General features: G+C 42.1%; 6 protein-coding genes across 6 annotated transcripts in view; 2 read left to right on the top strand and 4 right to left on the bottom strand.

Moving 5' to 3' along the window:
* Positions 1 to 25,020: 25,020 nt before the first annotated feature.
* On the bottom strand, positions 25,021 to 37,680 carry C2CD4C (C2 calcium dependent domain containing 4C). The gene is made up of 2 exons (XM_053465358.1): positions 37,193 to 37,680; positions 25,021 to 27,228 (listed from the first exon to the last, which is right to left on the bottom strand). Exon 2 carries the CDS (start codon positions 27,168 to 27,170, stop codon positions 25,854 to 25,856), a length of 1,317 nt encoding a protein of 438 aa, XP_053321333.1. The 5' UTR covers positions 27,171 to 27,228; positions 37,193 to 37,680; the 3' UTR covers positions 25,021 to 25,853.
* Positions 37,681 to 41,901: 4,221 nt separating this feature from the next.
* Positions 41,902 to 61,335, bottom strand: SHC2 (SHC adaptor protein 2). Its single transcript, XM_053465347.1, has 13 exons — positions 60,788 to 61,335; positions 54,189 to 54,259; positions 54,003 to 54,063; positions 51,596 to 51,715; positions 50,266 to 50,319; positions 50,138 to 50,189; positions 48,377 to 48,503; positions 47,553 to 47,739; positions 46,536 to 46,602; positions 46,289 to 46,453; positions 43,236 to 43,531; positions 42,647 to 42,783; positions 41,902 to 42,204 (listed from the first exon to the last, which is right to left on the bottom strand). The coding sequence occupies exons 1-12, from the start codon at positions 61,331 to 61,333 to the stop codon at positions 42,649 to 42,651; spliced, it is 1,881 nt and encodes a 626-aa protein (XP_053321322.1). The 5' UTR covers positions 61,334 to 61,335; the 3' UTR covers positions 41,902 to 42,204; positions 42,647 to 42,648.
* Positions 61,336 to 70,637: 9,302 nt separating this feature from the next.
* ODF3L2 (outer dense fiber of sperm tails 3 like 2) lies at positions 70,638 to 91,842 on the bottom strand. Its single transcript, XM_053456124.1, has 4 exons — positions 91,791 to 91,842; positions 90,973 to 91,083; positions 88,700 to 88,813; positions 70,638 to 71,251 (listed from the first exon to the last, which is right to left on the bottom strand). Exons 1-4 carry the CDS (start codon positions 91,840 to 91,842, stop codon positions 70,767 to 70,769), a joined length of 762 nt encoding a protein of 253 aa, XP_053312099.1. The 3' UTR covers positions 70,638 to 70,766.
* Positions 91,843 to 104,909: 13,067 nt separating this feature from the next.
* On the top strand, positions 104,910 to 120,530 carry LOC128492684 (hippocampus abundant transcript 1 protein-like). The gene is made up of 12 exons (XM_053465334.1): positions 104,910 to 105,162; positions 107,427 to 107,522; positions 107,603 to 107,665; positions 107,760 to 107,887; positions 108,081 to 108,195; positions 109,593 to 109,811; positions 115,604 to 115,717; positions 116,713 to 116,784; positions 116,915 to 117,027; positions 118,963 to 119,060; positions 119,366 to 119,532; positions 119,688 to 120,530. The coding sequence occupies exons 1-12, from the start codon at positions 105,079 to 105,081 to the stop codon at positions 119,898 to 119,900; spliced, it is 1,482 nt and encodes a 493-aa protein (XP_053321309.1). The 5' UTR covers positions 104,910 to 105,078; the 3' UTR covers positions 119,901 to 120,530.
* Positions 120,531 to 125,270: 4,740 nt separating this feature from the next.
* Positions 125,271 to 136,214, top strand: MADCAM1 (mucosal vascular addressin cell adhesion molecule 1). Its single transcript, XM_053468565.1, has 6 exons — positions 125,271 to 125,342; positions 126,161 to 126,427; positions 128,749 to 129,045; positions 130,329 to 130,574; positions 134,161 to 134,406; positions 135,470 to 136,214. The coding sequence occupies exons 1-6, from the start codon at positions 125,288 to 125,290 to the stop codon at positions 135,634 to 135,636; spliced, it is 1,278 nt and encodes a 425-aa protein (XP_053324540.1). The 5' UTR covers positions 125,271 to 125,287; the 3' UTR covers positions 135,637 to 136,214.
* Positions 136,215 to 138,365: 2,151 nt separating this feature from the next.
* The window catches only part of LOC128492677 (zinc finger protein 454-like), a 10,900-nt gene continuing 5,086 nt past the window's right edge, over positions 138,366 to 144,179 (bottom strand). Inside the window, exons 2-3 of the mRNA XM_053465323.1 lie at positions 143,425 to 144,090; positions 138,366 to 138,967 (exon numbers count right to left, since the gene is read on the bottom strand). Coding sequence (XP_053321298.1) covers positions 138,482 to 138,967; positions 143,425 to 144,072 — 1,134 coding nt within the window. The 5' untranslated portion in view covers positions 144,073 to 144,090 and the 3' untranslated portion in view covers positions 138,366 to 138,481. The remainder of the gene's footprint in view (positions 138,968 to 143,424; positions 144,091 to 144,179) is intronic.

Raw genomic sequence — 144,179 nt, 5'->3', positions numbered from 1 at the left:
AAGATTTTTTGCTAGTAGCAAAAATGTGCCACTGTCTTAAACCACCTTCAAAATAGCATTTCAAGAACTAAAAATACTAAAAAAAATTAATAATAAAATCTGGTTAAAAAAGGAAAAAAGCACTCCTTTTTTTTAAATCTAAAAAAGTTAATGAAAAATATTGCTAGGTAGATTCTACTATTTTTCCTTTAGTTTAGAAATACCCAATTGTTTTTTTTTCAATTGATAGGACAATAAGTACAAGTAGTGTATTGCTACTTCAAAACCATTTTTGTTTTCAAATTTGGTAATCCTTTTCCCTTGTGACATCTTTGAAGACGGCCAATTGAGTTTACCTCCATCAAACCGTATGTTTTTGAAAACTAGACACCCCAACTTATTTCAAGGGCTAGTATTTTAACTCTTTCCATGCACTAACTCTACTACCAGTCTTTATTCATCTTTGTAAAAATATGTCCAGAGTTGGGGCACAATGACATAAAGGGAAAGAAAAATCAAAATGTAAAAGGTGTAAGTACCACTCACTCAAGCCCATCTTGAGCCCATTCTTTAAAATTCTTATTTCTTTTCTTCATAAAATTCTAAAAATGGTAAAAACAGACCGCAATGGTGATAATACCGCTGGATTCGAAAGCACAGAAAAACGAATTGCACTAACAGCTTGGTCCGATGTAAAGGTAAATAACAAATAGTAAAAATAATTAAAAAATGATAAACGTTCTCTCGACACGTTTCACTCTTTGGCTTCCTCCTGAGGAACTTACACCTTTTACACTTGCAGTTGTATGATTTACTTTATTACACTATTTTTTCTTTCCCTTTATGTCACTGCGCCCCAACTCTGGACATATTTTTACTGTTGCACTCTGAGGAAGAGTGATATTTGGGCGGCTGCAGACTTTGGGAAGTATTACATATATATATTGCACTTCTCTACACGTGTTGGTGGGGATCAGACTTCTTCCTTTACTTTGTTCATCTTTGTGGTAGTGATTTATATGGGGGGGGTTCATATAAATTGTACTTCAGGCATAAATTTACAGCTCCTGGCATATGTCACTTCAAAACAACACAGCGATATATATTCAGCAACATCTCTCGAGTACAGTAATACCAGCCATCATGCATCAAATGATGGTACTTCCTGGTTCTTTGGGGGCTAAAAGACAACATTTTGAATTTTACCATCTGGTCATCCTGCCAATGCAATTTACCTCAACAAAGTATACCCCATATCTCATTCTATGCCAGGATTTTTGGGATGATACATTTTAGAAAAATAATCTTTTCCTAATCACATTGTAATTAGAAAGTTCTCAGGAAGATCTAGAGACCCTTTTGGAAACTGTTTAAATCTCTCGCAAAGGAGCTTGTGACAGCTCTCAGGAGTGGTCCCAGTGCATCCTGGGGTAGGTTTTTTGTGTCATTTTGAGTCATTTCAGCAAGTTAAGCTTAGGCTAAGCTCTTTCAAATCATGCTGCTGCCGGCATTTTCTATAAATGGTGGACATTGATGCCCTGGGGAGGGGTCACAAGGGGCCCCTGCTGCAGATTTCTATATATGTCCACATCTCCGCGGACAAAACCTGGTGGATGGTGAAGTCCTTTTCCCCAATCCTCCAATCAGGAGAATGGGACGTCACAAAAAGCACTGCAATTTTGGCACAAGTTCACCTCAGGGCACAATGACAGCGCTGTAGGTGACGTCCTCTCACTCAATTGGAGAATCAGACATAACTTGGCAAGAACTTCAGCCAAAATGGCGGGGTCCTAAAATGAACCAAAATCGTGGTGTATTTGTGACATCCTCCCCCTCAAATGGTGGATCAGGTGAGAGGACATCACTGAAAGCCCTGCCATTAGAATCCAAATGACAACTCTAATGTACAGTCACCTGCAGGAAAGACTCGGTCCTAAGATGTAATAGCTGTGGTATATGAGTATGGCATCTGGCTGTTCATATCGAGCAGGCGGCTGCAGGCATGTGATTTGTACTAGGTATTTACAAATCTTCCATAGTGTAAGAGGGAAAAGCTGGCAAAAGGGAGAATAGAATATCTGCCTCAAGTTTTGGGCCACTACCTGAAGTATGTTCATGTGTTATGAATTACAATTCCCTATATAGTCACCAGGGTGTCTAGAGTAACATGTATAATGTAAGATATGTCCTTTCTTTGCTCTTATTGTGGGCTTACTATGAAGTCTCTTTTTGTAAATGTATTTCAGACAGAACTGGATAGTGCACACAGAGTGTGCTGTCTGCTAAATTTGTTTTGGGCCAATTTATTACTTGGTCACTGGAAAGGATATGCCCCTCCTACTTTCTGCACATGTGCACAGCTGCACAAACTGGCTCACTGAGGTGAGTAGCAGCTCTTCGCCAAGAATGCTACAATGCATTGATTCCTATTTCCTGAAGAAAATGTACAACATTGAAATTGACCCTTTAATAATAATGTCAGACAAGGTACTTCTGAGCATATTTTATCTCTTTTTGTCTACTGTCTCTGTGACAGCACCCTTGATGGCGAAGCTTGATGCTACATAGGAACAGCTTGTTAAAATATACAGTAAACGTCATTAGATCTGTAAAGATCACACATATTTGTTCTGCTCCTCCGTTCTCTTGTTGGCTCATGGTTATTGCAATCTGTTTAACACAATAGGGGTAGAAATGCATTAAAGGTGCTCTTCCACCTACTCTGCTGAATTGAAACTTTTCTAACAAAATGCAGTGTTAAAAACATTGCTAGTACTGTATTTGCTGTATTATAAGACGTCTCTTTTTTTTTTTTTTTCAAAAAAATCATCTGAAAAAATTGAGGTCGTCTTTTATTCAGACCTAGCCTAGTGGCTAGTCATTTGCCCTCACTAACGTACTCTCTCACACTCTTGCTCACACTCTTTCTCTCACGCTGTTTGTCAATGTCTCCCTACCTTCTCCGCCCATTTCAATACAAATAGTACATTAATATAAAGGCAAATAGTTTATTGCAGATTTCTTTCCATTCCTAGCCACTGCACATGTGCAAACCATCTTTTACTGTAAAATAGGCTTTGTGCATCTACAGTGAAAGAAGTACCAATCAGTGACATTGGACACATCTGTTGCCAAGTGGTATATAAATTCCTGGTAAAGACTGTCACACGCATATCAGGAAAATGCATAAACAATATAATATTATATTTTACTATGGTTGTTAATCTGGCTATTGGTAGTAGAGCCCTGCGCAGGACGGCTTTTCTAATCCCGCTCCCGCTGATTTTTTGCTCGCTCCCGCCTGCTCCCGCAATGTGGGTGTTCCACTCCCGCCACATTTGTGGCCAATCACGTCCACCTCCTTACCTGAACTGCAGAGTTCCTGCTTAGTCCCTTAAGGCTGCCTTCTCGCTGCTCCCTCACAGTGTCTCTTCTCTTGCTCCACCCAGGAACAAGGCGGAGTCACGGGAAGTGACGTCACATCACGTGACTCTGTTTTGTCCCTGGGTGGAGCAAGAGAGGAGACACTGTAAGGGAACAGCGAGAAGGCAGCCTTGCGGGACTGTGCGGGATTACCGGGACCCCGCCGGTACAGTGCCTGACCGTCCGCTCCCTCCCACAGCACCAGCAAGACCGCCCACGCCCGCAAGTTTTTTGGTGGGTCCCGCGGGACCCAATGCAGTCCTCTAATTGGTAGGATGCACCAGCAGGTCAGAGGGGCCACTCTAGAAGGTAAGTGTCAGATTCCTGACAGTTATGCGCACAATTTTCACTGTGGAGATAAATATGGTAAATTGATATGGTAATTAATAGCAATATCCCTTTGCATTATATACACAAATTAAGTCCTTCTATAACATTCTAATAACTGACCCAAAGGCTATCTCAGAAGGTTTTCAGGAATAACCTACCACATTCTGTTCTCATGAAAGTGATAATGCAGATACTATGTTTTCCTTTTCCTGGGAAGCTTACATACCGAATTGTCCTGTGAAGACAGGCAGTTTCTAGGAAGACCAATCAGAGCCATAGAATAATAAATTGCTTCTTAGCAAACAGCAATTCAATCATTCCAGCCAGCCTTAGGGCTCTCTGTAATAATCTTGTGGCCTTTTTGATGGTAAATAACGTTGGCTCATAGATTTTTTACTTTATCCTCACTTTCTTTTATCATAGCTAACCTCACATCAGGGTTATTATCAAAAAACCCACATATACAGGGATTCAGGAAATAAAAAAACACTGCTTTGGAAGACAACCTTTATTTATAGCATATACAATCTTTCCCGGCCCTCCTTGACATTTTTGACAACTTTCACTGCTTTTCATGATTTAAAATCAACAATGAAAAACTGTGGGTTTCAGAGAGCTAAGCAAACATACCTTACTCTGTCTGCCAATCAATCTAAAATGCTTGGAGCTTAAGATTCCAGTACTGCTCATAAATATATACAAACTGAACACCCTCCCACTTATTCTGGTGGCACAGGTATGGTCTTGACAGGAAGAGGAGCAATCAAATCAAAGAGACTTCCCACTGACCTCAGTAGGCCCACCCACCCACATCATGAAGAGGGAGGGCTGGAGCCTGGATGTTCCCAAGTACATATTAGTATATGTTAGGCTCGAATCAAAGGCAGAGTAAAAAAAAAATCCAATCCCTACCTAAATGTAGGAATCTGTGCATGCGAAAGGTAGCCTAATATGACTGCTATCATGCCATCAAAGGTTTAGCCTTTAAGGACCTGGCTGTTTTTTTGTAACATTTTTGCAGTGCACATGTTTAGCTGTAATTTTCTTCTCTCTCATTTAGTGTACTCACACAGGTTATATATTGGGTTTTTTTTTCAAAACAAGAAGGGCTTTCTTCATCTAAGAAGAAAAAAAATCATAAAATCTTTTACTCATCTACAAAAGCTAATAAAAAACCTGCTAAATAGACTGTTCTGTGTTTTTATGCTATGTTCTTTTTTTTTGCAAGTTATAGGACAATAAGTACAAGCTATTTAAAAAAATGTTTTTCACATCTGGTAATCTTGTCTTCATGTCAAATTTTGGGACATCTTTGAAGCCGGCCAATTTAATTTACCCCATCAAACCATATATTTTTAAAACTAGGCACCACAGTGGATTACAAATGCTGGGGTGTAAAACATTACATTTCCGTGTAGCAAGACTTTCTACTACCAGCCTTTGTCAAACTTTGTGTTAGTAATTTTTTTTTGTGTTTTTCTTCACACAAATTGTACTTCATGCATACTTGTACAGCTACTAGTATATGTCACTTCAAAATAAAACTCCAATTGGTGTTAAGCAACATATCCTGAGTACAGTGATACCACCCATGCATGAGTTTGATATTATGTGGGGGCTCAAATGCCACATTTGGGACATGCACAATTCAGTTCTTCTACTTGGAATTTTGACATCTGGTCTTCTGCCCCCACGTCCCATTTTGGGACATCTTTGAAGCTGGCCAATTCGATCTACAACATCAAACATATGTGTTTGAAAACTACATACCCTAAGTTATGTCAAATGCTAGTATTTAAACACTATATATATTTATGCACAAATTCTACTACCAGCCTTTGCCAAAGTTTGTGGTAGTATTTTTTTCCACAATTGTACAGATATAAATTTAGAGCTCCTAGTATATGTCACAACACCCCAATTTGTGTTCAGCATCATCTGAGTACAGTGATACCACCCATGTGGTTTGGGTTGGTTGGGAGGTAAAACGCAACACTTGGAACTTTGACATCTGGTCCTTCTGCCCCCTGTCCTATTTGGAATATCTTTGTACCAGGCTAATTCAATTTACCCCAGTCATTTTTGTGTGGGTTTTATCATCCACATTGTACTTTAGGCATAAATTTACAGCCCTTGGTATATAGCACTGACAAACAATACCGCAATATGTTTTCAGAAACATCTCCTGAGTACAGTAATACCACCAATGCATTATTTTGACATCTGGTCAGTCTGTGTCCATGCCCATGTCCTATTTGGGACATGTTTGAACCCACCAGACCATTTTTATGAATTGATCCATCATATTAAGGAAGGTGATAGAAAAAGGGGCACATGCACAAATTTGGCAACATTTGTTAAAGTTTGAATGCATATATTATGTATTGTGCACTAATAGGTGTCCGATAACAAAAACACACGAACATTTAAAAAATGGCAGACAAGCTTGGCCAGAGTGTTGAGGATGATGGGGGTTGCAGTCCACAAAAGTAGGTGCATCAGAGTTGCAAAAAGGGTAGGATACTAGTGTAAATTTGTACTTTGCTATATTTATGGCATGTAACCCTATGTTATATGTACCTACCCTACCATATAGTGTGTTTTCTACATGTGCCATCTACATGTACTGTATGTACAACCACATACATATGATACATTCACTAAAGAGGGTTGGGGCTTTTCATGGAAAAATAAAGATTCTATTATTTTATTTAGTTTGACATAAATGGGGTGACATATGGTACATTAAACTATGCATATAAAAAGAAAGCTCTATCTGTAGTTTAAAAAAGACTTAGACAATATGCTAATGTTGGCGCTTATGCTCTTTAAGAGGTATGCCTATAACATAATTATTGTTGGAACACATCTTGACTTGTTCAATGAATGAAATACCATGTATTCCAAAACATAATGGGGCACACAGAACATACATAAAAGTGCACAATTGCAGAATGCTATGTGTACTAAACATAAGTGTTTCAAGTACAGTTTAAAACAATAATAAATTAAAGTATAGCATTTACCAGAAGGCTTGTCAGAGAATATCATCATTTACATTCCTCTGTACGCTTGTGTTGCTTGGTTATGCACTGTTGGACCAAGTGGCAGCACGTGAATCACATAGTGACGTGTACCACAGGAACAGGTGCCAGCACCTTTTTTGTGTGATGCATGTGAGTTTCACTCATCTGTAGCCTTTTTGATAGTCATACCTGCTACTTTCTGTCTCTCCATCTGCCTACTGTCACCATCCTCTCCCACTTTCCCCCTCTCTCCATCTGTCAGCATATTGTCTCTCTAATTTTATCTGCCCCTCAGCCCTGTTGTCCTTGTTTCTCATCTCTTTAGCTTTGTATTTTTACTGTTCACACATCCGCATTTTGTTTATATAACCGTAGCTGAATAAAATATCCAGAATGAATAGTGTGACTAAATGAACTGTTTAATGGGCAAGGCCACCTCAGGAAAAAGTGCACTGCCATAAATGGGTTTTGCTAGACTGAGAAATGGTATACATGTATGTTCCAGTCACTATTTATGCTTGAAATAATCCTGATCTCCATAAATATTATTTATTACTTTAATTTTTTAAATATAAACTTAAATCGTTAGTGTTCCTCAGCAGTCCAAAATCTGATTTACTGTCGCTGACCATAGAACAAATTAACTTTCATGTTTCACTCTTCAATTGGGGAAAAGAAAACTTTATGTAAAGCATTCAAAGTGCACAGGATGCTGTGGGGTGTTAATTGTTTTCTACCCCTAAATATATATATATACTCCTCCTCATTGTGAGGTTAGTGTATTTGATTTCACTAAACTAAGCCAGTAAAAATTGAACTTCAGGATATAAATGACCAAAGAAAATAAATCACTATTATAGGCCTTCATAATCATCCCAAAGGTGCATCTGTGAAATTCATACTATGGAAGTGTAATTCAAACATGGACCTGTGATGTGTATCTTTTGTGTCCTCTATTTAAGGGGCAATATTAAACGACTTACAGCTAGGGGGTATGAAAGATTATCCATATGGCCTGACCTGGGTAATCTTGAGTCACTGGTAAATTAAACTGTGAGTTAGTGGAGTTAAGGAAAAATCTGGCGCTGACAGGACTGTGGAGGTTTCCATGGTTACAAGAAATCGGTCTTTCTCCTTTCTCACAAATGTACCTCATTACAGCCAAGAAGAAGACTACAAGACCCCAAGAGCGATCTATCGCATTAACCCCCTCACTGCTGGAAATGCAGGACACAGCTCAATCTAATAAAGCAATAGCAACAATTCAGGAACTTTGCCCTTTTAATCTCAGGGTATGGACACAACTGATAATTTTCGAATAGCACTAACCCTGAGATACCAAAAATATCAAACCCTTAACAGTACATCTCAGATACACAGCTTAATGTTACTTTCTATAACGTATCATAATGGAAAGCACTATCTGGCAGGCTTTAGAATCACTCGATATGTAACGTAAAGGAGATGCTAAGATTTAAGCCTGAAAAAGAACAGACCCAGCCATCGGGGAGTGTCGGGCCATTCACTGGTTATTAGTGGGTTGAATCAAGGAAGTAGCGGAGTCTGGGTAAGGATGGCTTAGGGCATGCATTGCCCCTGTGGTACCAGACTTCCCCTTCTTTCTTCTCTGACAGCAAGCCTTGGGGATTGCTTCTAGTATAGGTGCTCATTGTCTTGAGGTAGCCAGCCCAGGTTGCACCAGTGAATGAGCTTGGTGGTGGGTTTGTGCCATGGGCTGTGCGCCTAGGGGTGCCTGGTTAACCACTGCTGTACAGAGGAACATCAGTATGTTTTATCAACGTGCAAGAGGACAAGTGAACCTAGGACCAACCCCAAAATGTTGGTCACAAAGTTATTCAATGCAGATTTTAGTTATGGTCAGTGCCAATGTTCCATCTAATTTTTCTTAGTTGGCGTGCGCAGAAAATTTATCTTGTGCAAAAAGCTTCACAGAGCAAAAATTTCGTGCGCACAATATCCACGCCGCATAAAGTTTCCAAAAAATTATTATTTTTTTCTTTTTTTGGGAAAAACTGTTGCGCGCACAATTTTTGGACATGTGCACTCTCTAAAAAAGCTATGTGCGCGCGCACAAGGGCACAGCTTAGAGGGAACACTGGTCAGTGCTAATGGTTACGTTTGTAAATTTGTGAATTGTAAGTTAAACATGTTGGTCTGTTTTAACCTCTTCATTCCCCTATGGATGTACATGTACATTGTAAAAAGCACCAATCGTTTGTGATAATACATATGTGTGTGTATCTGGAAACACCATACACATGTGTATTTAGTATAATGAACTGCAAAATGTAGGTTTTAGGAAAAGTGCGAGATTTGCTGTAAAATGCTCATATAATCCTTATAAAAGACCAGTGGGTAACAGAAAATCTAAATAAATCAGCTCATTGCAGTGGCATATGATCTTATTTTCACTGTTCAATATATATGTTAATTTTGTACCGTACTTAATGAGACTTGGGAGTACACATTTGCAAATACATACACATGTGTGTTTTCCTGAGAGGAAATGATCTGAGGTAATTAATGCAGTGGAAGATTGACTGAAAACACCTTATCACAGATCCTTCCCATCTGACCAAAGAAAGTAGATCCTCTTGAATGTTTCTTGATGGACTTATACATATAGAGTCTATGCTGTCATCTTGCATACAAAGTAGATAAGGTTTTCCTGCATATAGTGCCCAATGCTTCCTTATTTCATTTCACATATCATATGCATGGTATGATAAACGTTTAGAAATGTTAACCGTTTATAAGGACAATAATAGAGGTTTGTATGATGCTCTTTTACCTTGTAGCACTTCATTACCCTTACTAAGTATTTAAGGTAATAAAATATTCCTATATCTCATTTATTCCAGATTTGCTAGTGGAATACTTGTACAAAATATATATATACCTTTAGAACAGTGTCATTATTACTTGCTTTATGTTTGTGTATTATGCGTTTAAAGTTCAATACTCTCCATTTGAGATTTAGGCTTCTAAAGGGAGACTGAAAAATATACCCTCTTGTTTCCTTGCGGACATTCTCCTCCCATGTGCATTTCTTTGCAAGCCAAGTATAGGTAATGTGTGTAAATGCCAAAACTTGGGTTTGCCGAAAATTCTCAGAAATATTACTTCAGACTTAAGTGAAAGAGCAGATTCTCAGGGTCGCTTGTACAGGAGCATATCACATATTTTATAAGAGTCTGACAATTGTTGCTTTTCTTTATAGTCATAGTACAAAGTCCAGCATGGAATAATAGATCACAGCATTTAAGTTTACTTTAACATACTTTAATCTTTAAATTATGCTCTTACTGTGTAAACAAATGTGTACATGGAAATTTATGTTAGCTGAAAGATTTAGACTTTTTTCTTCACAAACCACATATTGAAAACACCTTGCTATCTGCCGGTTTTAGAGCAAATGACTCTGCCCCCCCCGCCACATTTTCTAAACGTTTAGATAGCAAGATGCTTCACTTAATCATCAATAAAATTTGGGGAAACTCAAATGGATCAGCCGTAACAACATGGATATATAACATAATGGTTATCAGACCCAATTTTAATCAGCATCATCATACCTGGCAACTTTCCAATACCCAGGGTAGGCTGTCCAGAGTTCTCTTTTTTGGGGAATGGGTTTGCTATCGGCCTTTGCACCACCAAGCCTATGTCCAACCCTAATACACTAAGACCCACACATGCACAAAAATGCTAACTCCAAACACTAACACATACACATATGCTAACACCATCCACTAACATACACGCTGTCACTAATCTGGCTTGTCCGACCGACTACCTCCGCTGACTTGTGCTCCATTAGCCTGGGACACACACTCTTTCCACGGTTTCCCAGTCACTAGCCGAGACTCAGTGTAGGATATAAACCAAAACGAGGACTGATTTATTTTTCACACACAGTGCTGGATATATCCAGCAAAAAATTCATTAACATAAAACAAGATATTGGGACACAAACCGCCCCCTTAATCTGCCTCCCAGAGACAACAGGGGCTGTAAAGGGATTAACAGTACAATAGGGTTCCAACCTCCACTATCTATTGCTGGCCCAATAGAAGGGGGGGGCAACATAATAATACACCATGGGGTGGAGGGGTCTGATATTAAACTAAAACAATGGCAGTCACTCCCTGCTTGCTGATCCTGGTTGTCTGCTGGAGATAATCCCTCAGCAAGTGATGGGATGATATACTGCTGGGGGTAGCCACATAAGTCTTTACAAAGTCAGGGCCCATAGTCAATAGGGAGGAGGCTGGCAGTCAGGCCTCTCCAGTAGCCCCAGTGATGGAGGGTTCCGTCACACACACAAACACACTCTAACACCATATGCTGAGACAATCACACCAAATAATAACACACACGTGGTAACACCTTACAGTAACATACAATTATGCTAACAGTATACACTCACACATGATAACACCATATGTTTACACATACATGTTATTACTATTTACTCACACACATGCTAAAACTATACACTAAGACACATGCACACTCTACACCATACAGTAACACACACACTATACTGCCATACCATAATGCACACTTACTCTAAGACTATACTCTCACACATTCATACAGCTTTCTCTCCCTGACCTTCACTTCAAGTTTTAAGTATAGAATATTAATAATATAGTGTTTCTAATAGAATACTATAATATAAAGGCTAAATGTTTTCCATACAGACCTCTATTCCAGCTCTGATTTTGCCTCCTCGTAACACTAGCATCACATGGTGTTTGGCCACACCTCCCACCACTCAAACTTCTGGTACTGGCTTTGTCCATTTTTGGACTGGCTCTGCCCCTTGCCACACCTCCACACCTTTCACTTATTGTCTTCTAAATTGAAGGTGGTTACGCCATCTAATTTAATCTGAGACGGGTTCAATGCTGAATTTTTGTCTTCTGCCAAGTATGGGAATATGGTTCTCTGAAAGGTGTATTTTGTATCTGTTTACCCAGGAATGGTGATCATCTTTGATAACACCATTCTATTATGGGTACATGCTGTACCTTCACCCTCCTTCCTTTTTCTCTGGTATGCATCCGACTGTTAAATACCATTATTCAATTGCTATTTCTCTGGTATGAATCTGACTGTAATATCCCGTTATTCAATTCCTATTTCTCTGGTATGAATCCGACTGCAATATCCTGTATACTGTTTATTTTTTATTGGCACCATGTGTAGGGTTATCTGTTTTCTGCTCTAGTCCCTCCTTTTTAGATACTATCTCCCCACCTCTTTTAGATCTAATTTGTAAGTGTTAAACTCCAGCTAATAGACTGCCTGTCTCCAGGTGCAGTACTACTTGATTACATTCAGTTCCATCTGGGCCACTCAGCTATAAACATCTACAGCCTGGCTCTCTGTGTCTTGGCTCTTGGGCCCTATTTTCCAGTGGCCCTGTTTCTAAGTGGCAAGCAGGAGTTAACACCTGGAGTTAGAAACTGGAGAGAGGAACTGCAACTACTAACAGGTAACCCACACTAACCACACTGATACAATATGCTCACACTGTCTATCTTGCTCCTTCTCATCACCCCTCTGCTAAAACTAATCACTATATCCTATTGCATCGAGCCCCATAATGATCCCCACACCATCCCTATCTCAGCCTGCCTCCTCCCATCACCTCTGCTCACTTTGCATGATCTCCTATGTTTCCTTAGAAACCTTTCCCGTTTTACTTCTACTGCTACCAAAACCACCTGCTCCTACTCCCAAATTCTCTCACTCCTACTACTGCTTGCTGCCAGCGACATCAATCCAAACCCCGGTCCCCTAACAACCCCCGCCCTTTCTTGCTCACCTTCCCACAGAAAACACCACAGGTCCCGCACTACCAAGTATCTCACTACCATTAAACCACAGCTCTCATCCCCATTCCTTTCCTGTGCCCTCTGGAATGCTCGCTCGGTCTGTAACAAACTCACAGCCGTGCATGACCTATTTGTCACAAACTCTTTCAACCTCCTAGCTATTACTGAAACATGGCTTTCCTCCTCTGACACTGCTTCCGTTGCTGCTCTCACATATGGTGGCCTCCACTTTAGCCACACTCCTAGGCCAGGCGAGATACATGGAGGTGGTGTTGGAATCCTGCTCTCCCCCTCCTGTTCCTATCAACACCTGCCTCCCCTCTCTGTCATTCGCCTCCTTTGAAGTTCACTCCATATGCCTGTTTTCCCCTCTCTCTCTCAGAGTGACAGTCATATATCGCCCTCCTGGACCTACCTCACAGTTCCTGGACAACTTTGCCGCCTGGCTGTCCCACTTTCTCTCTCCAAACATCCCAACCATAATCCTAGGTGATTTCAATATCCCCATCGATAACCCACCCTCCCCTGCTGCCACTAAACTCATTTGGTCTCCTACAATCTTCTCTAACCCCTACTCACCGCGATGGACACTGTATCGACCTGGTATTTTCTAATCTCTGCTCCATATCAGAGTTCACCCGTCACCCCTTCCCCATTTCCGATCACCACCTCCTCACATACAATCTCACATTAACACCCAAATCTACTTCCCCTCCTCCACGCCTCCGCACCTGTAGAAATCTGCGCGATGTTGACCCCCTCCAATTTTCTAGTCTAATTCACTGCTGAGCGTGTCTGGGGGAAATCTCGCTCCGAAGCTGACTACATCCACTACAAGTTCATCCTCCACACTTACATATCTGCCCTTCAGCTAGCTAACTCTGACTCCCTTGCTTTCCTGGAATGCACAAGTTGCCTTTATATCTGTTTAGCTTCCGTAGCTAGTGGCAAGTTCAAATTTAAACAACTTGCAGTGCCGCGCTGACTAGAACCTCTAACTGGCTGACTTTACCGATGGTGGTTTAACTTTCTTTTTTCACATGCCTGGAAATATAAACCTCTCCACCTGTTGACTTTTGTATATATATATATATATATATATATATATATTGTAGAAGACAGCTCACGCATGGGGTGGCAATGACAGTATTCACACAGGTTTCAAAAGTCAAGCGTGTTTATTTAGAAGATGTAGGCACATAGCACCTTGAAAATAAAACAAACTCTAAGCCTGCCCAGCTCTAACTAAACATTCGGATACCTCTCTACAAGCCTAAGGTCTGGCACAAAGCAAAGTAACAGGTTTTGCATGGGTAAAGCTTCATACCTGGTGGGCTGCAGCGCTGGCTGTAGCTGCTCCCTGCCTCATTCCCTCCTCCACCCTGCAAACCCAACAGCCCTCTCTTTTAAGGCTTCCTCCCCAGTAATGAGCATAGGAAGCCTCACCTGAGGGCTCCTGGGTGTGCTACCGAGCCTGGCTGAGGAAACCAGGTGTGATATATATCCCATCCACTTTACCACAATATATATATATATATATACAAGAGGGCTTGACGGGGCTTGATTGACATGTGTCTCCTAAAGCCATGCTAACTCAAGCCACACGAAGCTAAATCACAATTATAAAAAGGTCACCCTAACTCAATTTTCTGCATTGTGGCATCTTTTTTGCATTGATTTTGGTCAGATCAATAGTCATATGTAGCCTTTTGGCTAAGATCAATGGTCTCCCTTTGGGATCGCTTCTCTGCCTTTTGGCTAAGATCAAGTGAGTACCTGTGAGAGAGTGAAAGCTTGATCATCTGGCCTTAAGGCTGGGAATAGTGTCAGAGAGCCCAAGGCTGTTATAGTGCCCCCCAGCACGGACCGGCTGGGACACTCGGCACTGTGAGGGGTGGGGGAAATTCACAATTTTTTTGTCTTGCACTGGTTGATAAGCACACTGTAATTACCTTGGATTCCCTCTTGATGCGCTTTTTTTTATATACCCACCGTTAAATTGCCCTGGCCTATGTCTGGTGGTGCAGGGGGAATTTTTTTATCTTACCAGACATTGGCTGGGACCTGTGATACTCTCACTGCTACTTATTTGGCACAACACTTTTCAGTTTTTTTTTTATTTCAGCTTAAATATGATTTCAGGTTTCGGAGTGAGTTAAGCACCATTGGGTCGCCTGAAGCTACAGTGGAACTGAGCCCTCGAAGACTAAGTCCAGCATTGGCGGGGGGGAATGGTGTGTGCCTTCTGGCCCCAACTCCTCCATTGAATACTTTTTGTACGGGAGGACGTGAAGACTTCAGTGGATCTCCTCTCGGTTTCAGCGTGGCTGGGAAGGAACGAGCTGCATATCCTTCTGGGAAATGCAGCTCCAAAAGATGAAGATTGGAGACTCGGCTCCAGTTAAGGATGACCCCAAGGCATCAGGCCTGGTTAGTAGGAGAGATAGTCGTGTTGTTAGAAGTGATAGAGAATTCAGGAAGTGGAGTGGAGATGGAAGGAGGGAAGATAATGAAGAAAAAAGGCATTGTGGGTTGGAAGAAAGGGAGGATATGAGAGTAGAGACAGAGGGCAGAGTTATAGGTGAGAAGTCTTCACTGGATTTTGATTTTCTGAAATTGCATTCAGTCGTCCGGGAGCACTTTTGAAGAAAGCGTGTGGTTTTGTTATGCCATGGTTGGCGTTTCAATTGTCAGGGGTAACATATAGTAACATATAGTAACTGGAACTATGCTGTTGAGAGATGTTGAGGCAAGTGTATTGTGATAAAAAGTGGCTGCTGTGTCTGGACAGGAAAGGGTTAATATGAAAGGTAAGAGAGGTTCTAGTGAGGCTGACAGTTGGGTAAGGGTATTATTTGGTAATGGCCTACAAATATGAGGTGACTGTTGGAACTTTGTTTTGTTAGGTGTTAGCACTGGAGAAAAGGTTAGAAGGTGGTGGTCAGACAGAGGGAAAAGAGAGATGGAGAATTCTGAAAGGGAGCATGATCTGGAGAAAATCAGATCAAGTGAATGTTCCTCAATGTGTGTAAGAAAATTAGTCCATTGAGAGACCAGAAGAGGATATCAGGGAGAGGAGTTTGGAGCTAGCAGAGTTGTTAGATATGTCAAAAGGAAAGTTAAAATCTCTGATAATAAGACAGGGGATATTAGAAGAGAGGAAGAAGGGGAGCCAGGCAGAAAAGTGGTCAAAGAACTGTGATATAGGACCTGGAGGGCGATATATTAATGCAATTTGGATTGTGTGAACCTCAAATGAACAGAATGAGGAGGGAGGGCTTGGTGTATGCTGGAAGGTGCACTTTTTCTGCGATCAGGCCTAGGAGTGTGGCTGAAGTGTAATCCTCTGAAGAAGGCAGAGGCGGTAGTATCATGGGAGAGGATCCAGGTTTAAGTAGGTTTAAGTAAGTGCTAGGAGGTTAAAAGTATTGGGAGAGAAAAAGATCATGTATACAAGCAAGTTTGTTGCATTATGGTTGGAGGAATGAGATTGTTTAGGTTGTGCATGTTGGTTACGTTTTGTGGCTGACAGTGATAGGAATAGGGAAGAATATTGTTTAGTTTTATTGTTGATGCACTGGGGTAGCCGTGAAGGTGGAGAGATGGAGAGGGAAAAGATTTGGAATGGTTTAATGGAAAGTAATGGGCATACCTGGGAACTCTCCGGGTTTGACCCGGAGATTGCCAGGTGAGCACTGCTTCCCTGGTTCTCCGGGTCAAGGCCCGAATACTCGGGGGAACGGGGTCTTGACACACCTCGCTCCCTGCCCATTTTTTTTTTAAATTGGCGTGTTTCCCGCTGCCATCAGCAGGAACTCCCCCAACGTCAGCGGGAATTCCCCTGACGTCAGCGGGAACTCCCCTGACCTCAGTGGGAACGACCCCGATGTCAGCAGGACCACCCACTGACATCAGCAGGACCTACCACTGACATCATGGGACCGCCCGCTGATGTCAGTGTGCATTTCATGAGCAGGTAGACAGACAAGCCAGCTATGGTGCACAGATAGATCTGTAGCAGAATCACTAGGCAGGAAAGTAGTCAGGCAAGCCAAGGGTCAAAAACAGCATACACAAATCCAAAGCAGTAAACACTATGGCAGGACCACATAGCCTCATGCTGTGCTTCACAACCTCATCTACAGTGTTTCCCTGTTGGGGGAACGCATGGACGACCAGGATCACGAGCTTGGGATCTCTGTACCAGCTGGCAGCAACCTATCTGCCAGTAGCCGGTCCCTTGAGGATAGCCAAAATCAGAGCCGGGGGAATGCAGATCACTTGAAGGGGCCCATAACCTTTCTTCTGGACCATATCCCTTCCAGTGTGCCAGGTAGTCGATGGTATTTCAAAACTGTTTGCACCTCATATTTTAAATGAGAGCCCATTCTGACAGGTTCAGACTGTAGAGTTTTTTTGTGAATCTATTACAGTTGAGGTTTTTCAGAAAAGAAACATGAAACATACAAGGTATTTGGAGGAAGGGAGTAAGGAAGAAGCAGGTTTCGGTGTTGCTGATTGCCTCAGCATTGTGTTTGTTTAGTAAATGTTTTGAAATAGAAAACAGCATATTACATTCTGTTTATCTGATCTTCGTAATAACAATTTTGGTAAAAAATCCCTTTTAAACAAGAAGCTAAGGATAAGATATGGAAGGAGAATTATGTGGAAATATTTGCCACTGAGTGGCTTAATCTCGCCATGGTTGCTAAACTGGATACAGCTGAAAAACAGGAGGAAGAGGAGAAGCAATACAGGCTGCATATTTTCTAGCAGTCTGCAACTCTTTTACTTTGCATCTTTTCTAGCAGTCTGCAACTCTTCTCTGTGCTAGCTAGTAGACCTGTACATTCGCATTTGTACAAATTCCAAATTTACTGAAAACAAGGCCAGACTCCCACAAATTATTTTTTTTACGTTACATAGTTAAATAGTTCATAAGGTTCATAAGGTTGAAAAAAAGTCCATCAAGTTCAACCCTTCTACCTAACCTTCCTATTCTTGATCCAAAAGAAGGCAAAAAATCCCCTAATTAAGCTACTTCGAATTCTGCCAACAGGGGAAAAAAATTCCTTCTTGACTCCAAGAGGCAATCGAATTTGGATAACACCACCTCCCTTGGAAGTGAATTCCATACCTTTATTGTCCTCACTGTAAAGAATCCCTTCCTTTGTCGTCTATGAAACCTGCGCTCTTCCAGTCTCAGAGGGTGACCTCTTGTTGTTTGTATATTTCTGTTAATGAACAGGGCACTCAAGAGCTCTTTATATTGGCCCTGCATATATTTATATAATGTGATCATATCCCCTCTGAGATGCCGTTTTTCTAGCTTATATAATTTTAACTTTTTTAGTCTCTTCATAACTAGTATCTCCCAATCCCCTTATTAATTTCGTAGCCCTCCTTTGCACTTTTCCATAATGTTCTTTTTAAGGACCGGTGCCCAAAATTGTACCGCGTATTCAAGGTGAGGTCTTACCAATGACCTGTAAAGAGGCAAGATAATATCCTCCTCCCTTGAACCAATACTTTTTTTATGCATGCCAAAACCTTATTGGCCCTCGCAGCTGCTTGCTGGCATTGCGTACTGTTGCGCACTGTTGCACACTGTTGTCAAGTCCTTCTCAAGGATATTCCCCCAAGGATATTCCATTTAAAGAATAGGTTGCATTTTTATTATTTTTACCATAATGCATAACTTTGCATTTTTCTATATTGAACCTCTTCTGCCACTTGCACACCCAAATAATTTCCCCACTACAGATGTTAAGCTTACTGGCCTGTAATTGCCTGGTTGAGATTTTGATCCCTTAAAGCTTAACATCGGTAGTGGGGAAATTTTTTGACGTGAGTTAATGACAGAGCTTGTAGTAGCTTCCTCTCCTCCAATTGGTGGATCATGGAGATGACATCACTGCAAGCACCACCGTATTGCCCTCAATTCACTCGAGAGCAAAATGATGGTGCTTGCAGTGACGTCCTCTCCCTCGATTTAATAATTGGGAGAGGTCGTCACTGCAAGTGTCGTCATATTGCACTCAGTTGTCTCTTTCAGTGAAGTCCTCTTCCCGGATTGGTGGATCGGGACGAACGTCACCGCAGCACCGCCATTTTGGTGGAAGTTGCCCTGGCATGTCTGCGCAGATGCAGACAAAGAAAGATACCAGATTAAGGTATCCAGATTAAGGATTGAAGATAGATGAGAGAAGAAAAGGGAGACAAGAAGATACAGACGTGGTCGGCAGGGAATGTATGGAAACATTTAGAGAGTGTGAAAGAATGAGCGAGAATAAGAGAGTGAGTGACAGTGTGAGTGACAGTGAATGACAGTGAATGTTGGCACCAGACAAATTTAGTTCCCGAATAAAAAATGCCTCTGAATTTTTGGCCAAAAAAACCCAAACGCTGTTCATCTGAGTATAAATCCAGGGAGAAGGGCTAAGAAGGTCACATATAGAATTGGGGCAGGGGTATGCTTGTACAGGATGTGGAAGGGTCTTCAATACAAGTGTTCTTTTGGAACTGTTATTCCAGAATGGTCATTGTCCGGCTAAGGACTTACCTGCATTGAAATTTGGAACTCATTCATTCCGTGTTGACTGGACTATTGAGGCGGATTTTGAGGGTTGTGATAGAGGGTGATTTACCAGATAGCTCAGTGGGAATAGAACAATTTTAGATACGTGCAACCTCATCTCTAGCAATATACCGTTGCCTAAACTGCTTGCTCGGCTCTCAGGTTCCTACTTTTGTTTTAGTCTAGACCACAAAGATGTTTTAGAACTGGGATTACTTATATGTCCTCCAGTTTCCCTCACACCTTCCTTCTGGATTGTGAGGAGTGGGAATTAGTGATTGAAGTGATGAGATTTAAACATAATAGCTAGGTACCTGGCAAAAGCTCTGTGATGTGCATTGCCTGGAGACAGTTGTGGTTGATTCTGTACTTTTATTCATTTATTCTGTGTTTTTTTATTACTTGCCTGAATTTCCATGTCAATGTATTGGAGCTATGTTCCAAGATGTTCAAAGACCTTAATGTAAGGTTATGTATCTATTGAATTTTCTAAATATATTTCTGTCTGCTGGTATTATTTCTTCACTTCTGAGCCTACCGTTCCATCTGAAGATTAATAGAGAAGTTCTAAAGAACCCCAACTTTGAAGTGTTCTAAACGTTTCCTGTAACGTATCACATGTTAACGTGTAACATTTCTTGTAACTTATTAATGTGTGATGTTTCCTATAATGTATTAATAAATGCTGTGGCCATTTGTATCCAAAAAAATGGATGTATGTTTTTCTTTATGTACTGGAATGAGAAAAATCAACATATTCATTTCAGGATCTAAAACTATTTTTTTAATTCCATGGTAGTTTGTACTGTGTAGGATTTTGTATATAGCAGCTCATTGCTTAAGCTTTGTAACTATTGTCATATTGTTATGTAGAAGCAGGTAAGCAGAGTGTAAAGAACATTTAGTTATGCGACTAAAACATACTCTATCCTAGATCTTGACTGACACAAATACACACAAGATTCATGTTTTACAAACTTTATTGCACAAAAATGCAAGTTTTTTAATATAAACAAACAACACAATTATTGTTTCATAATCAGAATTTCCTCATTCAATATATATATATAACAAACTAGTAAAAGTTACAAAACATCAAAAATAAAACTGTATGGGGCCCAGAGGAGTTAGGGAAGAGAAGAAGTGACTTATACACCATATGTAATGCAAGGTTAATATAACTGAACCCAAGAGGTTTCAGTTACCCTCTACAACTGTTGTGGGCACTCATGTTTGAGCGGCACAAGGCGAGTCTGACCATGGTCAAGCAGAAAAGTATTATCTCAAACCCACATCAGCATGCCCAGTGATATACTTACATCAGGATATGGGTTATAGTTAAATGTCCACTCCAATGCAATTTTCATGTAAAATGCATACTGGAGTCCATTTTTGCATGTGCATCAAGTGCATTTTACTGTATTGCATTCTTTGGTTATAAGGGTTTAAAAATGAGTTTTCTCTCTAGTAACATAACTCCTCTCCCAGCAGCCTCAACTGAAATAATTTACATATACATGCTCAGTAGCACTAGCCAATGGGAATCGCGACAGCCAATCACATGTATCCTATCCGAATTCTGATGTTTTGCTTAAATAGAAGCATTACTGAGCACGTGCAGGAAGCAAGTAAATAATACATGCACAAATTCACATGCAGTAAAATTATTTGAAGTACCTGCAAAATGGACTCAAGCGTGTATTCAAAAATTACTACAATTTTGGCGACTAGACTGTTCCACTAGACTGTGGCACAGAGGGGCTGTAACATCACATGTTTGTGGTGATTATGTCATTGTAGGACGTGATCCAACCATTTCGTTGCTTGCTACGCTTTAAGTCTTGCTGGGTTTCTTCAATTTCTTAAAGTGTTTTCAGCAGATTTATAATTTACATCAAAAGCATAATATCATAAAGAAATAGAATTTTATAGAATATTGCCCTGTTGTGCTTCAATGTTTATTATTGTTGCAACCTGCTTTGCAGCAAACCCCCTCAATCAATACTGAGTCTCACATCCTGAGGACACCATTGACAGTAGGTCATGACCTGAATACTTTCACACATATCCTTTAGCTTGCTCTGCCCCACCTACAAAGCATTGTATTCATTGATGGATGGAGAACGAGTTCTAGAGCACCTGGAGTGTAAATTCAGCCCAATAGCATTTTTTGGGTGGTCTTACAAGTGGAAAATATTATCTTTCTGTTGGTGGCATCTCTGTATATATTAGATTTGGTTAGAGAGGGTTGAAAAGTACAAAAGATTTGTAGAAGAATCTCTGTCATGCTTAGGAACAGAATTTGACAGGTATAAGAGCCTTTTGGGTCCATCTAGTGATCACATTTCCTTTTCTGCTGTGAAAAACCTTAAACCTTGTTTAAGCCTTGGTCTTTTCTTCAGGATAAACTTAAGTCCCTCAAATACATCTTTAATACCAACTTCTACCCTTTTTGTTGGAAAGTTGTTTCATTTATCAACCACCCTTTCAATAACATAAAACTTCCTTACAACTAAGCCTCTGACCCTCTAGTTCTAGACTACAACCCCCTGTCCTGTAAATCCCACTGCGCAAACTAGCAAGAACAAATGTAAATATTATTTGTGTTATTGTTAAAATACTACCACATTTTATATAGGATTAAACCTACTTTTAACATTCAGTTGTCATAATTTCCTCTTTCAGAGACTACACTTGTGACAAAACATATAATATAGTATTGCATTTATTCCAGAATAAAGCTTTGTTATGCATATTCAGTGACATTTGTGAAAGGTAAGCGTATCCATCTCTTTTGCACTTAATAAGCATAATAATATTCCAGATGAAGGGTTTATTCTTGTGTAGAACTGCTTTCTATATAATATTGATTTATCACAATGACTAGACACTTCATCAGATGTCGAGGAAGGAACCATTAGGCTGAAAAGCAAAAACAATGCAAGCCAGTGTGCAATGTTAAAATGTGCAGTGTACTAAATTAGACTTGTATGTGACTTGTGGGAAAGAAGCAGAGCATTGATTGCATTTCCCTGTCTGCAACTGTCTGATAGGATGATTGCTCTTCTGGAAGACTTAATGCAAATGATCTGTGCTACAGCATTAACGCAGACACCTAATAAATACTTCTATACTGCCAATTTAAAACTGGTTCCCATAAACACTTGTTAGAAGTTTAGAGAGATATCAGTTGGCTCCTTTTTTTAATAGCTGGATCCTAAAATGGTAATTTCTACTGTATTCCAATAAATGTCCAATTAACAAAATATGTTGCCATTATTAGATGTCTCCACTGTTGCATCAACCAGCTTCCCATCACCAGGGCATTTTCTGGGGTGCTTGAAAGTACTCAGTCTTGTTAGCACCTTTTTTCATATATAGCACTGGAGCCTTTTTCCTCTTGTTTGAGAGAGTACCAGAACACTGTCTACATCCATGCTTGTTTCCTTTCTGCATACCTCCTAAATTACCAATTTAAGTGGGACAGTCACCATTTTCAGGCAGCTCTCCCACTTTATCTGCCTTGCTGGCCCACTGAGCTGTAGAATTGTTTGATACCTGAGCTTTTGCGGCACAGACCTCCATCAAAGCTTTCACTGTGTCAGCTTGTGACCTATTTAAGTGAAGTGCATCATATTTTGCCATTCTGCTTCAAGAGATTTTGAGGTACAGGTCATTTTTTTTGTTAAAGACCTGCCATACCTGCAGAACAACCTATAACCTTTAATTACCAAACTGCAGCATATGCATCATTACTGAGATTGTATAGACTAATCAATAAAAAGTGATTCTGGTGCAAAATTTAAAAATGTGGTCTTGTTGCCATAGCAACCAACAAGAACATTCCTGTGGACTGTAATGTTTTATTGGTTGCTATGGCAATAAAACAGTTTTTACACTTTTATAACACTTTTACACTTTTTCATACATAACACCCTATATTTCTTTTGGAGTTATGTCTATGAAAATCACTACCAGCCGAAGCGATCATGTGCTATTAAAACTCTTTTGTAAAAGGCATTTTGGTTCTTCCAATCATACTATGTAAAAGGCAGAAAAAAAACACTGTTACCACTACACACATGCAGTAATACGCGCTAAGAAGAACCTTCATACTAATGTAAATTAGTCTAAATTCAACTAAATTCTTATTCTACACATAAACCTTAGATAATGTAAAATCATTTTATATTGCTTGCCTACTGTGGTTTTAACTCAGCCCTACAACATAAGTTTAAACAGTCTCAACCTAAACATGCTCATGGGGTATTTCTAGCAACGGGCTGATGAAATTCAGCCCTAGGGCAAATCTAGGAAATTAGACTGTAATAAAGCAGCTCAAAACACTTGTGGCAGGCAGGAGACCTAATGTACACTATCCCTCTCTAAACAACACACATTTACAGAGCACCCCCCTTTAAAAGTAGCACAGAAAGGATCCAGCAGGGGCAATTGGGGCTCTGACTCCAGGCCCCAAATTACTGTTGTTTCTACACTTATGATCTTGTGAGGCAAAGAGAAGAGCTAAGATACATTGCTTCCCTCAATGGGTGTGAGGGAGACCAGGACCGCTTGCATTTTCCCAGGGACAAAGGGGCCCCACAAACCATGAGGACAGCCATGGGATCCAATAATCAAGTAAATGCTGCCTAAAAAAAATATTAAAAATAAGTTGCTCAGGGGGCAATTGCCCACCTTATTTACGCTGGAACATGTATTTCTAATGTAGAGGCACGTGGTGTCTTGGTTAGGTCATATTTTGAGAGAAGAGGATAAGAATCTGTTCAAGTTTTGCCATGCTTGTTAGCACAAGAGTCTATAATCTGTTGTCAATAAGGGACTAGCTAAGGATACTTAGAATAATAATAATGTACCAAAAACATGCAAACATGTAATTTTCATGTGTCCCCTAAAAGGAGTTTACTAGAGATGCTTATAAAGGATGCATAATAGACGTATGCATCCAACTCTGCCAACCTTTGGGAGGTACCCTGGAAGTGGTCCTCCACTCACAAGATTCCTAATCCGACTTTTGGATGGCTCTTCTGAAAGGGAATCTATGGTCTGTTTCAGAAATAACATATTCATCAGTCAAGTACATCTAATCTCCGTGCTTTGGGCCTCAACTTCTATCATTTAAGTCTGTATTGAGACTATCTGAGCATTGTGGGAGCTGTAGTCCACAGCAGCAGTGCTAATTGCACATTTTACTGCAGTGGTAAACTTGCATGTAAAATACTATAGCCTTTAATATCCTTTTTAAACAAAAAATGTCAAAGTACAACAAACAGAGGGAGGCAACGACTCAGAAACAACCGTGCAAATTGGTAAATATGTCATGCTTCAAATAATTTATATTTACAAATACATCATGTGCAAGTTTATGAGGGTATTGCTGGATTATAGACAGCTATATAAACATCTACTCCATGTCAAAGAAACTGACCTAACAGAGACGAGATAGTAAAAGGAGAGGGAGCAAAGAGGAGATATAGTGTGGAATGGAGGGTATTGCAGAAGGGGATGCCAGGAGTTAATGTGTGGTTAATGTGCAGTTCTTTTTATGTCAGAGCAAGTTTCTGCTGGGAGGCCATTCCACTTAGCTACCTCTCCCCCTCTCAGTGAATAAAAATGCCATGATTCTCAGCCATCATTTCTGCCAACCACTACTCAATACATTTTAATAATGGGGAAGAAAAAGAACAAAAATGTTTGTTGAAATTCACATGTCTTTTTTGAAAACAAGAGAAATGAATAAATCAATGTTTTCAACCAGTAAAAAAAAATGATTTGAGAACCCTTGTTGCTGCAAGGTGCAGAATGTTGATGGGTATGGTAGCAGGTATTGGTAGAATGCTACAAGAAAGGGACTTCTAACCTGTGCATGCAGACACTAACAACTCTATCTGCTTTTGACATCTATAGAATTAATGGAAGCATGTCACTTGTAGCTCAAGGTTACGGTCATACAAAACAGCGTCACTGCGCAGTTGCCAGATAGAGTGCATTAATTTCCAGGCTAATATGCCAGGGGAGGCGGTACCTAGTTGTTTAGGGCGGCAGGGCGATAGGGGCCGAAGAGAAGTAATCTAGCAGAGGTGTAGCTGCAGGCACTGGCTTTTTGTTTGATGGGTTCCTGGTATCTTATCAGCGTGTGAGTCAGACACTGAAAGTTATCTGCAGTAGAATTATATATACAATGCAAATCAAGGATTATCTTTTTCAGTACCACAATCGCTATGCTGTAAAACATATATTGTTCTGATTCTCGTAGAGCAATGTGGGGTTATTGTTTAAACACCTCTGCCTGTTGACATTGCATGGTTTGTAGTAATGGTCTCTAAAGATGCGGGTAACATGAATAACTACTTAAGTGCAATAGTCTGTTGCTTAAATGTGCATTACCATTCACACATTAAGATATTTTTTGATTTATCTGAAAGTGATGTCAACTGAAAATGCTATTAGCTGCATGTCTGTAACAACTTCCAAGGTGCAATAATCTGCGTGCCTGTAGTTTTAAGGGTTCAAAGCTCCGCAGGGTTTTACACCTCAGCATAGCGGCATAGCACCACTGGTGAAATGCAGCCCCTGATGCAGAGAAAAACTAACCTCCTCCCACCCCATGACATCACCTCATTTTGTCCATTCTCATAGGAATGGCAAGAGAGCAGTCAGTGGGATCTCCTTTTCACCCAGTAAAGTGTCTCTTTTCAGGCTGCTGCCTTTGTTCAACACCTTCAGTTTTAGTGACATCTTCTTGGCACTTCCAGCCACCAGACCATCAAAGAAAAAGTCCTCATTGAACACTGGGTTCCGACTGTTCTTGATGATGGTGCTTCTTTGACGGTGGACTTTGCCTGGGTTCAGATATAAGACAACACAGCAGTTCACCCCTTTGAGGTCACACAGTTTATCAAATAGGTGCTCTGCTGCAATCAACCGAACCCTAAGTCGAGCATTGGATGGATCATATTCCGCTACAAGCCTCATACTACCACCTTTGCTGAGTCCAACATTATGTTCTTTTTGCGGGAGATCTAATGGAGAAATGCCTTGTTGGCTTGCAACCACGCCAGCTCCCTTGGCACCACGTAGTCTCCTTCTGGGCATGCTGGGACTGGTGTCTGCTGAGCTACACTCATCTGTAGATAGTGAGCTGTTTCTGGCCACAGAGTGCTTGAGTTTTATAAGCTTAGATTGTGTGTCTGGTGTAAAGATCTTAAGCAGTGAGACTGAGCGAGAAAGCAGTGGAGAACTGAATGGTGAGGACTCAGCTGAGGAGCAGGTATCACTCTCACCACCACTAAAATAACGGTAGGGGTTCATCAATGACATGCCAAAGTCTGAGGGGTTCAGTTGGGAGCCTCCTCCTCCTTCTGTTGCGCTTCGTCTCTGAGAACTTGGAGAACTAGATTGAGATGGACAAGGGGAGAGGGAGCCTTGCTCACTGTGAAAAAGAGATTCCTTGCGCCGGGTGTGCGGGCTCTCCATCAGAGTAACAAACCCATACGATGTTTGAGCTTTAGGGACATATGGCAGAGACATTGCAGTCTGAGACTGAGGGTCTGCGTTTGTGCCCAAGTCTTCCTCTGATGCCCATTCATCAGCACTCTCAATCTGTATAATGTGACGATTGGCTGCTTTCAATAGGTTGCGACTTTCTGAGGCAGCTTTGGTTGGCAAACGTGGACTGCGCTGAGGGCGTCTACCTGACAAATTCTGCTCAGAGGCAGATGTACCAAGGTTGGGTTTAGATGGAGTCCCCTCTCCTGCAGATACTCCCTCAGCCCCTCCACCCTCAGCTGGCATGCTGGTCAGTTTTGGAGGTATAAAGAAATCTGGGATCTTGTCTGGTGTTAGCACATTGCTGTAGGGTCCACTCTTGGATTGTTTGTCACCAGTTTCTCCAGACTGACGCCCAGTGCTATGGTCTACGGTGCCACGGATCCTCTCTAAAAGCCACATTGTACACGTGTGTAGGGGTTATAGGAGCAGTAGAAATAAATGATGCAGATGAAAAGAGCTTCCTGGCTGGAAAAGAAATAACGTTCCTAGGTTAAAATACTAAAATAACATAAATATTGACACAAACACTAATGTTCTATCAGATACACACACATTGCTAAGCAAAAATACATGCAGAAAGGGAACAAGCATAAACGAACATATGTGTTCTGCAGCAAACTTGCATGCAATTCATCTTGAGATTAACTGGCACGAAAGAGGTTAATTAGTACCTGTAGCTTGCTGAGAAAAGTCAGTCTTAATTATTGCCTACTGTATCAGTGTCCTGCTTCCTGGATCCTCCAGCAATCCGAGTGCTACCACCCCTACCCAAACACCCCCTCCCTTTGTGTTTGATAACCTGGGTGCGCCGGATGTGGCCAGTAGTGCAAAACTAAGACAAGAGGGTATGTTACAATTAGGATGCCTTGCTTAATAGCACATAGCAGAGGTGTGGGATGTAGGAAAACTCACATGAAACCACTGATCCTGCAGCAAAATCACAAAACACAGAGATACGCAAATAGTGGAACAAACACTTTTAATACAGACATAAACAAACTATGCTGAAATGTTAATGTGCAGTTTGATTACCTATTGTTCTGCACACATGCTACTAGTCAGTGATCTGTATGCTAACCTGCATTAACCTGTATTAGTATCATCACACCATTGCAGGGCCTTACTCATTGTATGTGACACAGCATATGCAACTACTTTGTATGAAATGCCACATACAGGCCAGCTAAGAAACCAGCACTTCAAGGTATAGGGCGTGGTGACATTTTACAGAGTATAAGGTCCTCTCGGTAGTCCCGGGTTAAGGTGTCAGTGTTTGTTCACTGGCACTTAGGCCTCTCAGGCATGTACAGGGGATTTGTTTTTAATTAATATGAATTAATTCTGGTGCAAGGTTCCAATTATATTCTCTGTGGTCTTACTATAATACCAACCAACAATACGTCCAAGTTAAGAAGTTTGCCTCAAAATTGGTCTATTAAAATAGCTGCCAGTGCTGAGTGGGATATGAAGTCCATTCACCACGCCAAAAAATGTCAAAACAGTCTTATTGGCTCCATGGTCTCCTGTTCTTAGAACACATGAGCTCCTCATCATAAAGTATAATCTTCCACAGTACATTTTAGGTCAACATCAAGGAGTAGGAAATACCAATATTTCCTGCATGTACAGTACATGTACAGCAAATCTTGAGTGTAAGGGCCCTTGCTTGAGCATATGATGTTAGCATGGGTGCCTGTTATGTATGGTGTTATGTATGGTGTTGGATGTTATGTATGTTATGGTGTTTGCATAAGCCTGTGTGTTAGTATTTGGTGTTAGCATGCGTGTAGGTGTTATTGTTTGGTGTTAGAATTAGTGTGTGTCTCAGCAGATGGTGGTAGAGTATCAGGGAGTAAACCTAGGATTAGTGGGGTCTGGGACAGGGGGAGAGTAGAAGTGGGCAAAGGAGAGTATGTATAAGTGTTTGCTGTTATAGTGGGTGTGTTTGTGTTGTTAGGGTGAGTGAGTGTTGGTGTGAGTGTGCCTGTTAGTTTGTGTGTATTTGTTACAGGAGGTACATAGATATACTGTACCCAGGTACCACTTAGTCCTACAACAAGGGACTGGGTGTCCACTTTTTTGGACTGAGTTCCAAAAATGGGAGAGTTGTAAGGTATTGTAATGGATTCTTCATTAATTGATTCCTTTCACTGCAGGCCAGTGCTTTACATGTGCTGGACAATTATGTGAAATATATGGCTTTTGTTTTTGGCTGTTAAAGGAACACCACAATATTTCCTTCTTTTAATTTTAATGTTAATGTCTGTTACAAACAGACATAAAATCAGGTCTCCTTCAGGGCCGGATTAACGGTGAAGCGCATTCAGCATCATTCCAAGGTACTTTTCACTGACTGGTCCAGGAGAGAGTTACTGAAGTGGTGATACAGTCAGGTCACGTGTGTGTATGTATGTAGACGTATATATATATATATATATATATATATATATATATATATATATATATATATATATATATATATATATATATATATATATATATATATGTGTGTGTGTGTGTGTGTGTTTCTAATGTGTATATGTATGCGTGTGAGTGTGTGTGTCTAGGAGGTTAGGAGGATGAAGTTAGGAGGATGAAAAATGTAAAAGGTAGACAAGCAAGATAAAAGAATAAAGAGGAAAGATGATAGAAAAAGGTGAGAAAAGGATGAGGTACAAAAGATGGAGGGAAGAAAACAATAGAAGGAAAAATGATTGCACGAGGCAAAAAGCAGAGAAATGGGGGAAAGCGAGCTTGCTGAAGGTAGAAAACCCAGAGTGGGGGTCATTCTTGTATAATTGATCCAGGCCCCAAAGCTCATAAATCTAGCATTAACCTTCCATTGAACTAAAGTGATTGTCGCAAACCTTTAAAAACAGCCCCAGACCGTTATCCATTCTCCACCAAACTTTACAGCGTTCTCCTGGCATCTGCCAAACCTAGATTTATCCATCAGACTTCCAGATAGTGAAGCATGATTCATCAATCTAACGAAAACATTTCCACTTCTCCAGAGTCCAGTGGTGGTGTGCTTTACAACACCTAAGCTCATTCCTGGCATTGCCCACAGAGGCTCTCATGTTGTGTGCAGCTGCTTAGCCATAGAAGGGACCTAACAATTTGGTCTCGAAAGCTTGCAATTAAACTCTCAGTTAGCCAATAAATGGTATCATTTTAACTATACTTTTCTACAGAGTGTGGATCATAGGTCAGTTAGTGAAATCCTCTGATCTTCCCTTACCAGACCTGTGAGCTGTAAAATTGGTGAAGATCAGCACTGTTGCAACACAGACCGCCTTTTCAGATTCTATGTGTCCTCCCCACAATGCGCTGCCACAAGGTGACTTTTTGTATGAGATGAGTGGGTAGTGTGTTTGCCAGTGGTGATTAAAGGGAGTCTGTTGACATTCAGCACGCCATAAATACATATATGCCCTTAGCTATGTGGAAGAAAGATTAAACACATCTCTTGTGTAGTGAAATGGAGACTCCTATAGTTTATGGACAATACAGCCCTGGTATACCATTGTATGAAGAGAGATTTGAGTATTTAGAGATTTGATTAGACTGTAATTAGAACTGAATGTCCCCTAAACTTGTGTAGCTGTATGTGACATCAAAACATCACTGAGGTAATACAAAATGTAATGTCACAATAGCTGAAAGTTTACCAGCAACAGACAGGATCTTCAAGTGCTAACAAACTATGTGTTATATCACTGCATTGTGCGCCAGGCCCTGAACAAACAATGCTAACTTGACACCTGAGATGCCTCAGGGTAACTAGTGATCAGTTCCACATCATTAGCATTACAGAGTCACCAAGCATACGCAATCTGCTTAATGACCTTTCATTTATGAGCATGCCTGTCTTACATTTAGTGTCTTGGGGTTCATCCACTAAGGTGTAATACAGGGATGCATTTGCAGGAGAGTTGCAAATTCAACTCATTAACGTCACTCCAGAGCCCACCTTAGTGAATAAATCCTTACTTTATTCTCTAATGTACTAGTAAAGGCATAGTAACCTCCCAAAATCCGAGGTGCACATCACACAGTGCTGGGTCATGCTGTCAAAATCTGGTTTGCTGTCTGTAGGCATGGCATATGCACACAAATCTAATGAAAGGCAGTTGCACTAAAAAAATATGCATAACAAAATCGCTAAATAGTATTAAAAATATAATTTGTAATCCTAAACGTAAGTGAAAGCATATAATGCACTTACATGGATATATAGGCAAACAAGAGAGTGGCAGAAAAGCGTTTCGACCAAACAGGTCTTAATCAAGGGTGATAATTTTTTGTGTAATTCCCTTCCATTAGATTTGTCTGTAATTTAACCAGTTGGGCACAGGCGGGAGTTGATTGTACCTTGTTTGCTTTATTATTTGCACATATTAATTGCATTTTGGGGTGCCATTTGGTCTATATTATTTTGACATGAACACATCACCACACACTCTCATAGAATTACATTTTATTTACAGAGAGCCAGCAGATCCCATAGCATTATTACACTCACTGGCCACTTTATTAGGTACACCTTGCTAGTACCTCATTTTGCCTTCAGAACTGCCTTCATTCTTCGTGGCATAATTTCTACAAGGTGCTGGAAACATTCCTTAGAGATTTTGGTCCATATGGACATGAGGGCATCACGCAGTTGCTGCAGATTTGTCGGCTGCACATCCATGATGCGAATCTCCCGTTCCACCATATCCCAAAGGCGCTCTATTGGATTGAGATCTGGTGACTGTGGAAGCCATTGGAGTACAGTGAATTCATTGTCATGTTCAAGAAACCAGTTTGAGATGATGTGAGCTTTGTGACATGGTGCATTATCCTGCTGGAAGTAGCCATCAGAAAATGGGTACACTGTGGTCATAAAGGGATGGACATGGTCAGCAACAATACTCAGGTAGGCTGTCACGTTTAAACGACGCACAATTGGTACTAAGAGACCCAAAGTGTGCCAAGAAAATGTCCCCCACACCATTACACGACCACCACCAGCCTGAACCGTTGAGACAAGACAGGATGGATCCATGCTTTCATGTTATTTACGCCAAAGTCTGACCCTGCCATCTGAATGTCATAGCTGGAATTGAGACTCATCAAACCAGGCTATGTTCTTCCAGTCTTCTATTGTCCAATTGTGGTGCGAATTGTTTCCTTAGTTTCCTGTTCTTAGCTGACAAGAGCTGATGCCATGTGATTGGCTGTTTAGATATTTGTGTTAACGAGCAATTGATCAGGTGTACCTAATAAAGTGGCCAGTGAGTGTTTATATATGAGTATATGCTCAACATATAGGCTCTGCACTATTTATTTTCATACCTACAAAACACACACAGTCTCACTGGCACTTCTCTGTAACCCCAAAAAAGTATTGTATGGGAATGACGTACAGAAATATATATATATCAAATGCTGTAGGTTGAAAATATCTGCACTGTAAGCTTTACAGACGGTAGATGGCCTGCAAGACTCTACAGAGTTTATGTACAAAAATCCTGAGTTCTAAATGTACTGCAATCGCTATAGCAACCAATGAAATGTTTCTGCGATTGCACTACTTTTAGTACACTTCATATATAACACACTAAGTGTTATTCTTTAAGAAGCTACTCACCAGCATCCGTCGGTAGCCACTCTCCCCCTCAAAGAGGGAAGGCTCTGGGTAGCCTGAGCTGGGACGTTCCCAGACATGGGAAAATGTATTTAGCATGTATTGGTTTGCCATATGTTTTCTGTGACTTTATGACCCAGTGATTGTAATTTATTCAAGCGAGCCATGAATTTAGAAGAATAATAATTTATCGTTTACAATAATAAACCCATTTTCTGCATTAAAAGCAGTGTGTATAGAAACAACAGTAAGTATGTTTATTGATCGGTGTGTGTCAAAATACATACAACACATCATACCCAAATACCAAATAGTCATTGGGATACTTATTTTAGGGGTGCGATTAGAGGTATGCCCGGGGACAAAGTTTTACAAAGACTTATTTTGTGACTTTGTGATCTATTTATAGCAATTTACATACCCAGTTCCTTTGGAAAAGGAATATATAAAGGGTCCAATGTACACTTGGCAGGTATGCTCATAGTCTATATATATGGGTCCCTACAAAACAACATTACATTATATTTTGCATGCTAACAATTAATGACTAGTATACCCTAGGGAAAAAAATTAATATAATTTTGTAATATAGTAAAAGGCATGTTTGATGCCTTTCTCTGACAACAGATTGGAGAAGGGGCATCTTTGTTAGGTGGTTTAACATCTCACAAGTAAATCAGCTTATTTATAATACTGGATATATATATATATATATATATATATATATATATATATATATATATATATACACACACACACACTATTTATATTTATTTAATTTGTGTTTTTCAATAAATTAGTATTATTATATAAGCACCGCTTATGTTTTCTGACTCCTTTTGTTGGTGTGCTGTCTAGGCATAGTCTAGAGGGAAACTAAGTGTGTAATGTATTGTACAAAGCTCTGTATATGATCAGTGTAAGCATTTCTTTGGATAATATTGCGTGAACTGTTCTTTAGGTCTGTGTCTGCAAGAATTAGGCGTGACAGTCTCTGCTAACCGATGTGCAATAGAAAGAACAGTCCATGTTAGGGACCTCATTTCATCTTTCCATCTTTTCTCTCCGGGTGTCTCTTTGTTTTAAGAGCTCTGAATGTTTCCTGGGTATGAGAGTACGCCCAAAAACAAACACAATAACGTGCATTTAAACAGCACAAAAAAATATTTAAATTATTGTTTATTCTGGTTCTAGATAGCTATTAATAGGTTCCAAAGTCACGTACCATAAAAATGGCCATATTGCCCAGAAACTGAATTATAATGTTATATACATTTTTAGTGTATGATTTTCCAACAGTACACACTTGAAGTCAGAAAGTCCTGAGGATAACTCCATCAGACACCTACAATGCATGCTCTCTCAGAGAGACAGAGACGTGGGTCTACAAATCTGTGTTAACTGTGACATCTGCAACCAAATAGGAGCTATCTGCACAAACATAATAAACAGGTTTTTTTTTATTTCTGTTAAATGTGACACTTCAAATTTCTGTAGCCCTCCACCTATTAGTGTTTAGCGGCAACACTAGAGCAAACAGGAAAACCGTTGTACCAATATGATATACAATATGACATACATTCCTAAATTGTGCTTCAAACCTTCCAATGTGAATTTTGCTGTTTGTGGCTCCATGTTAGAGAAAACTGTACGCAGCTGGCCCTCTCATCTAACTAGATTAAACAGTTGCTTAGGGCTCCCAGTCATCTATGGGCCCCTCATCAGAGAACAGATCTGGGGTGTATTCAACATGCAACATTTGTTATACTGTTATATAGCAACAATGTATTCAAACAAAAAGGAAGATTACATATGCTTATACATTGCCTTCTCTATTTAGTATGATCAAATGCAGCAGAGACAACCCTCCTAAATTGTTTTGCTTTGAGCCTGTACACACCCAGAATAGCCCTTGAATCATGAAAGTACAATTATGTTGGAGAAGTTTGCATGTTTCATTTCAAATTCACTTTCGACTATTCATCATTTCCAGGGTTTTAACATTTCAGCAGGAAAACATGTTAAGCAAATTGGCCGTTTGAAGCTGCCATATAGAAATCTAATACTATGATTTTAACAGTTATCGCCAGACATGCACACTGTGTTATATCCATCCCTGGGAATCGCTGCTTCTCCAGGTCGACACCCAAATCCTCCGGGTCACGGGAGCGGGGTTCTGAAACGCCCCACTTCCCGCCATTTCCCCTCCTTAAATGGGGGTGTGTCTTGCAACATCAGCAGAAATGCCCACTGATGTCATTGGGCCCACCAACTGCTGTCGGTGATACCGCCTACGTTGGTCAGCGGGACCACCCACATATGTAAGTGGCTGCGTCAACCAAAAAGAAATATAGGTGTGATGGTCAGGTGTCCACATACATTTGCTTATATGGTATAAGTGAATGCCGACACAGTTTGTGCCCTTATACATTCACATAGGACCCATGAACGTACATTTCAAGGAGGCCCAATGCTTTGCACTCTGCCACTGGATTTACCCGCAAATCCTCTCATATAAAACATGATCCGTGTCTAATGATCTGGTAGTGATATAGGGACACACTGTTCTACAGCTCTCATAAAACAGCTTGGAGCGCTAACCATCAATCCACCAGCAATGTAATACACTTGACCCCTGGTTTGTGCAATACTCTACATCTGCTTAAATATCCATTTCTCTGTGTGCGCTGCTTATATATCTGTACATTGTATGCAATGATCTATAGTTATTTTTCTGTAAGACACAAGTGAGCAATGCACTATAAACCTCTAGATGAGTATGTAATGTTCTGTAGTTCTCTGTGCAATGTTTTTATTGTCTGGTATGAGAACAACACTTTGCAGTATTCTGTCTACAAGGGAAGTGTCCCTTTGTAGGCCTCCAATTGTGTTCAGGAGCCCAGATCCTGAAATATTTCTCATGCACAGAAAACTACAGGTGTATCTATCATTGTTTAAATATATCCCTAACTGTCCCAGTTTCTATCAGAGATGGTGATGGGGGGTGTACCGACATTGTTGTGAGAAGGTATAGTGAGATCTGTACCTCCACTGGCAGACTTCTCACATGGCTCTGCAGATAAAGTGACCACGAATGCTGGGAAATTATGCCATTTTCCTATATGCTCATGCAGTACAACCACGGATAAAAAGGGGAGCAGAGAGAGAGTGAGATGTGAGCAATCTCTGTGTTCACTTCCGTTAAACTAGCAGGGATCGGGTAACATGTTAGTAGGGATGTTGCATTCACTGCATGCATCTATTTGTTTACTATGTGCAGTGCTGTGCGATTGACTGAAAGAGATGGGTACAGAGCTCTACAATTGTGACAGTAGTGCATCATCAGGGAATGCAATAAATATACATTTTTATTCTTCTTGCTTCTGATTTGCAAAATGTACATGTACAGCACAAAGGTATAAACTTTGCGGTGGCTATTACCAAGTAGGAAATAACCCAAAAACATATTTTGATGAATATACATTTGTAGTGTAGTGAGACATTGTAGTGAGACATACACACTGCGTACACAGCGTTGTGGACTATCTATATAGAAAGTATATTGGGCGCTGAGCAATGCAGGAATGCTACTAATTATTGGGGAATAAAAGGGACCTAAATACATGAAGTAATGTGTTATAAAGGACTGTTTAGATTGTAGGCAGAAGCTGGATGAAATAAGTTGCAGATTTTGAGAGCCGTGTAATTGACTATTTTAGGAGAATGTAGCAGGAACTTGTTAATGATGCATGGCTTGGATAGTTTTTCAATATGGGCACATTGAACAAAGTGGTGGGGTGTGCATTATGTTGGAGGTGGAAGCATATTGACTTGGGTAGCCATAGTCTGAGAGTTTGCAAAATACCTTTTATAGTTAAACAATAGCCTGTCTCTTACCCTCACCTGCTTTCTAAGTGCATTTCTCACCTACCTTATCCATCTTTCTCATTTCCTTCTAGTTTCATTTTATTAGCTGTGGAGACATGAGCAGAGCCCTGCTTACCTGGCATTTTAATTACAGGTATGTTAGGGCCATGCCAAGCTGCCATCCCTGGCCATAATACAACAGGACATAAAACTTTAATGAAACAATTCCAGTCACTGACATTTCATCTGTTGCACCCTGAATTTAACTATTTGAAGAGTTTAAAGCAATACTGTGGCATTAAAAATAATGTTCCTGACCCCCCCCCCTCCACCTTATCTCTATCTCTCCAGCAGGGAAGTGGTTATAATGTGATCTAACAATAGGCAGATGGTTGAACATTGGAGGAGGTGACTGAAAGTCTGCTGCAATTACATTCGCTGCAGCAAATCTTTCTGCTTGGGTTATGTCACAGCAACCCAAATAGACAGTGGGATTTTGAAACAGAAAACAGTCACGAAAGGGTCAAATCTCAAAAGTAAGATGTCTTGGGGCTATAAAGTAACATTCTACATAAACACCACAGTTCCATCCATCCGCAGCCCCTGATATACGTTCACAGAGACCCCAAAGACAGACACCCCAAAGCTGAATGAATTAATACTATGCGATGCGGCACCCTTTTAACCCTCGGCCATCTGAACCTTTGTTTCAACAGGTAGTTTTTAGGGGGGTGAAAAGTATTCACCAAGCCTCTCTAATCAGTTTAACTGCAGAGCGGATGGGTGAAGCAATGGTGACAGGTCCCATGCCCTGATCTGCTTGCATTTAGGGCAGTAGGGCAACTGAGGGGTAGCGGGTGTTGCCCCCTGCACTGGAGATGACGCTGTCCTTGGTGCTGAGGGTACGGGGGGGGGCTCCTACCTGTAGCTGATGGTCCTTACTCAGGGTGTCGCTTCAACAGCAGCCTCGGTCTTAGACTGTGCGATCGTGCCGTGATGATTAGAGGGTCGTGGTGGCTCAGAGGGTCTCGCTTGAAGGAGAAGCAAGACCACCTTGGATATTCATTCAGGTGGTCCCGTGAGGAGATGCAGATCCCCCACTGTAGCTGCTTTTGGATAGAATGTGCTTTTGATAAAAGTGGTCCTGGTCGGCTTCCTCCTCGCGCTGCCTGTGAAGTGGCCCCGGACTCTCTCTGTACTGTATTATATACACACCGCTCAGAGCCTCCCCAGCCAACCACACGTATTTCTCCTAATACACACCTCCCAGCTCTGGGAGGCACTACATACAGGCTCACCTAGTTTATATTTATATCCTGGGGAGCAACAAAATGCCACCTGATGATCATGAAACCTGCCTAAAATCCGCCTACGTCGGCACACGGACATAGAAGGAGTCCGCCCATTGAACTTTACCGCTGGCTTGCTATTGTTAGTACCTACGTCTGTAAGCTAAACACCCCCACCCAACATTCCCCATCCATCGCCAAGGGGACCATTCCTTCCAGTGTACTTTTTTTTTTTTTGTAGTGCAAAATACCCTGAGAAGGGAGCAGAGGTGACAGGTGACGCTGCTAATCTGTGACAATTACGTTTTGTCACACTGCCAGTCACATTCATGCCCTGTGCTTCTGACCTGCGCTTGTACGTTGGGAAAGATCATGCAGCTGAAAAAAAAGTGTGAAAAATGCTTTTAGATTCATTACCCATCGGACACCTCTTGGATCTTTTTCACTTGTGAAAAGTTCACTATTGTTTCCCTCGCTGTTATACATATTAGATGTGTGTGTTTATGTGTATGGAGGGTTATATGTTTACGCATATTTGTAGATATAAATAGTTTGACAATGGTGTGCACGCTTGCTGCCTTTTACTGTGTTTACATATGTTCTTTTATATATAATAAACACATAATTAGTGGTAAAGTTATTTGGAATGTGGGCATGGTGAGCAAATGGAACAATGTGTTTGTGTAATAAAACATATGCCTACCTAGATATATACAGTATATGTCAAAACATAGGAATACTATTACCTGTATAGAATCTATAACCCCTATAGTTTCCTATGTTTCCAACATGGGGACTCTATTGTTTTTATAGTATCAGATTACAAGTAGAACGGTTCTGCTTTGTAGCCATTTGTATGTGGTCTTGCTCTGTTTTGTTAGCCCAGTATAAAACTCCTTTGGTTTAATATTAATCAACAAGTGGGGCACTGACTAATGAAAGCATATAGAGCAACTGACTTCATTACCATTACCATAAAGAGACACCTCAATGTGGTGTTTGAGCAGGAAGTCACCCAAATGTCAAGAGTGACAACGACTGCAGCCTCCTCCACCGCACATAAAGGAGGTGGGTTTTTTCAATACTAACCTACATTACTGTATATTTTGTGCAGGAAGGGAAATATTTGTTCCCCCACGGGACTTCCCCTTTAAAGATTTTCACCAATAATCTCATGTGAAACTACACGTGTTTAAATGCTATAAATCATTTAACATGTTGTGTTCATTTGTTCCACCGTGTTAGCATGGTAATGCAATGTGCTAGAATACCATGAGAATGTGCTATTGTGCTCTGCCTATTATGCCAGGAGCACTGTGATATTTCACACCATGCACTGTGTAAAATGTTCTGTGATCCTGTAACAGCGGACTGTAAGATCTAAAACTCTGAGACTGTATGGAATTGTGAATGTACATTATGACTGGAATGTATATCACTGTGACATGTTAACAGTGTGTGTTTTTTTGTGTAATACAGTCTGTCTGTGCCTTCTAAGGTTGTGTTGTGTCCTCTGGGAAGTCCTGGTGTTGTGGATAAGCTGTAATTGTAGTCATTGGATTAGAAGCCACCTCCTATCTCCTACACAATAATCATACCCAACTCAGCTTGATCTACAGCATTAAATGCAACCAGAATAAACACAGCTAGTGGCGGGGCAGTCTGGCAGACTAACAATGAACAATGTGAGAATAAATTATCTTTATATAACTTTTCATCATGACACAAGAAATGGCGTCAGTAACGTTAAACCCCTGTATCTATACTTCATGTTTTAAAAGTACAATACCTAATATAAAAATGTATGCTCTTAAAAGGAATTTTCATAATGCAGCAATAATATTTACCTATTACCTTTGGGTCTGCAATGAGCTAGAACTATCTCTTTTAATTTATCTGTGGCTTTTAATCTCTTAGCAATAAAATAAGTAGGGAATGGATCACGTGATCATCACTAACTAAACACACTTTCACTGTAGTGGAATTTAGAAAATGTTGCTTTATTTGCACAAAAAATGTTAGCTGTGTAAGCAGGGTATTCATCTAGAACATTCTTCTCACACCTGGGCCTTTACGGCAGTGTGTTATAGGACTGCATACATAAACACGGGGCTTACACATCTACCTATGCAAAAGAGACATCTCAGATCATGTAACAGGGCTGATGGACCACCAGGGATGATTCAAGGAGTTCCTTCTCCAGACAGTAACATTTCAACAATAACAATAAAAAATCCAACACAACCATTAACTGCTGCTCCGCAGGGTAAATATAATTTCATTCTGCGGATATATTTCACTTTTAAGGAGCAGACTTGTGCTAACACAGCTCTGCCTTGGGAGAATATATTAATATTTCACAAAGAGCCGTGGTTGCTGCATTATGCAGATTCCATCACAGTATCTGCTAATGATATTCATAAGGTATTTTTCACTGTGCCACAATGTAAAGTGTGAAAAAGCAGGATTCATTTTAAGTGATTATAATACCCAAAGCTTCTTAATCATCCCTTCTAATTCCTGTTACACTGAAAAACGCAATCATTCTTTCCTGTGTTCTCACACTACATGACATACAGGGAAGGGATGGCATGGTAATTTAAAACACTGTGACAAAGACCAAGAACCCACAGACAGACATCAGACACCTTAAAAACTGGGTCACTGTACTTTGGCGTGGATAGGTTTTACCTTTATAATTGGTCTGCATTATACCACAAAAATTGTGCAAATACAAATCATAAAGTGGTGTTAAGGCCCATCGGCCCTCTTTTCCTCCAATTGTACGCTTTATTGAGTTCCAACGTTGACCTGGTACCAAACGTAAAAATGGTCATATCACTATAGCAACCAATTTAATGGTTCAGTAGCCATGGCTTTTCAAATTCAGTTTCTATGCATAACCCCTATTATGGAGAATACATTAATATTTAGATAAGTACTGAAGGATACCCCAAGTGTTCACATACATGTAACATCTTCCAATGGCTAACCGGCCCTTTCAGCCGAGCGGGCATCGCATACCAGAGGGCAGGGTTACAGGAATATGCTGCAAATGGAAGCAAATGGAAACTAGCCAATAAAGCCAGGGGCTCCCAAACACTAACACAAACCATGTTAAAATGTATGCAATGCCAGGTGTATTCTTGTTTTGTAAAGTATTTCTTTCAAATAAATAATTTCTGTAGTGAAACGTATGTTGTAACACTCCATCGTTGTAAAGTCATTTATCTGCTGCTTAATCCTGGATGAATGAGCCCCAACTCCGAGTCCTCAGTTCATAATTTCAGTGTCTTCACATGTCAGCACAGACTATTCAGCCAGTCGCTCAGCCTTTCTGACAGATCAACCTGTACCAATTAAACAGCCATATGGGTACTTGTGAGGATATCCTCAAAGCGTGCAATGCTGGGGGCATTGAAGAACACACGGTCAATTAGATTAATTTGAAGCCTTCACTTTGTAAAACAGAGCTGGTACATTATGCAGCGACAGAGTTTATATTTGGACAATTCTTGCCTTTAGTCATAATTAAAGGGAACCTGTTACAGAAAATATTCTAATTTATCAGTAGAACATGAAATGGGTATTTCTAGGTGGTAATGCATTCAAAATGTTCAGTGACTATTAACAGGATGTTTGCACTTTACATTACCTGTGTTAGTATCCACCTGACCTTGTCTGCATGACCATCGGCTCATATAACAATCAATGTTTGTAACCTGTTACAAAAATTGGTGCAATGGGAACGGGATCAGATGTGTATATTTTCTGTAAATTTGAATACTGGATTCCATGGCAAGTCAGCTCAAATTTAACAAGGCAGAACCGATCCACCACAACATAGGCATTTACCCTAATTAGCCTATATGATAGGAGTGACCCTTTTAATAACATGAACATATGCCTCATTAAAAGTTTAGTCCATAGCGTAAAAAGAAACTACAGATTGGCCATTCAAGATTTGTGTCGTTAATACAAATAGTGAAAAAAGGTTCCAAGGTTATGTACAAAAAAAAAATTCTCCTTCCATATCGGACAGTGAATTCTCCTGGGAACATCACACAGTAACCACTAGATGGTGCAAACTGCCTACTAAGAGGCATTTAAATGTAATCACATTCTAATGCTTTGTTGTGTTCTTTGTTAGGTATCTAGCAAAGCATGAAGAGTTGTAAATAAATATAACCATGCTTGATAGATATAATGATTTATCCTGCATAAAAAGAAGGCCTAAGGTGAAAGGGAGCCCGAGGGTGTACAACAAGTAGGTTAAGGATAGACTCGATAGAACAATAGATCTTATTGTTACAAATATTTTACCGCAGCCATAAGGTTCACTGGTCTACTTGTCAGAGAAAGCTCTAATGGCTTTTAAGGAAGCAAGTGAAGGGTTAAGTCAGCATGGTAGTAGGTTGCTGTAATTTTGCAGGCCTCCTCAATGTGCTCTGCAGTACCCTCTGGTGGTGAACTAGTACAGGACTGAAAAAAGAGGGGCTGGATACAGTCTGAGACAAACATGGACAGTGGAAGAGAAGCCTTGAGCCAGGTTAGGGTGGAAATATCAGGTTCAGCTGGAATCTATTCTCTTCATCACAGCCCTTGTTAAGTGACCTCTCTAGGTATCGGTTTCCAATAAGTGACCCTGGAGATGGGAAGAAAGTAGGATACACAGATGCGTAAGTGTCAGAGTATGATTGCTACTATCTCAACCAGCTTTATGCCCTCAGCCCTCTGGTGCTTGTATTCTTGTAAGTGGAATTACATACCCTCTAAGCTATTTGTGGGACTCCACCCCATGGATGTATTAATAAGGTGAGGTGTTTCAAATTCCTTATTTTAAGATGAATGCTTGGTGAAAAGAGGAGTGCCATTCGGGTCACTCGGATGGTTTAGAATAAGATGCATCTTACTTTAAGACCTGTTTATTATTCATCTAACCCTTGTCTCAATTCCCTGATCTTCTGGATCCAAATCCATGTCTTCTGTCTGGTTGTTTCTTATGTATCCCTTGCATGTCAGTCTGCATTGATGATTGTCAATTTTCTCCATCCCACTAAACATCTTATTTCCACCTTTACACTCACCCCTAAGATGTAATTTTCCGTGCTACCGCCTGCTTCAGGTGTAGTTCACTTTCAGCAGCTACAATTGGCTGTTGGTTGTGTAAATGGTAGGAGATCAAGTGGCTGATACTTTCAAATAATACATCCTTTGTCCTCACCTGATAAAAAAAAGAGGTAGGGTATGCTCAAGATTAGCAAGTCTGTGTCATTTATTAATGAGGTCACAGTATATGTCTTATACAGCTTTTATCTGTGTCACTGGATTTCACTCAGGTGGAGGGGACAGGAAGAGGCCAATGCTTTACCTTGTATATTTCTTCAAATATTACAAATTATTATAACACCTTCAATGTTATGTCACTCATGTCATGTTATGTCACTCATCTTATGGTAGGAAAAGGCTCAGACTCCAATGGTCTTTTATTACACATCACCCTCATGAAACTTTTCTTGTAGAGTATATCTGTCTTTCTATTTTACTTTAGGCATTAAGTTGGTGGGTGGTTCAAATGTATGACACATAGGATGTTTGATTGATGTATTGTAGGTCTCAAAGTGTCTGTCTATTCTGCTATGTTGCAATGTCTGTGTCACAGTGAGAGGTCCTTACCACGCCCTCTGGGTCCACCAGCAACAGATGCTTGGGCTGCCCCTTATGCATGCCGGTCAGAACATACTGTCCAGGATTAGTGATGCTGTCCCTCACCAGGAAATCCCCATCCCTCTGCAGCAACCTTTCTGCCTCCCTTCTGCTCATCTTCCCCTGGTACCATGGCTCCCCCTTTAGTTGATCCTCTGTAGGAGCCACAGGAGCCTTCCTCGTTGGAGGACTGGGCCACTGATCTTCCATTCTTGGGGACCCAGAGATCCCAGACTCATGGAGCTTTAGGGCATCTTCAAATGGTCCTAGAGAAAGAAATATGATAAATTGGGAAATAGGTCGTTTTGAAAGGAAATGTGTTGCTGGTTATATATATTTTTTTTTCCCAATAATATAACCTCAAAATGCAAAGAAAATTAAAACACGTTAAAAAAAACACAACAAACATGTTTGGCAAATAATATTTGAAAGGTGAAGAGTATTTATTTCAGAGAAGCTAATGTGTAAATTTATGAGTAGGGTATAGGGAAGGGTATAATACTGTATATATTCAGAGAACACAAGGACAAAATATATCTTCCACACAGACTTTCTGTCCGCTGTCTCCTTCTCTCATCTGCATTTCACTCTGATTGAAATCTAATGCGTGAAGGAATGTCTGGTTTAGTTCTTCATTTCATATTAATGACGACACAAAAACAGGCCAGATAAAGCTATGCGTGGTTCGTCACATCAAGCTCAATGTCTCTCACTTAACCTCACTGGGCTTGCAAGAGAAAAGATAAAAGCTGTAGATTAAGATGCAGATTTGATTTTGGCTTTTATTAAATGGATTTCAAAAAATAAAGAAAATGGTATTGCTACAACTTAGCTACTTCTTCTTCTGAAATGTGTTGGTTTCCACAATACATATATTGTGTATGGCTATGCAATATTTATATAAATATGCATATTTTGTAATATAAAGTCAGGAGCATGACTTATTTAATTTCTTGTGCCTTGTCACAGCCTCAGAGCTAGTATCTATGTTATTCGTGTGAATGTTAGTGGCATCTGAATGGGAAATCATTAAATAGCTTTGGACAGGGAGGAGATTAATCCATGATATGAGTCTACACAAAGTAACAGGTCGGTTCTATGTAGGACAGTCATCCTATTATATAGGGATGCCGATGTGCTAACAGGTAATAGAATATGATGTGCTTTAAAGAGATGGAGGGGGTTTACTGCCATTTCAACATCATGATATACTTATCCTTTTTATAAGCATTCTGTTACGTTTCAGATTTCCTGGTAACAAATCAGCTTTACTGTTAAACAGCAGAAATATTAATTTATTTTTAGCTAGCTTAGCCTTATGCCTATCTCATGCTTGCTTAAACCCCTTTAATGTATTAATTTCTACCATTTCTGCTGCAAGGCTATTCCATGCATCCACTGTCCTTTCAGTAAAGTAATATTTCCTGATAAACTTAATACTATGCCCCCTTCCTGTGGTAGTATTTCTTCTTTTTTAAAAAAAACTCTTCCTTGATCTTGTTGATTCCCTTTAAGTATTTAAATGTTTCTATCATATCCCCCCATCTTTCTTCCAGGTTATACATGTTAAGACCCTTTAACCTTTCCTGGTAAGTTTTATCCTGTAATCCATGAACCAGTTTAGTAGCCCTTCTCTGAACCTTCTCCGGCATATCTATATCCTTCTGGAGATACGGTCTCCAGTACTGTACATGATACTCCAAATGAGGTCTCACCACTGGTCTGTACAACATCATAAGCACTTCACTCTTTCTGCTGCCAATACCTCTCCCTATACAACCAAGCATTTTAATAGCATCTCCTGCTGCTCTACTGCATTGTGTATCTACCTTTAAATCCTCGGAAATAATTACCCCTAAATCCCTTTCCTCACACGTTGCGGTTCAGACGGTTTAAAATATTCTATACTCTGCCCTTGGGTTTTTATGCCCCAAGTGCATTATTTTGCACTTAACCACATTAAATATTACTTGCCACAGCTCTGACCCTTTTTCCGGTTTACCTAAATCATTTGTCATTTAACGTATACTTCCAGGAACAACGTATCCCTCCAGGAACAATGTGAAGCTAGAGTTTGGGTGCATATTATACACAAAGTACTTCATTTTAACCACAAAATTGAGTTCAAGGTTATACCTGTCTTTTATACACAGAAGCATATTATACCCAATTTACAGTGTCTTCATATGCATTCATGATTAGTGAGGCTATTTGGGCTGGTATACTGTCCCTCTAAGGTACTTAAATGTGCTGGTCTGCATTTTAATTCAACCTCTGGGTGACTGCCGTGTTACCAACTTTGTATAAGGTAGCCCTAGCTCACCCAAATACAATTTATTTTCCGTAAAAGAGAGCCAGTCAAAGGATGTCTTTCATTACATTGCAGATTATGTAGCTACTCTGTTGTGAACGAAACCCTGACCCCAAAATCAAGCTTTCTGCAAATTACTTAACATCAAGTTGCCCATAAACGTGCAGTGGGCTCCAGACATATATTGTAAAATTGGGACTGGGCATTACAAAACTATTTTTCTCACTGTGATATAATGATAGCTGCTTGGATAAAACCCTGACACTTTTGGTAGACCCAGGCTGATGTCTACTGGTGTTGTAATCTGGCTGCCAATTCCCCTTAAGCAACAATTTCCACAACCTTTGTCCCAGACACTATTGTCTGTATGTGTACACCTTGCCTACCCCTGTTTTTAATATACAGCTTCACCCATAGTGAAAAAGGGGTTCATATTATAGACCGAAAATGCTAAAATAATGACACAGGGTGACTGCTGCCACTGACCTCTGTAAGCTGCCGGGGTCTACAACAAAAAGCAACACCATGTCGCTTTAAGTCAAGCTTCCGTTTAAAATACGTATTGCTACCCCTTGTTCGTATTACAGGGAACACAACAGACTTACTTGAAGAAAATGAAATCAACGTAACTCACTTAGCCTGCTTATAGTATACCTTATGCTGAACCACACTTGGTTTGCAAAGTGTAAAGACAACTGCCCTGTTCACCTACTCATGTCGAAGAGATCCTTCTTTGGACTGTCTTCTGGGATCATGTAAGGTTCCTTGTCTGAGCTCCAGCCATCCAAATTCTGTGTGTTCACGTACATGTGTTCCTCATAATCTCGTACCCCAAGTAGTCTGCCGTTGGTTAATGGGAATATTTCACCGGCCTGGCCTGAAAGAGGGTCATGCATATAATCAAACATATGCACACTATCAAAGATCACTAAGTTTTTGCTAAGATTTGCTGAACTTACCATGGTCCTCTAGCTCCCATTGTGAAGATGAATGTGACACTGGAGGTCTTCTAGCTGGAGAACCCACCTGGACATACAATGACAGAGCAGAGATTAAAATCAACTGACCTTAAAATAGGTTATAGTTCTAGGATGAACAGGACATTTATTTTGGTTCCTAGTAGTGGTGCAGAGTCAAACAGCATTTGTTATGGGGATAATTTGACCTGACACAATTAAGCCTTAGTTCAAACATCATTCTTTTGACTTCACTTTCCACATACTTAGACTTAAACTAAAATGTTAAAATACACTTCAATGGCTGATATAACAGAGAAAATATTCTGTTCTCTTAAAAGCTTTGATCAGAATCTACTGTTGTTTCTTCACTATTGTGCACATTAAAAAGTGTTTTAGTTCCAACCTCTGCTGATAGCACTCAAACCACAGCTGAGTTACTGTGCTCTGAGACCATGAGCCTCTGTGTTCCTTAGTTCCTGCATTGACTGACTCTCTAGATCCAGAACTTGACCAGGTTGACTAAATTTGTGCGCTACCTGCATGATTCCCAATATCTGGCAGATTGAGTATTGGTATGTTGACCCTGCCTTGTCTGAACATATGATGTCTCTGACCTGGGCATCAGTTTATTAGCACATTACGTACACCAACTATACTCATACACTTGGGTTCTGCCCTGCACGTGGGGGATCTCTTTTTTTTTCCGTGTTTTCCCCTCTTATTCACGAATGTACTGGCCAGCATATTGATCTGTGTTCATATGGGCTGTGATGTTTCCTTTCTGGTGAGACTTTTGGTCTTATTTTAACATTTCTCTCCCTGCTGTTGTACAGAAACTTACTCTTTTGGCAATGGTAAGACAAATGTTATTTGTGTCTTTCATGTGCAACTTATGTTTCAATGTAAAGCATGAAATTCAAAATAAAGACCTACAAAAAAGTACAAATACAATGATGTTTGCAAGTGATATTGTTGTTGAGCTGTATTATTATATAGACAGGAAATAAAACAACCTACCTGAGGCCACTGCCCATTGGCTATTATCTGTGTCTGAGGAAGGCTGGTGGCTCCTGCTTCCCTCATCCGGCAGTCTTGCAATCCACCCACTGGGGGTTCTTTCCCTGGGATGCTATTGTAATAGTTGTGTTCTGAACCCTGATCTTCCTCTACCCCCCACGCTAGTTCCTCTCCTCCGACAACCAACCTAATAAAGGGAAACAGGATGTGGGGTGTAATTCAAAGTGCTAGAACAAGAAGCCATGTTTATGAGAAATGCAAGCTGTTGGCTTCAGAGGATTGTGGGCCAGATGTTTCTGTTTTCAATGTTTCTCGGCTCCCCGATCCCTACACGTTAAATCTAAAACGTCTTTTAGTTTACTGTCTGGCTCCCATTTCTAAGATTCTTTAGAATGACCTTCTTAGTAGAGTTAATAATGTTTACCAATATAGAAAGTAATTAATAAGGGTTAAAAAGTTAAATGAGAGAATGTGTGGAGTAACTTGATTCTAACTATATATTTTTTTTCTTTAAAAATGTGCAAGTTTTATTTTAAGGAATGTAGAAACCTGGAAAGTATCACCCTTTACATGGTAGGTGAAAAATGCTGACGTAGTAGAAAAGGCTTGTGATAAACATAATGAATAGGCATATATATATATATATATATATATATATATATATATATATAACAGATGGTTCAAAAGGCTTACCTGCCATCACATCTGCATGTCCCTCAAGTCATTTACAAAACTATGCTGAAATTATTGGTGAGCGACTAGGGATAAGCGACTGGGTCTCCATGAAAAGTGAGGTCAGTAAGTAAATATGTTTCCCGCCGTACCTTTCTGGGGGTGCTGCCACTTTGGGGGGACTGTGCAGGAACTGTTTGAATCTCAACTCAAAGGCTTGTCCTACTGTGCTGATCACACTTTGGGCCAACCCATCACAGCACTCCAGAATATGACAGGCTGTGGATGATGGGAAGGGGAGGGTGAAATTTAGGGACATATGAGGACGGATGGGTAGGAGGGGATGGACCAGCAGAGGGGGAAAAGGTTGTGTGAGAGACAAGAACATACATTAAGACACAGATGACATTAACAGATGGTTTGGAGAGGGAACGGAAAGAGGAGTAGGCCACAATAATTAAGAGCCCACACACACCCAACAGGTTTAGTGTGTTGGGAGCTGTTGTATCTGGAACAATGCTGATGAAAACTGGTAAGTAGTGCAATCAATATAATGTTAGTTCTGACTGCCATACTTTTATCACTTTACACCAGAATTGCACTCTATACATAACACCCAGTGTAACGAGGGTATTTCAAAGGAAGGCCACTCATTAAAAAGATTGTTGCTTTTCATAAATCGAGTTGTTTGAGTCCTGCTTTAGCTCATGTTGCTTTGCTTGTCTACCAAATTATGAGAATGGGTGCACTAAACAAGCTTTGTGTATACATCTTTGTGTGCATTTCAGTTATTTATTCAATATGCAAATAAATCTTTAAATTTATAACCAGACACCAGTGCTCTGAATAATCAGTGTCAATATATTTTTGACCTTATATAGCCACAAATAAAAGCATTATACTGGAAAGGTTTGGGGAGGTTTCTGACACAGTAAGCAAGGGAGCAAACAGTGGCCTAATATTGACTGAAATCATAGGGCAATGAGGAGTAACTATTTACCCATGTGGTTACATAGATGTAGAACAGTAATTTAGTGCTCCACTAAGGCCAGGCCGTCCTGGTCCGTATTAATACTCCCTCATCGATGCACAGCATATCACACCACACATCTGTGTCTCTAGGGCAACAATAAACATTTTAAATGGGTCACCATCCCCATGGCAACCTGCACCAGACTTGTATATACTAAACTGGGAGTTTGCAGGGAAGGGTAGATTTTAACTCTCTGACTCTCACGTCTGTAAGTGCAAGCAGGAGGAAGGTGCCAGAGACATTGTTCTCCTAGAACACTAGAAGCCTTAAAATGCTGGCACTTAATTTAACTATGCATTACGCAGGGCTGGCTCAGCCATTCCTGGAGGAAAGTTACATTAAATTTAGCAGTATTACGGGAGCGGCTGAAGCAGGATTAATCTGAGGTGGTAATTCTTAGATAAATAGATCCTAAAATCACTCTACCTTGGTTTGTTGTAGAGCAGCCTCTTTTTAAAAAAATGTTTTAACATATAGTGGTAAATAAGCTAGGTACGTCTCAGACGCAATCAAGAAAGCATCTTCACATACGTAGTCCCTCTTTGAAGAGAAGCATGTGGATTATGTTAAGAAAGAATGATAGTCTAATTAATATGGGAGCTGCATATATAATAACGCTGTCCTGGAGCATAGTGCCAAATACGGAATTATCAACAGGAATAATCAACTGGTTGGCATGTGGTAACTATTCCATATTTAGAACTTTTATCCAAAATTGCTGCTTGTAAGTATACTAAATGTTTTGCTCATGGTCAAGCAGCATTATCCAACGGCTCATGGTTGCCATTACCTCAAGCACAATGTTTTACAACGTAGATGGGAACAGTGAGCACAACTGTTATATATGAAACTATAGACTTAGTGAGTTAAATGTGGTTACCTCTCTGATTTATTGGGTCCTTTGCCACATACGCCACATAATCTGTTGCATCCTATATAAAGGAAAGAGAGTTGTTATGTCTAGTATTTGGTCCCCCATTTTTCCATGTGGTTTTAAACAATCCTTACCGCATCACCCCCAGAGGCAAATGAGATAGCTTGCATGTGATGATTGGCGATAACCTGTAAAGAAAAATGCACACTGTATAGTAGTATTTTCAACTATATCTATAGTAAAAATGAACAGTATTTGTAGCTTTGTGTAAAAAAAAAGGTCAACTGAGAGCTGAGGTGCTGAGCTAACAACATCTATTACGATCAAATAAGCAAGGTTACTCTGTTAGTTAAGATAGTTAAATGGCAATGAAATGCTCAACAGCCTAAGATATACGTGTGCAATTAGTTCACTTAAGATCACAAATTTTAACCCCTTCAGGACGAAGGCATTTTTACACATGTGGACGACAGCATTTTCTGAAGGCATGACATTCTTTACATACTTAGTACATAAATTTTCCCACAAACCTCATAAAAATTATATACTTTTTCAAACAAACTCAGTAATGCCACTTTGGATTTCTTGCCAGGTTATATCCACATGCAGAAACAAACAATCATTTGTGTTCTGCAGTCTTCCCCAAGTATAGCTGTGTGCCATATGCATAGGTTTGGCATGTTTTGAGGATGCTATTGACCAATTTTAGAACATATGCTTTTTTTTGTTTAATTGTTGTGAGGGGCAGTATTTTTGTAATGCTTTACATTTTTTAGGGGAGGGGTACAGGGTGGCACAGGGGATTATTTTTGTGTTTTTATTTTTAAATATTTTTTTATTATTTTTGATAATAAACAGAGGATAATACACTTATTGCATTTATTTTGTAAAGGGAGAAACATCTCTTTCTCAGTCTTCTCATACTCCTGCAGCCTGTCATAGAGCCTGCAGTGACCGCTCTATCTCTGTGATTACACAGCGATCTGGAGCCAAAGCTGTGTAGCTCTAGCCTCCCGATCATATTAACAAGTGTGATCAGACGGGGATAACCTGGGTCTCCGTGATGGGATCCCCACGGGGCCGTCAGTGATTATGTCACTGGAAGGGGCATGCCCGAACAGAAGTTCCGACATTTAAATCCCCATAATGTGTAAGTGCTCATTTTGACCGCTCTGACATTAAATAGCTGATACATACATACAGTTTGACCTTATATAGATGAGGTGAGACCAGACTATCAATTAATATGCTGGAATTTAGCCTGGCTGATGCTTAAAGAAACAAGACGTAATAGTATGTCCTCTGGCACCAACTGCCAGGTTTTAAAGACATAATATTACAGTATGGCTTTCATTACAAATGAGTTAAAAGCTGGCAGGCCAGACTGGGTCCAAAGCAGTTGTATGAGCCAGCTCATTCCTGCACACGTTTGGATATACAGGTATGATTTTGTGATATCCTTACCTGCCGGGTGGTTGGTATGCTGAGGTTCAGGCCTTCAACAGATATATTCACAGCAATGCTTATTCCAGCAAATCGAAGATTACTTCTGCCTAAAACGGATGCCAGGGACTTATTGGGGGCCTGTAAGGGAACACAAACTGTTTGGTGGAAGTGACGGCAATCTCTTAAATTACTAAAATTGTGTTGGATGGCATTGCATTGACATGCATATGGTCAACATTATTTGCACCCTTGAATATTTTGTACATCATGTACAATATTCCCTGAAAAAAGTGTATAGTAAAAGATGTAGTATAGTTGGACTATATGCACTGATATGTTTTGATACAGAACAGTACAGGATAAAACAATAACAGTTAAAAAACAGTAAAGGACACATTTATTAGCACCCTAATTTGAAATGAAGAACTAGCATGTCATTGCTGTGAAATTAGACTCACCTGTGATAAATTGTCAGTGCTCACATACCTTAAATTAGCCAATCAATGGCAGCTTTAATGCAAGCAGGGCTCACTCCACCTAATGTATTGGTTTGTCTTAGTCTGTCAATGCTAGTCTTGTCATACCCCTTGAATTTATGTACTCTGGCACTCTGGTATATAGGGGTATAAGGCATATCATGGGGCAGAGGGGCATATAGGGGGTTAAAAGGCATATCATGGGGCAGAGGGGCATATAGGGGGTTTAAAGGCATAACATGGGGCACAGTGGCATATAGGAGGGTATAAGACATTTCTGGAGGCAGAGTGGCATATAGAGGGTTAAAAGGCACATCATGGGGTAGAGTGGCAAATAGGGGGGTATAAGGCATTTCTGGGGGCAGAGTGGCAAGCCTGGGGGCAGATGTGCATAACTGGGGGGGGCAGGTTGGCAAATAAAAGGAAATAAAAAATATATATTTTTCTCAAACATAGCTTTTATTAAATATGAAAATTAGTTTACATTAATTAATATTTACTAGTAAAACTTTTTTCCTATAGGGTAGTCTTATATTCAGGCTTTTTGTTTTTTTCCTAAATTAATATTTTGATTTTGGGGGGGGTCGTCTTATAATCGAGCAAATACGGTATATCTTATTTATCATTTATTTATGACATATCTTTGACTATTGCCTATACCAATTATTACATATGGTCCTTTTATATTACTGGGGTTAGAAGAGATGTTAAATGTGTTAGAATCTTTTACAGGAGGTCATCTCCATAGACCTTGGCATCCCTATTCTACAATAATGTCAGTAAGAAGCTTGTTGCTCATGGAGGTGTCAAGAACCTCCCGGAATGGGGTTACAAGAGGAAAATCGATCAGAGAAGTCTTTGAAGGTTGGTTCGAACTGTAGAAAAAACACTACGTAAGACATCCACACGGATTAAGGATGACCTGAAGCAATCTGGAGTGATGGTTTCAACCCATACAACATGCTGCACGCACAGGGACGTGACTATAAACTACCGGGCCCTGGTGCGAAAAATTGCCCCAGGCCCCCCAACTTCAACAGCTTGTCTGTTCCATCATTGCCCCCACACAACTGGTCTGTGCCTTCTTTGAAACCCCTTCCAACATATGTAAACACACTTACTCACGCTCACTAACACACACTTCATCTCACCCTACTTACACAATTACCCATGCATGCTCACACACAAGCAAGTACACATGCATGCTCACACACAAGTACACATGCATGCTCACACACACATGCATGCTCACACACACACAGAAGTACACATGCATGTTCACACACACACAGAAGTACACATGCATGCTCAAACACACACACAATACACATACGTATATATATATATATATATATATATATATATATATATATATATATATATATATATATATATATATACACTGTCAGAAAACTTTGTATGGGTCGAAGATCATGGGTTGTCCAGCACACTTCCAAAAGCGCAAAGAGAAGGCTAAAAGGACTGATTCAGACTGGCCATCAATGAGTTCTGATCTCAGTCGGATTGAAAATCTTTGGAGCTGAAATCTACCATCAAGAAAAGGAATTCTGCAAACATTCAAGAGCTTGAATAAATCGTAATTGAAGAGTGGGAGAAACTGGCAGCAGGTGGGTGCAAGAAGCTTATAGACAAAGGTTGTGCAACCAAACATTAGTGAAGAGTGCCTTTAATGTTGTCCAGGTCATATTTCATGTTTCTTCACATAGACACTACATGTCCGTTGACAAAGGCATATGTTTTTGTTGAATACCTTTGGCTGCCCTAATAAAATATTCTGATAATACAAATTAGGTACATTTCCAATTATTTCTGAAGACACTGTTCATGATGTAGAAAATAATGGGAGGAGTCAAGAATGTTGACCATAACTGTGTATCAAGAACAAAACTGTTGCTGTGGCAAAACCTGCAGCAATATTTCTTCCTCACCTTTTTTTTCCATGTTCCTCTTACTCCGGGGACAGCTTCATAGAGCCTGTTGATGGCCTCTCTGTGACATATAAAGTTAACATTCAGCAACTGAATAATGAATGTATGTTTTCAATATACAGCTGTCTGGGTGGATTTCTGTAGCTGTATGCCTGTGTCTAATTAGTACACTGAGATGTCACTCACCTTGTTACTTGTGTTCGTGTGTTGAAGTCCAGTGACCTCATGGAGCGTAGAACTTCAATACAGCCCATGTACTGGAAGGAGATAGCATTACAGAGACAGAGTATGATGGAATGTAAAGAAACAAACACATTAATAGGATATTATCTGCCTGATGAAAAGCAGGGAACACAGAATGCGAAAGACAGGAGCACATGGTATGGTAAAAGCTAGGTAAAGAAGAAGCTTTACAAGCCATGAGAAACCTTGTGTAATTCTACGGTGCATAGCTGTCAGACAGAGATTTGTTTAAATAAAAGGGCACTTAATGAAAATGTCTTTAGAATCCTATTATTCTCCTATAATACTGGTTTAGACCATGGTAAATGTAAACCATATTCATAGGAAAAAGATCATTTAAAATATTTGATATTGTTTTCTTTTTTTAAAGTAAACATAAGTGCCAGTTTTATCAGTTTGTTTTTTATGTATTAGGAATAGATCTGAGGCCTGACAAGCTATGCTCTACAATTTGGTGGAACAATTTTCATGCTATCCTTTCTGCTAAGTACAGGGCCTCTGTCTACTGAAAGTGTCTCTACATGCAAACTGGCTACTCTTACACAAATTAAGTCTAACTCTTCCCTGGCTCGCCTAGACCTAGTCAACATGGGCTCATAAATACTAAAGAGAAGCTCATAGCTGGTTGGATGACTATCTAGGACAATGTATAAATCTACTCTATAGTGAGAGTATTAGATAGCATGAATAAGTGAGAGAACTTGAGTGAGAGTGTAAGAGCGTGTAACAAAGCGTGGGTGAGAGACCATGAGAAAACATGAATAAAAGTGAGTGAGTGTATGAGAGAACGAGAAAGCAAGAGGGTGGGAAAGTATGTGAAAATGAGAGAGCCTGAAGGTGTGAGAGAGGATAAGTGTTAGAGAGCATGAAAGAGAGTGTTAGAGAGCATGAGATAGTATGAGTTTTAGAGTAAATTAATGAGTGAAGAGAAGTGAAGAGAGAATGTGAGAGCGTGAATAAGAGTGAGTGAGTATGTGAGTGTGAGAGCATGTTAGTGAGCGTGTGAGAGGCCATGAAAAATAATGAGATTGAGAGAGCATTAGAAAGAAAGAGAGCCTAAGAGTGTGGGACAGTGTGGGTAAGAATGTAAGTGAGAGAATGTAAATAAGAGTGAGAGTGTGAGTAAGAATGAAAAAGGAACAAAATGAAAATGATGATGGGAGATAGGAGCTATGATATATATATATATATATATATATATATATATATACGCTGTCTGGCTCAGTATATAGTTATGAGAGTTATGGTGTACCGCCATCTGTGTCTAGATATATGATGATATCATGCTGTACCACTGTGTCTCGCTCACAATATAATGATGGAAGTTTTGGTGTACCACTGTCAGGCTCAGTATATACTGATGGGAGTTATATTGTACCATGTTCAGGCTCAGTATAGAATGATGGGCGTTATGCTGTACCATCATCAGTGTCTGGCTTGCTATATAATGATGAGAGTTGTGCAGTACAACCATCAGCATCTAGATTACTATATAACACTAGGAGTCAAGCTGCACTTCTGTCTTTGCCTGGATCAGTATGTGATGATGGGAGTTGTGGTGTACCAGGCTCAGTTTATATTGATGGGAATCATACTATCCCACCTTCAGGCTCAGGATACAGTGATGGGAGTTATGCTGTACCACCCTCAGTCTCTTACTGTTTAATGATTAGAGTTGTGCTGTAACATGCCTGGCTAGCTGTATACTGATGAGAGCTATGTACATGTATAATGGGGATGGTAGTACACAACCTCTAGAGTGCCAAAGGTCACTTTACTGTCCCATTGTCCCTAATACATGCAAAACACTTGCTCAGGCCTGACCAACACCTAATGCGAGTACATCTCTGGGTTTGGGCAAATTTGTCTTACTATTATTTTTTTAATTCTCTGCAGCTCTAAAATCATATAATCATCTAATATCAATATGTATATTGATATTATCCAATCGTATGATCTCTCATATTCTCTTCCTGCATGGTGGGTCTGACTGATCCAGCGAGCAGGAAGTGACATCACATCCACCGCCTGCATACTGGATTAGTTTACACTTTGCACGGAAGAAGAGAGACACCCCACTCCTGCAGGTAAGAGTGGGTGGGGCCACTGCAGACTGTCTGGGGCAAAGATGGCACAGGCAGACTGTTTGGGGACACTGACAAGCTGGGGCAAATATGGCACATGCAGGCTATGGCACAAGCTGTTTATGGGCAAAAATGGCACAAGCAGGCTGTTTGGGGGCATTGACAAGCTGTTTGACACAGAGATGGCACAGACATTCTGTTTGGGGACATTGATTTCACAGACAAGCTGCTTGGGGGCACTGACAAACTGGTAGCAATGATGGCACAGGCAGGGAGAAAAGATGGCACAGTCAAGCTGCTTGGGGCAAAGGCAGTACTGTGCGATATGTTGCTTGGTGAAGTTGGGGACCTCTGGAAAATGTTTGCGCTGGGGCCCTGTGTTTTATAGTTGCGCCACTGCTAATTAAGATTTTTGTCTCCCTTCCTATGTAAGGACTCATTGGATAGGGACTCATTGGGCTGCACGAAGTTCTTAGCTAGAAGCTTCTGCAACACCAGTACCCTTTGTAACGAGTGCATCTCAAGCACAACCCTAAAGCCTTCTGAATGCAACCTATTATCTGCTAACATCTGTTTTAATCCCTTTCCTTCTACCCATCTTGCAGGGCTATTAGAAGGATGTTAACCTGACCATGCAGATTTGTTTTATATGCACCTTTAATGATTTTATATTGCAGCAAATGTTCAATGCATGTTTACAATTTACTGTTATACAGGGCATGGAGCAATTGGATGTTACATTTTGAGTGGTCTGTATGTACAGACACAGGCCTTTGTATGACTGAGTGTCATAGAAGTTGTAGTGGGTGTATTGACTGAGTTGGAGTTTGCAGGCTTGTTATGGTTTTTAATATCACTCCAAAGACTACACTTGGGCTTTCTGATGGAGGAAGGACTAGAAGAGCATTGTATAATGCAAGGCTAGATCATGCAGGGCCGGCCCGACAATGGAGCCGAGTGGGGCAACCGCTCCAGGCGGCACTTTGCCGCCCCAAACCAAAGCGAAAGAGAGAGAAAGGGGCGCCGAGTGGTCAGTGGTCGGCGCCCCTCTCTCCTCTGCTGCAAGTCTCCCTGTTCGGTCTCGGTGCCGGCTTGTAATGCTGAGTGCCGGAAGATTTCCGGCGCTCAGCATTACAAGCCAGCACCGAGACCGAACAGGGAGACTCGCCGCAGGACTGCTGAAAGGTAAGTACAAGGGGTAGATAATGGGGGGGGGCGGCAGGGACGGAGGGAGAGGAAGGGTAGATAAGGGGGGGTGGGGGGGGGCATTTTAAAATTCGCCCCAGGCGGCATTTTGCCTTGGGCCGGCCCTGAGCCCAGCCCTTCTTTCAGACACTTGCGAGAATTGACCGTTTATAATTCATAATAAACTTGGTGAGTTAAATATATATCTGCAGAAGCCCAGACAGATTTGTTGAGCTGTTCCAGGAAACAACTCATCACTTTATAATGTTCTTAGCAAAATGGTACAGTTAAGGTATGGTCCCATTTAAAGCTAAAAATATATCAATGCATCCAAATTTACACCTATATTTACCAATAAATGAACATCTGCTGTTTAAGGTTCTTTTTAACTAAACTAAACAGACACAATATGTATCTGCTTGACAAGCCTCCTGTTTTTATCTTATTATCTGTACTTGAGAGGTATGATACAGACAATGAGTCAATGCCACTTTTTTCCAAATATCACATCTATATCTATACACTAAATAAAACTGTGTAATGGTGTTTACAGATTAAAATAATGGAGATAACCTTTTACCATGGGAATTGTTGGTTAAACTGGGTGGTGCTGAAAGCCTAAAGTACTATGGATCTTCATTGTGCGTGACCAAGAAGTGTCCGACTAGGATGAAGGAGGGTAGTGCTTTTTGGGGAAGAGGAGCGGGGCTGTTGTATAGTGTTGTGTGAAAAGTGTGGGTGCTGAAGGCTACTGTAGCATGCAGAAGGGAGAATCTGCTGGATAGTCTTGTGGTTATGCGGCTGATGGATTGTGTTGTATGCGGGCTCTTGCCATTTATTCCATTGTTTAGGGTTTTGTTTAATGCTAATTTCAGCTCACAGACAAAACAATCAGCAGAAGTACAGATGTGAAAACAAGGTTTTTCTGCCGAGTTTTCTTTAGACGTGTTTTTTTTTTTACTGTAGTATTAGCCAATGGTGACTGTGCCCTAAATTCAGAAGCACTTTGCCACCTGCAAGCCTCGTTCCTTAGGGTAACCTAGTAAACCAAGAGTTTAATCCCACATTAGGAATGTCCTATTGAACTTGGTCAGCTTTCTACTTGTGTCATTGGACTGGTTACATATATATGGTACTTAATTTGACTGCTTGTTTTCATGGCCCAGTCTTCTGCATCTTTATCTTGACGTTTATTCTCCTCTCTCCTCCCACCGCTCGCTCTGTCTGCATCTTGCCTCTGGCTTCAGATGAAGTTAATTTAATCTAGAAGCGGGTTTGAGCAAGGCCAGAATGTATGACATAAGGAGCCCTCCCCCTCTGAATCAATCCTCCACCTCCTGGGAAAGATGAGAAGGAGAGCCTGAATCTTACACTCTATTTTTTTGGTTAGTGTACCCTGTCCAAATATAAATATTTAGCTTTTAGAGACTGTAGCCCCTCTTGGAATATTGTCTTTATTCATGAGTAGTGTTTAAAAAATAAATGATCTTTACGTAGCCTTTTGAGTAAATGTAATGTGCTCCTTCTGCCCACTGAGTGATGTCATAGCTATCAATTCATTTGGGACACATCTTAATTACCTCTGTTCCTCATCTGTAAGAGAAACCTCATCCCTCACCATCTTCTTATTTATTGAAATGCACTTAAGTGGATATGCTACAACCAAAGCATGAAGATCAGACAGTGGAGTCTGAAAATTCTTTCATACTTTGCTAACCATTGCATTTAATGCCTGGGGCCAAGGTAATATTTACAATCTCAAAACAAGCTTAGGCAATGTATAAGGGATTAAAAAAGTTAGTTTATAATAAAGGGGCAGTTAAGCCCAGGTTTAAGGCATCAAAGAAGCAACAGTCCTTTCTTCTATGGTCTCTGTTTTTAAGTCAAATGTACATGGTCACGATGCATGCGGCAGCAGCTTGGTCAGATATCGTTAATGTAGATCACACACTCCGAGTGCATTCTACCCTAGCAACCATCCATGACACTGCCATGCCAGCCTTCTAGAAAGACTAACAGGCCACATTATCAAAAGGGAGGGGATTTGTTGCCCTGAACAGTTTTGTACATAGAAACAATTTGCAGGGCACAGGACGGCCTTTGTCACTTCAATTTTTAGAACGTGAATCCTGTCTCTAGGGCAGAATGCATTGGAAATACACAAATGCAGGCCTGCATTTTTAAGAGCAACACTTTAGTGGAGGAAATGGATTTTACATCAATAACTACAAATTTGTCTTTTTTATTGTTTATATTAGAAATTAGCTCCAACTGTTTAAGTAAATTAAAACTGTGCTGAACTGTGATGGATCTTCACTTAGGTAGTGGAGATTTCTTATTTATTTTACTGAGTACAGCAGTATTCCTCTGAAAAACATCATCATTTGCAGACCTGTGATTAATATGAAATTGGAGATGTTGCTAAGATCTAGATGGTACAAGATGAGATGTTACTAAAATTACCTATTGTGTATCTTTAGTATTTTTTCATTTTTAAAGCAATGCAGAATATTTTTAGGTTGTCATCTGGGATCAAGTAGTGGGTACATTGTGTGACAACTCATTATGCGATACATCATTTTCTGTTGATGTATTTTAGGAGCTGCGCCTGGTTAATTTCAAACTTGTCTCAACGTGAAGACCCTTGTGGCATCATAAAACAAAAGTAGGTAAGTACACCAGTAAAACATATCACTAAGCAGGTTTATTAAATTAGTTTAGATTGCTTATGTTCTAGAACCTTAACAGTTGAACCACACCATGGCATTACCAGCTCCTTGTTCACCTTTCAAAACAAAGGAGCCAATGGCCAATCAATGCACAGCAAAACAAAGGGAACAAAAATAATGCATCAGCATTTCATCCAATCGCCATGAACAAAAGTGTGACCAATCACGCATCAGAACACTTCTCTGCACTACTGACTGCGCTTGGTCCATTCTTAAAGGGCCATGGGTACAAAAGTGTGTAATGTGGCTTAGGGCGTATCACTTAATGGGTCATTTAAGCCAAAGGTTAAATAACCATAGTTAAAATATCTTCCAATGAACAGCTATACCAACACTGTTTTGGTTTTTGCGGGCCTACAACTGACTCCCTAAATGCCTAATATCTGCTTAACTGCCACCACAAATTACACGCTCATGCATTCACTCTTCAAAGCATATCTGCACACGTTTCATTTACCAGTATTAAATCAGGCCTTGTACAGAAATACCCCACCCTACAATGCAATACAATTCAGGCTTCCCAATCCCCTGCCATAACACTTACCCTCACAATATACGAGACCCCAGGACCTTGCAATCGGTCATCAGGGTGCAGCCAGCCTTGAGCTGGTTTACTGATGAAAGTCCCTTTACGGTTCCATTCCTCCCCTGGAAGTTTGTATGTCTCTGTCCTTGACACCTTTCTCCCACCCCCTCTTGCTCCCCCTCGCAACCGGTTTATCACCTGCAGAGTACAAGGTGTGGAGCATACAGGATCACAGGCTCCAAACACTGACCCTAGTGCCCCACCATTCCCCGATTTGTCAAGTGTCAATTCCTTGCTGGCTCCGGAAGGGGAGCGACTCAAGAAAGCAGAGGGACTTGCAAATTTCCATTGCCCCATCTTTGGTATCATCATACAGAAAGTAGTAGCCACATCTTGCTCCTCCGGGCACTGTGGCTCAGAGAACGGCTGTCCTAGGGAAGTTGTTGCGGTGGGGGAAGCAGGGGCCATCTGTCCACTCATGTCTTCAGCGTCAGGCTGTTGCTGCCCCTCTGCTGAAGTTACAGAGTCGTTGCGAAAACGATCATACCTGGAGTCAGCTAGCATGCCGTTTGCTGGGATCCATCCAGAGCTTTCAAAGTGATTGCTCCTCTCTTTCCCTCCTCCTGCACTCCCCTTTTCCCTGGGGAGGATCCACTCTCTCGCACAATGATGTCATTCTCATATTACTCATGTGCCCCCACCACACACACACAGCATCCCAGCTCAGGTCAGCAGAACCTGCTGTTGTAGCGCATCCTTTCCTATAAGATATTCAGGGATATTTTATACAAAGGACTAGTTTATAAAGCACACATAAGTTTAATCGTCAGAATCCCTCTTTATTAAAACAAATGTACTGCTGAAATTCATAAAAAAAGATCCTTAACCACAAGCAGTACGCATTTTTCATCCAGCCTGTATTATATTGTAGGTCTGGCAATCTTATCCATAAAGCATTGATCCCGAAATATATTTAGCCTTGTGCAATGCAGTACATTCTAAATCTGCCTTGTGTCTAGCACATCTGCCTTCTGTAACGCTTCAAAGATACTAGAACCTACCATGAAGAAAAAAAAACAAGGGTTTGTTTTGTATCACAGTCTCCCAGCTATACGGATCTGTATATTAACTGGCGTGCAAGCTCATTATAGTATTAGAAGCAGACAAGAGACATTTGGGTTAGTCTCGAACAGGGCAAAGTGAGAAATATATTTAATATGTGGACAGTTTGGGGTTTAATTATTAAGAGCGATTCTGGTGCAAATTTTCAAAAGTCGTCATTACCATAGCAACCAATGGAATGTTCCTGCTGACTGGACCAGTCAATTGGTTGCTATGGTGTTAGGGCACTTGTAAAACTTTGCACTGCAATTGCTCTATAAATGGGACCCAATATAGATGGCTGCATAGATGGATGGATTTATGGATGGATGGATGGATGGATAGATAGATAGATAGATAGATAGATAGATAGATAGATAGATAGATAGATAGATAGATAGATAGATAGATAGATATAATGAGACCCCAAAAAACCTAGGCCCATCATGATGATGAATTGTTTGGTTACATGTAAATACATTTTTTCTTTAAACATAAAAAAGATTCACCTTCTCCATTGTCTACTGAATAATTAATTATAATGCCCTCCCCCTAATTAATAATTAACACTGATGGCCTCTAATTAACCCTCCAGCTACAGGTCCCCTGTTGTTTTCTCAGTTATCACAGTCTTTGCACAAAGAGACCATGATCAGGGTACCTTTGCCAATGGTTGATCTAGGTGACAGTGACTGAGCGTTAGGTGTCAACCAAAGCCAGCACATAAGCAAGAAGTGTAGCATGGAGGAAAGAGAAAAATCTCAAAATAAAACAATATGGTAAACTGTGATGTAGAGAAGCAGTGACGAAAAGTGGTGCAGTATTGAAATGGTGAAACAGACAGTAGTGCAGCTTTGCTGCCTGTCTGCACTCTTTGAAATATCAATAAGATAAAATGAATCTTGCTAAAAGTTGGTCGTGAGAACTGTAGCTACAGATAATAATCCCACATACTACAATGTTCCCTTCCTCGGATCTATCTGCTGTCTTTCTCCTTTGTCTTGCACTTCCAATTAGTTAACTATCCAAATCCCGTTACACCATTGTTGTGAAAAGGCAGCCCCTCCTTACTCCAAGCTCCTTGAAGTTCCTGGCTCCCATGAGACGCTTGTTGGCTATTTTTTACATAACTAGAGAAATGGCCTGGAAGATATCTCTGTCATAATGTTGGGGGTGGGATGGTTGGATTGGATTAGTGATAGCAGTGTGATGGTGTTGATGGAGTGAAATGTAGCAAGAGATGGCAGTATAAGGAGAAACAATAGTTATCAACAAATCAGGCTGCAAAAAAGAATAGCAGTCAAGGGAATGGTAATGAGATATCTGAGTTAGGGGCAACTAGAAAGCATACAACCATCTGATAAACTACTAGGTGGCAGATAAAGGTAGCTAAGACTTGTGGGAGTGGTGTCTAAGAAATAGCTGTAATTGGAGCAATGCAAGTGATCCACATTATATAAGGGCCGGCCCTACCATGGAGCAGAGTGGGGCGATTGCTCCAGGTGACACTTTTGAAGGGGCCCCAAGCCCTTTTTTAATTATTTAAAGCGGAAGAGAGGGGCGCTGAGTGGTTTTCGCTTACCAAGTTGACAGTACCTGCTCGCTGCCCCTCTCTCTCCTCTGCGAGCCCTCTAGCTCAGTCTCGGTGCCGGCTTGTAATGCTGAGCGCCAGAAGATGACGTCATTTCCGGCTCTCAGCATTACAAGCCGGCACCGAGACTGAGCTAGAGGGCTCGCAGAGGAGAGAGCAGGGAGACTCGCCACAGGACTGCTGAAAGGTAAGTACAAAGGGGGGGGGAATAATAGGGGGGGGATAATAGGGAGGGGGGGATAATAGGAAGGGAGGGGGGGATAATAGGAAGGGAGGGGGGGATAATAGGGAGGGGGGGATAATAGGGAGGGAGGGAGGGGGGGATAATAGGGAGGGAGGGAGGGGGGGGATAATAGGGAGGGAGGGAGGGGGGGATAATAGGGAGGGAGGGAGGGGGGGATAATAGGGAGGGAGGGAGGGGGGGGAATAATAGGGAGGGAGGGAAGGGATAATAGGGAGGGGGGGATAATAGGGAGGGGGGGGATAATAGGGAGGGAGGGGGGGGATAATAGGGAGGGAGGAAGAGTAAGGGTAGATAATAGGGAGAGAGAGGAAGGGTAGATAATGGGGGGGAGAGGAAGGGTAGATAATGGGGGGGGAGGAAGGGTAGATAATGGGGGGGGAGGAAGGGTAGATAATGGGGGGGGAGGAAGGGTAGATAATGAGGGGGCAGAGGAAGGGTAGATAATGGGGGGGGGGCATTTTAAACTTCGCCCTAGGCGGCATTATGCCTTGGGCCGGCCCTGTATTATATGAACAAAAGTATTGGGACACGCCTCTTAATTACTGAATTCAGGTTTTTAATCTGACCCATTGGCGGAGGTGTAGAAAATCAAACACATAGCCATGCGGTCTGCATTTACAAACATTTATGAAAAAATGGGTTGTTCTGAAACACACAAGATACCACAATCAAACTGGGGGGGCATTAATAAATTCCACCATTAAATCATACCACCGAAAAAACATATATATTGCCAAAAGTAATGTGCTATGGAATGATACTTGTTATTGGACTAACATAATACTTGATCATTCAACATGGGAAGCCTGAAGCCACAATTAAGTATGACTAATCCTTGAAATAAATATTATAGAGTAAAGAACACAATACCTTAACTTTTCCACTAAATGATTTCAGGGCCTTGAACGTTTTGTCCCTTGAAGTCACTACAACTTCAGGAGGACATTTTATCTCTGGATAAGTATAAATGAAATAATTCCTATTCTAAGTTAAGTGCCAGGAAACAGCTGACCAAACACACACACTAACACAGGCTCTGTCACACCGACACCCAGACACACACACCAGGTCAGGCTCTGCCACACCGACACCCAAACACACACACCAGGACAGGCTCACACCAGGACAGGCTCTGCCACACCAACACCCAAACACACACACTGTCACGGAACTGGGTCCATGCTGATGACTGAAAGGACCAAGCGCGCCCAAAGATTGTGTGCAGGAGTTACGGTGCAGTAGCGGAGTTGGACAGGGCCTGGTTGCAGGGCGACCACACTCACCCAGGTATTGAGCACCTAGGGTTGTGCAGCCACATACCAGCACCCTGACATAGCAGCAGATGTAGTCCAAAAGGAAACAAAGTGATATCCTGCAGGCACCCTGGAGCAGGCATGAAACATATCACTAGAATCGCGTGCAGGATGCTGCAGGCTGGGAGTATGGAAGCTAAGCAAAGGATACATATAGCAGAAACATAACAAGCAAGGGACAGGGATACCAGACAAGATATAAAGGTATGACAAACCTGACAAAGGTACGAAACGAACCAAACATGAAATCCAAACACATAGCACTGAGACATACCTTAGACTGCAGACTGAGACAAACAGAACACACAGGTGGGGCACAGTTTTTAAAGTAAACAGAGCTAAAGCAAAGAGCAGAACTAGAAGCCAGGAATGAAAGATCAGAACTGAGCATACGGAAATCCAGGAATGGATTAAAGCAAAACAGAAAAACTGAAGCAAGATAGATATGCAGCTCCGCAGCCTGGGTAGAACGTGACACACACCAGGACAGGCTCTGCCACACCGACACCCAAACACACACATAGGACAGGCTCTGCCACACCCACATCCAAACACACACACCAGGACAGGCTGTACCACACTGACACCCAAACACATACACCAGCACAGGCTCTGCCACACCAAAACCTATACATACACACACATACCCCAGGACAGGCTCTGCTACACTGATAACCAAAAACACACAAACAGCAGGACACAATCTACGTCACAGAGATGTAAATCAGGATTGATTTTTCACACTGCATTGTTGTTTATACCCCCTTAGTGTTTTTGCCCCTTGTGTATTGATGCCCCAGCCAGCACCCTTTTAGTATAGATTAATGTGGTGCCCCACAGCCTTGTATGATCACCTCCAGCCTCCCTTTATTATTGGGATGGCCCCATTGCATATACGCGTTAGGCATGCATTTTTAACTACATAATCAGTACTTATCTTTTTGAAGTAAAGACTATGGTTGAAACATGATTTCAAAATTACAGCTGAACTGGCAGTTTCATTAATATTAGACCCTGCTGCCGATATATATTAATATTAGCCCCAGTTGCCGATATATACCGTATTGGCTCGATTATAAGACAAGGTTTTTTTCAGAGCAAATGCTCTGAAAAATATCCCTCGTCTTATAATCGGGGTCGTCTTATAATCAGACCTAAAATAGGTCTGACTATGAGACGACTAAGATCCAGATCCCCCGCAGCTGCAGGGGACCTGGATCCTCCTGTCTCCCCCCAGCCCCACTTACTGGTGCTTCTGAGTCCCCGGTGTGTAGCCGGGGCAGCGTGTAGATGTCTACGCGATTCGCGTAGACAACTTACGCTGCAGTCAGAAGGAGGTGTGGCTAACAGCGGGGGTTGTCTGCGTCCATCGCGCAGACTTTCCCTGGCTGTCAGAGATCAGAGTTCCCGGCACCGGTGCAGCATCGGCACCGGTGCGGGGAATTCTCTCTGACAGTCAGGGAAGGTCTGCGCGATGGACGCAGACAACCCCCGCTGCTAGCCACACCTCCTTCCGGCTGCAGCGTAGCCCTGGCTACATGACAGGGGAGTCAGAAGCACCGGTAAGTTTGGGAGTGTAGAAAAGCCCCTTTGAATCCCGGGATATATAACCTTCACCCGTCTGGCTTTCCTTTAACTACTACCGATTCCTCGTCGTATGAAACTCCACTTACACCAGTGGCTTAAAACAATGGGTTTATTAACTTAACAAATACATATATATGAGTATATAGAGAAGCGTCTGAAATACAAGGCTCTATGACTCTAACTACACTATGCTAATGACTCTATGTGTGCATGTAAGGATGGGATGTCCCTGTCACCTTGATGTTATCCTTCCTTCTTTCTTTCTGGTTCTCTCTCCTTTTTCTTTCTGGTTCTCTCTCTTTTTCTTTGTTGCTCACACAACACCTTTATAGCCACCATGCCCAAACAGTCCCAGCCAATCATCTTCTTAGTTTGTGTCCACTCATCCTTAGGAAGGCACAATCTTGTACCTGCACCAGCTGCCTGTAGAGACAGCTCTAGTCCAGGAAGTTAGATTGCCCCCACAGTGAAGTTGATGGTCATCAGGGCAAATTCAGGGTGGGTCTCTGGAATGTTGATATTGTCTCCTGCAATCCTTTTGTTGTAGGAGAAACACATGCTTGTCTCCAGCCCAGGTACTATCTCCTGCAGTCCTTTTGTTGTAGGAGATTGTAGATTGTATCTCCTGTTTATTGTTCCCACCTGGTAGAGAGATAGCCCTTTGATGTATTGTGAGTTCCTGGACATTTGGGTTTTGCCACTAGTGTAATTCCTTGAAACTGGTTTACTCAAGAGGAATCCCATTGTGTTGGGAGCCAGCTGTTGTCCTTGGAGATTAATAGTTGACTTATATTTATTACAGGGAGGGGGGGCAGGGGAGTATTAAATGGGGGGCATAAGGCATTTCTGGAGGCAGAGTGCTCTGTGAAATGCCTTTTAACCCCCTTAATGCCACTTTGCCTCCAGAAATGCCTTAAACCTCCCTATATGCCACTCTACCCCATAATATGCCTTTTAATCCCCTTAATAACAGAGTGACATATAGGGGAATAAGGCATTTCTGGAGGAAGAGTGGCACATAGGGGGTCAAAAGGCATATCATGGGGCACAGTGGCATATAAGGTTAAAAGGCATATCATGGGGCACAGTGGCATTTAGAGGGTTAAAATGTATATCATGGGGCACAGTGGCATATAGGGGGTATAAGGCATTTCTGGGGCAGATGTGCATAACTGGAGGGCAGGTTGGAAAATAGAAGGAAATAAAACCAAAATATTTTTCTCAATCATAGCTTTTATTAAAAAATAGTTTACGTGAATTAACGTTTACTGGTAAAACTTTTTTCCTATAGGGTCATCTTATATTCAGGCTTTTTTTCCCCCCCTAAATTAATATTCAGATTTGGGGGGTCGTCTTATAATCACGGTCGTCTTATAATCGAGCAAATACGGTATATTAATATTGGTCCCTGCTGCCGATATATATATATATATAAATATATAAAACATTTTCAAAAGATGGTCAGCACTCCAGGTCTTTAAATTGACAATTTCATTTTATTCAAAGTCAAGTCGACGTTTCAGTCATTGCTGACTTTCATCAGGACATCAGGACAGGTCTTATAATCGAGCAAATACGGTATATTAATATTGGTCCCTGCTGCCGATATATATATATATAAATATATATATATAAATATTAGATCCTGCTGCCGATAGCAGGTATAGATCAACACATTAACACACAAACCCAGCTTTGCATGTATAGATCAATTGAAATTCACTTGTGATCTCAGCACTGAAGGTATATATCAAATAAACAGAATCAGACATACAAATCCAGTATTTGCAGGTATACAATAATAATATATGAAACGTAGCATTGCAGGTATAGATCAAATAAATACATGGAAACAGAATTGCAGGTATTAATCAACTGAATAAGACATACAAACATAGCATAGCAGATATGGATCTTCGGAATAACACAAAAACCCAGCTTTGCAGGAATAGATCAATTGGAATTCACATAAAAACACGGCATTAAAGGTTTATTTAAAACCCCCTAAATTACAGGCTTAGATCACAGGTTGCACACCCCAAAGCCAGCCCTGGCATCCACACTGCCCACATAGAACCTGACCAGCACCAAGATAACGCACATAAGATTTGCCATCTTTGTCCCCAAATAGCCCAGCACAAGTCAACTTTGTCCCCAACAGCCCGGCCTGTGCCATCTTTGTCTCATATACACCCTGCCTGTGCCATCTTGGTTCCCAAGACTCAAACATCCTGCTAGTGCTATCTTTGCTCCTCCGCAATTATACATCTATGATACACACAAACACTTTAACAGTCACTCACTAATTCACACTTTCATTCAGACAACTCATCCACATATTAACTCATGCTCTCCCTCATTCAGACAATTCATCCACATATTAACTCATGCTCTCCCTCATTCACAAAATGCATCCACAGATTTATTCACACTCTTTACTTATTTCAATATTCTTACTACCCTCTTCCTCACTATCTACCCCCTCTCCCTACTCACTATCTACCCTTTGTAGTTCTCTCACCGTTAGGTCCAGTGACAGGAACACAAGGCTTCTGTCTTCCTGCTCTGCTGCCCGCTGCTTCACTGCTGAGCGCCGGAATATGACGTCATGAAATGCCGGCACCGCAACAGAGGTAGAGGCCGCTAGGCGTCCCTCTCTCTCCTCCACATCAAGGAGAATGAGGGGCGTCCTCCTCCGCACAGGATTTAAAGTCACATTGCGACTTTATTCCAAATTCGGCGGGGGGGGCAAGGAATAACCCTGTAGCGACGCCACTGTTCTGAAGAGCTTAGTCCGTTCAACTGTGGTACTGTGATAAGATGCCACCTTTGCAATAAATCAGTTCGTGAAATTTCATCCCTGCTAGATATTGCACAGTCAATTGTAAGTGGTATTATTGGAAAGTGTATAGAACCATATATGTAAGAGCTACAGGTTCTTTTGGATGAAATAACTTATGTGGTACCTACAAGAAAAGCCTGTTAGTTTAAGATGGCGAAAAGTACACTATATGACCAAAAGCATACACTTGACCATCACACCTATTTGAGCTTGTTGGACATCCCATTCTAAAACCATTGAGATTAATATGGAGTTGCCCCTTCCCCCCTTTGCTGCTATAAAAGCCTCCGCTATTCTGGAAAGGCATTCCACAAGATTTTGGAGTGTGTGTGATATTGTTCCATTCAGCAAAAGATCATTTGTGAGGTCAGGTACTGATATTGGATGAGAAGGCCAAGCTCTCAATCAGCAATCCAATTAATTCCAAAGGTATTCAATGGGGTTAAGGTCAAGGGCCCTGTGTAGGCTACTCGTTCCTTCATACCAAACTCATTAAACCATGTCTTTATGGACCTTGTTTTGTGTACAGGGGAATATTCATGCTGGAACAGGAACTGGTACCCCAAACTGGTGCCAAAAAGTTAGAAGCATGCAATTGTCTAAAATGTCTTTGTATGCTGTAAGATCATCCTTCAGTCGAGCTAAGGGGCCTAGTCCAAACCCTGAAAAACAGCCCCAAACCATCATCCCTCCTCCACCAAACTTAAAAGTAGGCACCATGCATTTATGACACTCCAGCTGACATTAGGCATTGCACATATTAATCTTCGGCTTGTGTGCAGCAGCTCGGTCATGGAAACCCATTTCATTGAACCCCAGACGCACAGTGCTTGTGCTGGTGTTGCTTCCAGGGGCAGTTTGGAATTCTGTGTGATGATACAGAGGACAAGCAATCTTTACGCCCTACATGAATCAGCACTTGGTAACCCTGTTCTGTGCATGGTCTAACAATTCATGGCTCTGAGATGCTTCAACTTAACAACAATACCACTTGCAGTGGATCAGGGTAGATCTAGCAGAGCAGGAAGTTGCAAACTGACTTGTGGCAAAGGTGGCATCCAGTGCCACGTTATAAGTCATTCAGCACAACTCATTCTATGTCTATGGAGATGGCTCAACCACCTAAACTCAATAATTAGGAGTGGTGCCCACATACTTTCGGTCATGTAGTGCAGCTGTATGTGGAGAAGATGGACGAGAGAATTCATAAATCTAAACGTCTAATGTGAGAAAGAGAGCAATGTATGCTAGGAAACTTGGTGAGTAACACATTTGTTTAAGAGGAATAAGTTGCTGAGTGGAGTAGCTGTTCTGTTCTCTTAGTTAGACACATCTATGATGAGCGGAGTAGTGTATTCAGAGTGTCGGATTCCTAACGAGAATGCAGGTGCACGGCTCTTGTGGCTTTTTACCTTCTCAGGGCTATAAGCCGCAGGCCCTGGAGTGACGGGGACTGCTTTTGCTCCTGTTTGTCTAGCAAGCATGGAGTAAGCAGGCCCTTTCTTCATATAAGAGCTAAGATCTGTTTGGAGATAGTGGGCTGGGCCTGGTGTTTGAGCCAAATCTTCAGAATATCCGCCATGGCGGTACCTTCCAGACACACTGAACGCAGGAGCAGAAACTTTGTCTTTAACATGTGATCCAAGCACTGGAGGAAGAGAATACGTATTTGGTGCAGGAACCTGGTCAATCGAGCGATAACGAGTTCGAGAGCTAATGGAATAGGATGGTGGTCTGTGGTGGCTGGGGATCAGACTCTTCTCTGGACTATAACTTCCAGGACCAGGAGATGTTGTCTTCTTTTCTACAAGACACACAAACCAAAGACCTTAACACATAGGTGTCTAATACATTTCCTTATTATTATATGTTATAAGACCAAGAGATTATTATCATGACAAGTTTACCAAATTCAAGATCTAAAAAAATACCAGATTCCAGGAGGTATTTCTTTTCCACCATTAGAGATAAATTGTGTTTTAGTTTTGTTTTCCTATGGGATCCTGTTGATCCTTTTAGATTAGTTATTATTGTTTTATATAGCACCATCATATTCGGCAGTGTTGTACAATGGTTCTCCTTTAAACGTTAAATGCTGTTATCTCCAATGCTGTTATTTACTGTGAACTTTTGGATATTGAAGAAAAAAAAAGTAAAAAGGAAAAATAATTAAATATTTATTTTTCTCTATAGTTAGTACCCTGTTCTGTACTTTATCATGTTAACCCGAAAAATTGGATACTGCGGAATCTAAAACATTCTTTAACTTTATCCATGCCGTGTAACCCCCCTTCAACACATGGTGAGAGAAGTAGCAGTAGGCCCACAATGAATGAAGTAAAGGCCAAAGTTTATGTTTTTTGATGATAAAAAAAAAAATGGAAGAATGTATCCAATTGTAATGCCTACCTGTACCATCATGGTGTGAATTTTCACACACTCCCCTGCCTGATCCATTTCATATGTCTGACAAGCTTAATCATAGCATCAAATATATGTAATTATAGATCTATAGAAATTATTAGGGGAGGGGCTAAACAGCCTAATCAGATTGTATGGCAGCACCTCAGTTTGCTGCTGCATTACAAGGTCAATAGGTCAGCAATTTTAGCTAGGTCAGCAATAGACCTAACGCCGCCAACTCATAGCTCTAATAATGCCTTACATTATGTCATTGTTAACAAGTCTGTCATTACCAGTAGGATTACAAGGCAACAAAGACCTTCCTGAGACCTTAAAAAAGTGATAGAAAATGTAATTATGTAAAGAAATATATTACATTAAAATACATACAGCAGAAGACTGGTTAACAAGTCTGTCATTACCAGTAGGATTACAAGGCAACAAAGACCTTCCTGAGACCTTAAAAAAGTGATAGAAAATATAATTATCTAAAGAAATATATTACATTAAAATACATGCAGCAGAAGACTGGGAACCATGTAGGTGTTCCATGTATCGTTACTGACAAAATCATTGCTACAAGAGGGCTTATTGTCCCAAACTTAGTTTGCTTGGCAGCTGTCAGTGAGATATAAAATCATACAAATGCCTCCCAGGATGACATTCTTTCTTTTTTCAAAAAAAAATCAAGTTTATAGAATTAACTTATTGAGAAATCATTAGTTTTTGCCTATATTGGTAATTTTAACGTGACAAGAAATGATGCTAAATGCTATGTAGGTGACAGATTCACCTTAAGCCTTATTTTCTGGATATAATTTTCTCATCATAAGTGTGATTTAAATCCTGCTGTTCAGTAAAACCACTTAAAGTGTGGCTTTTATCACTACCGTGCTTTATAAATACTAAAATCAGCAGGTGAAAAAAATAATTGGAAAAAAAAATCTCAACAACTTGAATATATTATATTGAAGATATCTATTAAGTAAGCCCACAGTAGTCTAAATTGCAACCAGATTGTTCCAGGGTGTGTATTTTTGAGTTTGTGGAAGCCTTGCTTAGTGATTGCTAAGCACTACAGATAAGTACCACTCTTTTCTGAAAAATAGATGTTCCCGTAACTTTAACAGCAGGATCACACTTGTTGTACCCTCCTATCCAAGGCTTTTGACAAAAAGCCATTGCTAGGCAGTGGAAAATTATATAACCTCTCCTAGAGGTAAAATATGTATTTCAGAAGATGATATGAATTCATTGGGATATAAGAAAATCTGCTTTACAATAAATGTACCTCTGTTTGGTTTTCGGTTGGAAGTATTTGGTATTAGTCACATGTTTGTGCACACAATTGGGCTTATTCACTAAAAGGAGCGTTAACACGAAAATTTGTTTCAACTACATGACTTCATTATATATTATGAAGCGCCACCCCCGGTGTGCTTCTGCTGCAAGCTTGGCTGGACCTGTATAGTCATACCTGGGAACTCTCCGAGTTTTGGCTGGAAACTCTGGGTCGAGGGAGCACTGTTGCGGCATGCCCAACTTCCCCACCAATAATTGCATGTGCCCCACTGTCAATGTTATAGATTTTAAGTCCAAAATCGAACAGAAAAATTCAATAACAATATTAATAGATATATATATATATATATATATATATATATATATATACCGTATTTGCTCGATTATAAGACGACCCTGATTATAAGACGACCCCCCAAAATCTGAATATTAACTTAGGAAAAAAAGAAAAAGCCTGAATATAAGACGACCCCAAAGGAAAAAAGTTTTACCAGTAAATGTTAATTCATGTAAACTATTTTTTTTAATAAAAGCTATGATTGAGAAAAAGATTTTTTTTGTTTTTATTTCTTGTATTTTCCAACCTGTCCCCCAGTTACGCACATCTGCCCCCAGACTTGCCACTCCAATATGGCACTGTGGCCCATGATATGCCTTTTAACCCTCTATATGCCACTGTGCCCCATGGTATGCCTTTTGACCCCCTATGTGCCACTCTGCCTCCAGAAATGCCCTATACCCCTATATCCCATTCTGGCATTTAGGGGGTTAAATGCATATTATGGGGCAGAGTGGCATATAGGGAGGTATAAGGCATTTCAGGAGGCAGAGTGGCATTAAGGGAGTTAAAAGGCATTGTATAGAGCACTCTGCCTCCAGAAATGCCTTATACCCCTATATGCCACTCTGCCATTTAGGGGGTTAAAAGGCATATTATGGGGCAGAGTGGCATATAGGGAGGTATAAGGCATTTCAGGAGGCAGAGTGCTCTATTAAATGCCCCCTTAACGCCACTCCAGAAATGCCCTATGCCCCCATTTAACACACACACACCCTATACCCCCATTTAACTAACACACACACACACACACACTCACACACTCTCCCACTCTCTCTCTCTCTCTCCCCGCCTCTCTCACCCCCCTCTCTTACCCCCCTTCCCCCGCTCTCCCCCCTCTCTTACTGGTGCTTCCAGCCGGGGCAGCGGGTTGACGTCGCCTTCTGCTGCAGCCGGAAGGAGATGTGGCTAGCAGCGGGGGTTTGTATGCATCCGTCGCGTATACTTTCCCCGGCTGTCAGAGATCAGAGTTCCCCGCACCGGTGCGGGGAACTCTGATCTCTGACAGTCGGGGAAGGTCTATGCGACGGACGCAGACAACCCCCGCTGCTAGCCACACCTCCTTCCGGCTGCAACACAGCAGGAAGCACCGGTAAGTGTGTGTATGATGGGGGGGGGGGTCGGGTGAGACAGGAGGATCCAGGTCCCCTGCAGCGGTGCGGGGGATCTGGATCTTAGTCTCCTAATCAGACCTCTATTTGAGGTCTGATTAGAAGACGACCCCGATTAGAAGACGGTGGGGGGGTCATTTTCGGTTTCGGTGAATGCTGAATTTTCAGTTTCGGTCCAGAATTTTCATTTGGGTGCATCCCTAAGCCAGACACTGAAGTGGTAGGCCTACACCACATCAATGTTTGGCTTAGTATATAGTGATAGGGGCTATGCTGCATTATTGTCAATGTCTGGCTCAATGTATAATGATAGGTGTTATGCTGTACCACCGTCAATGTGTGCCTCAGTATATAGTGATAACAGTTATGCTGTACCACCGACAATGTCTGCCTCAGTATTTAATAACAGTTATGCTGTACCACCATCAATATCTGCCTCAGTATATAAGGATAACAGTTATGCTGTACCACCGTCAATGTCTGCGCCAGTATATTATGATAGAAACTATGCAGTTTTAAAGTGTGTGTGTGGGGGGGGGTGCCACATACAGTATCCGTCCCAGGTGCCGAATACTCTAGGTACGCCCCTGTTCCCACGTATGTGTATAATGTTTGGTTAAAACAGTGAGGTTTTGTCAGGGTGTCCTCACCCACTAAATTATACGTTACATAGAGACAACTCACTCCTTCTTGCTGGATAAACTTGTCTCTATTGGCCCTTCATAATGCATTGTAAAGTGAGAGAGCTGAAACTACAACTCTTCTTTTAATTTATAATCCCCTATTGACCTAAGCATAGAAGGCTTTACATATGAATCTGTTTGAAGAAAAAAAAAAACTAAGGTTAATATTAAACCACCCAAGTAATATTTAATTAATATTCAATTATTTTGTTAATTACAATATTAATAAATTATTAAATACAAGGAGACTGAGAATGTCAGAATTTCCAGAAGCACTGAGCTGAATATTTGCAAGATATATTATAGTCAAGGATTCAGCTGATTTCTTTGGGTGTAGTTTATTCCTGTCACTCATCACCTGGCAATTATATTGTTGAAAAGGAATATCACACTGAATGTTAATATTGATTTAATTCACTTTACATATATTTATGTGTCAGTCTAAATGACTGCAATTTATATGTGACTAATGGAATTGAGATTGAAATGTTGCGCCTGAATATAATAAAGGTTAATGTTTAATAAGCAGGCAATTAAGTTGTTTCAATTTATTTTTGGTGTCAAAGAGCCCATTCCCTTAGTTTCCAGTCACTTGCTGTTAACTCTCTGCAAAAGCAACCAGGGCTGCAATTTTCTGAAATCACAAAGCTTTAGCACCACCTTTAGGCAACATGGAAGGGGCTTAATGGTAGCCCATGCCTCCTAATTGTCCCGTATGAGTTTGTGTGGGACAGTCCTGATTTTGCCACTCTATCCTGCTGTCCTGCTGTCCTGACGAGTTCTAACTGTGTCCAGCTTTTCTTCTTCTAGGTCTGGGACACTGGAGAATGCATACTGTGCAGCATTGACAGTTTGATTGACACTCTACCTCCCAAGCTCTGTCCCCAGGCCTCCCAATTCAACGGGGGTAAAAGTTAGGAGCTAGAGTAGCCTCATCCAGTCTGTATACACTTTTCTGTTTCTGCTTGTGCCCCACCTACATAGCTTTTCCCATTATTAAACATGCAAAAGCACCAAAAGTCTTTGTCCCTAGGGAAACCTGACCTTATATTATCCTTGAAGGAACACTTTTAGGAGATGTTCACATCCTACAGAATGTTCCATTGGATTTGAAAGGTGGACACCACGTAAATTTAAAGGGCTTTCTCAACCATCAAATCCGTTACATCCAAGTACACATGATATCTGGATTGTCCCTTTAACATTTTGTTTTGTATTCTTTAGTTCCGGTGTTACAAAATAAGAATGCTGTCTCATTGTCTCCTCACCCTAGACCGTCTCTTCTGAAATCAGAAAATATACTTAAGCATCCTTCCTGCACATGTGCATTAGCGCACAATTTTAAAACGATAGCAATTGCTACATTGGCTACCACTACTCCCATTAAGAGAATTTGATGCTCTACAGCACATGTGCATGCTGGAGTATAGGCTGCCACAGTAATGAGGAAAATGAGACAGAAATCTCTCTAACACTGAAAAATGCATATGTTGATTTCCATGCAGTAACATGCATTGGAGTCTATGTAAATGGGCTCCAGTGTGTATTTTACATAAAAATTAAGGAAGGAAGTAATGGCATTTGGGTAGCTTGTCAAATGGAAACTACACTGTGTAAAAAAAATGTTAAAAAAGAACAGAGGCGAATGATTACTTCGGATAAACCGGGTTGCAATATTCTCATTGTGGTCCCCAGGACACTTCAGTATAATAGAATGAGTACAAAAGAAAGGATTTATGTCTTTAAAACTGTGTGTAAATGGATATAAATAGCTAGAAAGTGCAATAAGGAAGAAGCTGTTTTTATTTAAAAACTATTATTAAATCTATGCATTCTATTTTTTGATGATAGCAAATATCATGGTGTAGGGGGTGGTCCCTAAACAAAAAGCACAAAAAAACACAGAAAAGCATGACTTGAGAGTATACAATACAAAGTACAGACATGTTAGGATTAAAATGTGATAGACAGTAATCATAAGGAATGTATTTCAGCCAATACACCCGCCGATCTCCACTACATCATTGTACCATTCCAGAAATCTCCATGCCAGTCTGCAGTCACACCACAGGTGTTGGTCACCTGCAGGGCCGGCCTTATGGGTGTGCGAGCTGTGCGGCCGCACAGGGCGCCATGGCAGCAGGGGTGCCACGCGGCCGTCCCATCACCAAGGTCAGGGCCGCGCCGATGGCACAGGACGGGCTGTTTGGGGACAAATATGCCTTATGCTAGGCTGTATGGGGACAAAGATGGCTCACACTGGACTGTTTGGGGACAAAGATGGAGCAGAGCTGGCTTTAGGGTGTGCAACCTGTGATCTATGCCTGTAATTTAGTTTTTTTTAATCTATATCTTTAATGCTGAGTTTATATGTAATTTTTTTGGTGTCAGAGTGGGGGTGCGTGGAGGGGGTGCAAAGGAAATAATTGCATAGGGTCCATTTTTTTCAATATTTAAAGGAAAAATCTTTTTGTTACAAAGATTGCGCTGTTTTCCCCCCCTATATTTATAAGGTACATTATTGTTACCAGTGTTTCCAGTTATATATTATTGTACTTGTTTGCACTTGCACATAAATAATGTCTAATTAAAACTAATTAAAAACAAAGTTGTTTGTTACAAAAATGTTTCCCTTGTTTTTTGTCGAGGGGGGCCAGAGCAGTAGTCCTGAACACCTAAGGCCAGCCCTGGTCACCTGTGTTGTAGTTGAACTCAACTCCTGGAAATAATGAATTAAGATTATGATAACTCGACCTGAATTATTTTTCCCTGTGTGCATTCCTTTGTATTCTATTTCCTTTAAGGGTGTGTGGTAATCAGCTTTCTTTGTGACTGTTCTGAACAAGAGCACACTTGAGTGGATAGAATAGAATGGAATTACTTTCCTTGAGTGGCAAAGTATTGAGATGAATGGATTTGAAACTTGCTTGAAAAAACTGATGTCATTTCACAATCTTTGAAGTGTACCTGGTATCCATTAATGTGTGCATCAAGGATCAGGGTCAACTGCTGGTAAGTATGACACTTTAAATCAAAATGTGTACTTACCTGATCAATGCTGGCACCGGTTCCAGTTCCTGTCCAAGATGGCTGCCCAAATGTCCACTTACCCCACTGCCTTCAGTTCTATCAGTGAATGCAGTGCATACTGTTCTTTGCACAGCATTCTGTAAAATGTTCCAGATTATTTTGGGTACACACACATGCACTCAGGACGAGTATTTGCAGTTTTTACCTAACAGTACAGAGATAATTGGGGATGATTTTTTTTTTAATATATATACATTTGCTATCTTATTCGGTTTAAAGTGATACATTTTTATTTTTTATTGACAGGTACATTTTAAGAAATTTATTAAAACTGAAAAATATAGCACGGTAGTTGACTAACCTTTGAGGCTGTCCAATGGTAGCAATGAGCTCATAAAATTTTATTGGTAGGAACAACCATTTTGCTGTTCCAGCTAAATTAGCAGAAGGTGCATTCTAGATTTTGATCCTGAAACATTTTTAAGATTTCTCTAATTTGTATGTCAACATTGTGTCACTGAGATACATGCAACAAATTAAGCTTACTGCATGTACAGTACCAAAGGATGGTGTACAAGCAATGCTGGCTACTTTGAACAACTTCATAGCCTAAGTTATATCCAGGTGAGCTAGCATTGGCTTCAATCAATAAGGCCTATCATTAAGGAGTACAAACCAGCAAAAATGCATCCTCTTTGGTATTGTGGTTCTTGTGGTATACCACCTATCCCCCTGACATTGCCCCTCCAGGATCAGCTCAAACACCTCTGCTTAAATTGATAACTGGGCATCACTTCAGTAAAAGTTGTGTGTAAAGGCAGTGTCTTTGTATATGTGTGTGACATTGTATCTGTATATTTGTAGATAAGTACAGTGTGTATTGGCAGTGTATGTGTATATGTGTGTGTATATGGGCAGTGTGTGTATATGTAGGCAGAGCATATGTGTGTGTGTGTGTGTGAATGGGCAGGCATTTATAAGGACAGTGTATGTGTGTATGGGAAGGTGTTTGTAAGGGCAGTATATTTGGGTAGTGCATATATGTGTGAATGGCAGGTGTGGGTGCAGTATGTGTATATAGACAGAACATATGTGTGTATGGGCAGGCATTTGTATGGACTGTCTATGTGAGTGTATGGGCCAACGTTTGTAAGTATATTTGTATGTGTGGGTGTACGTGTACATGTGTGTGTATGGGCATCCACTGTGCATCAGTGTATATTTGCCCATCAAACTCAAAGCAGCTAGCCCTCCCCTCCCAATACTTTTGTTTATGTTGATTAATCTTCGCCTCACATTGTTTTTCGGAGGGGGGGTAAAAGCCCCAAGGCAATCGGCCTACAATGCTGTTAAGACAGCCCTGACCAGAAGCCTAAGAATTTGAGGGTTCCGTGCAGTATCTTAGCTGTTTCTAGCACTGCTCTCTGCTGGACAGAGTGTTCTGGTGTTGTTCCTGTGATCTGTTGGAGCCACTCTCCTAGTTTAGGAGTAACATGCTTCTATGACACTTTGGCCACATTCTCTCCAGTACCAGGCCCTGGTACTTCTCTAGTTTATCTTAACACTGTCTTCTGGTCCTTATCTACCACCACTATATCTCTCAGAGCCTGCACCCTGGGTCCTGCCTGGTGCCTTAGATACCTGCCTTTATGGATCTGGTGCTTAGTGCCTGCTATTGTGCTGCCATTATTAGTGCCTCAGTGTTGTTTTTGAGTCCAGCCCTGTGCAGCCACCGGTAGGATTTCCCAATGTCAGCCACCTCAGGTATTTGTTTTTTGTTTTTTTTTGCACTCTAATCACTCACTGATAAGCACAGTCATCAAAACAATAAAATAACTAACTTTCTTAAAATAAATACTTGTACCTATTTTTTTTAAAGAAAACAAAATATGAAAATGGCTAACTCTGTTAGGCTTCATTAACATGTGTGATTAAGCCTGGTGATATAGATCAGAATAAATAACAAAAGGTACCAATTTGATTTGTTGATAATATTCCATCTGAAAATGAGACATCTGAGGTTCAACTTCAACTAAAGATCCCCAAACATATGTATATTGTAGTGAGAATTTGGGACATTCTGGAATAAGCTCCCTATATTGAATGATTTAAGTTTTGTGGGGGGTTTATTTCATTTTTACCCATATAGGAGGACCTGTCATGTGTTTGTGAAACATTTTTAGTGCTACACAATGTATATACAGAACACTGACTATGGTGCATTGGAAACTATATGCCTGGATAATGCTGTATGGAGATACTTGTCAAGCTGCTATGAATTATACAATGCCTGTTTCCAGAAAAATGCATTAATGTGACATCTGTTTAAGGTGAACCTGTCACCTGTTGACATCCAATAGAATAACAGATGCTAGTTGATCACAGAATATTTGTGACAGGCTTTCAAGGGTCATTTAGAAAGTACACAGGTGCAACTGCTATGTGGTAATATTTTCTTGGATTTTGTATCACGTTAGAATATTTAATGTGGTTTATCTGTTCCCTGAGGCATCACTTCCCTTTCAGGGGGCACAGTGTTTCTAGCACAAATGACATGTATGTTTGTATGGAATACATTTTGGAATGTATATGTTGCATTTTTAGTTTAGTTTCCAATGCTCCATTACTTTTTTACATTACCCTTTTTTACGTATTTGATGGGAATCCACATAATACCCAGACCCTTTTGTAAAACCTTCTCACTAAAAATTTCAAACCACATCAGCCAATCACATGGCCTGTAGACGTGGTCAAGACAACATGTTGAAGTTCAAACCGAGCATCAGAATGGGGAAGAAAGAGGGTTTAAGCGACTTTGAACGTGGCGTGGTTGTTGGTGCCAGACGGGCTGGTCTGAGTATTTCAGAAACTGCTGATCTACTGGGATTTCCATGCACAACCATCTCTAGGGTTTACAGAGAATGGTCCGAAAAATATCCAGTGAGTGGCAGTTGCGTGGACGAAAATGCCTTGTTGATGTCAGAGGAGAATGGGCAGACTGGTTCAAGATGACAGAAAGGCAACAGTAACTCAAATAACCACTTGTTACAACCAAGGTATGCAGAATATCATCTGTGAACGCTCAACAGGTCAAACCTTGAAGCAGATGGGCTACAGCTGCAGAAAACCACCCCAGGTGCCACTCCTGTCAACTAAGAACAAGAAACTGAAGCTACAATTGCACAGCCTCACCAAAAGTGGACAATGGAACATTGCCTGGTCTGATGAGTCTCAATTCCAGCTGTGACATGATGGCAGGGTCAGACTTTGGTGTAAACAACATGAAAGCATGGATCCATCCTGCCTTGTATCAATGGTTGAGGGTGGTGGTGTAATGGTGTGGGGGACATTTTCTTTAGGGCTGCAACTAACCATTATTTTCATAATCGATTAGTTGGCCGATTATTTTTTCAATGAATCGGATAAAAAAATGTAAAATTTTCATTTACTTAAAATAATTTAATGAACAAACTGGATGTTAAAAACAAACAGCAGAATAAAAAAACTTTGAGAAAAATGCATTTCTTGTTTTTATTTCCCAACCTGCCCCCCCAGTTATGTACATCTGAGCCCAGGCTTGCCACTCTGCCTCCCAAATATGCCAATCTGCCCTCCCCAGATACGCCTTATGCCCCCTGATATATCACTGTGCCCTCTGATATGCCTTATACCCCCAGATATGCCACTCCCTCCCGATATGCCACTCTGCCCCCCAGATATGCTACTCTGCCCTCCTCAGAAATGCTTTTTACCCCCTAATATGCCACTGTGCCCTCTGATATGCCTTATACCCCCAGATATGCCACTCTGCCCCCAGATATGCCTTATACCCTCCTGATATGCCACTGTGCCTTCTGTTATGCCTTATACCCCAGATACTCCACTCCGCCCCAGATATGCCTAATAACCCGCTATATGCCACTGTACCTCTGATATCCCTTATACCCCCTGATATGCCACTCTGCCCACCTGATATGCCTAATATCCCCCTATATGTCACTGTGCCCCTGATATCCTTTATACTCCCTGATATGCCACTCTGCCCACCTGATATGCCTTATAACCCCCTATATGCCACTGTGCACGTGATATGCCTTATACCCCCAATACGCCACTCTGCCCCCCCCCAACTTACCCCCTGTGCTCCAGACTCTCTGGTGTCTAGCCGGTGAACGTCTGCATGATGCGCATAGACAAACCTTTGCTGCTGGCCGGCACTTTCGCTGGAGCTTCTATGACTGACCATCATAGAAGCCCCAGTGGAGGTGTTGGGTAGTAGTGGAGGTTGTCTGCGCGCATCGCCCAGACACCCACCGGCTACAAGAGAGGAGGATGCAGGTCCCCTGGAGCGCTGCGGTGGATCCTCTCTGGTAGTCAGCGAAAGTTGCACGATGCGCACAGACAACCTCCGCTGCTTCTGGCTGCTTCTGTGGTGGAGCACCAGAAGGTCATGTCATGCCAGTGCTCCATCATAGAAGCCTCAGAAGTGGAAGGCAATAGTGGAGGATGTCTGCGTGCATCGCACAGATGTTCACTGGCTGCCAAAGAGGAGGATCCCCAACACTGCTGGGGATCTGGATTTTAGTGTTATAGTGCGACCTCTATTTGAGGTTGGATTATAAAACAAGGGGTATTTTTCACAGCATCTGCTCTGAAAAAACCCTCCTCTTATATTCGATAAAATCGATTCAACTAATGGATAATGAAATTTGTTGGCAACAATTTTCATTATCGATTACTATTAATTTTACCAATTAGTTGTTGCAGCCCTAATTTTCTTGGCACACTTTGGTCCCCTTAGTACCAATTGAGCATCGTTTAAATGCCTACCTGAGTATTGTTGCTGACCATGTCTATCCCTTTTTCACCACAGTGTACCCCAATACGCCATGTCACAAGGCTCACAATTGGTTTCTTGAACATGCCAATGAGTTCACTGTACTCCAATGGCCTCCACAGTCACCAGATCTCAATCCAATACAGCACCTTTGGGATGTGGTGGAATGGGAGATTCGCATCATGGATGTGCAGCTGCATGATGCCATCATGTCTGTATGGACCAAAATCTCTGAGAAACGTTTCCAGCACCTTGTAGAAAGAATGCCATTTAGAATAGAGGCAGTTCTGAAGGCAAAAGGGGGTCCAATCCGGTACGAAACAGCTGTCCATGAGTGGTGATCTGGCTATTGACCTCTTCCCGAGTTTTGTCTAAAGGCTGTCTTGTACAGAAGGCAATTACTTTCAAGGGATCCATGTATAAAGTGGATATAGAGGCAAAGGTGATAATTGTTAACCTTATTTGCATGCGCCTACCCAGAATCCCTTGTGGTTGTGGAAGCACCATGAGATTTCTGAGGGAAAAACAAGCCTTCTGGCTTGTCTGGTGTCTGTAGATGAGTGTTTAATAATACTTCTACTACCCCTTAAATTTAAGTGGAAGGGTTTCCATCACCTTTTACCCACCATAACTTATGCAAATAGAGTAGGAGATAGAATGGATCCTTGTGGTACTCCAAACGTTAGTGGTGTGGGAGCTGAGGAACACCCTTAGTGACCTGTTTGTGAGGAAAGATTTAAACCATGTTAGAACTGTGCCTCCCAGCCCGCATAGGTCTTGCAGCCGCTCAATAAGAATTTTATGATCAATGGTGTCAAATGCTGCTGACAGATCTAGAAGAATTAGGATTGAATGATCACCCTTGTCTCTTGCCATCAAGAGGTCATTCAGAACTCGAACCAGGGCAGTCTCAGTGCTATGACTTTTTCTGAAGCCTGATTGGAAACAAAGATATTATTACTTGACATATGGGCCTCTAGTTGCATTAACACATTTTTCAATGATTTTTCCCAGAAAAGGGAGGTTGGAGACGGGCCTATAGTTCGTGAAGCTTTCTGGGTCTAAGGAAGGCTTTTTTAGAAGAGGTTTCACAATTGCTTCTTTCAGTAGGTCTGGAAAAACTCCGGAGTCCAGAGAACACTAGACTATTTTTGTAAAAACTGGGCCTACTGTTTCTGAGCATGCAGGGAGGAGATATGTAGGTATCTAAGTCACAGGTGGTTGCCCGCAGGTTTTGTGAGATTGAGATGATTTCTTCCTTGCCCAGAATGTTAAAACTTGTTCACAGGTTGGGGGAATTTAAACCCTGTTTTTGTACCTCTGCAATGCCTTTGGCTGTCCTTTTGCAATAGAGGTCCGGATGGAAGCTATCTTATCTGAAAAGTAGGCTGCAAAATCTTCACATTTGGACTGTGTGAGATTTGTGGAGGTATGCAGGCAAGATGGCTTGCAGAGCCTTTCTACGGTGCAAAAGAGCTGGGCCGGTCTGTTGTGTTACAGCACAAACGGGGGCGCATGTGCATATGGGAAGAAAAGAAAAAAATATATATAATAGTATAATAACGTCAAAAAAATTTGAAAATGAAATGTGAATGCACTCACAAACAGTGACGGTACAAGAGGTTCTTCAGAATAAAAGGATCTTTATTTCTTCATTAAAATCTATAGGTAGATAAAAAAAAAGACCAAATAGTGCAATATTATCTGTGGAAAGTATAGACAAACGAAATGCACTTACAGGATAGCAGATGTCAATACAGCATTCAGCTTTAAAAAAATCTGTAGACTAGAGGCAGAGAAAACACAGTCCTGATTAACTCCTGTCCAGCAAAATAATATTGTCTGCGTGTTCAATATCTTCTCTCAACGCGTTTCGCCCTGGATGGGCTTCCTTAGGAGAAATTTGAAAAGTTTGAAAAGTAGTCCGGTCTGTTGTGTGCAAGGGTGATTTCACGAGCCAGGAATGTAGATTTTTTTCTTAGTTATTCTGAGTTGGTAGTCGGTAATGTGCTCGGAACGCTTATCATCCTGGTTGTGTGTTTTACGCCACCTTCTTTCGAGCTTACGGCCTTTTTTCTTCAGCATTCTGATGGTGTTGTCAAACCATGGAGCATGGCGGATGGTTTTTATAGGTTCAATGCGAAGTGGAGCAAGGCTGTTCAAGGTATCGCTCACCCTCTTATTGTACTGTTGACTAATACGTTGGGGTCTTTGCAGGTGCCCAGTAATTCTGTTAGGTTGAGGTTTGATAAAAAGATTGGTGAAGTCAAACCCTTTAATGAGCAACATTTGGCTAGCCTTGTAGGGGGAAGTTTGGTTCGCTCTGAGGAGATGGAGAAGTTTAGGCAGTGATGATCTGACCATACTACTGGGTTTACTTTTACAGCAGGGATTTCAAGTTCAAGTTGGAACACCAGGCCAAGTATGTGGCCTCTTTTATGAGTGGCAGACGTGACAGTTTGTGTGAAGCCAAGACTACTCATCATGTTTAGGAGATCCTGCCCAAGTTGGGAAGCTGTGTCATTAATCCAGGCATTGAAGTCCCCCAGGATTAGCCATTTTGGGTGTTCCAGGATTAGCCACAAGATCTGCAAGTTCCTCTATGAATCCCTTCCCATCGCCAGGTGGCCTGTATATCAGTAGAATCCTGAACCCTTTCACAGTGGAGATGCTGGCAGCTATGCATTCAAATTGCTTTGTTGTAATAACGTAGAGTGGCCTAGGTTAAATCCTAGGCCACTCTACGTTATTACAACAAAGGATTTGATGCAGATTGCCAATCCTCCACCCTTGCGGTCTAGTCTAGCACAGTGATGCACTGAATTGTTTGGGACTGCTGCTTCCAAGATGGGGCCTGTATTTTCGTCCAGCCAAGTTTCAGTAATGAAAGCAAGATCTACTGATTCAATAAGATTGACAATGGTAACAGACTTGTTTTTTTATTGATCTGGCATTGCATTGGATGACTCTGATGGGACTGGCTGCAGAGTTCAGATTTTCTTGCAGATTTATAGCAACATGCTTTGAGATGGGAATTAGGCAGTGGCTATCTATTGGTCTAGCATTGGTAACAGCACCTGCTGTTTCCTACTCTGGACCACTGCGTAGGGACCATTGGGTAGGTCCTTGGGTGATGGGTCATTTGTGGGGGAATATTTAAGTCTCCAAAATTTAGCACCTCCCGGACGGCCCCTGATAGTTTTCAGAAGGATGCCAAGTGATTTAAGCCAGGTATGTAGGTTACAATGGATCTTTGCAGGTTGTGGAGGGCAGAAAGTTTGGTGAGTAGGATATCATGGCAATGACGGGGTTAATGTTCTATTGATCATTTCTATTGGGTTGTTAGTTGCATACATTGGAATCTAGGATAGGTGTTAAATCAAAGCTGCAGGCGTTGTGAAAGGGCTTTGAAGATTTGAATGCAAATGCAGATAGCAGACAAATGGTGGCTGTAGAATTGAAACTAAAAGTTTTTATAATGTAATAATAGCCCATGGATTTCACACTATTTATTCTACACAGTGCTTTTCCCTCAGAGCAAAGAAATTCTTAGCATCTGGACACAGTGCAATGTTTTCTGACATTTAATAAGGGGTGAAATTTCAGTGAATATGGGAAAAATTCAATAGGACGGAATAAATAAGGAGCAATGAACTGTGCATTTTGAGGTCAAAGCAGACAAGGTATAATCCATGACAGGTCATACATATCATAATAATGACTCCCAAACCCCTTATAGTTCAGATCTATTGATGATCTGTTGGGGCTACAGTACCAAGCAAAAAGTAGCACATAGGTTCCATATGACAAAGATATCGACATACAACATTGAGAACCTTGCTTCCAAGTTTATTCTACACCGTATTTTGGAATGTTCAGTGTGTATGAAGTATGTAAGTGCAGTTTGTGTGGGTTGCAAACGGTGTAATTTTCTTAGCCTAGCAGCACCCTTAATAGTGTGCATCCATCTTGGCAAAAAAATGTTACCACCGTAATTGACTAGATGTATTCCATTATTTTGAGTTGAATTCCATCAGAAGTTGCACTTTTTAATGCCATCATGACTTTATGTGTTGATCAGGTAAAGTTTTCAGTGACAGGCACTTGAAATGTTTCTGCAATCTGTTTGTATCCTTTCTTTTTTTTAAAAAAAAAAAAAATGGGAGCCTTATATCTTGAAAAGATGTGTGCATCTATTTAATAAATGCACAAAAAAGCGACATTTATTGTAAGCCCATGTGGCTTCTTCCTGACATACAATAGCTATTGAAAATACTATGTCTGTTTGTTAGTTTGTTAGGTAGTGTCACTAAGAAGGCCACTTTCTTGCAAACTAGAAAATAAATGTATAAGGGGAAATAGCGAGACACTTATGATACATAATAAAAGAATAACTATTAATAAGCTTTTTACAACAGTAATTCTATGGAAACAATATCATAGCCAGGTGCCAGTATTTTGTCTATGGAAATGTTGCTTGTGTTTTCCCATCACAAAAAGGATAACTGCAGTAGAACAATCTCAGTGATTTCTACCAGGGTAGGACTGGAACCTTCAGCCAACTGGCCCAATAGCTCCACCTATCTGTAAGAGCTTACCCACCCTATTGCATTCTAGATACATTCACACACTCACTTTTCCCAATCCATTCTAAGTACGCAAACCCACACACACCCCCAATGCAATCTAGTTACATGTCTGTCTTATACACTCACCTTGTCTGCTTGCATGCGGTGCAAGCTGCCTTGCAACTACAGTTGGGTAATGTTACATTATGTGACCCCACCTACCTGGAGCAGGATTTCCTCCTGTGTGCTGAATTCAGGGACAATGTCAGTTGGACACAAGGTGAAAGGGCAGATATACTACATTGGTCAGCATGAACTCTGCCACAAGGTCATTCATCAGTCTCATCCCAAGACTTGGTTATGTTAACAGTCCTGGCATTGTATGGCAGAGATTTTGCCAGCTGATACTCCATGCTGACTTCATGTAACTCAAGGTTTACGATCGAATTAACCTGCTGTTTTCAGTTGCCTGTGAGCGCATTATTGCCATTATCAGACATTGCTTATTGTCTCCTAGCAGGCAATAAAACCTACTCTGAATGTTTATATAATTGTATACCCACCTATGACATATTTTGTCTGGCTCAATGAAATTCCAGCTAACAGAAACATTTTAATTTGCAGTTATATAGTAATTAGCATGCAGAAGTATCTTAATTATCTGCCACCCACTTTTCACCCAGCAGTGTGGGTGTCTGTGTAAGGATTATCTAGTATCCATGACACCTTTCAAACTGAAGTTGATGGGTAGATGAGGGGAGGATTTGGTATTATGGTTCCCTCTTGTGGGTAAGGAAAGTACTTCCATATCAATGCATAAGACTGTGCCACAGATTCACCTAACTGATAACTGTGCTGGTTTTAGACTTATATCACCTGTTCCAGATATACAAAGATGAGCAAAAATATTAAGCACTTCATAAAAATGGCTTTATAAAAAGGTGTGAAACAAATAATATAGAATACGGAATAATATTTACCTGTAGACCTTCCACGTGAAAGCATGGAATAAGCGGGCCCAGCACTGCGGCCAAAACGGGTCAGATTGGGGTCCACATAATATCGAGGTCCAGGGCTGGACTTGCTCAGCTGAGCTGTAGGTTATGAGAGAAAGAATAGTGAAAAGAATGAAGTGAAAAAGTCCCAACGTAGTTGTCCCTGCACCACCTCTGTGACATCAAAGGTGAGTCAAAAAGTGTACAATGTGGGAACCTAGAAGGATAATTAAATTAACATTTAAGATATAAGAATTAAGATTTATTTTTATGCCAGAATGAGAAGGACAGGAGGAAAAAGGGGGGTTAATAAGAGAAAACCTTCTAGATTGAAAGCTGGTTTGAGCACAGCCCTTGCTACCTTTTGTTTTGGTAAGCCCTAATTGTTGCACTACTTGTTATGTCCTGTTTACCCATTGTACAGCACTGTGGCATATGATGATGTTACAATCAACAAATATCAACAAAGAATAAGATTAATATTATGTAGGCCAGAAGTCAATAAAAGCTTTGTTACAGGATGTCACTGCCATGTCTTGCTTCAACTTCAGTGAAGATTCGGAGGCAGCCAATAATTGACCAAGTGCAACCAAGCAATGGTCACATTCAATCAACAGGGAGACCTGTGAGTTTAGTAGTGAGCACACATAGTGCTACTTTGGTGCTACTCGAGGGTTATCCTGTTTCAGATGATATTGCTCTATGGTGAATAGACTTCAAATAAAAGGGTGAGTGAAGAAATCTGCCATATTAAAGTTTTTTTAGATTGTTCAGTTTAGCCCTAATCTGGGACCACAACACATTTTCAACCACCGCAAAGTAGGGGACAATTTTTCTTAAGATTGTATGTTGTCATGGCAGCAAACAGCCATTGGCTGTCTGCTTCATTTAACAATTTCTACCAATTGTATTTTGGATATGAGTTTTCTCTCCCCACCCATAATGAAGCCTCTCCTTTGTGTTTGTTCTGTCTTTTTTTCATTTTTATCGTATATATACACATAATCAAGCAAGATTCCCACCCAGAGAGCAAACTCTGTGTCCTGACTCAAACTGCAGTTTTTGGCCAATGGCTGGATATCTCCCGCCACATGCTGTATACACCGATCAGCCACAACATTTTGTCCACTAACAGTTGAAGTGAACAACAGTGATAATCATGTTATCATGGCACCTGTCAGTGGATGGGATTTATTAGGTAGCAGGAAAACATTTCACTCTTAAAGTTGATGTGTAAGAAGCAGGGAAAATGGGCAAATATAAGGATCTGAGCAACTTTGACAAGGGCCAAATTGTGAAGGCTAGATGACTGGGTCAGAGCATCTCCAAAGCTCCAAGCTCTTGCAAGGGTGTTCCCGGTCTGCAGTGGTCAGTACCTATCAAAAGTGGTCCAAGGAAGGAAAAGCGGTGAACCAGCGACAGGGTCATGGGCGGCCAAGGCTCATTGATGCACATGGGGGGCAAAGGCTGGCATGTGTGGTCAAAACCTACAGATGAACTTATGTAGCTCAAATTGCTGAAAAAGTTAATAATGGTTCTAATAGAAAGGTGTCAGAACACACAGTGCATCTCAGTTTGTTGCATATGGGGCTGTGTAGCTGCAGACGAGTCAGGGTGCCCATGCTGACCCCTGTCCACTGTCCAAAGCGCCTACAATGGGCCTACACTGGACCACGGAGCAATGGAAGAAGGTGGCCTGGTCTGATGAATCACCACATGGATTGCTGGGTGCGTGTGCGTCGCTTACCTATAGAACACATGGCACCAGGATGCATCCATGGAGGTCCCACCTTGCAACTTACAGGACTTGGTGCCAGCTACCACATCACACCTTCAGAGGTTTAGTGCAGTCTATGCCTTGATGGGTCAGGGCTGTTTTAGCAGCAAAAGGGCACCTGCACAATATTAGGCAGGTGGTCATGATGTTATGGCTGATCGGTATAAGCATTAAAACGTAACAAAAACACATATATCCAGCTGTTGGTTGCACTTATGTCCTTGAGCAACCAGTGGCCTTGAAGTGCCAGAACCGGATCATCACCAGTCCAGCCCTACATGTGTTACATATCTGACACTAAATGGAATGGATATGTAATTAATCGCCCCCACAGAGGGATTACTATGTATTGGTAGTTACATTGGTAGTTATAACACGTTATTAAGATTTTGGGTCGCAAACAAAGCTTACATTGAAATTGAACATTGAATTATATGACAGGTAGGTTGCAGTCTAAATATAGCTTTAGAGTAGTTCTCACCAGAGTAAGCTGGTCGTCCATAAAAAGAATATGCTGGGCTGGAGTGTTTTGTGTAATCATGACCAACAAAACCCACAGTGGGAGGGAGGTTGTACCCACCTGGACCAGGACCTAGATTGAAAGAAAAGGTAGAGTGTTATAGAGCAAAAGAAAGGGAATTGATGAATGGAAAGGTAAGAGGTCAATAGAGATAGCAATTATTTGTGACAAGAAGACAGTATCTAATACACTTGCATGAGCAACAAAAAACAAGGTAACAGTAAAAGTGTGAGCAGATGCACAGTAGGTGTGTTGAAGGATTGCCGACATAGTAGAGGTCACAGAAAATATTTTGGAAGACAAAAAAGTATAGACAACTTGACCTTGTACCTCAGGGTTGGCCAGATTCTCTCGGTTGCACATAAAAGTTAATTACTTTATATTTTGCATTAATGAGATATTGCTCGGTCCACCCAGATCATCAGAGTATTTTATTTATTTTTTACCACAGGTTATCTTTTGTTTGAATGACCAGGTTAAAAGGTCATCCTGTAGAACCTGCAACCACCATGCTTAAGGGGCATCCCTAGATAAATTAAAATAGAGAAAGTTAGGGACATCAATTGACTATAATGGACATCTTAATGTATTGTTCCTGATAAAATATTTTCTAAATAAATGTTAGAAATGCTTTGCTGCATTATGTCTTACAGACTTTTACTGCTAAGAAACCTGTTGGTGGTCATAGAAAAAGCAAGCACTCTTAGGTGACACATATGGACACCCTACCACAGTACAGTAACAAGTTCTGGTCTAAGTGCTTAGTGCTAACAACTCACCTCTCTCCTTTGCTGCAATAGCAGGTGTTTTTCTCTCTGTGTGGTCCTCCATCCTGGAACAAAAAATACCTAGGTATTCCTACTCCCTGGTGTTTACAACAAGTTGTAAATACTAAAGACCTTATTTTGTTTAAAAAAAAAAAAAAATAATAAAAAAAAAAAGACAGCGTCTACCATAAAGAATGATTGTAACCTGTGGGATCAGGAAACCTACAAAATAATGTAAATTAAAAAGTGTGGAAGTGTCTATAAGGGATGTAAATTTTAAATGAGAGTATGGATGTGGGTGGACTGTCCAGGTTGTTTTTCTGTCGGTCATATAATTGTAATGTGACCTGAAGATGTTCTTCTCTGTGTAATTTTATCCCAAGGCTGTCTCACCCACCCTCCACACAGCCCCAGCCCCAGCCCCTCACAAACAGGTTCCAAGTCACTGGTGCATGTCCAGTCCCATAATTGCACTTAGGTTAACACATTGCTTTCTGTGCAATCAAGTAAACTTAATACTTGTAGTTAAATATGGAAGAAATGTGTCTATAATCTACTACAATTAATTAAAATAGACTATTAGTGTTATTTAGCATGGATGGTGAGTCATATATTCCTATGCATTTTATAATGCCTTGTCTGTCAAGGGCCACACTTTATTCCTGTTGGTAACTGCCTGCTATACGTTTAGATAAATTGAAATAATATACTATGAATGCCCAGCTTTACAGAGCTGACTCTTTTCTCCTATTGCCTCCCGCCTCCTCAGTGTACATTTTATGTCCTAGTCTTAAAGTCATCATTTGGATACAACACAGCTGCATTAGACAAATTGGTGGCCATATATTTTGTGACCAGGAGAGCAGTTGTATATATATATTTTATACATTAAATACAAATGTATAAATACTGTTAAACAACAATGTTTGCATTTTCTACCTAGTGCATGGCAAGTAAAATCAACAAAAGTTTCAGACAAAATTTTTGTTCCTTTTCGTTTTGCATTCGTTTTCGGGGAACAAATTAAATTTCCTGACCATTCAGCTCGGACAAAATTTGGGGAAGAGAGATCCACACTCAGTTTTGCAACAGCAGCACTGCACTAATGGATACACACACATCCAGCAGCAAGCTATGGGACTAAACTTCTCCACAAATTGGACCAGTTTCAATAATTGATCCCTCAGAGGAAGGTGATATGACGGCAGCAGCAGTAGTAGCAAAGCACTGGTAGTAGGTAGACACTGGCACATATCCAGTCCTACTGTATAGGACACTGAATTTCCCCACACTAGTAAATTTTCTGCACTAAAAACTAATATTACTTTATTAATTGACTTGCAGTATTATCTATCCTATTTCTCTGTATCGCTGATTAATGAGATCCCTTACGCACTGTTACATACTGTTTTTTCTTATTGTTGAACTATTGGGTTGGGGTCAGGGTTTTTTAAATGTATATTTCTAGTGAGAGTGGTGCAAAGTGCTTGGTCACCTGATTTTCCAAAATTTCACTTTTTTTCTATTTTTTGATGGGTGATCCTTTATGGGTGTTTAAAGACCTCATGGATCTCAGAGAGTACCCCTTATGATGTTATGGTGACATCACTGGGGTTTCACTTTGATACCCACCACAGTTGATCACATAGTAGTCAGCAAGCAGCGCTATATAGCCCCTTATTGCTGATAACAGTATATGTGATCAGCCTGCAGGGGTGCTCATCAGAGGTCCCAGGAAGGCAGTAGCGTACCTAGCGGGGGGGGGGCGGTCCGCACCGGGTGCCGCTCATCATGGGGGTGCCAACTTGCCGGCACGAGGCACCCCTCCAGAGACGGACAGTAATGTCCGCCGCTGGAGGAGCAGGCTCGGTTGGGGAGATCAAGGATCTCCCTTTAACCGGCTTCAAATCACTCAAGGGAGCCGGAGGTCTGTTAAAGACCTCCGATACCGCTCCCTTGTGACAACTGCTGCTGTTCGCCGGGGTTTGTTGTCAGATCCCGGCGCACAACACTGAAGCCATGCCCACTGCCGTCTGTGACCTCTGAACCGGAAGAAGACGGAAGAAAACAGAAGAAGAGCGAAGAAGAGGAAAAGGAGCTGACTGCTGAAAGGAGAAAAAAACAGAGGAAAGGTAGGAAAGCATTCAGTTAAAGTGAGAAGGGAGGGGGGTAGCTAGTGAGACGGGGGGGTAGATAGTGAGACGGGTGGGTAGAAAGTATATTGGAATAAATAAACAGTGAGAATGAGTGAGAGAATAAATTAATGTGTGAATGCATTGTGAGAATGAGTGAGATAATGGATGAATTGTCTGAATGAGGGATATAATTAATGAGTTTGTGAGAATGCATTAATGTTAGCAATCATACTCCTATCATGTCAAGTCAGCTAGTACATGCTGGAATCTGGGTATGCCTGGGCATGATAGGAGTGTGATTGCTGTTAACAATCATATATATATATTAATATTGTTATTTAATTTTTTTGTCCTATTTTGGTGTTTTACTTACCTTTAAATAAAAGAGTGAGATTTTTTTTTTTTTTTATGGTGGGGAGTCATATTCGGTTTCGGACAGGTAAATGCTGCATTTTCAGTTTCAGTCCAGAATTCATTTTGGTCCATCCCTACTACTAAGCCAGACAGTGAAGTGGTAGGCCTACACCACATCAATGTTTGGCTTAGTATATAGTGATAGGAGTTATGCTGCACTATTGTTAATGTCTGGCTCAATGTATAGTGATAGGGATTACGCTGTACCACCGTCAGTGTCTGCCTCTGTATATAGTGATAAGTGTTATGCTGTACCACCGTCATTGTCTGCCTCAGTATATAGTGGTAGGTGTTATGCTGTACAACCGTCAATGTCTGCCTCAGTATATAGTGATAGGTGTTATGCTGTACCACTGTCAATGTCTGCCTCAATATATAATGATAACAGTAATGCTGTAGCACCTTCAGTGTCTGCGCCAGTATAAAGATAGAAGCGATGCAGTTTTAAAGTGTGTGTGTATGTGTGAGGGGGGGGTGCCACATACAGGATCCACCCCAGGTGCCAAATACTCTAGGTACGCCCCTGCAGGAAGGTCTGGATAAGCTATATAATTTTGATTGCTGTTTTCAGTGGGTGTCAGCACTGACAACTTTGACAGAGAATGTCCCAATGGTAGTTAATGCATCCTCTGATAACCCCTTAGTGACAATGGCTGTTTCTGTGGTGCTTGTGTTTAGCTGTAATTTTCTTCTCTTATTTAGTGTACCCACACAAGTTAAATACCATCATTTTGATTATATCACCAAATTTACCCTACAAAAAATGATAAAATACGGTGAAAAAAGCACTTTTTCTTACTTTTATTTGGAAAATCTTTTGCTCATCTACAAAAGCTAATGAAAAAAAAATGCTAAATAGATTCTACTATTTGTCCTTTACAAATACCTAATGTTTTAATGATTTTTTGCAAGATATAGGGCAATAAGTACAAGTAGCATATTGCAATTTCAAAACCATTTTTTTTCCAAAACTGGTCATTCTGCCCCCATGTGCTATGTTTGGGACACCTTTGAAGCCGGTCAGTTCTATTTACCCCGATCAAACCATATATTTTTGGAAATTAGATACCACAGGGTATTTCAAATGCTAGAATTTTGACTCTTTCCATGCCCTAATTCTACTACTACTATCCTTTATCAAACTTTGTAGTAATTTATTTGCATTTTTTTCTACACACATTGTAATTTTGGTATGAATTTACAATGTGTTCAGCAACATCTCCCAAATACAGTGATACCCATGCATATGTGTGTCAGGTTGTTTGGGAGGTGAAAGGCCACATTTGGGCTATGCGCAATTCAGTTTTTCAACTTGGAATATAGGCATCTGGTCATTCTGCTACATGTCATATTTGGGACATCTTTGAAGCCGATCAGGTCAAACACCCCAATATGTTTTCAGCAACATCTCCTGAGTACAGTGATACCACTCATGCATGGGTTTGCCTGGCTGTTTGGGGCCAAAGGGCCACATTTGGGAGGTGCACATTTTTTTATGTTGAACTTTGACATTTGGTGATGCCTAATGTATATGCCCTATTTGGGACTCTCTGAGCCTGGCCAATTACACTTTCCAATGAAACTATATATTTTTGAAAACTAGACACCCCAGGGTATTTCAGATGCTGTTATTTTAACCATTTAATGCACTAATTGTACCACTAGCCTTTGTCAAAATTTGTAGTAGTAATTTCTTTGCTGTTTTTTCACACACATGGCACTTCGGGAATGCCTTTATAGTTCCTAGTACCGTATTGGCCCAAATATAGGCCGCACTTCCCCCCCCCCACTTTAGGTCTTTAAAGTGGGGGTGCGGCTTATATTCAGGGTTTTGCGCAGGGATGTTCAATTTGTGACGCCCGTGACATGCTGTTCCGCGCACCGGGAGGGTGTTTTTGTTCCATTTTTATTTATCCCTACTGCGGGTAAGCAGCAGGGTTAGGATCCAGATCCCCCGCAGCGCTGCAGGGGACCTGGATCCTTCTCTCCGGCAGCCGTGGACGTCTGTGGGATGACCTCCGCTGCCGGAACTTCCGCCTATGGTGGAGCACCGGCGTGACATAACCTTCTGGTGCTCCACCATATAAGTGCTGGCAGCGGAGGTTGCCTACGCGTATCGTGCAGACATTCACCAGCTGGTTCACTTCAGCCGGTGCGTCTCTGTCGCTGAAGTGCCGGCAGCGGAGGTTGTAAACAAAGACATCCACCGGCTTGCCCCGCTAGACACCAGGGAGTCTGGGGGTGCATTGGTATGTCGGGGGGTGGCACTTCTAGGAAGCAGAGTGGGATATCAGGGGGCCAGAGTGGCACTTCTAGGGGGCTTAAAGCATATGTAGGGGCAGGTGGCCATTTTTAGGTGGTAGGTGGGCATTTCTAGGGGGCATAAAGCATATCAGGGGGCAGAGGGGCATATCTGTAAGTAAGGTGCATTATAAATTAAGGGGGGACCTTAAAATGGCTATTGGTTTTCTGTCTGTATATAACATATGCTGACAAACTGATAGATACCAAATATGTTAAAATACATGTATTTCTGTTCATTACATAAAATACTGTTTTACCATTCCACTAATGTGTATTTTTTCTAAAAAGATTTTCTTTAAAAGACCACCAAACTTTAAGGGTGCGGCTATATTCGGGTGCCCAATATGGCCACACAATTTTTTTTTTTAAATGACATCTGGTCAGTTTGCGCCTATGCCCTATTTGTGACATCTTTGAAACCAGCCAATTCAAGTTACCCCATCAAACCATACATTTTTGAAAACTAGACACATCAGGGTATTTCAAACGCTGGTATTTAACTCTTTTCATGCCGGGATTTTTATGAAGATACAGCACCAATTTTAGGACTTAATAAAATAAAAATGTCATGGTTACATCACTGGGGTCTTTTTTATGTTTAAAAGCTATTACATTTTTATTTTTTAATTGTTTACATTTCAATGAGTTTATATTTTTTATATTTAAGTTTTCAGGAGGGTTGGAAAGACTCTCTGGGAACTCTTATTTTTAAAGGGTGCCACCATCTTGTTAGAGGCAGCATGTCTCTATCAGGTGTCAATTTGAAACTTTTTTGTGTTGCTGAATGCCTTTATATAGAGTAGAGATGGAAAGGTCTAGGGGAAAAAACTGAAAAATTGGGGGGGGGGGGTTTCTTTCTTGCAGAAAAATTTAAACAAAATGGAGTGTGGAATATCTTCTTTTAAAATGATAAATACCGTATTGGCTCGCATATAGGCCGCCCCCGTATATAGGCCGCACCCTAAAAGTTTGGTGCTTTTTTAAAGAAAAAGTTTTTTTCTTTAAAAAAGCACCAAAAAAACATGCTGCCACTCTGTCCCCCCCTGAGATATGCTGCCACTGCCCTCCCTCCCTCCCCGAGATATGCTGCCACTGTCCTCCCCCCCGAGATATGCTACCACTGTCCTCCCTCCTCCGAGATACGCTACCACTGTCCTCCCTCCCCGAGATACGCTACCACTGTCCTCCCTCCCCGAGATACGCTACCACTGTCCTCCTCTGCCCCCCACCACCAGACTTACCGGAGCAGACTCCCGGGTGTCTTGCGGGGCCGGCGGGGGATATCTACGCAAAACAACTTCCGGTGCCGGCACCGGATGTGCCGGCACCGGATGTCCCGGCACCGGAAGTTGTATACGCGTATTGCGTAGATGTCCCCCGCCGGCCCTGCAAGACACCCGGGAGTCTGCTCCGGTAAGTCCGGGGGGGGGGGGCAGAGGTAAAACGCATCGTGCGGAGGTCCGCACGATGCACTTAGACAACCTCCCGTGCCGGCACCCCCCCTCCCGTGGGAAGTGCTGGCAGGGGAGGCTGTCTGAGCGTATCGGGGAGTAGGATGCAGGTCCCCTGCACCGCTGCAGGGGATCTGTATCCCAACCCCGCTGCCTGCCCGGCGCCCGGGACTGCATGTCCCGGGCGTCGGGCGCTAGACCCCGAATATAGGCCGCACCCCCACTTTAAAGACTTAAAGTGGGGGAAAAAAGTGCGGCCTATATTCGAGCCAGTACGGTAATATGTCTATGACATGGCATTCAAACTATATTACATGAACACCTTTATGAAAGTTGCACAAATAATGTCAGTTACTTCGCTTTGTCATTTGTAATTGGTGCTAAGGTGCAAATCTGATTGGGGGAATGTGATTGTTCTCTCCTTCCAATCCATGGAGAAGGATTAGAGGAGATCTTTTGTTTTTTTTGTGTTGATGGTTTCTACATTTATTTTGTTGTATTCAAGGGAAATGGGGGGTTAGCTATTCTCAGGCCCGGACTGGGACAAGAAATAGGCCCAGGCATTTAAGACTGAGCAGCCCATTTTTATTTATTTTTTGTTAAACCAAATTCTGACAAATTTAATATACCATTTCTTGTTGTCTATTAGTTATATTTCAGCATGCTTTTGTCACTGTAATCAATTAGCATTACATAAATATATAATAAATGAATCATAACGTCATGCAAGTTATAAAGCGCTATATCTTTAATGAATGATTCAAAACAGTAACTAATCTTTGACCATTTAGTTGGTACTTAAAAAAACCAAAAAAAAACTAGTGGCAGTGTGGCACTCCTTGAGCCTTGGCTGGTCACCCTCACGACGAGTGAGTCTGTCAGTCACAGACTCACAGCACAGCACAGCAGGGAAGAAACTCAGACCTCAGACCACCCCAACTGAACTGCGGCGCTCAGCCAATCCTCTAGGCGGAGTGACTACAAATTCAGGAGGGCGTTTTATCTCTGGATAAGTAAAAATTAAATAATTCAATTTATTCCCACAGAAAGTAAAGGGCCAGAAAACAGATGACTAAATACACACCAGGACAGGCTCTGCCACCCAGACACATACAAGGACAGACTCTGCCACACCGACACCCAAACACACACACCAGGACAGGCACTGCCACCCAGACACAACAGGACAGGCTCTGCCACACCGACACCCAAAAACCCATTGAAAACAATGCATTTTGATCCCGTACATGTACAGGCTTTGTCATTAAGGGGTTAAAAAAGAATTATAAGTTATCCAGCAGTAGGCTGGTTCGCTGTCAACAGTGGTTCATGGTGGATGGTCCTCGGGAACTTCTGTTAACCCTACCAATCCTGGAAATTTTGGACAATCATGCAAAAATTCCTTTATGAATAGGTCAATCAGGTTCTCAGAGTGTGTGCTCAGAAAAGGGGAAAAAAGAATTAAAAATAAAATTAAAAAGAAGCAAAAAATGTGCCAACAGGCTGAAAGCTGGTCTATACTTATACAGGGGACCATACATAATGACATTGCCAGACATTACGGCACTTTTATTATACACTCGCTTTCGTGCACGAGAAAAGCAAAAGGCTGGCATACTTGTGAAAATGTATCTTTTGTTATTGAAGCTGTGTTTGTATAGTGTATATCTTTTAACCCTTTATTTTGTGTGCCTACCTTGCTCAATTCTGTGTGTTGTTGCACTGTGAAATGTAGTATTTAGTATGTCCTGTAGATTTCAAAATATATACAAAAACCTATGTGGGGTATTGCTGTAATCTGGAGATGCAGCTGAATAAATTTTAGTGGGTTTCTATGCAGTTGCACATAATCAAAAAAAAAACATGGAAAGTTTGGCAGAAAAAAGCAAAAAAGCAAGCTCAAATGTGCATAAATTGGGGGGGCTGGTTGGGAAATAAAGACAAGAAGTGCATTTTATCAAAGTTTTTTTTATTCTGCTGTTTGTATTTAACATCATTTGTTTACTAAATTATTTTAAATAAACGAAAAATTTACATTCATTTTTTTTTATCCGATTAATCGAAAAAATAATCAGCCAACTAATCGATTATGAAAATAATCGTTAGTTGCAGCCCTATATATATATATATATATGTGTGTGTGTGTGTGTGTGAAAAGGCAGGGGTGTGTGGTGAGGGCAGTGTATAAATGTGTATGTATGGACAGGCGTATGTTAGTATGTGTAGATACATATATATGTGTGTGTGTGTGTGTGTGTGTGTGTGTGTGTGTGTGTGTGTAAGGGCAGTGTATGTATGTATATGTCTGTGTATGGGCGGTGTATGTGTATGGACAGGTGTGTGTAAGGGCAGTGTATGTGTATATGTGTGTTTGTAAGCTGGTGTGTACGTGTATATGTGTGTAAAGGAAGGGTTGTGTGAGGGCAGTGTATGTCTATACATGTGTGTGTGGACAGCCATATGTTAGGGAGAGCTGACCCAGCCAATCCAAGCAGTCTTTGTATACAACAACTAGCCAATCACCGGTAAGGTACATCGCTTGCCGTGATTGGCTGGTTGTTGTATACTGGGTAGAGGGGTAGTCTTATACGGCGAGTATAGCCCAAACTCTACATTTTAACTGGAAAAGTTGGGGGTCGTCTTATACGTCCAGTCGTCTTATACGCCGGAAAATACATTAATCTGTGCAAATCATCCTAACAAAAAAAAAATTAGAAAGTTTGGTGAAAAAAAGCAACCCTTTGCGAGTAATTGGTAACCAACTTCTTGCATGGTGAGTGTCCCAATACCCAGGGTTGTCTTCTTTCCAAAATATTTTTGTTGGGGGGGGCGAGCGGTTGTGCCGCAATGAGACACAATAAAATTGGGGTACGAGGAACAAGCATGATCTATTTTGTGCCCCAGAATTTCCAAAAAACATAAAAAATACCTATGCATGTTGGGTTATGCAAATTTAAGACATTAACATTAATATACACTCACTGGCCACTTTCTCAGGTACACCTGTTCAATTGCTAGTTGAACAGCTAACCAGCCAATCACATGGTAGCAACCCATTGCATTTAGGCATATAGGTGTGATCAAGACAACTTGCTGAAGTTCAAACTGAGCATCAAAATGGGGAAGAAAGGGGATTTAAGTGACTTTGAACGTGGCATGGTTGTTGGTGCCAGTATTTCAGAAACTGCTGATCTACTGGGATTTTCACGCACAACCATCTCTAGGGTTTACAGAGAAAGGTCCGAAACACAGAAAAATCCAGTGAGCAGCAGTTGTGTGGATGAAAATACCTTGTTGATGTCAGAGGAAAATGGGCAGACTGGTTCAAGATGAAGGACAACAGTAACTCAAATAACCACTTATGACAACCATGGTATGCAGAATATCAGCTCTGTACGCACAACATGTCGAACATTGCAGCAGGTGGGCTACAGCAGCAGAAGACCATGCCGGGTGCCACTCCTGTCAGCTAAGAACAGGAAACCAAGGCTACAATTTGCACAGGCTCACCAAATTTGGACAATGCATGACTGGAAGAATGTTGCCTGGTCTGATTCCAGCTACTACATTCAGATGGCAGGGTCAGACTTTGGCGTAAACAACATGAAAGCATGTATCCATCCTGCCTTGTATCAACGGTTAATGCTGCTGGTGGTGTTATGGTGTGGGGGACATTTTCTTGGCACACTTGGGGCCCCTTAGTACCAATTGAGTATCATTTAAACACAACAGCCTACATGCGTATTGTTTCTGGCCATGTTAATATGACTACAGTGTACCCATCTTACCATGGCTACTTCCAGCAGGATAATGCACCATGCCACAAAGCTCACATCATCTCAAACTGGTTTCTTGAACATGACAATGAGTTACATGTACTCCAATGGCCTCCACAGTCACCAGATCTCAATCCTATAAAGCACCTTTGGGATGTGGTGAAACAGGGGATTTGCATCATGGATGTGCAGCCGACAAATCTGCAGCAACTGCGTGATGCCATCATGTCCTTATGGACCAAAATCTCTGAAGAATGTTACTAGCACCTTGTAGAAAGTATGCCACAGTTCTGAAAGCAAAAGGGGGTCCAATCTGGTACTAGCAAGGTGTACTAAATGTTGGACTATAAAAATTGTTCTCAAAAGAAAGCTCTGTCATTAAAAAATATATATAATTTGTGCAGATGCAGGAAAAAATATAAAGTAGAATAATGGTTAAGGAAACTTAAAAATGTTGCGAGAGATTAGGAAAGGTGAGCTAGATGCAGCTGGGAGGAAGGTAGTTAACCTGTCAGTTAAATAGCCTTAAAGATGGGGGTTTTGAGAGATTTCTTTGAAGGATTGAAAGCAAGACGAGAGTCGTATAATCTGGGGAAAGGCATTCAAGAGGATGGGGATAGTCCTTGAGAAGTCTTGTATACATGCATGGGAAAAGGAAATCACAGCAGAGAACAAAGATCGTTAGATGAGCGGAGAGACTGGGTAGGAGTATACTTGGAGATAAGTTAGGATATGTAAATATGGAAACTATACTGACACAGCAATATGTAAGCAAGATTTTGCTTGATATAGAGTTTGATATAGAGCATTGTATTCCGCAGCTCTCCATATTAGATTACAAGGAGGCAAAACGTGTATGGGGAGACCAGCCAAGACAAAGTTAATGGTGACACAAAGGCTTGTGGGGACAGGGCGTTGATTGCATCATTGACATTATACAAAACTTCAGCACAGAGGTACTGGTTCTTGCACATAGAAGGAATCCGGCTAACAACAGCCTGTATACTAGCAGGGAAAAGTCCAGTTGGTGCATAAACAACGACCTACTATAACATCCTTAGTCACCATGTTTTATAGGATTGAATAGTCATGAATGGGTTGAAGCATTTTTCTTTGCAACCCCTCCTACACCATCACTCCCCCTGCTCATCCCATAGTAACTGCCTTTTCCCTTACTATTGAGGAAGAGCTAGACACTCTTTCTTGCTCTCACAACAACTTAACCCCAAATCCCCCTCCCTTTGTCCTTCAATTACCTACATATTTAACCTTTATCTTCTTGAACTGTGTCTACAACCTTTAAACATGCTCTAATCTAAAAAAAAATCCTCCTTCAGATCTCATCTGACCACCATTCTATATCTGTCCCTCCTTTTTTTTATATGTCTAACTCGCTTGAACATACCATGTATATTCTCCATACTAACTTCCTCTCCTCTAATTCCCTCCTTGAACCCCAACGGTCTTCACTTTACTTAAACAGCTCTGACAAAAGTACCCAACGACTTGCTCTCTGCCAAAGCTAAATGTCACTGCTCCCTTCTAATACTCCTGCATCTCTCTGCTGTTTTTGATATTGTCAATCAACACCATGATTGCTTTGTTTTGTGCACTTATTGGTCATTACTATTCTAGCAGCCACCTGGGAATCTGAACGCGCATGCCTTTTATGCTTTTTAGGATGTCCGTTCCCCTGTTTAGTACATTGTCTTGCATGAGGAAAGTTCAACAGATATTTTGAAGGTGACGACAACAGGATTTTGTGAGCGCCTGGATATGAGGGTCCAAGGAAACAACAGTGAAGTGTAATACCAAGGTAGCAAAGCTGAAATGTTGTGTAGTTTGTGAAATTATCCACGGTAATGTAAGAATTGGGCATGAAGGAAATGGGGGTAGCTAGAAGCTCAACAGAGGGGCACAGCAGAGGGTGAGAGGTTGCAGTAGAATCTTGTGGAAAACAGATATTTGGGAACGTAAGGAAGGGATGAACGTATTAAAACAAAGTAATTCCGTAAGGTAGAGAGCTAAGTTATAGAAACAGAGAATTAACTTGCAGCGTACAAATGTCCTCGGTTAAACATGATTTCCTCCACAGACGCTCAGCAGTATGAAAGCACCTTTAGAGGTGGAGGATCTGTCTGGTGGAGCAACGTGGCTAAAGTAGAATGTGTAGCACACAACAGCAGTAGCAACGTGGTCTTGGACTGAGGCAAAGTTTGGGGCATTAGTGGGTAGGGGATTGGAGAGGAGAGGTAGTAGCATGCTATTAGTGTAGTAATTTATGTCATGGAGGTTTCTTCTTGTGAAGGTCTTTAAAAAGTTGAAGGATGTACACCAAGGTTGCAAGTCACAAGGTGGTGTTGGTCACAGAGAAGAAGGTGATAATTGAGAACGTACAATGGTAGAAGAACAGGTCATTTTGCTCGCTCTAAGAGTGTGTGGTGGTGGGGCTGTTGGCCAACTGTGAGACTGAAGGAAGTGATGAGGGATAATAGTTTAGAGGGAGGGAAATGGGATTGTCAATTGATATATTAAAAACACCCAGTGTGGGGATAGTAGAGAAAGAGAGACAGACATGCAGCAGAGGGAAATTGAGAACTTAAAAGGAACAGACAGAGGAAGCTGGTGGTAAACACTGAGAGGTGTAGTGGGGAGAGACAAAGCAACAACCAAAGGTAACGTCAGGGGAGGCAGGGTCAGAAGATGAGAGCCAGGTGGTACATGAATATTGGGGAATATACTGGTTCACAAATAAAAAATACACGATATATCAGTAGTTAGACTTGAGCTAGTTTTCAAAGTGCATGTATTGTTTACGTATAATACGTCAGGGTGTTTTTCCAGCCCGCCGTCCATCCCTCCCTCCTACCATATGCGAAAACATCATCAGACGAGACCAACACTTCTACTGCCACTCTTAAGATGGTGACACTCTTTATTACGCTATCCCCTTTGCGTAAGCGTGCTCGGCAAATCACGCAAAAGCAATTGTGGAACAAGCAGTCACTGTAACCAATAGGCTCTTTCCGTTAAGGGGTGGCTGATTACCATTGGTCACTTTGCTGCCGCTGGGCGGAAACAACGGCGGAGGCCGGAAGCGGCAGTAAGGAGTGGGTGATGCGGGTTGGGCCGCCGTTTCCATGGTAGTGTGGCCCGGTGAGCGGTGAGGGCCTAGCAGAGGAACCTTTCCCGGCAGCGGGATGACGGGCCTGAGCTCACCATGACCGGGGAAAAGAAAAAGAAGAAGAGGCTGAATCGCAGCATCCTGCTGGCCAAAAAAATCATCATTAAAGATGGAGGGACGGTGAGTATGTCACGACATATTAGTGGTTATGTCACGAGAAGGCTCGTGATGACATCTGTGTGTCGGAGATTGGTGATACACAAGCTGGTTCACAGGGCCAGGCTAACATATGGTGGCCACTGTTGCTGACTGCGCGTCGTTCCTGTGAGCTGTCACAGTCCTCTAACATTTTGTGCCCCATGTAGGTGATAGAGATGGGATGTTGTGGTGTCACTGAATGTCTGTACGTTTGCCTGTGTTCCAACACGTGTGTGTGATTGTGGCAGACATCCTAAAAAAACAACAGTGGTCCAGGAGGAGAGGCTGTCACAACTTAAGAGTTGTTGAATAACACAGCGACATAATGATAGTGCCTAACCCCAGCTAAAGTGGGGTCATAGCTCCGTGTAGGATTTTAACACAACAACAGGTCCTATTTTTTTACCACACTATAAAAGTATAAAGTTAAGAAAATAATGTTTATTGAAAAGTGATGAATGAGAGTAGCCTCTCCTGTGTGGAATATCTCAGTTTCTGGTGGCTTGAGAGCACCAGATGGGAGGCTACACAGCTGTTATACAGGTAATATGAGCAGATGACGGTGGGAACTCCCCAGATGGATTATTAAAACCCGGGACTGATAATTTTATGATTTCCTCCCTCATATGGAAAAATTATTTGAACAATCTGCAGCGCAGCATCGTGTGACCCCTGACGGTAAAAATCTACACAGATGCTCTGTCACTTGAGCATCATGACCATGGCTAGGCACAGGTGTGCTTCACGTTAGACATTTTTAACGTTACCAGTGAAGAACGTTATTATTTTATTCAATTATTATTATTTGAAACAATGCTAAATAACTCCCCTCTGTTAAAATGTGTACACATTCATCATTCTATTCCATTTAGATTCAAAACAAAGTAGTAAAAGTTAGGGTGTCAAGACACACATACGTGCCCCCCTACACACACCCGCCCATCAACCTGAACTGAAGCTTGCCCTTATATAAAAACATCCTAGCAAGCAAGTGTGGCTTGCTTACCTTCCTTTACACAGCCACACTTGCCCTAATATACAAACCTCCCTTCACATAAACACTTTCAAAACACACAGACAATCCTGCTTACAGTGTGCGCGGGATCAGTGCTGAGCATCACACTTTGATACATACTTGGCATCGATAGACAGGGCACAGCACAAGGGAGCTACAGACCTCCCACTGCTTTTATTTTTTGGGCGCGTTAGGAGGTCATCCCCAAAAAGTGGAGAACAGTTTAGTCCTTCTCTGGAGGGAACCGTCAGGGTGGTGGCATCCCCACTACCCTCGCCTAGTTATGCCACTGATCAATATATTTTTTCATCAACACAAGACCAGGAACAAATACATTTTTACTTATAATATCTCATTTTTATATGGCTTTCTAGGGAATAAATAAGGGCATCGTGTTTCGCAAGGGGGCTGGCCCTCTGTAATATTGTTATTGGGGAACTGAAATGTTCAGTAGCCCCGCAATGACCCAATTTACTAAACATACCAAAATATTGCCTAATTTACGTGTTGAAAACCAACACTGAATGTGTAGGTAGGGGTTAATAAATCTGGGACTATATCAGTGCTATTTGATTAGCTGCCAACATGTGAGAGCTGCATGCAAAGCAAATATTAACTTAAGAACTTGTTACTGTTTGTGTCATCTATCCTCTCTAAAAGTCAGAGACTGTCCTTTAGCATCTTGAATTGTTTACCTTATACCAGAGCTGTGGCCTTGCGTTTACTGCTTGTTGAATTGCCACCAACAAGCAGTAAACAAGCAGACTTTTTAAAATGAACATTACTTTGTAGCTGCATATTTTCCCCATTGATGTAATGTTGTAGAGGAAAGCCTTATTCATAAAACATATATTTTTTCTAAATGAGTCTGTATAATACATCAGATTTGTTTTTGTTTTGTTTTTTAAACCTGGAAGTATGTTCCTATTTTACATATATACAATATGTTGCGGAGACTCCCGCCATAGTATGCACTTTAATGACTGAATCCTCACATGTATTTGCCTCTTTCTCTGCTTCCTAGCTCTTTTATGTGCATTTAGTGGCACATCTACGTGAGTTTCAGTGGGTCTAACTGGCCCAAAATGAACCCCCTCTGCCACAAGCACATACACATGAAGCATATGCACCTCAAAGCGCTTACAAAATGTACAGGATTTATTATTATGCCTATAATAAATGATTAAATTATAATAAATGGGAACTTCACAGTTTTTTGCTTTTTTGGCAGAGGCAAGGGGTTGGCGAACCAAGCGTCTACCATGCTGTGGTGGTTATATTCCTGGAATTTTTTGCCTGGGGTCTGTTGACAACTCCTATGTTAACGGTAAGGGTAGAGTGTAATTATATTCTCATATGTAGTGTTATTTATTACAACGTTTTTTAATTGACATATGTAATATGCAGGTGCTGCACCAGACCTTCCCCCAGCACACCTTCCTTATGAATGGTTTGATACATGGAGTAAAGGTGAGAGAAATGTGGCAATGATCACACTTCAGGCCCACACACACACACAATTTTTGTCTTGTTCTAATATAACATTATTTCTCTTGTCTTTCAGGGTATCCTGTCTTTCCTAAGTGCCCCCCTCATTGGAGCACTGTCAGATGTTTGGGGAAGAAAGTCCTTCCTTCTGCTCACTGTCTTTTTCACCTGTGCCCCAATCCCCTTGCTTAAGATCAGTCCGTGGTAAGTTTGAGAAAAAGAACAACAAAAGTTTATAGTTTATAGACTGGGAAGGCTTCAGGAAACTCAAGGCAACTGTACTTTAGAAACTACAGATTCCACCACTTTTGTTCTCTATTTTTTGTTACATTGATAGAGCACTTTTGCTGCTGTCCAATAATCGTTGTGTTAACTGTGTCTGTTTTTTCTCCTTCAGGTGGTATTTTGCAGTTATCTCCATGTCAGGAGTCTTTGCTGTCACATTCTCTGTAATATTTGCCTATGTTGCTGACATCACACAGGAACATGAAAGGAGCACCGCATATGGCCTGGTGAGACCTACATACCCCATATGCATCATTTTCACGACAGCGAAATATTACATTTCCCTGTACCCCCTTTAGTAACGTTAGTGAGAATGTATAAATGAAGCCCGTCGGATATAACCACCCAGTTGCTAAAGAACACCTATCTCAGTGGAGCGCAGCCCAAATCGGATATCTCTAATCAGCAGGGTTCCATTAACTGGCCAGCAGTGTCTAACCTGCTTGAACGTCAGGGATATAGCATACCACCCCGCTTCCAAGAACAAAACCCAAAAGAAACCCTATAATCACATACACTAAAACTACATCTAAGGAGCCAAAAAAAGACGTGCTTTTTACCAAGCACAGACACTATAGAGTGCTTGAAGCATAGGTGGGTAGTTCTGTTTAAAGCTTTAGGTAAGTTAGTTTAAATCTTTAAAAAAACATTCAATATGTATTACTTAGATACTTAATGTTTTATTTTTTTTTAAATTGGGCATGATGTTGGAAGTTCTCCATTATGGGTATTCAATTTATAGGGACTGCCTCCTTTAACACATAGGATTTCTAAGTGTTAGGAATTTATCATGTGATGTTCACAGTATTGCAAAGGATTTGGAGAAAAACATTAGAAAATATGGATTTCACTGTAAGTTTAATATACTGCCATGCATACAAAACGTTTAATGTTAACAAATAAGTGACACATAAGTCCTATATGTCTTTCAGTGCATGAAGGAAAATACTTCTGTGCAGTTGCCTATCTTATCTTTTGTACTGCCCCTGGACTAACCCAGGGCAGTGCCAGCAGCTGTCCCTCAATGCTGCCTTCCTTATTTCTGAGCACAGTGATATAACATCATATGCCAGCGCTCCTCCTTTTTAAGGACGCACAGCGCAGGGCGAAGTAGAGGACTTTACCGACTGTTTCCTCCATAGTGTTAGTGGGCAGGTCAGTGAATCTCACTTGTAACCCTTGTCCACTAAACACTGGTGCTGCATGGAGCCTGATTGCCCAAAAATGGCAATAGGCTTCCTGTTTTGGGGCAGAAGTGCGGCTGCCACCCTAGACCTAGTCTGCCTAGGTCACAGTAAACTACTGCTTCTGTGTATGAGCCAGCTAACTATTGTTTATAATAGGCTTGGTCCTAGACATGCACATAGCCAGTCAGATACAAATTTACCAGGGCAGTTTTTATTTACCATTCGCTACACAAGGTTAGCAGGACTAACCTTGTTAACATTGTGTCACTAGCATGACCACCACTACTCAGAGATGTGGTATGAAAATAGTGGCATTTTAACACAGTATGTGCGTTTTGCGATTATTTTAAATTTTAAAAAATGATGCTCGTACTTCATTGTGCAAGTATGAAAAATGTTGCTACATTGCCACATCTCCATGTCTCTCTCTCTCTTAGGTCTCTGCTACTTTTGCTGCCAGCTTAGTAACGAGTCCTGCCATTGGTGCATACCTGGCTCGTGCTTATGGTGACACTTTGGTGGTAGTTTTGGCTTCTGCTGTGGCCCTGCTGGATATTGGCTTCATCCTGCTTGCTGTCCCAGAGTCATTGCCTGAGGAGATGCGACCGGTATCCTGGGGTGCACCTATATCTTGGGAGCAAGCTGACCCCTTCGCGGTAAGTATAACCCAAACAGAGCACTTTTAGGCTGCTGATCTGGTGCCCAACTGAGTGACCATTTTCTAACTACCCTAAAGGCCTGAGCTTTGGTGTGCATTATTGCAAATTGATGAGGTCAACATATTAGAAGAATTTGACAGATTATGTAATATATTTAGATACCAGAGATGCGGTATCCTGTATGCTTTATACCTTTAATACTCCCAAGTGTCCATCTTTGGGACCGAAATCACTCTGTTGCTATTTTGTAATGTGTTAAATTGTGTGAATAAAATACTATATGGTTTTTTTTTTTCTAAAATCGTTTCTATTGCATGACTAAATCACAAAGTCCAATTAACCATCTGTAAAGCCCTGCTCTACTCCCCCTTAAACAAAAATTTCCCTCATCACCCATTTTGTAAGCTGGTCGCAGGATATTGTAAACCAGACCCAATTAGCTCCTGAACACAGAAAAAGAAAGAATTCTTACCTGGGAATTCCTTTTCCTTGTCCATTTCCAGGTGGCACATGAGAAGAGAAGGCTCCGCCTACCAGGTAGGGCAGGAAATACTATAAAAAAAGGAGACCTCCCCCTTCCTCCCCAGTGTGGTTAAAAAGAAAGACTCAGGCAAATAATAGACAAGCAAAAGTAAATTTAATGGGTGGGAGTAAAAGTGTGCCACCTGGAAATGGACAAGGAAAAGGAATTCCCAGGTAAGAATTCTTTCTTTCCCTTGCCATTCCAGGTGGCACATGAGAAGATTTAGCGAGATAGGGAGGGAAGGATTCCAGTCTGCAGGACACGACGACCAAATTGAGACTCGTCAGAGAGATGAAGGTTCAGCCTGTAGTGCCTTACGAACGTATGAATCGACCTCCAGGTCGCTGCCTTGCAAATGAGAGACGGATTCACCCCGGAGAGTTCAGCCCAGGATGTCGAGACGGATCTGGTCGAGTGTGCCTTCAGGCCGGAGGGAGGCACTCTTCCCGCGGAGATGTAACATAAGGTGATTGCGTCCTTAAGCCAGCGGCTTATGGAAGCCCTGGACACTGCTCTGCCCCTGCGGGTCCCCGCAAAGGACAGGAAGAGTGCGTTGGATTTATTCCAGGCGGATGTACGCGAGAGATAAGACAGGATACATCTCCGCAGGTCTAGCGAGTGGAGTTCCAACTCCATTGGATTCTTGGGATCCGGACATAACGTAGGTAAGACGATCTCCTGATCCGAAAGGAAAGGTGAGACAACTTTAGGGAGAAAACTCCGGTGGTAAACGGAGGATAACGCAGTCCGGCAGAATCTTGAGAAAAGGTTCCACTCTGGAGAGAGCCTGGAGCTCACTCACCCTCCTAGCAGAAGCGAGTGCTACTAGAAGGACAACCTTGTAGGTGAGCAGCTTTAGAGAGGTATCCTCTAGAGGCTCAAAAGGAGATGTGGTGAGTTGGTGCAACACGAGGTTAAGGTCCCAAGGTGGAAACCGACGAACGGAGCCTAGGGCGAAGTCTGCACATCCCCTTAGAAAATCTGGAGATCCAGGGATGGGAAGCCAGATTGGAGTCCAAGCAGCTGCTGAGAGCTGAGATCTGGACCTTGATAGTAGCAGGTTGTAACCCGTTATCAAAGCCGTCTTGTAAAAAGCGTAGCACCTCATGGATGGGTGGAGAGGATACTTCGTGCCCATAGCACCAGGTGATGAAACGTTTCCCAAACCTTCTGGTATTTAGCAGCCGTAGTTTTCTTGCGGCTGGAGAGAATCGTTTCCACTACCGATGAAGTTAATCCCCTTGAGGTCAGGATCTCCCTTCAGAAGCCATGCTGAGAGGTTGAGCTGAGAGGTTGAGCCGGGAGGGATCTGGGTGGAGAACAGGGCCTTGAACGAGAATATCCCTCACCTGAGGAAGAAGCATGTGCTCGTCTACGGCCAGGTCGATAAGGTCCGAAACCAGATTCTTCGAGGCCAGAAAGGAACAACCAGGATGACACTGAGGGTTTTCTCGAATCTTCCGGAGCACTCTGGAAATAAGGGGAAGCCGAGGAAAAAACATCCGCGAGATCGAAATCCCAGGTCTGCGAGAGTGCTTCCAGGGCTCGGGACGGCCGACTGGAGAGAGAGAAAAAAACTCCTGTACCTGTTCGGTTAGGTGCGTGGCCATCAGGTCTATCTGAGGAGTACCCCATTTCTCCGTGATGAAAGCGAAGACCCTTTTGTGTAAGGACCATTCTCCCGGAAGTACTGAGTTCCTGCTGAGGTAATCCGCCTCCTGATTCAGTGAACCCTTGAGATGAACCGCGGAGAGAATGCAGAGACTGAACTCCGCCCATCGGCAGATCTGAGGGGTCAGGGTCTGCAGGCGCCTGTTTCTGGTGCCATCTTGTTTGGACAGATAGGCTACAACGGTGACGTTGTCTGAAAGGATTCTGATGGACCTGTGTCGCAGGATTGTAGACCAGAACCTTAGAGCCCTCCAGACCGCTAACAGAAATTTGATGTGCAGGTCTGATTCCCGAGGAGACCAAGTTCCCTGGGTAATATTGCTTCCCATAACAGCACCCCAGCCTCTCAAACTGGCGTCGGTGGAAATTACCACCCAGACTCTCGTCTGCCAAGAAAGCCCCTGTGAGAGATTCTGGCTGTCAGCCACCATCGGAGCGACTCCCGAACGAAGGGGGAAAGTTGGACGTTCTTGCGAAAGGACATCCTGGAGCGATCCCAGTGATCCAGCAGGAACTGTTGAGGAGGTCTTGCATGAGCAAGTGCCCAGGGAACCGCTGAGATGGAGGAGGTCATTAGGCCGAGCCAAGACATGATGGTTCTAATGGACACTGACTTGTTCGTTAGAACCGCTTGTGTGAATTCCCTCAATCTTGGGATCTTGTCCCGAGGGAGAAACGTCCTCTGTACGTGTGAATCGAGGATAATTCCCAGAAAGGTACGACGTCTGTTTGGAAGTAACTGTGACTTGAGTCTGTGTACTAGCCATCCTAGGTCGTGGAGGGTCCTGGGAAAAAACTCCAGATGGGACTGGAGCAAAGTTGCTGAGACCGCTACGAGGAGCCAATCGTCCAGATATGGGACCACCTTATGCCTTTTTGCCTCAGCAAGGCCACGACCACCGACATGAGCTTCGTGAAGATCCGAGGTGCTGAAGCAATTCCAAACGGAAGAGCCCGAAGCTGAAAATGTCGAATCGCTTGAGGTAATGGAACCGCCAGACGGAGGAATCTTGGTGGTCTCTTCTGATGGGAACATGTAAATAGGCATCCCGCAGATCTATGGTGACCATGAAGTCCCCTGAAGAAATGATCTCTGTGGCGGACTTCAGGGATTCCATCCGGAACCTGTTGTATCTGATACAGGTGTTCACCACCTGTAGGTTGATTATTAGCCTGAATTTCCCGGGTGGCTTTGGACAAAGACTTGGGAGTAGGTTCCCTCTCCTATCTCTTGATGAGGAACCGGGACCAGAGCTCTTTCGAGAATTAAGTTGTTGAGCGTGGAGAAGAAACCCGATCTTTTCCAAGGATCTGCAGGGGGCATGGACAGCAGGAATTTCCGGGCAGGTAGGTGAGTAAGCTCCAGAGCATAGCCTTGTTCTATGATGCGAAGGACCCAGGGGTCTGAGGTGATCTCTTCCCAGGCATGAATGAAACCGGTCAACCTGCCCTCTACCTGAAGCCTGCTGGCGTCAGAACCTTCCTGCTTTACTGTCCCTGCCTCTTCCTCTTCCTCTCTGGAATCTCCCTCTTGCGTAGGGTTTACCCCGAAAGGACTGGTAGTCCTGATTGGAGGTTCAGGCCCTGTAGGACTCTCTCTCTCTTGGAGCTCTGTAATAACTCGATCTGAAACGAGGTGGTCCTTTCATCTGAGGTAACCAGTGCTTGTCCCCTGTGGTGGATTCTAGGATCGTGTCGAGATCGCTGCCGAAGAGGCTCCCCTGGGACGGAATGCTGCACAGCTAGTGTTTAGAGGCATTATCAGCAGACCATGACTTAAGCCAGAGTGCTCGCCTAGAAACCGCTGAAAGCGCAGTGGCTTTAGCAGACGTACGGACTGATTCAATGGAGGCATCGGAGATGAAATCAACTGCTAAGCAGGTGTCGGACAGGTTGCTAGCGACCTGCTCAGTCTCTCGAATAGCTGCAAAGTCTTCCACCGCCTGTTGGAGCCAGATTTTAATGGCTCTAGAAGTTGACGCCATAGCAATCGCTGGACGAAATTCGCCGCTGCTGCTTCAGAAGACCTTTTGGCAGACCTCGGCCCTCTGGTCCGTGGGGTCTTTGAAATGGGCCGCGTCTACCAACGGAATGGCTATTTTTTTTTTTTTTTTTTTTTTTTTTTTTTTTTTTTTTTGTGGCCTTGGTTACTGCGGTGTCGACTTTCGGGACTACCCAGGCCTCAGAATTCTAATTATCGAAAGGAAAAAGCTTCTTGGTTCTCAAGGATGTGAAGAATCTCCTGTCAGGAAATTTCCACTGCTCTGTGATAATGGCAGAAAGAGAATCGTGGACTGGAAAGGTCTGCGGTTTCCTAGAGTGACCCTGAAAAGGATCTGGTTTTGCAACTGGTATGTCCTCCTGTAGATTCAGATTAGAGTTTCCCTGTTTCTGTAGTCATATTCAAAAGGGAGCCGAATAATCTTCCGGGTTAACCGGGAGGTAATTTGGTGAACCCTGCTGGTAAGGTTGTTGCAGGGGTGCCTGAGAGGGGCTTGCCATGGCTCGAAAACAGTCAAAGGTAGACTGAAGTTCCCCCTTCAACCAGGAGGTAAATTCCGTTGTGGAAACTTCTTTAGGCCGAGAGCAGGGATTGCACGTTTTGACCGAAAGGTCATGCAGGGTCTTTTGCAGGATGAACAGGCTTGTGTTTTGACTTTCCCACAGATTTCGTATGTGGGGAGGCTTCAGGTGGGATATCCTGATTTTTATCTGACATGACTGAGGAGAAGAAACACAAGCTGTAACTGTAGAAAACAATGGCATAGGCAACGTAAAACTTCTTCCAAGCAAAGAGGGCAACACCTACTTGAAATGGCAGTAGACAATCCTCAGGCACGGGCAGGCACAATAGCAGAGAGGTATATGCAAAACTACAGCACAGAAACCAACAGCAAGGAAAGATCTTACCCATTCTGGCGTTGTATACAGAGGCATTTAGGTGCCCAGGGCCGGAAACCTCACATCCGGAAATTCCCAGCCAATTGACCTCTCGTGACCCCGGGTCGCTTCACCGGAAGTGAAGCCGATTGGAGATCTGAACGTGTGCCGAGAAAACCGGCACAGCCGGTTAGAGATCTCCTCCTGCCGTGCCACACTCTGAGGATTCCCTGGGACGGAGTGAACCGGAGCCCGGGGATATACATCCCAGTGAGCCCCCTGGGCTGTGGGCAGAGCCGAACGAGGACTGAGCCTCGTGTGCGTTGCCGCGATACACGCGGAGTTGCAGCCTCCGAGGCTGCCGCACGAACCCTGGATCCACACGGGACCGCTGCCGGGTATCAGAAAAGGACGCCCCCCCGGGGCTCCGAGAAAACAAAAAAAAAGGAAGGAAAGGTAAGCTTCAGCCTAACCGCTACCTGAGTAGGGCAGGAAACAACACTGGGGAGGAAGGGGGAGGTCTCCTTTTTTTATAGTATTTCCTGCCCTACCTGGTAGGCGGAGCCTTCTCTTCTCATGTGCCACCTGGAATGGCAAGGGAAAAATGTTTACCTCTTCCTCAGTACAGTCGGTTCCTTTAAAAAGGGATGTATTTGACAGCAGTGCCACTAGAGGTATGCATGTATTCTTATACACTACGTTAACTGTCTTCCAGTCCTTGCGGAAAGTGGGCCAGGACTCAACTGTCCTCCTCATCTGTATCACTGTGTTCCTGTCTTACCTACCTGAGGCCGGACAGTACTCAAGCTTCTTTTTGTATCTACGACAGGTAAGTGCAGAACGAGAACGTATGTGCCACGCCGCATTCGTAAAAGTGAATCTGTCACTTTTTTCCCATTGCTATAAACAATATTCAAAGATATGTAATGTTTACAAATGAAAATTGGCCACATAATTACTCCTTTCCATTGTCATCCCTCCTCTATTGTCTTAAGTTGCTGTAAATTGGTTCAGTTAGCCTTTTTTGACAGGGCTTCAGGATTGGCAGCTGATAATTTGACCCTTGATGACAATTGACGTGTCAGGCAGGTCACGGAAAAACATCCCTTTGACGGCGGTTGATGTGCCAGGCAAATCATGTGGTTAAACGGGTTTAGAAAGTGATCTTAGATCTTCTCCCCAACGTAGTTGCCATAATGCCTCGATGTCGAGGCATTTAGCAACAATGAAATCTACGGCAGGGGCCCTGCCTGAAAGCTCCACAGAACGTCAATCTGTGCCATATTAAATATGGTGCCAGCCGCCTGTTTTAAAGAAGCTTAGACAGTTTTGCTGAAATGTCTTTGCTTTGATATCGAGGCATTCGGTGACATCGGAGAGTGGTCACACGCGCCATAGTGAGAGATCAGCCATTGTCATGAATGGGATAGTGTTAATCTTGCACAAGCTACTCCTGATCTCAACTCAAGGTGAATTTTCAAACTAAGTATGTGGAAAGCTATTACACTAATTGAAAGAAGTAGTGGGTAACTTTGCTTAGTGAATTTAGGGAAGGCGACGGCTTATATGCAACCAGATGTTAGCTGTATCCAGAGAGGATTTGCATCATAACGGTTCCTGAACAAGGATTACATGATTATCAGAGATTGTGGAACTCTCATTGTACCAAGAATACATCTTAATGTACCTGGACTGTATTGTATAGAAGTATACTTTTATACTTTTAGAGGCTACTTTTTTGCCCCATTTTTTAAATAGATTCTGATATCAAGTATTTTGTAATGCATTGGAAAAATTTGTCTTATCCGCTCCCTCTTCCGAAAGGTTATTGGCTTCACTTCGGAAACAGTAGCTGCTTTTATCGGTGTTGTTGGAATACTGTCAATCTTGGCTCAGGTGAGTTGTTTTTTATAGCATGTAAAATGTGGGGGGGGGATATCTTTGGGGGTTACAGTTTGTGTTGCAATTTAAACACATTTTAAGAAAATCAGTATTTAGGTCACTACCCTTTCTGCTTTGTCCTTAGACAGTGGTTTTGGGAGTCCTTATGAGATCTATCGGAAATAAAAACACAATCCTGCTTGGACTCGGCTTCCAAATTCTACAGTTGGCCTGGTACGGCTTTGGCTCTCAGCAGTGGTGAGTGGCCTAATGGTATATTTAGCATGCCTGGATGGAGTTCAGTAGGGCATTCTTTTAAGTGCTAAGAAGACAGATCAAAATGTGAATATGCAATGGTAACTACACCACGACATGGATGATAACCCTGCATACTGTCTTATTGCTTGTAGGTAGATATTTTCCACACAAAAAAATCTGTTCCCTTTGTGTTGGATTGTATGTCCAGGCACAATTAACAATTCACTCTGGTAATATTATACCGTATTGGCTCGGATATAGGCCGCCCCCGTATATAGGCCGCACCCTAAAAGTTTGGTGCTTTTTTAAAGAAAAAGTTTTTTTTCTTTAAAAAAGCACCAAAAAAAACATGCTGCCACTGTCCTCCCTCCCCGAGATACGCTGCCGCTGTCCTCCCTCCCCGCGATACGCTGCCGCTGTCCTCCCCGAGATCCGCTGTCCTCCCTCCCCGCGATACGCTGCCGCTGTCCTCCCTCCCCGCGATACGCTGCCCTCCCTCCCCGAGATCCGCTGCCCTCCCTCCCCGAGATCCGCTGCCCTCCCTCCCCGAGATCCGCTGCCCTCCCTCCCCGAGATCCGCTGCCCTCCCTCCCCGCGATCCGCTGCCCTCCCTCCCCGCGATACGCTGCCGCCCCTCCCCGCGATACGCTGCCGCTGTCCTCCTCTGCCCCCCCTCCTCGACTTACCGGAGCAGACTCCCGGGTGTCTTCAGGGCCGGCGAGGGACATCTACGCAATACGCGTATGCAACTTCCGGTACCGTTACCGGAAGTTGCATTTGCGTATTGCGTAGATGTCTCCCGCCGGCCCCGCAAGACAACCGGGAGTCTGCTCCGGTAAGTCGGGGGTGGGCAGAGGTAAAACGCTTAGATAACCTCCCGTGCCGGCACCCCCCCCCCGTGGGAAGTGCTGGCAGGGGAGGCTGTCTGAGCGTATCGGGGAGAAGGATGCAGGTCCCCTGCACCGCTGCGGGGGATCTGTATCTTAACCCCGCTGCCTGCCCGGCGCCCGGGACTGCATGTCCCGGGCGTCGGGCGCTAGACCCCGAATATAGGCCGCACCCCCACTTTAAAAACTTAAAGTGGGGGAAAAAAGTGCGGCCTATATTCGAGCCAATACGGTAGATAATGGTCATGCTGTCATCCTTTAAAGCCAGTTTCCTACTGCAAACCCTGTGACGTATCTCTTAATACTTAGGTAGCAATTTCCTTATAAAAAATATGCTGGTAGATCCTTCTCTGAGTAAATACCACTTTCCTAGGAGTTGTAATTTCGCTGCAGTCAGCTTTGAATAGACTTTGGTTCCCCGCTTTTACACTACCCTCTGATGCACAGCACATATAGATCTCTAGTTGGGCTTCTAAAAAAGATATTGATATGCTTCAAATGCAGCCTTTTTGGGTTGTCTAAACTGGTTTACCCCTCTGAAAAGCCAGGTGGAAGCATTGGGTTTTTAATTGCAGTTTGCCTCTCGAACACCAGAGGGACTCGAGTTCTGTATTAGGGTTTGTTAACTCAGCTTCCGTTAAAACAAGAGCACACTATGCAACACTTCATTACACGCACAGCTGTTACTTTCCATATTAGGCCTTTAGGTAGTTTGTCCTTGTTTAACCTGGCAGAGTTACTTTTGTGGGTTGTTTGTTTATCTTTGTCTTCAGCATGTTGACTTTTTATTAACATTTGCTTCTGTAATACGTCCATTAAGTAGACTTGCAGACCATAGGTATAGCCCGCACGGTGTGCACATTATGCATACAAACATATATTATTCATATATACAGACAACTTATAGCAAAGTATGCTCTCTACTTTTACATATTTGCATGTCATGTATACAATACACATATTCCTTTGTCTGAGATCTTGAAATGTGTCAGGTTTGGGCTAATTCAAAGGTGTCTGAGTTCCCACTTTTCCCTATTTTTTGTTCCAGGATGATGTGGGCTGCAGGAGCTGTGGCTGCAATGTCAAGCATTACCTTTCCAGCTATCAGTGCAGTTGTGTCTCGCAATGCAGATCCAGACCAGCAAGGTAAGGAACCCAGGGACAAAAGATGCTTACTACAATGAAATTTGGTCAATGCACTCTTGGGGCAAGAGGTGGGAGAGAAACATTAAATCCAATTTACAAAGATGAGGACATGGAAGTAGGTATTCTAGTAAGCAGCTCCCATTTAATGCTCCAAGTAAACCGTTCCGCATTGCCCTTGTGCATTTCCAGTGTGCTATGTAACGCTGTTGGCTTATACCATGCCTACTAAGTGAGTTTCATTGAGGGCTTTTGTGGATGGCAGGAGTTTTGTAGCAGCTTTTCTTTTGTTTTTTTTATCTCCCCAGGTGTAGTGCAGGGGATGGTGACTGGAATTCGTGGCCTTTGTAACGGGCTGGGGCCTGCTCTCTATGGATTTGTGTTTTATCTGTTTCACGTAGAGCTTAATGAAATGGCAGATGTGGAACCTGCAGGCAAAGCTCTTAAACCCAATATGGCCAATCCTTCAGATGAGGTAAATGGGAACAGGGCTGTGGGATGTGGCGGTTTAACGGATGTTACTCCAATGCAGTAATAATGTTATGTAGAAAATATATTTCTTGGTTCAAAAGATTTATTACTTTTTATGACCTATAATCTATGCCTAAATGTGCCGTCTTCCTTTTACAGAGAAGCATAATCCCAGGACCTCCCTTCTTGTTTGGGGCCTGCTCTGTGCTGTTGTCCCTGCTTGTTGCACTCTTCATCCCAGAACACACTAGTCTCGCAGTGCGCTCTGGGGCTCACAAGAAGCATAGTAATGGTGCACAGAGCCATGCCCTACTTCCACCAACACACCTACCTGAAGGTAAAGAGCCACTGCTGGATGACAGCAGTGTATGACCCAAGGACTCTGCCATGGGAACCAGAGACTACACAAGGGCAACACAACGTACTGTGCTATTATCTGTGTGGGGAGAGCCAGCAGGGACCAAACTACAGAAGATCAAGGATTGGGACATTTCTCTTTCCCACAGCCTGGGAATGGGATGTGGCAGCTGTCAAGCACACTACAACAGCAATCAATTATGCCACTTATCCAAGCAGAAATATTACAAATTGGTGAGAAACCTGTGAAAACAAGCACGGACTGGCAAACATCTGGAGATTAGTGGGGTTTATACTGTCACTTTTGAAGGTGGGGAGTGCAGCCTATGCTGTCAGGGCAAGGGGTGACCAACTTGGGTTATCAGTTGCCAAAGCCAGGCAGTGAAACCTGAATTTGCCTCTATCCCAAATGGATACGGTATAAATGGAATAAATGCCCTTTCCTTGTTTTTAAATATTTACTATTGAATGAGCTTTAAGCAGGAATTATTCTCTACCTTTTGATTTTCCCCATTTTCTTATGCATCTCACCCCTGCACTAGTGTGTGTAGCCCCTGAGAGGTCTGAGTTGGATAAAGAGCTCTCACCTTGGTCTGACTGACCAGCTACTCTCTGTACAGAATTAAAACAAAAAAGTTTTCCCTATTCTTTCCTCTTTTGATTAATTTTAAATTAAGATGTAAACAACGCTTGCGGAAAATGTTAGCGTTTGATTGCAACCTGGTGTGTACACACACACACACACACACACACACACACACACAAATCATGGTGGATAGCCATTTAGTGCTATGATTTCCATTTCCCCAAGGCACCAAAACAGATGGAGGGTGAAGAATGTTGAGCCCTACATCAGAGCCTGCTTCTAGTGGGAGTCATGTAATTTGTTTACTTAGAAACTTCCTACCCCAGGCAAATTCATGTATGATTGATCCTGGGTAGTTTTTGCATTATCCTCCTTTTGACCGTTCCCGTAAATTCCCTTTGTGCCCTGGTGCCATAAAATAAGCATGAACGTCCTGAAGGAAATTGTTAGAATTCGCAGCCAAGAATTTTTGAACATTTTTAGATAAACAGATTTTTTTCGGATATAAGTAAGTACAGCTAATCTCCTGTCCACCAACAATGTAAATGAAGGATGTGTGTGAATGTATGTATATATGCATATATACATGTGTGTACTAAAATGAATAGTCGTTATTTCTTTTGCCAGTCTATTTTTTTTTGCCATGGGTTATATACAAGCTGTTACATAAAGTAAGTATTGAAATAGATGTGTAACAGCGTCACGTGTTTTCCCCTTTTAAGTTTATACAATAAGGGTCCTCCTTTAAGTTTAAAGCAGGCTCTGTGATGCAAACATTTTGGAACCCGGCTGAATAAATTTGTTCTTCGGTATGAAGCAGGATTCCTTCTGAGTTTATGCATACCTCCCAACATTTCAGGTGTTCCAGAGGGGGTGCCAAGAGGACTTTACCAATACATTTTATGTGGCCTGTTTTTCATAATATATTGTAACACATGGCGATCTATAAACTAATTATGCAGTTCATTTAAACAATGTGATTTTTAGGACTAATACGTCCTTTAAACATTCTGAGTTGTTAAGAGCAACATAATCAATTAGGTTCCAAAGCATTTGTTGTGTTTTAGACTGGCTGATACGACTAATGTCTGGAAGTTATGAGAAGGCACGTTTGGCACCTAGGAGAACGAAAATGATGTTACATGCAGTGCCTTGTAAAAGTATTCAGATCCCTTATCTGTTATCTTGTACTTTTTTTTTTTATAATCTCCATGTTTATTTTGTTGAGCAAAGCAGGAAATCATGGTACAATATGTGATGACATACAGTATTATATGTTACAATAAACAATGTTCATGTCAATAGAGAAGATGAGAAAAAAGGAAATAGAGAAGGAGGGAAGGTGGGGGAAATGTAGTTCATTGGTCATCAGTCAGGGAACTCCCTCCCAGAGCAGTAGGTAAGGAATTGTATTGGTAGTAGTTATCATATTATGAACTTGAGAAGGCAGATGCTGGGGTCTTTTACCCCCTTCAATACCAGGGGTTTTTGGTACCTCAAGTCCCTGAGCAATTTCGCCATTTTTGGTCTGTAAAGACCCTGCAGGGGATATCCTGTCCTGTGCAATCAGCATTTAAAAATGGTAGTTTTCCAGCGTTCGTGCCGGAAGCTGTTACATCAGATCGGGCAGCAGAAAGCCGGTGATGCTGGCTTCTGCTGTCAGCCTGATCTTCCGTGCAGCGGCAGGGATGTGTCCCTGTCGCTGCAAGAAGGGCAGGACGTATTGGTACGTCCTTAGTGGAATCTTGGGATGCGTTTTTTTGATGTACCGGTACGTCCGTAGGGGACTGAAGGGGTTAATGGGCAGTGTTGGTGTCACAAACTTGACAATGTAAAGTAAATGTAATTGATAAATATGTCCTGGTCTTAAGAAGATGGTTTCGGGGGGTGTACCACCACTTTGGCAACCCGGGGGGGCCAATCAGGGGAGAAGGAGACTTGGATCATTTGTGAGCACCCCAGAGGATACTGCCCTATTCCATGCAGTCAGTGTCTGTAGTATGGAAGGGTGTGTGCAAATGTGTACCCTACATGGATAACTGGCTACTGACAGTGTTTAGACACTTTTACATCATGTCCGACTGCAGATTGTGATGGGTAATCAATTATGCTAAGTACGACGGGCCCTGTAGAGATGGATGGTCTCTGCCGTCCAGCGATCTCTTATGGCCATCCCCAGACTTCCAGTAACCAAGTAGTTACACTCCACGATGAAGTGTCCCTTGTCCCTAAATCTCAGAGACAGACACGGTCTTAGGCTTGAACAAGTAAGAATCTCCTTTATTGTACACCAAACACCAACTTCATACCTGGGACCATCTTGAAAAGAATAATACATAAATACATTAGCTTAAACACTTTAACTGGCACCGATCAGGAAAGAGCTAGAACAGGGAGCAACCAATCACAGTACTGGGGGCGTGGTCAGGGGCGGCCCACGTCTGATTAACTTAGGGACCAATCAAAAGGGGAGCTACCCTCCCTACCATATATGGATATCTGGGGGTGTGGCTGTAGCAACCAATAGGGAAGATGCCTACCTAGTAGACCCCTATAACCTTGCCACAGATGCTCCTGTGACACTAAGCTACCTTTGAGTCCACGGTCCACTGCAGATAAGAAGACTCTGGAGAAGATCCTTTTGTGTCAGACATGAAAGATAAATTGAAAATTACCATTCTCCAGGTTCTGAATTGCAAGGGGGATTACAATTTTAAGTTTCCTCATGTTGGTAGTGGGCGTGATGGTATAATTAAGGTTTGCAGTTCTTTGGGCACTCGCTCATACAGTATGTGCTTCTTAAAGTCCTTTCTCCACAGGTCTGACCAATGCTCATTTGTCCATAGCTTTCTTAGGAAGGCTTTGAGGTCATGTTAAGGTTTCTCTAAACTGTTAGCTTTGTCACTATGCTTTTTAATTGACGATCATGGCAACAAGTTCATTATATACCCAAGTTCTTTGGTATGGGTAGCCCATATTGTTCGGCATCCTGCGTTTTTTTCAAAGACAGAGATGTTCCTGGAAAAGCTTGCAGCGGACTGCATGGGAATTGTGAACATCAAGGCAGATTTTCGGAGTCATCACACCATCCTACCGAGGGAATTTAGTGTTCGTTCAGTCTAATTTGCCAAAAGTGACACCTTCCAAACGCAACAAACCCAAAGCTTCCTTATTTCTTTTAGGTTCAGGGGCCTCCCTGGAAGCTACAGATGGTATATGCACTGTAATTTTGCATATAGTAGGAAGGAAGGGGTAGTTAAAATGGTCAGGGCCACCGGCGTAACTACAGGGGTCGCAGTGCCGTGCCTCTAGGGGGCCCGGCGTGACCCTGCAACCCCTTCTTCTTGTCTCCTCGCACCGGTTCAAAATAGTTTAGAAAGGTCTCTTGCGACCTGGACCGACACGGGGAGACAGGGTCGTATCGGGGGCTCACGTGACCCCGCAGTGAAACAAAGGCTGCCCGCAGAGTGTGAAAGCAGCTGGAAATAAAGCTGTAGGAGGTGAAAGGTAAGCGGGGGCAGGAGGGATGTACCGTATTGGCTCGAATATAGGCCGCACTTTTTTCCCCCACTTTAAGACTTTAAAGTGGGGGTGCGGCCTATATTCGGGGTCTAGTGCCCGACGCCCGGGCGCCGGGCAGGCAGCGGGGTTAGGATACAGATCCCCCGCAGCGGTGCAGGGGACCTGCATCCTACTCTCGGATGTCCTCAGACAGCCTCCCCTGCCAGCACTTTCCACGGGGGGGGGGGGGGGTGCCGGCACGGGAGGTTGTCTAAGCGCATCGCCTGGACGTTCACCGGCTGCAGCGATGCGGGTAAACAGCCTCCGGGTTGTTTACCCGCATCGCCGCAGCCGGTGACCGTCCACACGATGCGTTTTACCTCTGCCCCCAACACTTACCGGAGCAGACTCCTGGGTGTCTTGCGGGGCGCCGGCGGGGGACATCTACGCAATACGCGTATACAACTTCCGGTTGTATACGCGTATTGCGTAGATGCCCCCCGCCGGCCCCGCAAGACACCCGGGAGTCTGCTCCGGCAAGTCGGGGGGGGGGGCAGAGTGGCATATCTCGGGGGGGGAGGAGGAGGAGGACAGTGGCAGCATATCGAGGGCAGAGGAGGGCAGTGGCAGCATATCTCGGGGGGGGGCAGTGGCAGCATATCTCGGGGGGGGCAGTGGCAGCATATCTCGGGGGGAGAGGACAGTGGCTGCATATCTCGGGGGGGAGGACAGTGGCAGCATATCTCGGGCGGGGGAGACAGAGTGGCAGAATGTTTTTTTTTTTTTGGTGCTTTTTTAAAGAAAAAAACTTTATATATATGTATGCCCTGTAGTGCCCTGTGGCTTCTAGTTACGCCCCCTGTCAGGGCTGGAGGTTCATATAAATAGTGCTAAGCCCCTCAGTTAGGGCATTGGGTAGGATCTGGGCAGGTAGTGATCAAACAGAGCTTCAGCCCTCCTGAGACTGACACTCAATTGGAGTCCCTGAGAAACTTGTTCCCAGGTCTGGTAATAGTACTGAAGCAAACTCTGGTAATAACAATGAAAACCCAACACACGCACTACTATAACTCCTGGCAAAGTGTTATGACACAAAGTTTGATATACAAAAGAAAGTACAATGAAATGACTTGGGAAACCCTGACAGCAAGAATTCCTCTAATAATAACTGTCTCCACTCTAACCTCAGTTCCCCTAAACCCAAAGAATCCCTACACAAGCCAAGGTCACAGAGGGGATTATATAAAATCCGCACTCAGAAAGCGAGCACACACAGGAAGAAACTATTTCTTATCCTGGCAGCAGAGCAGATCCAATGGCTCCCTTTCAGAGCTTCTGCATTATTGTCCAGCTGGTCCTTCTGTGCACTGGTGAGTCCTAATCCTAACACTTTTCAGAGTAAAAATCTATCAACACAATCATAAAGCTAGTGGACTTATTTGATTGTTTCACAGCACACACTAAAGTTAGCAGCAGATCTATAAATGAGGCTAGGGAAAGAGGGGACTACACTCTCCATTGTTTCATAATAGTGCAGTTCTAGAAACATTATTTACCACTTAAGGCAATTTAGACATTTTCATAACATGTATTTTCAGCAGTTCTGCTATGTCTGTTCCACTGTAATCTTCCTCTTTCACATTCAGGTTACTCACACAAATTATATATTTTTTTTTTCAAGACAGCTGGTGATATTTTTTAAAACATATTCATACATATAACGCAATATTTATTAACACTTAAGTATAGAGGTGGGGGCATTTAAAAACAATAAACAGAAACATTGCACACAGCTAATACAATGTGAAAATATTTATTACCTTACCATTAATTATTATTATTTAGTGTTTTAGTGTCCATCATATTCCGTAGTGTTGTACAATGGGTCTGTGAAGACTTTGTTTCTCAAAGTCTAAACCATGCTCTCTGGTACTGGCATTCCTCTTTGTATTCAAAAGACCTCTGTCTTGGACTTTATTTAATGTCATCATATATTTGAATATTTCTACTGTGCTTCACCTTTCCCATTTAGAGTGTACATAGATATTAGAGATTGCCATATTAGCATATGCATACTTTTGTAGAGTATATGAAATCCAACCTTAGGGATTGGATCGCTAAGATATCTGGACATTGTGTGACAATGTTTATTTCACATAACAGCTTCTTCGGTGTTTCCTCTCCGCAGCTCAGAACATTTTAAATTTGCATCCTGTGAATCCTGTGGTGTCTCTTGGAGGATCAATTAATCTGAACTGCTCAATTAATTGCCAGGGAGGCTCCACCAGCTGGAAGGGGCTTGACACAAACTTGGGTCATCTGCATTATGGTTTAGGTTACAGTATACTGGCCATCCAAAATGCCACAATCTCCATGGAGGGCATCAGGGTCTGTGTGGGAAGCTGCCCAGGAGTCCGTCAAAACTTCTATGGGACTGTCAGACTGGAAATGTATGGTAAGAAAGCCTATGACATTATGTATCAGCAGGGCACATTGTGCAAATTCACTAATTTACATGACATTATACAAGAGGAGCTAATGTGTGCATGTGTTAGTCATAGACATTTACCCTGTACTGTTTACAATCAGAAAGACATAAGAGTGCTAGATCCTCCTTGTCATTGATACAACCCCCACACTACCTCTCACCCCTTTCTCTGTGCCTTATGTTTGTCACCCCATTCCTTCAAGATTGTAAACTTGCGAGCAGGGCTCTCTCCACCGGTTTGTCTTAGTCTGTTAATTCTCGTCTTGTCATATCCCTTGAATATATGTACCAGTGGCGGAACTACCGGGGTCGCAGGGGTCGCGACTGCGACCGGGCCCTGGAGTTCTGCCAGTCAGGGGGGCCCAAGGGGTGCCGAGCGGTTGCTGAAAACGACCGCTCAGCAACTCTTGGGCCCCCCTGACTGACAGAAATCCAGGATGCCGCCGCCGCCTGCCTCAGCGCTGCCCAGAGTGCATTGTTGGGAGCGTGAGGTGTTTGTCTCAGGTGCCGGCGCTTCCCGCTGAGCGCCGGCACCCGAGACAAACGCCTCACGCTCCCAACACAGCACTCTGGGCAGCGCTGAGGCAGGCGGCTGCGGCGGCGGTGGCGGCGGCAGCGGCGGCGGCAGCAGCAGCGGCAGCGGCGACGGTAAGTGACCTACAAAGTGGGTAGATCGTGAGAAAGGGGGGGTAGGGAGGGAGTGGGTAGATCGTGAGAAAGGGGTGGTAGGGAGGGAGTGGGTAGATCGTGAGAAGGGGGGGTAGGGAGGGAGTGGGTAGATCGTGAGAAGGGGGGTAGGGAGGGAGTGGGTAGATCGTGAGAAGGGGGGGTAGGGAGGGAGTGGGTAGATCGTCAGAAGGGGGGGGTAGGGAGGGAGTGGGTAGATCTTGAGAAGGGGGGGTAGGGAGGGAGTGGGTAGATCATGAGAAGGGGGGGTAGGGAGGGAGAGGGTAGATCGTGAGAAGGGGGGTAGGAAGGGAGAGGGTAGATCGTGAGAAAGAGATAGACAGATTCTCGCACCGGGGCCCTGAGGTTTCTAGTTACGCCCCTGATATGTACTGTATTAAGCGCTGCGTAAATTGTTGGCGCTATATAAATAAAAGCTAATAATAATAAGAATAATAGTGTTAGAATAAACTGCAGTGTATGCTACAAACTCTTGTAGCCAATGACAAAACTACTATTCAAAGGTGCTGTCCTATCTACTTGACTAAATTTAAAACTTAAGTTAATAAATGCAGTACTTAAAACATATTTCCCAGTACTGATTTATGCCCAAACCCTTCACAGAAATATATATATACCGTATTGGCTCGAATATAGGCCGCACTTTTTTCCCCCACTTTAAGTCTTTAAAGTGGGGGTGTGGCCTATATTCGGGGTCTAGCGCCCGACGCCTGGGACATGCAGTCCCGGGCGCCGGGCAGGCAGCGGGGTTAGGATACAGATCCCCCGCAGCGGTGCAGGGGACCTGCATCCTACTCCCCGATACGCTCAGACAGCCTCCCCTGCCAGCACTTCCCACGGGGGGGGGGTTTCCCGGCACGGGAGGTTGTCTAAGTTTTACCTCTGCCCCCCCCGACTTACCGGAGCAGACTCCCGGGTGTCTTGCGGGGCCGGCGGGGGACATCTACGCAATACGCGTATACAACTTCCGGTGCTGGCACATCCAGTGCCGGCATCGGAAGTTGTATACGCGTATTGCGTAGATGTCCCCGCCGGCCCCGCAAGACACCCGGGAGTCTGCTCCGGTAAATCGGGGGGGGGCAGAGGAGGACAGTGGCAGCATATCTCGGGGGGAGGGGAGGAGGAGGACAGCGGCAGCATATCTAGGGGGGGGGACAGTGGCAGCATATCTCGAGGGGGGGGACAGTGGCAGCATATCTCGGGGGGAGGACAGTGGCAGCATATCTCGGGGGGGGACAGTGGCAGCATATCTCGGGGGGGGACAGAGTGGCAGCATGTTTTTTTTGGTGCTTTTTTAAAGAAAAAAACTTTTAGGGTGTGGCCTATATACGGGGGCGGCCTATATCCGAGCCAAAACGGGATATATTTTTTTTACATTTTTTAAAAATTGCCATTGATGCTTGTTATGTGACACCTTCAGAGAATGGGATAAAATGGCACAAACAATGTGGAGTATCTGCTTAGCATAGTACAGATTGCAATCAATGCTTCTTTAACTGGCATGGATGAGTTCATAAAAACTTAGACAGGACTTCAGAAGCAGAGCTTCTGCTTTCATACATTGGAATCTTGATATGTTCTTTTTCCTTTGTTTCTGGCAGCTCTGCCTGAATATCTACACTTGACCTCCCATATTAAGGAACATTCTAACACCCTGAATTGCTCCATTTATGGTGTTTACCCTGCATCCACTGTTCTGCTGAGTTGGTTCCGTGGATCCAAGAAATTGGAAATCTCTGGAGAAGAGATGCTTGTGGAAGAGGGTAACGAGCTGATAAACCTGACCAGCAGTATAGAGGAAAAGTGGTTGCCAGGGACAATTTACAGGTGTAAAGCAGAGCTGAGTGTTGGTGACCATGTATTCAGCCGGGAAGGGACCATACAAGTACCAAACAAAGGTATACAAATTAATAAGGAAGTGGCCTATAGGAGTTTATGTCTGGCTGTTTTATTTATTTATTTTCATTTACCTGCAATGCATAAGAGGATTCAATGCGTAGAAGTAAATATTGATTATAACATCACAGACTATACCCTTTTTAAGGCAGTTATTGTATTTTATAGTTAAACATAGGCTCCCAATTAGACCCCTTGCACTTGCAACATGCTGAAGTAAAGTGGCACAATCAAACCACTGCAATGGTCTACAGCAGACCCTTTACATTGGCGCTTCTGCTAGCCAGTTTCATTACAGTGCACTGGTTAACCCCATCTATGTATTGAGCAGGTAGATTACTACTATCCAGATGTTAATAAACTACAACTCCAAGCATATTCTGTCAGACTCTTCAAATACCACAATGATAGAATAAATCATGCGCTGCTATGATTCTATAAAGGTAGCAGGTAGAGAAATAATTTGAGTTCTTATATGGCTTTCTGGTGATGGTATCTACAGCTGGGCCAGACTCAAGTCAGATGCTTCAAGCCCTCTGTAGAGGGTGGGTAGACTTCTGGGGCCAGCTTATTCACTTCTAGCATGGAGCATGACTCCAGTCTAATGTCTGTTTTGCCAATAGGCACAACTGTATTGCGTGAGGATATAAAGTCAGGTTTATCATAAGATAAAAGGCCGTATTTCCTAGCTGTTTTAGGCATGCTTTCGTGTCCATTTCATAATTTTTTCTCTGTTTCTATTTATCTACAGTATCTCACACAAGTGAGTACACCCCTCACATTTTTGTAAATATTTTATTATATCTTTTCATGTGACAACACTGAAGAAATGACACTCTGCCACCACTTAGGGGTGTGTTGAGTTATTTTGAGGGGACAGCACATTTACATTGTTATACAGGCTGTACTCTCACTACTTTACATTGCTGCAGTGTCATTTCTTCAGTGTTGTCACATGAAAAGATATAATAAAATATTTACAAAAATGTGAGGGGTGTACTCACTTGTGTGAGATACTGTATATCTGATGTACTACATTTTTCAAAGCCATACTTAGGCCACAGTTGCATATATAATTATTTATGGATATTACAAACTTGTAACAGCAACACATCTATTTTGTATATTTACTATTCTGCCTCCTAAAATATATTCTGGTAACCTCGGAGGTCCAAGAAAAGTGGACCTGATGCAAATGATGTATTGTGGTAGTGGCAGTGCTTGGAGCCTTGGAGGGGCTCAACTAAAACATCTCTAAGTATGTTACATATCTATATACTTTCAGCTGAAAACACTACCACTGGTACAAATCCCCAAGTCGTTGTTACCACCAGCAGTATTCCAACAAGCCTTAACACTGAACCAGCCTTGGACAGTAGGACTACACAGGTGATATCAGAAAGATCTTCAAACACCTTTCCAAATCAAAAAGCGATGGATTCTCTGACATGGTCATGGAAAACACATGGGTCCATAAGCCACAGCCCAACACCTACTATGGAGGAACCCCCTAACCCAGCAATATCCATAGGTAATACTGGATTGTGAATTTCCTAATTCTCTGCAGATTTTATAACTTTGATAGGCACTAAACACTGTACTTAATCTATTTGCAAGATCTGTGCTACTAGTACTGTCTTGGACCAAGCACTTTTGAAAGACACACAGTTTGTCTAGTCTTGCACATCATATATTGTAGTATTCATCGTCTTAGGTCTCTGTGTACAGTTCCTTGTATGTGTGTCAATGCTGACAAATTAATTATGAAAGTATAGTGAAGGTGACCTGAGGGTCAGGGTAGAACCTGGTCAGTATATTATAGGTCCTTTATGAAATTTATTTTATTCTATACAGAAAGAAGTGCAACTCCACTAGTATTATAGAAAACCCTCACAATGCAAACACCGAGGCTGAACATTTGGTACAAGAGCACTCTACTTCCCATTATCATGTTCAAGGTGTGACAGGCTCCTCGACACAGAGTTTGTCCAATATTGAACCACACCATAATGTGACAGGACCAGTTCCAATACCACATCTGTGTGCCACAGTCAAGCCTATCCATACAGGAAACCCCACAAGTAATTATTTCAAGAATAATGCAGCACTCCGGCTAACTGCACCCACAACCCACTAAAGTGTTAATTCCTTTTGCGGGATCTCCAGAGATTGGAGTGTGAATGTATGTAATGTCTATTCATTTTCGTACAACAAATTTTGTTCCCTGCCCTTTGAGTTTGGGTGAAATTCAGAGAGCTTTTTCAATTAAGTAACAAAATGTGTTGTCTCTCACCCCAATTCACTCTATCACACTCTCACTAACAATCTGTGTCAGTGGCCACCTAACTTATCTGCCAACCCTGTCTCCTTTTTCCTTAGCTCCATTTTTTGTCTTCTTTTTTGGTCCTCTTCTCCCTGCTATCTGCAGTGTTGCCCAGGCCCCTGGGGCACATTGATAAAAGGGCAGAGCCATCACACACACCCTCTCCCTCAATTGGAGCAGTGGGCCAGAATAATGTAGATGGATTCATGGAAAAAGAGCGGTGTAGAAATGTAGGGCTGCAACAACTAACGGATAAAACCGATAATAATCGATAATGAATATCGTTGTCAACGATTTTCATTATTAATTAGTTGAATCGGTTTTATTGAATATAAGATGAGGCTCTGAAAAATACCCCTCATTTTATAATCCGACCTCAAACAGAGGTCTAAAATAGTCCAACCTCCAATAGTCTGACTAAGATCCAGATCCCCCCGCAGCGCTGCAGGGGACCTGGTTCCTCCTCTCTAGCAGCTGCCGGCACTTCCGCTGGGGCTTCTATGATGGACCACCGGACGGTCACGTCACGCCAGGGCTCCACCATAGAAGCCCCGGCAGAAGTGCTGGCAGCAGCAGAGACTGTCTAAACGCATTGCGCAGAAATCCACCAGCTGCTAGAGGGGAGCATCCCCCGCCGTGCTGCAGGGGACCTGGATCTTCCTTTCTGGCAGCCGGTGGGGTCTGTGCAATGCGCACAGACATCCTCTGCTACTGCCCTCCACTTCCCCTGGGGCTTCTATGATGGAGCACTGGCGTCACATGACCTTCCGGTGCTCAGTCATAGAAGCTCCAGCAAAAGTGCCGGCAGCAAAGGTTTATCTACGTGCATCGTGCAGACTTTCACCCACTAGGCAGCAGGGAGTCTGGAGCACGGGGGCAAGTCTTGGGGTGGGGGAAGAGTAGCATATCAGGGGGCAAGTCTGAGTATTCTTGGCTGTGTATTCTTTGAGCTGCCTCAAACTCAACTGATGCAAATTATTTATTGTGGTAGTGGCAGTGCTTGGAGGGGGATCAACTAAAATATCAATCAGTATATTACGTATCTATATACTTTCAGCTGAAAACACAACCACTGGTACAAGTCCCCAAGTCATAGGAACCAGCAGTATTGCAACAAGCCTTAACACTGAACCAGCCTTGGATAGCAGGACTACACAGGTGACATTGGAAAGATCTTCAAAAACCTTTCCAAATCAAAAAGTGATGGATTCTCTGAAACGGTCATGGAAAACACATGGATCCATAAGCCACAGCCCAACACCTACTATAGAGGAACCCCCCAACCCAGCAACATCCATAGGTAAGACTGGATTGTGAATTTCTGATTCTCTAATTCATTCTATCACACCCTCACTAACGATCTGGGGACCTGGATCCTCTTCTCTAGCAGCCGGTGGATGTCTGCACAATGCGCGTAGACAAACTCCGTTGCTGCCAGCACGTCCGCTGGAGTTTCTATGATGGAGCACCGGAAGGTCACTTCTGGAGCATGGGAGCGAGTCTTGGGGTGGGGGCAGAGTAGCATATCAGGGGGCAAGTCTGGGGGGAAGAGTGGCATACTAGCGGGGCATGTGGCATATCTGGAGGTATAAGACATATCAGGAGGCACAGTGGCATATCTGGAGGTATAAGGCACATCAGGGGGCACAGTAGCATATCTGGAGGTATAAGGCATATCTGGGAGCAGAGTGGCATATAGGGGCATATAAGGCATATCAGAGGGGCAGAGTGGCATATAGGGGCATAAGGCATAGCTTGGGGGTATAAGGCATATCTGGTGGTTATAAGGCATAAATGGGGGTGGAGTGGCATATCTGGGGGTATAAGGCATATCTGCGGGGTAGAGTTGCATATCAGGGGATATAAGGCATTTCAGGGGGGCAGAAGGCATAGCTGGAGGGAAGAGTGGCACAGCTGTGGGCAGAAGTCATATCTGGGGGTATAAGGCATATCAGGGGCAGAGTGGCAAGCCTGGGGGCAGATGTGCAACTTGGAGACAGGTTGGAAAATAAAAAGGAAAAAAAAACAAGAAATGCATTTTTCTCAATCAGTTTTTATTAAATATGAAAAAATAGTTTACATGTAAATTCATATTTACTGGTAAAACATTTTTAGGTAATAAAACCTAGTTTGAGAAGTATTATGTTTGGGTTCTTTAAAATATAGCTTTTATTATTATGTCAGTAAAATAGGAAGGTGTTTAGAGAAATGCCATTGTGATAATGAGATACAATGACACGTTGTTTTTAACACCCAGTTTGTTCATTAAATTATTTTATATAAATGAAAACATTTGCATATTTTTTTTTATCCGATTAATTGACTAATCGAAAAAATAATGGGCCAACTAATCGATTATGAAAATAATAAATAAATGTTAGTTGCAGCCCTACAGAAATGCTTCTATTTCATATTTTTTTCTCTGTATTTATCTATATCTCATGTACTACATTTTTCAAAGCCATACTTGGGCCACAGTTACATACATAATTATTTATGGATATTACAAACTGATAACAGCAACACATCTATTTTGTATCTTCACATATTCTGGTAACCTCGGAGGTCCAAGAAAAGTGTACTAATGCAAATATTGGGCTCTGTATTCTTTGAGCTGCCTAAACTTGCTTACTGTAAAAACCTAGACATACAATAAAGTAATCACCCCCTATAATTGGGTAACAAAAGCATTACGTTTCACCCGATGCAAATGATCTGTTGTGGTAGTGGCAGTGCTTGGAGGGGGATCAACTAAAAAAATCTCTCAGTATATTACATATTTATATACTTTCAGCTGAAAACACCACCACTGGTACAAATCCCCAAGTTGTAGGAACCACCAGCAGTATTCCAACAAGCCTTAACACTGAACGAGCCTTGGACAGCAGGACTACACAGGTGATAGCGGAAAGATCTTTAAAAACCTTTCCGAATCAAAAAGAGATGGATTCTCTGACACAGTCATGGAAAACACATGGATCCATAAGCCACAGCCCAACACCTACTATGGAGGAACCCCCCAACCCAGCAACATCCATAGGTAATACTGGATTGTGAATTTCTGATTCTCCAATTCACTCTATCACACCCTCAATAACGATCTGTGTCAGTGGCTCCCTACCTTATCTGCCAACTCCTTCAGTGTCCCCGTCTCTTTCTCTGCAGTTCTACTTTTTGTCTTCTTTGGTCCTCTTCTCCCTGATCTGCAGAAAAGGGGACGGAGACAAGGAAGCGATTGGGGTAGGTGAAAGTGTAAGATAGAGAGAAATTTGGAACTCTCGGCTTCATTTTCATTTGTTTTGTTGGGGGTTCCTTTTCGTTCTCGGACATTTATACGAATGAATGAAATGAAATTTAAATTTGTACAAATTTGAATGCACAAGTCTACTGTATAACATAACTATAAGACATATTTATGTACTTTTACATATAAGCTGCAGCTGATGATCTTCGGACAACTGTCTGTGGTTACGGAGCTATAAAATAGGACGGTAGGTGTTAACTATTGCCAACCTGCAAAATGGTTATTGTGCTTTAATTATAAAGAAAATACATTTTTCCTTTAAAATGTGCCAGATGGACTGGATTCATTGTTCCTGAAACTGTAATTTTTCATGTTTAGCCTTTGTAAAGCTAAATGATATTTTGCTTATTTGAAAGATGTTATGTCAACTTCTGGGTAACTTAGATTGAAAAGAGGTTTACTATTATACACATACACTATTTAAGAGAGATAGGGCAGGCTGTAGCCAGGAGAAATCATAATATAAAATTATATTATGACACAAAAATCCAAAGACCATCAACATAACTAAGCATAATAGTATATATAGTATACAGACAGGACAGCTATCTGTAATAAAATGGTCACTATGTTTTCTAAAGATGGGGAGCCTTTGGGTTGAATAATCAACTCAAGATGCAGAGAAGAAAATGGACTACATTTCTAGTACAAGTCCTCAGGCAAGGAAAATATGGGATGCATGTATCTCCAAGGAAAGGTAGATAATCATTAGTTTTATTTACTAAGTGCATGACTCAGGATGCAGCATGTGAAATGTATTATTAACAGCCTATATTAAAAGGTTTATTTTATATTCCAGGCGGCTTAAAACTTTTGTGGATTAGTTTACCAACCGTGGGCATAATGGGCAGCCTCTTGCTGATTCTTCAACTCTGGAGACGCATCAGTCGTGGGGGATCCTTCAAAACAACTGTAAAGGAAAACACAGCATATGCGGAGAGTCAATGTGTGTTTCGGAAAGTCTGAGGGCAAATATTGTTCCTGAAATGTTCAAAGGCAGTGAGATGGTTAGATGATTCTGAGTTGAGCACTTACCCTTCTGGGAGCATTTAATCCATTCCAAGAGCATTTAAGACCATACCCAAGAGGTCTTCTTTGAGTAGAGAAAGTTTAATTTAGATCTCAATGTTTTGGGAAGTTCAGACTGACTGAAAAAAAGGACAAAGGACATTATTATTATTATTATAGCCACACATGGCAAATCACCATACTTAGAAACTGGTCCATATCATCACAAGCTCAACAACTGGTACTAGGTGTTACTCAAAAAAAATAATAATAATAATCTTTGGCTTTTATTGGATTAACCCTTTACTGACAACGGGACAATGCCCATTAATGGCATTGCATTGTGAGCCCATACATGTACGAACTTTGTCGTGAAGGGGTTAAGGACCAGGCTGTTTTTTTTTTGTACCCTTTGTGACCAAGACTGTTTTAAAATTGTTGAGGTGCTTGTCTTTAGCTGTAATTGTCTTCTCTCTCATTTAGTGTATATATATTGTTTTCTTCAGGACAATAGATATTTGATCATAATATCTAATTTACTATAAAAATAATAAAGTAAAATAAAGTGAAAAATTTGAAATGCTTTTTCTCATCTACAAAAGCTAATGAACAAACCTGCTAAATAGATTCTGATATTTGTTCTGAGTTCAGAACTCGCACATTGTACTTCAGTTATGAATTTACAGCTCCTGGTATAAATAATTTCTAAACAACACCCAATACGTTTTAGGCATCATATCACGAGTACAGAGGTACCACTTATGCATGGGTGTGTTGGGTTGTTTGGGAGTTAAACAGCTACATTTGGGAGATGTGCATTTTTGACATCTTCTCATCCTACCTCTATGTCCTATTTGGGACACCTTTGAACCTGACCAATTAAATTTACCCTGTCAATTGGATACCCCAGGGTATTTCAAATTCTGGTATTTTAACTCTTTTGCCGCCACAATATCAAGGCATTTCAGCAACATTGTTTGCACTCCTAAGCTCTATCAAAGCAGACGGCCTCTACCATATTGTATATGGTACACATGGTTGCTCCAGGGAGCAATCATAGCCCCCCCCGCAGCAGTTTTTGGTGTTGTCGAATGCCTCCGTATCGAGGCATTACAGCAATACCGTTTGAGCAAAGAAAGCAATCCTTGATGTAGGCATTTTGCATGACAAAGGATTAGTTTTCTTAGGTCACATCCTGCCATAAATGTCATCTGGATTCCTGGCCAGATCCTATCATAAAATGAGCAGGGCAGGAAGAGCATACAAGCAGGACATCTTCCAAGGATATAATATGGTTGAGTTTCCATAGTGGAATCATGACATGAAGACGTTTCTTGTGCTGACAGTGTCCCCTTCAGAATGACATCAAACCTGGCAGGAGGGAATTAAGCAGTGCCTGTTTGGTACCTGTACTCTTCTAATAACATGGGGGAAATGATAACCCCGGAGTTATTAACATACACCGTACCATAACAGAAAAATATGCGGTATTAAAATATCAGGCTGGTTTTAGAGACCAAGCTTGTAAAGTGCTTAGGCTACAGACTCCCCTCCCCAGGTTACACCTAATGGTTGGACTCCCAGAGACAAAAGGAACAAGGGTCCTATTAAAACTTAGAATTTCTTTATATTTTCACAAGGTACCGTAACATCTGGAAATTCCCATAGATGATTTGAGTTTTGTTTTATGTAAGTTTTCTGTGTTTTATCCCTATTTTTATACGGTTTTATGTCTCTTTCACCATTATTTTTGGAAAGTACTGTGACTGTTTTATCAAATTGAATATAAATTATCCAGTTCTGTCTTTGTGCTCTAACTTTGAACTTACAGCTTCCTGGGATAGCCAGAGTTACCATTTGTCATAATTTGGTAGTTTTTGTGTTTTTTTGTTGTTTTTGTGTGGATTTTCCTAAAGTTTGAGCAGTTCAGGGGGTTACCAAGGCCCTCAAGTATTTTTAAACCTTACATAGAACTTGGTGGTGGCAGCGAACAGGTTTGGGGTTAAGGTGTAGTCGCTTTGGGCCCTGCAGAGAGAGCGCCGAGTGAGCTTACAGTCTGGTTTTTTCCATTAACCCTTTTGACATCTACGCCCCCCTTAACAGCAAGAACCTGTTGTGTTGCATTATTTTTGGGGAGTCTGTGACAGCTTTCTAAGCTCATTTAGTGCCATGACGCGCCAGACACGTCTTTGGTCGTTAACTGTGTTTTCTTGACATGCCTGTTTTCTGTAACTATTAATAATGTTTACATAAGGTAACTCACTTATATCAGCGGAAACTGGCAAAAAGAAAATGAACTATGTAGCCACGCAAAGTATTACATAAAGAAAGTCTCTTTGGGTTAAACATTTTTAATGATCACAATTTTAAGCATAAATAACATTTATTATTTTCTTAGATACGTTCTAGCATTAACCTCTTAACTTAATGCTGCACAATAATTCTCATCTTGAACTGAACTCCATACCTCCATGTGTTAGCTGATGACAAAAACATGACTCCACATATGAAAACATCATGGCCATAATAACTAAATCACTAATTATACCATGGAGTGCATCATAAAAGTTACAGGAAACATAAAAATGTCTTTCATAATGGAGTTTCAAATAACCACAAAGATCCTTATTATGTCTTCTATGATACAATTATATCAATCCTTTTTCTAATAATTGATTCTTGTAACATTTTTAGTTTACAGTGACAAGTTGCTTTAATTTAACCGCTATTGTGCATAATGTATAACCACACTTTTTAACAAAGTCAGTCTCAAGAGGGCATCCCCCCATTAATACAGATACAATCACGTGTGAAGTGCTCTTTGGTGTTTCCGAAGGTTTGACTTGTGGTTAAAAGATTTGTCACAAATGTCACAGGTGAAGGCAGCACTCTCCTTATGAATCCTGTTGTGCTGGAGGAAAGTGGACAAGTGAGTGAACCTCTTCATGCAGTCTGGACACTGAAAAGGTTTCTCTCCTGAGTGGATCCTTTGATGCTCTCTTACAGATGACTGCCACTTGAAGCGTTTGCCACATACAGGGCAAGGGAATGGTTTCTCCTCGGTGTGGACGCGCATGTGTTTATTAAGGCAGGCTGCCCTCTTGAACTTTTTTTCACACGATTCACATTTGAAAGGAAATTGATCAGAGTGCACTTTGCTGTGCTTGCGCAAGTCTCCAGCCAATTTAAATTTCTTCCCACATTCTTTGCACCCGTGTGGACGACTGTTGGAATGAACCAGGCCGTGTTTGATGAGGTCTGCGCAACGGATAAAATGCTTTTTACACACCTATGGATATAACAACAAGTAAATGTTTGATCATTGGGAAAGCATTTTTAGTGGGTTGCAATTAAAGTAACTTAATCACAAAATACCCTGCTTATGATTACAACTCCACAGTGACATGATTTACCTTTTTCAGTAATCTCTGCATTTTTGTCCCAGTATGAATGAGAACCAGGCAGCATTCAACTACAAAATGCCATTCTATTACTCAGTCTTCATTCTATTACATAGAGTCTTGGTGTCACAAGTTTAGTGAATTAAATTAAGGATGGCAAACCAAATATTAATTTGAGTTTTTTTCTTTTCACTCACTTTGCATTTTGTTAAATGATAAAAAAATGTCTATTTTTGAAAGCATTCTTACTTTACAGCAGAATGCTACACCTGCATAGTACTGATATATATACACACACACACACACACACACACACACACACACACACACAGCAGGACTTTACAAACCCCATGCACAATAGCAGCAAGAAATCTTTTCCTGGCGCCCAGGGTTTGACAAGGGAGCCCTCAACGCTACCACTGTGGTTTCCCCTCGACCCCCCGCCCCATGGAGCAGGCATATTGAGGTCCCTTCAGTCCCAGCACATCAAGCCTGAGCATGGGCATAATTGACATAATTTCCCTGTTATCGTATACCTTGGTGATTAGGAACAGGAAATTGTTCAACCACGACTTTCTGTTCCACAGAGGTATAAGAAAATTAGGGCTGCAACAACTAATCGATAAAATCGATAATCGATAATGAAATTCGTTGGCAATTATTGAATCGATTATTATCGATTATAAAATGAGGGTTTTTTCAGAGCAAACGCTCTGAAAATCCCCCTCATTATATAATCCGTTTAGTCTGACTCACCGTCTCACAGCAGCAGCTCCTACTTACTCCCCCTCCCTGTAATCACTGTGACAACTGGCCCCGCCCCTTCCTTCTCCCAGAAGGCCAGAACCACATGGCTGTGACACTCATCTAACTGTAAGTATAAAATTAATATTTGGGCTGCTGAAAGTTAGGGGAGGTGGGGGTTAATGTAGGGGCAGTTATGGCTAATGGGGTGTTTAGGGTTAATTTAGGGGCAGTTATGGTTAATTGTGTGTTTAGGGTTAATTTAGGGGCAGTTATGTTAATAGGGTGTTTAGGGTTAATTTAGGAGCAGCTGTGGTTAATGGGGTGTTTGGGGTTAATTTGAGGCAGTTGTGGTTAATGGTGTGTTTAGGGTTAATTTAGGGGATGCTGTGGTTGATGGGGTCTTTAGGGTTAATTTAGGGGATGCTGTGGTTAAGGGGGTGTTAAGGGTTAATTTAGGGGCAGTTATGGTTAATGGGGAGTTTAGGGTTAATTTAGGGGAATCTAAATCCTGGGGGCAGTGAAGTGACATATCTGGGGGTATAAGGCATATACAGTATATAAGGCATATGTGGGGAGGGCAGTGTGGCATGTCTGGGGAGGACGGAGTGGTGTATCAGGGTGTATAAGGCATATCTGGGGGTAGAGAAGTGGCATGTCTGGGGAGGATGGAGTGGGGTATCAGGGGATATAAGGCGTATCAGGCACAGTGGCATATGTGGGAGGCAGCGTGGCATATGTGGGAGGCATTGTGGAGTGGCAGATGTGGGAGGCAGCATGGCGTGGCATATGTGGGGAGGGCAGGGTGGCATGTCTGGGGAGGATGGAGTGGTGTTTCAGGGGGTATAAGGCGTATCAGGCACAGTGGCATGTGGGGGGTAGAGTGGAGTGGCAGATGTGGGAGGTGGCGTGGCAGATGTGGGAGGTGGCGTGGCAGATGTGGGAGGCAGCGTGGAGTGGCAGATGTGGGAGGCAGCGTGGAGTGGCATATGTGGGAGGCAGCGTGGAGTGGCAGATGTGGGAGGCAGAGTGGTATATGTGGGAGGCAGCGTGGAGTGCTGTGGTAGGCAGCGTGGCAAATGTGGGGGGGCAGCATGGCATGTCTGGGAGGCAGCGTAGCAAGCCTGGGCTCAAATGTGCATATATTGGGGGGCTGGTTGGGAAATAAAGACAAGAAATGTATTATCAAAGTTTTTTTTATTCTGCTGTTTGTACTTAACATCATTTGTTTAGTAAATTATTTTAAATAAATGAAAAATTTACATTGATTTTTTTTATCCGATTAATCGATTAATCGAAAAAATAATCGGCCAACTAATCGATTATTAAAATAATCGTTAGTTGCAGCCCTAAAGAAAATAGCAAAAGCATTAAGTGCCTATTTCCGCAATCAGGGTGAGAAGTTCAGTCAACCGGAAATGTTATGAACCAACAAGAAGAGGATGTTTGTCTCTATTGTCTGAACACACTGTGAAGAGGAGTGGCCCATTGTACAGCTCTACAGTATTTGATGGCGCTATATAAAACAATAAATAATAAAACATCCTCAAGGAAATAAAAAAAAAAAAAAAAAAAAAAAAAAAAAAAAAAGAGTCCAAAACTACAATTCAACATCACCTATATATAATCACCACAAGTTTTTTGGGTTCCAAGAAAAAAGCCTCTACGCTCATTCAAAAACAAACTCAACCAACTTCAGTTTGACAAACACTACTGGAACTTCAAATGGGATCTGGTTCTATTGTCAGATGAAACCAAAATAGTGCTTTTTGGCAATTAGTTCCAGAGGTGAGTTTGGCACACACCCATATGGAGAAGTGCCTCATGCCCAAGGTTATAAGTGGTGGTGGCTCTTTAGTGTTTTTGGCCAGAAGACCAAGACATTTTGTTAGGATACATGGCATCATGTACTTTATCAAATATCATCAGATATTAAAAGAACACCCAACTACCTCTTAAAATGTGTCGTGGTTGGATCTTCCAGCAGGACAATGGTCCTAAACATGTATCAAAATCAACACAAAAATGGTTTACTGGACACAAAATGAATTTCAGACCTCTTGCCATGTATTTCCCCAACCTCATCAGGCATTACAGGAGAAGATTGAGCTCTTATCTTGACAAAAGAGGTGCAAATAACTGCCACACATTTATTTATTTTGATAAAGAGCAGAGGGTAAAAGATCAAAGGGTTAAACAATGAAGACAATAGTTACAGCATCCTTTGCTCATATTTACCAAAGGTACCAATATTAAGAGGACACTGTGTGAGTAATACCGTATTTGCTCGATTATAAGACGACCCTGATTATAAGACGACCCCCCAAAATCTGAATATTAACTTAGGAAAAAAAGAAAAAGCCTGAATATAAGACGACCCAAAGGAAAAAAGTTTTACTAGTAAATGTTAATTCATGTAAACAATTTTTTTTAATAAAAACTATGATTGAGAAAAATATTTTTTTGTTTTTATTTCTTGTATTTTCGAACCCTGTCCCCCAGTTACGCACATCTGCCCCCAGGCTTGCCACTCCAATATGGCACTGTGGCCCATGATATGCCTTTTAACCCTCTATATGCCACTGTGCCCCATGGTATGCCTTTTGACCCCCTATGTGCCTCTCTGCCTCCAGAAATGCCTTATACCCCTATATCCCATTCTGGCATTTAGGGGGTTAAAATGCATATTATGGGGCAGAGTGGCATATAGGGAGGTATAAGGCATTTCAGGAGGCAGAGTGGCATTAAGGGAGTTAAAAGGCATTGTATAGAGCACTCTGCCTCCAGAAATGCCTTATACCCCTATATGCCACTCTGGCATTTAGGGGTTAAAAGGCATATTATGGGGCAGAGTGGCATATAGGGAGGTATAAGGCATTTCAGGAGGCAGAGTGCTCTATTAAATGCCCCCTTAACGCCACTCCAGAAATGCCCTATGCCCCCATTTAACACACACACACACCCTATACCCCCATTTAACTAACACACACACACACACACACACTCTCTCTCTCCCCCCTCTCAGCCCTCTCTTACCGGTGCTTCCAGCCGGGGCAGCGGGTTGACGTCGCCTTCTGCTGCAGCCGGAAGGAGGTGGAGTTGGCAGCGGAGGTTTGTATGCGTCCGTCGCGTATACTTTCCCCGGCCGTCAGAGATCAGAGTTCCCCGCACCGGTGCGGCACCGCTGCGGGGAACTCTGATCTCTGACAGTCGGAGAAGGTCTACGCGACGGACGCAGACAACTCCCGCTGCTAGCCACACCTCCTTCTGGCTGCAGCGGACGTTGTCTACGCGGATTGCGTAGACGTCAACCCGCTGCCCCGGCAATACAGCAGGAAGCACCGGTAAGTGTGTGTATGACGGGGGGGGTTGGTGAGACAGGAGGATCCAGGTCCCCTGCAGCGGTGCGGGGGATCTGGATCTTAGTCTCCTAATCAGACCTCTATTTGAGGTCTGATTAGAAGATGACCCCGATTAGAAGATGAGGGGTATTTTTCAGAGCATTTGCTCTGAAAAAAACCTCGTCTTATAATCGAGCAAATACGGTATATATAGATTACACCTACACACACTGTGAGCCTATGGGTGTACCTTCTTGTACCTTGCATTTGAAGGGACGCTCTCCCGTATGTATTCTCTGGTGCTCCCGCAAGCTTGCCAGATTCTTCATGACTTTATCACATGTCTCGCACTTAAAGAGCAGCTCAGGGGCCAGAGATGGTGGATGACATGATTTATTTGAAAGGAGATTGCTCGTTCTTGGCACAAGCATCTGGTTAAAGATCTCAGTACTGCTGAGTTCAGCTTTTACGTGCAAGCATCCTACTTCGCTCTCATGTTTCACATGCTTCAGTTCTTGTGTATAATTCCACACATTGTTCACTTTTTGCACTTCTTTCTCCAATTCTCCTAATGCACATGGGGTTTCTTCGAACTGTTTTTTTTCAATATCTATGTCAGTAACTACTGAGCTAAAATCTTGTGCATTGGGCACCAAACCCTTAATACCCTGCCCTATTTTCAATAAAAATGATTCTGATCTAAGACATTTTCCAGAAATGATTTCAAGTCGTGGTTCAGCTATAGATCTCACATCAGATATCAGCCATTCCAAGGGTTCCTCTTTAGGGCTCACATCTACTTTTTTGGTTACGATAAATGGGGAAACAAGTTCAGAGCACCCCATTAAAGGCTTGAGATCTTCTGAAGGTCCAAATGACCTGTTTTGTGTTGCCACGGTGCTATCCATAAGCCTGTTTTTGCTGATCTGAAGGAAAGAAAAATATTTCAGTGTTCTATACCATCTATTCTCCTAAATTTAACACTGATTATTAAATGCATCAATTATGGTATTCA

The sequence above is a fragment of the Spea bombifrons genome, chromosome 1, assembly GCF_027358695.1.
Source record: "Spea bombifrons isolate aSpeBom1 chromosome 1, aSpeBom1.2.pri, whole genome shotgun sequence".
Lineage (NCBI taxonomy): Eukaryota > Metazoa > Chordata > Amphibia > Anura > Pelobatidae > Spea > Spea bombifrons.
The sequence above is the reverse complement of the archived record's forward strand: the minus strand, read 5'-3'. Positions and strand labels throughout refer to the sequence as shown.

What these genes read in the sequence shown, in the direction of transcription:
- MADCAM1 (XM_053468565.1), top strand. Translation starts at nt 125,288, where the DNA reads ATGGCTCCCTTTCAGAGCTTCTGCATTATTGTCCAGCTGGTCCTTCTG. An exon ending in GCTGGTCCTTCTGTGCACTG is followed by an intron (nt 125,343 to 126,160) that starts GTGAGTCCTAAT and finishes TCCTCTCCGCAG; the next exon opens with CTCAGAACATTTTAAATTTG. An exon ending in TGTCAGACTGGAAATGTATG is followed by an intron (nt 126,428 to 128,748) that starts GTAAGAAAGCCT and finishes TGTTTCTGGCAG; the next exon opens with CTCTGCCTGAATATCTACAC.
- ODF3L2 (XM_053456124.1), bottom strand. Translation starts at nt 91,842, where the DNA reads ATGGAGGACCACACAGAGAGAAAAACACCTGCTATTGCAGCAAAGGAG. An exon ending in TATTGCAGCAAAGGAGAGAG is followed by an intron (nt 91,084 to 91,790) that starts GTGAGTTGTTAG and finishes CTTTCAATCTAG; the next exon opens with GTCCTGGTCCAGGTGGGTAC. An exon ending in TTCACGTGGAAGGTCTACAG is followed by an intron (nt 71,252 to 88,699) that starts GTAAATATTATT and finishes TGTGTCTTGTAG; the next exon opens with AAAAGAAGACAACATCTCCT.
- LOC128492684 (XM_053465334.1), top strand. Translation starts at nt 105,079, where the DNA reads ATGACCGGGGAAAAGAAAAAGAAGAAGAGGCTGAATCGCAGCATCCTG. An exon ending in GGCTTTGGCTCTCAGCAGTG is followed by an intron (nt 117,028 to 118,962) that starts GTGAGTGGCCTA and finishes TTTTTGTTCCAG; the next exon opens with GATGATGTGGGCTGCAGGAG. An exon ending in TGCAGATCCAGACCAGCAAG is followed by an intron (nt 119,061 to 119,365) that starts GTAAGGAACCCA and finishes TTATCTCCCCAG; the next exon opens with GTGTAGTGCAGGGGATGGTG.
- SHC2 (XM_053465347.1), bottom strand. Translation starts at nt 61,333, where the DNA reads ATGCTAGCTGACTCCAGGTATGATCGTTTTCGCAACGACTCTGTAACT. An exon ending in GGGTCTCGTATATTGTGAGG is followed by an intron (nt 54,260 to 60,787) that starts GTAAGTGTTATG and finishes ATCTCCTTCCAG; the next exon opens with TACATGGGCTGTATTGAAGT. An exon ending in ATGGGAGCTAGAGGACCATG is followed by an intron (nt 46,454 to 46,535) that starts GTAAGTTCAGCA and finishes ACCCTCTTTCAG; the next exon opens with GCCAGGCCGGTGAAATATTC.
- C2CD4C (XM_053465358.1), bottom strand. Translation starts at nt 27,170, where the DNA reads ATGTGGCTTTTAGAGAGGATCCGTGGCACCGTAGACCATAGCACTGGG.